The 144,179-nt window shown below is 36.4% G+C and overlaps 2 protein-coding genes and 1 pseudogene across 2 annotated transcripts; 2 read left to right on the top strand and 1 right to left on the bottom strand.

Annotated features, from left to right (window-relative positions):
- The first annotated feature begins 20,790 nt into the window (after positions 1–20,790).
- On the top strand, positions 20,791–22,594 carry LOC149160044 (uncharacterized). The gene is made up of 3 exons (XM_089433626.1): positions 20,791–21,475; positions 21,645–22,016; positions 22,111–22,594. The coding sequence occupies exons 1-3, from the start codon at positions 20,873–20,875 to the stop codon at positions 22,198–22,200; spliced, it is 1,065 nt and encodes a 354-aa protein (XP_089289752.1). The 5' UTR covers positions 20,791–20,872; the 3' UTR covers positions 22,201–22,594.
- A 21,571-nt stretch (positions 22,595–44,165) lies between these two features.
- Positions 44,166–47,969, bottom strand: LOC149160043 (uncharacterized). The gene is made up of 5 exons (XM_089434493.1): positions 47,787–47,969; positions 46,878–47,681; positions 46,248–46,736; positions 45,283–45,461; positions 44,166–45,177 (listed from the first exon to the last, which is right to left on the bottom strand). Exons 1-5 carry the CDS (start codon positions 47,967–47,969, stop codon positions 44,166–44,168), a joined length of 2,667 nt encoding a protein of 888 aa, XP_089290619.1.
- A 1,241-nt stretch (positions 47,970–49,210) lies between these two features.
- Positions 49,211–140,146, top strand: LOC149160042 (glycosyltransferase family 92 protein RCOM_0530710-like; annotated as a pseudogene).
- Positions 140,147–144,179: the final 4,033 nt, after the last annotated feature.

Genomic DNA, 144,179 nt, shown 5'->3' with positions numbered 1-144,179 from the left:
TTGTTGGCGAAGGCCAATAGAGACAAAGACATGCTTCGTCACATGAAAAATCATTATTGGGCTCGCATGCATGTCGGCAAAGCAAAAATGAAGATTTTGAAAAGGAGGTTGAGCAAAGCACTAAAACGGCGAAAGAGGCTAGATCCACTTCGAGTTTTGGCCAAGGCTTCACTGGCTAAGCATGACACATGATGGAGGGTCTTCGCTCTGAATTTGAGCAAATTCAGAGAAATTTTTGTCATTTTGAAATTTTTGGTCCCAAAAACAGTTTTTTCAGCTCTACGAGTAGCGCGTCGGCGCGCTCGCTTTTGATTGGGACACTTGCTGGAGGAAAACTTTGTATTTTTGGGTTTTTCATGGTAAGTTATGCATGCTCAGTTATTTCTGAAGCATTTCATCAAGTTCTGGATGATCAAAGGGCCTAAAAACACCATGAAAACCACCTTGCTGCCACCTTTTGCAACAGCAGGAAGTACTTCTGGGAGAATGCAATTTTGAGGGGGCAAATGAGCTCCAAATTGGGAAATTCCACTTGGGCTGGATAGTAGACATCCAGAGATTTCCAATTAGCTATTGTGAGCTTGATTTCGATGTCGGGAAGTTCCCCAAAAACAGGCTGAAAGGTGCGCTACACATAGGGATCAGGGCGCTACACAAAGAGGTTTTTGGTCCAGTTTTCATCCTCCAGCTCAGGAATTCGACTAGTTTTCACCAGTTTCACTTCTTGATGTGACTTTTGACCCAACATGATGTAATTTGATGTGTATGAGGTAACTTGGCACCTATTTACCTTATTCTAGATGATTCATTCACAAAATAGCAAAAAATTAATGTAATGAATCAGTTTCCTTCTTTTTAGAGGCAGGTTGTTTTGGTCACCTAGATTCTTGCTCCATGTTTAGAATTTGTTCAAACTGCTACTAGAAGGAGGAGCTCGACCCCTAGAGGTTAGGGAATGGGTTGGCTTGATCTATATATATAAATTTTCAGTCAGTAGCACATGTTGGACTCTTGGGAAGATTTTGGCACACTATTGTACATATTTTTCATATTTTGGCTAAGGAAAGATCAGAGGTTTTGCAGCACCTATTGGGATTCTTGTGGCTTTCAGTTCTTCATGGTGTTATCTCTTATTTATTGTAAGTTTATTCATGTTTACATGTATGCCATTCCCTCTTATGCTTCTGAAACTAAATAAATGATTAAATGAGGTTGAATTCATTGTTTGCAGTGCTCTTCCTTTAAATTTGTTTAGTTTTACATGTTTTTGCCAGTTTGGAGAGGATCCATTTTCTCCTTTGCCCTCTTCAGCTCCTCGTTGTTTTGATCCATCCATACACCTTATTAAAAGCATCAAGACCACTGCCTACCTCGCCCCAACTCGAATTCTGCAAAAATCTGACCTCAATCCCCAGACCCAAAATTGGTTTTCACATTTCTCCAACAAAAAACTCAAAAATCTAAATCAAACTTTCCTATCAATTTACTAGCCTAAAATCAATTCCTATTTTAAGTCATCTCGCACCCTATTGCTCATTTTATTGAGATTGACTAGAAAGAGCCCTCTCCTGTCCTCGTAGGGCTAGCTACAAGGCTGAGCTTGGTTTAATGTTTCCTTGAGTTTTACCTTCCTCAGCCTGAGGCGGATTTGAGCGCTAACAGACAGAACTAGAAATCATAACCTTAAGAAAAAAATATTATTGTTTTTTAATCTATACATACATTTTATTTTATTATAGAAATTTATGTATTTTCTTTTATCTATATATTTTTAGTTTCATTTATATATATATATATATATATATATATATATTATATTTTATTATTATCATGTTTTCTCTTTTATATTATTCTTTTTCAGAAATAGATGATTGTAAAATTGGTACTTAGTCCTTGTTGTTTTTTCTTTTATCTTATTTTTATTATTTATATTCCACAATTTTTTAAACTTTCTTTTTTTATTTTTCATAATTAATTATTTACATCATATAATCTTCAAATATATTAAGTATTAAGTTTAATTAACCTATTATTTGTACGTAATTGTTAAAAAAAATAATATTTTAACTTACAATGAAGTAAAAAAAAAGTTATTTTTGTGCCATTATTTTTTTCTATATATAGTTATATATTTAAATATATATTACACGTTTCACATCCTTTCAATTTACTTTTACATGTTTCCTTAATCTTATCCTTATTGTTTTAACTCATTTTGTATTTTTATTCATGTTTTTATTTTTTACTTATTTATTATTTTTACTTTATATTATTATTTATTTGTTTATTTTATTGCTTTTTTTTACATTTATTTATCTCAAGTTTATAAATTATTTTTATTTTTATTTTTTCTATTTTACTTTATTGTTCACATTTTATTATTTATATTCTATTATTGACATCATTATTTGTCATGTTAATATTTTAAATAGTAAATTGGGTTACCATATCTTAATGAAAACATTCTTTTAATTCGCGGATAGTAGATATACATTAACTTTAATTGGAAAGTTTTAAACTAAATTAATTTTATAAATCTTTATCATAAAACTATAAATTACTAAATTAACTTAAAAATATGAAACAAATAAAGATTTAAATTTCTCTATGATGGTATCTTCTTTTTCCTTAATATTTTTATTCTTACTAATTTAAATTTATACTTCATTTTTTACCCTTTTCCAATAACTTTATTATTTATTTTCACTTATCCTTGTATATTTTACTTTTTAATATCTTATATTATTTTTTAATTTTCACATCCTTTTATATCATTTTTATATTAGACTTCATCTTTGTTGGTTTTTTGAAATTTATTTATTTATTTTTTATATATACCATTATATATCTCAATAATATATATATATATTGATATTATTTTAAATATTGAGTTTCATTAACATATATGCCTTATCTAAACCATTCTTTTATTTTGTTTAGGATATAAAACCACTGCGAAAACTGTTTTTATTGAATTTAATTTTACATGTCTACTCATTAGTTTCAGCTTGACTAAATTGATCGATCTTTATCATAAAATGACTCTTTTTACGGGTGCTAAAAATAACGGTAACATATTAAGTTAGCATAACCGAAAGAAAAGAAAGAGTGGTAAATTTCTGTACAGTCAATTTTATACTAATACTTTTTTTTGAAGAAGTAGAAATATCAGTTAGAGTAGAAAGAATACATGGAGAAAGAATAACTGAATAAGCGTAATGAGAGTGAGATTCTTTACTTTTTATAATCATTTTAATGTTATTTTAGAAAGGGTGTGTGCCACTTCGATTAAAACATCAAAAATGGGCATCTCCATCAGATTCAATGCACTTAACAATATATAAATGATGTTTGCTTTCAATTAATCTTATTTTTATATCCGTTTATAATATTATTAATAACCTTAAGACATAAATATTTTTTAATATTTGTCTGTGATAAAGAGAGATTTTCTTTGGTGGTTCTTATATTTCTGCTTTTATCAATTACTTCTTTTATAAACTTATAATAATTCTGTTCATTTACTCTATGTATGAATTTTATATTTTTTTAATATTAATTCATAATATTTTTAATCATTTAATAATAGGAGTATATTTTATAATTCATATAAGAAATGAAAAATAAAAACCATTCTAAATTTTAGCATATTTGAAATTAAAATAAATATATTTTTATTTTTTCAGAATATTGTTTATATATAACTTAAAATTATAAGTTTTTAAACATTATTAATTTAGATAGTAAAAATATTATTTTTTAAGTATATATTTAAATTTTAATAAATAAATTTGTTTTGATAAAATAGAATATCATTATAATATGATTATGATGATTAATATTCACTCACACCAATGTGTGTATAAATGAGGGAAAAAAAAGTATTTTACTATTCATTGTGAGTGCAAATCTTGATGGATCAGAAAATAGTGTGCTTGAAGGATTCTATACATAAGATAGATCTCGTTAATGTTGATATTAATTTTTAAATGTACTTAAATAGATATTATTTTTTTATCAAAATTGGGATTTTTATTTTTTTCAAAATTAGAAATTATATATATATATATATATTAAATAAAAAAATATTTAATTAAATAATGAAATATATTCAAAATAAGAATATTAAAACATAATCTTTGTTTATTACGGAATTAATCTTTAATAAACATTAAAGTAAGGAAATATTTACTATACTGGATACTTTGCAATGTGATGATTTCCATTACTTGATACTTTACAATGGGATGATTTGCATTAATGGCCTTGGATTAGTGTCGTGGAATATGCTATATTACCCATATTATCAATCATGTTATAAGTTTTAGTCTTTTAATGGACGATAAACCTTTAACCTTAACTTCAAATTTTCCTTGTTTTGTTTGAATTGCGAGAGTCAAACAAAACATTTGTTTTGACAAAACAAACTTATTTTAATGGAATTAAAAAGCGATTTATATTTCTTAACATATAATGATAACATTGATCAATCTACCACGATTTTACTACAACCTTTTCCAGATCTTCAAAGAAAACAAGTGATGGCGATATACTAGCTGCTAGCTCTTTGGATAATTTATTCAACCAGGGATTTGTCGAGAAGTTGGTAGTGAAGCTTCACAACAAAAAGAATAAATACATTAAATATTTGGGGAAACAATTTGTTCCATAGGCTATCTTTAACCTCATGAAGGCTAAACTAATTTTTTTTCTTTCTTTCTTTCTAAAGATTTTGACCTTAAATTTTTTATTTATATAATTCTTCATTACAACCATCACCCAATTCATTTTTAGAGGGAATTAACAATGAATTTAAATAATATCCCTATATAATTCTTTCATCACAAAAATCGTCCAATTTCATTTTAAAAGCATTTAATAATGAATTTAAATAATATATATTAATTTTTATTTTTTATTTTTGTATGTTAAGCACTTGGGGATAGGATTTAAAATAAATTTAAGAACTATCTTTCAACATTAAATTTCAAAATTATCTTTGGGACTTGTCTATGTAAGTGATGATTTCACCCAAAAGAAGATTTTCTCATTTGAATTTGGCTATTTAAAAAATTATATGAAATTGAAATTGTTGAATCATGTTTTTAATAATGGAAATGGATTTAGTATTTTGAAGAACTCCAAAACACCTAAAATTCTTAAACTTGATAGATTGAACCTAATTTCCAAAAACAAATGGTCCAATTTCATCAAAATCATACAAAAAACAAACAAACAAACAAACACTATTATTTCCTAGACAACTGTGTTTTTCATTTCTAGGCCAAACCATTTTCTATTTAGACTACGCTCTATATATAAGATACAATAATTTACAATTTCTAAAATAAATCGATGATATAAATTTTTGATTTTTGACATTTTGTTAAATTTATAATTTATAAATTTTGTTGTTTAATAAATAAATTTTTTATATTCAAAAAAAAGTTTAATAGACATTTTTTTTCATCGAGAAGGAAATTTTACAACCTAGTTGAGTGATATGTGTACTTTATTTGATGCTCCATTGTAATAGGAAAAAACAAAATACTCTTAAATTAAGAGACAATGTCGATTCCTTATAAAATAAAAATAAAATATCATTAAATAAAAAGACCATGTGGATTATAGTATATGTATGTATGTATGTATGTATGTATGTATATATATATATATATATATATATATATATATATATATATATATATATATATATATATATATATTTATTAGTTAGTTTACTAAAAAGCGTTGTTTTAGTTTTCATGTCTTATTATGTTATGTAAACATTTGGACTCTGTCAAATTACAAGAAAAAAACAAAATATAATCGAAAATTAAACAAAAAATTAAAATTAATAATTACAAATATTAATTTAAACATTTTAACTTGGTCAAATTATATAAAAATAAAATAACATAAGATAATAAATTTATTGAAGTATAGTTTTCGGATCCATCAAATTTATAAAGGTTGTAATCAGGGTTCTGAACCACTATAGTGGCTCATCATCAGGATGAACCATGAGCCACTGTAGTTGTTTGAAATGTCGATTACAAGCTTTATAAATGTGACTGATCCAAAAACTATACATCAAAAAATAATTGATCGCAGAAGTACAAAATATGAAATAATAAAATATTTTAATTGTCATCCTAGAAATATATTAACTTCCGATCCACCAAGAGAAAAGAGGGATCAAATCTAGTGGCAGGTGCTCTAGTTGTGCATGGAAAATATTGATAGGTAATCGATCATGACAAGGAACCTAATGGACAATCGATTCACAGTGTCAATTTCCTCAAGGTACATAGCTTCGTTGTTGGTGGATATTGAGTATTTATCTCTCGTACTGGCGGGGATTATTGGAGGCTCAATTTTTTACCTCTAGCACTATTGGGGATCCCTCCAATTTATTATTTTCCTTGGGTATTTTCTTTTGTGATAGTGGGTCCATTATGTATTGGTTTGTTATGGGTCCTTTTTACTCCATATTACCTGTATGGGATGTTACCCTCCCCGATTCATGAGTTAATAGATATTGCACTATTTTTCTTGTGTGAAATATATTTCTCTACCTTATATTCATGGAGAATTTGTGGAGTCCCCAGAGGAGGCTCCATATTCAGTCGGATAGGAATATTTAGAGGGGTATTTTTTGGGGATGATATTGAGTCTGGGGTGCAACAAGACCAGGAAAATATCATTTTGTTGTGAAAGAAGTGGTTAACAACTTTTAACATTTCACACACATTCAAAGACTTTTAGATTAGATGTTGTCATAGGTGGTGGAGATGTTTGGGATATTAGTGTTGTTGGTATTGCTAGAATCTACTTTATTTCTTTCTTACATTGGATGTTGATTTTTGCATGACTGATACATTGGCTTGGTGGTACTCTCTTCATCTACGGCATGATATATGGTTTCTATGTTTCTAATGCATGGTGACTCTAAGTCGTGGTTTTCATGGTAGATATTTTTTTCCATAATTTTCTCGACAATATTTCAAATTTTCTCAGATGTATGGGAAACTCTATTACTCTCTATTCACATGGTGTGACTTGATAATTTTTCCAGGATATACTTCACTAAATATTGGGGGGGGTTGAGGCATTGGAATTCTTGGGAATTTCCTTAAGTTGACTGGAACATAAATTATGATATTACATTTTTCCTTATCCTTGGTGGTGTTCTGTTATTTTTTACACATTTTCCTCGGGTAGGTGAGATCCCCATTCAAGGTGGATCCTTGGAGTAGTGTGATCGAGTATTACTATATTCATCACTTATTATCCTTCTGAGATACTAATTACTCCTTCAGGATTTCCATTTCGAGAGTGACAATGTACATCTCTAGTCTATACACTCGATGCATTTTCCTCATTTATAAAGGCATGGTGACACGCTCTTCTGGTGCTTTGTATGATTTGTCCTTGAGAAGGAGTATATTATTTTCTCTGTTGATCCCTAAGAATGGGAGTTGATGATTATTCCATGTCATTGGATCTATTATATTAATGCCTTTTTCCTGTGCAAAGGCATATTTTCCTAGAGGAGGTTTATTTTGCCTTTTTCAAGCTCTAAACTTATTTGGGGCTATTATTTCTTTGCTGTATCTAGAGTCTAACAATCTATTTTTGGAGAGGACTTTTTGTTGATCTCGAAAATAGATATTACCTCTAGGAATTTATGTTTTTCTTTGGAAGGGATAGCTTTTGCTGATACCTAGGTTGTGGTGGACTTTGGAGGATCTATTTTGTCAATTGGGCTAGATCGATCATTTACTGCAATGCCGAGTCATATGACTAACACGTGGATATCCTTATAGAGTAGGTGATTAACACGCTGGATGCAGAGATTTCGTTTGAGGAAGCTTTTATCCACACCACCTTGGATGATGAGCGGAATTATTATCTTTGGACACATCCCATCGTCGATGTGACTCACCCTTCCCCCCAATGAACCACATTGATTTTTTATTAGAGACCACATGTTCCCACCTTGTATGATGAGGACACTTGGCCTTTGTAAAATCCCACTCATTCCGTTGATCGGAGGAGACGTAGAAAAAAAAATGTTAAGGTTTCTTCTAATATTAAATTCCTAAGTTTTGGTCATGAGATCCTTAGGGACGCCATGGTAAGCTTATAGAATCCGGCTCTTGTGGGGAGTTGGATGTTGGCTAGTTCAAGAGATAGAGACATTTTATATTGGGTTTCTGCACAATGGTCACCTATATTGGGATATTCACCAAAGGCGAGAAAGTTGATGAATTCGTGGTATAGTTTCCATTTCCTACACAGGGACCACTCCAACCACATATTGATGACCCCCTGGGTATGCAGACATAGCTTTCCTCATCTTAGTAGGAGGTATATCAGCTTTAAGCCCCTCTTGGACACACCAAGGAATAATTTGGTTTCGGTCACACTCTCAGGTTTTCCTTTCAAGTTTTGTATCTCTAAAGAGTTGATGGAGATCAAAAATGTTGTTGGACATTTCATTTATATGGACCCTTGTGTTCTTGGAGACTAGGACAAAAGAGTTGCATGGATTCTGGTCGAGGTAAATTACTTAGGGGGTCCTCTTGATAACATCAATTTGGAGTGGGAATCACTTTGTATTCGACCGAGGTTGGATTATTGGGGTATTCCCTTTAGATGCATACTATGTCATCATATAGGACAACTCCTCGATCTATGCCCTGAGAGATATAAAATATTTCATGGTGCTCATCACAACAGACACTGTGTAGCACCTCGCGGTGGTTCCCCATTTGTGCATATTCATGAATGGTCTGAGAAAGTTACTATTGTTTCTTCCGAGGATCACATTTTGTTTCATAGAAATTCCTTTTTTAAGCACTCTAGCTACCCTCTCATTGCCCCTTGCCTGAAGCCTCTTCGGGGATAGCCCGATCATTTGACTTTCTCGGTTATATTCCTCCATTTGTTGATAATATATGTCATGAACCTTTTAGAGTCTTATCATTTCCCTCCACCTCGAGCTCTCCCAAAAATTTTTATTCAAAGAAAAAGTACACTGATGCTCAATATCACTTTGTGAGGGATATGGTTGAGGAAAAAAAAGTATTGCTAGTAAAGGTGGACACTTTCAAGAATGTTGTAGATGCATTGATGAAGTCTGTTGGCACAGAGAAATTTTCTTGGTGTAGAGAGATAATGGGCATTGCAGGGATGGACCAATGACTAAGCTCTCCTATGACCACCTATGTGGAAAATAAAACAACGAGTTGGAGAGTGTTGGTTGTGTGTTATATTCTTTCGATGACTAGTTGCATGTGCGAGGGGGTGATAGGCCCCCTTATTCATTGCACCAAGAACGAAAAGAGGATTTAAGGGGGACAGTAGCCCCCATATGGGGTCCGTGATAGTGCCCTGGAAGTTTTTTTTTGGACCCTATATTAGGTTTCCGGACCTAAAAATAGTTTTGTGCACGGGTTTCACACATCTTTTCGGGCATGATGGTTTTTTTCCCATGGTATTTTTTAGATCTGGTTAAGGGAACTACGATTACGTTCTAATCCAAGGTTGATGGATTGGGGTTTATGAATTATTTGGCATGTATATATATTTATTATAAAATTACGAGGAATTTAATCAAAAATCAATTTGGTAGTCCTAGTTTTGGCATCGAGGGTAAAATATCTATGTGTCTATTTTGTGTTTCTCATCATTGTATATTTTTTGTTTTTTAGGAATTTGTTTGCAGGTAATTTTTTTACAAGATTAAAACCTATATTTTTCCGAGTCCGGAGGAAAAAAAACTTGACTCAATATTGTCCTTGATTTTTAATAGACTCCCCCACATACAAGTCATGTATGCATCCTTTCTCCTACAGATTGTGAACATTTGGTCAGATCCCACAGTGAGCACGCTCCCTCTTGATGAGACAAAATATTCTTAAGAATTTCATTTCTTCATTGATAGCTAGAGAAAAAACTTGTTCAAATCTGCTCATTTGTGCTTTTCCCTATCAAATGGATCCACTTTGTCCTACCATAATGTAATTTCTCACTTGTTTTTATACGCCCATGATAGATTAAAATCATAGCATATTCATATTAAATTAATATATTAAAGCCTCTTTGACATATTTGTTTAGTGCCACACACAATTTCTCCACACAGCCTTTCTCCCGCACATCTAGCACAACCTTTTTGTTTCCTCCACATAAGATCTCTATAAATATTGCTTTGTAGGGTTCTCAAACCTATGCTCAGTAGCTCTAAGTGTAGAGGTGCAGTTGTATGTGGGTATGAAAGGAGCATAATGAAAGCTTTATGTGCGCCTCTGCATAAGCTATTAAAAAAGAAAATGTTGTTGAGTTGAATTTCATAACTAGTTGAACCTATAATTCCTTATATGAGTAATTTTTAATTAATTTTTAACTTTACCATCACTTGCACTTCTGTAACACCCCTCCATTGTATGCAAAATTATGCTAACATAAGCTAAGTTAGGTCTGATGTGTAACAAGAAAAGTAAATACTTTATTATTAAATAAATAAAATAAATTAATCTCTAGGAAAAGCGAGATGCCAAGAGATGAGATTCTTTTCAAATCCCATTGGTAAATGAGAAGGGAAAATTCTTTCATGATAAGGATTGTAGATCCAATTTTAGATAAGCTTGATAGATTGGAGATAAATAGCCATTAAGTTACTTAGCTTAAGAAAAACATAAAAGCCTTGTGGCAGATAAAGGCAAGCTTTTATGAGGAAAATCCTCGTAGGAGAGAAAGGCGAGCTTTTCTGAGAAAAGCCTAGGTAAATGGATAAAAGGATCCATAAAAGTGGAATCTCGCTAATGGAAACCATATCATGAAAGAGGGTATTAAATACTCATTGAAGAGATCAATAGGAGGCATTTGATCCATGGCAAGAACTCTTGGCTAGGGGGTGAACAGGAAGAATCCAGTTCTGGGTTGGGTGGCAGTAATTGGTTTTCCAAGTGACTTTCTTTAGCTAATCTAGTTGGTTTGAATTTCTTGGGATGTTTTGAATGTGGATTCTTACTCTTTATGTTCTCGCATCGTTAAACTTAGGAGTATAATTGCATTGTGCTATCTTATGGTTTATTACTTTTGATGCTGTCAATTTCTTAAGTGTATGAGTATGGTTGCATGAATGATATTTTCTCATGTAATGATGGAATAGTTATACTTGTAACAGCTATTTAATTTAATTTTAATCGAAGTTAAATTGAGGAATTGGAGCCGAATAGGTAATTGTAAACTTAGGTCATGGGGGTAAGTGACAAATGGTATAAGAGCTCTAAGTTTAAATATTGCGGCCTAAAGGCCAATCCACCTCTGTAAGATATGAATGAGTGTAGGTCCTAAACTAGTTGTAAAAAAATAAGAAGTTTCAATGAACGACTGAGTTATAAAATTGCTATAAGAAAAATATTCGAGAAGCCATAAAGGATAACCACAACCCTGAGAGTGAAAACCACACTAAAGGAAGTAGCTTCAAAGAAAATTTAAGTATGCTAAGAATAAATTATAGTGGATTAAATTAATCCTCCAAACCTTAGTCATAAGATGAAATATTGTTAAGTAAAGGGAGTGTATAATGAGGCCAATTGAGGAACAACATTATTAGTGTTTGTGCAAAATAATTGAATAAAAATGGTAATTCACTATATATATTATTCAAGGTTGAATCATGAAATCACTAGCTAATTGATATCAAATTGAGTGATACTTAATATGTGGAACTGAAGCCCGTGTACCTTAGCCGGAAGTTGTGGAAGTCAAAATTTCAGATGTTGGTAAAACAATCAATTCCTTGCAGATCAAAATTCGTTCCAATAAATTTATTAATCAAAATTCAGGGAGATGAGTCATTTTTGGAAGCGATATCATACCCTCACTTTGTTGCTTGATTGAAAGTGTATACTCATTGGTAGTTTTAAATCAAACCATGTGAAAAGATTAGATTCTCGTAGGGTGAGGCTCTGAGATTAATATTTCTCTTGGAGATTAGTTTGTTCTTTGCTAAGTACTCTACCCTTTAGGTTGGATAAAATATTAAAAACATGCGAATACAGATTATAGACCCCGTACTTCTTGATACCACAGATGACTTACCTGATCTTTAACCAGAGACCTAAGACCTCATACGGTGCCAAAATCCACATAAGGTTTACTTCTTTAGGACATTTTATATGCAGCGGAAAATCGAACTTCATTTTGATCAACCCCAATCCTTGACAATGGCGATTGGAGGAATTGTCAAGCTGGCCTTCTGCTCATGCATTCCACTTCAAAAACCTCCACGCATGGTTATCTAGAAGAGAGATTCCATAGTACGAGTGTTATGTTCAACTGCGGTTTTGTGGAAAAAATATGGCTTCGTCTGATCAGTATTAACAGCCCTGGCCTGTAAGTGTTGATCGGATTTGACTGTGGAAGGGTCAAGATAAATCAGGATGTTAAAAAATTATATGTGTTGAAACTTAACAATGAATGGACTTGTCCCTCTGTGGCAATTGAAACAGAGTAGTTCCAATCAACCCCATGCCATTAAGCTTTGTCGAAACATTTGATTTAAAAGAAAACGACAAATTTTCAACTGGATAATCGGAGAAAAGCTCGTTGTTAATGGCTCTTTCCCTTTCAATACTAATTTTTTTTATTGCTAAGATGGAGATATTTGATAATGAGAATACCCTTCAGATAAGGGTTATCCTTATGGTCATGCTCATAAAATAATTTAGTGGATAGTGCTTCTTTGGATGTTAAGCCATCAACAAAATCAATTTGGAGAAGCGTTGTCTACCTGACTCTATATTATAGCTTTTTCTTATCCTTACGTTGTATAATTGGGTTTGGCAAGTTCCTTTTAAAAACCCCTATATGCATCTGAGTTATCAACGTCAAGTAGAGATGGATGGTGTTCATTAGGAAGGTAACTGAACTGACTTTATAATTTATGCATTCATATTTTTTTTTATTGCAACCACACTACTTGCGTTGATTTTTTTTCAATTTCTCACATTGTCATTTGTGAAGAGCCATTCAATTGTGGACCTTATCATGGATTAAATTTTTGGTCGCATTTCCAAAATACGCACATGACCTATCAGTTGATTAAGTAATGGAGACTTGAATCAGTCTTCTATATATAGTAAAACTGGGGTAAATTGTGTTCAGTTCATCGAGGAAAAAAGATCAATGCAGGTTCAAAATTTATGATGGCCGTGACATGTTAGGAGAGTTTTCTCTATCGGAACATAATTTTAAACTATTTTCTTATCTTATCGTTCACGAAGAGTGTCTCGCACCTTTCATTTTTTGGTTTCTCCTTTCCAAGATGGAAGTCATGCTAAAGCTCATTTTCGATTCATCAATGATTCGTCATCCTACTCTTAGGACATGCACTTGCATCTGATTATAAGGCTTTATATTGCCTAGGGTAGTATAGCACAAACTCGGTGGTTTGCTTTACCTGCTATCTGAGGGTTTCATTAGGAACTCAATAGCTCTTTGTGAATATTTGTAGTTTGTATTGAACATGTGTAACATTTGTTGTCTCTATATACTATCTTGTTGTGGGTACATGCAAAGGCGTTGGAAAGTCATAATATTCAAATATTGCTTCTGGAGGCTGCGATATTAAAATAATAGGTACATCTTACCCTTAAGAGAATTTACCATGAAGTGGAACTGTTTCTAGTTATTTACTTGCATAGTTGTTATAAATCATCATTTAGTTTGACTCTAACCTGCGCGGTTTTTTTGGGTTAAACTCTTCCAGGGTCTTGTAGTGATGGGTTTAGATTTATTTAGTGTCATAGTTGTCATAAATAATGTGCATAGGTCAAAAAATCAGAGCTCGGAAAATACCTATTCATAGGTAGGGTGCACATCTATACAATTATTGTATGTATGTATGGAGGACTTCACTACACCTATTTTAAATGTGTGTGCATTAATGTGTAAAAAAAACACCAAGATAAGTGTAACTTGGTTGACATATATGCCACGGTTTTCGTACTCACAAATTGCATGATGATAAAGATATTGTCTATGTTAAATGACATAGGGGTACTGTGTGTGAAAATGAACCACACCGAAGAATGTGTACCATTTATATGAGCTATTTGGATTATGGATAAAATAGAAAGAATATGAATACTTTATCATCACAGTTGCTAAATTACATTATGATTGAAGGGGATACAGATGATGTGATTACATGCCTATGTAAGGCTTGCATTTAGAGCTCATTGCATGGTTACAATGAGCTACCTTGGTATGTTTACATGCATGAATGAATCAAAATTCTCAAAGATTAGAAAAAAACTAAGTTAAGATGCTAGCTTGAGGAAGAAACAAAGTTGGAGATTTACAATATATTTAGAGGTTCAAAATATATGGTGTATTTGATTCTTGAAGGTTCAATAAAGGTCAAATGTTAAACTATATCCATCTTATAATTCATTAATTAATTTTTTAGGTAAGGGTTTATATAAATTAACAAGGTTCGATTTAATCCTTACACCTATATTAGATATTCAAATATTTGGATAGTTATACTACCAAGGTGGAGTGGTTAAAAAACCGTAAAAACTAGATGGGAATAAATCATTTTGCAAGGTGGTTATATAAAATAGAAGCTTGCGGTGATGTGGTGAAATTGAGAGTAATACAAAGACTAACCACAATTAACATATTGATAAATTTTGATAAGTAGAAATGGTCAAATTGGTCACTATTTTATTTTTCCTACTTAATTAGATGTTTGGATTTATATGGAGATTAAATTTTCTTTCTTTATATGTTCTCTCAAACTTAAGTTATTGTTCAATTCTCTTGTGAATTTTCATTGTAGAACGGAAGAAATAAACAATTTTGTAATAATTGTAAAGTATGGTTAGTGCATCGAAAGAGGAATGCTATACCCACAATGTTAATGATAGGTAGTATATATGTAAGAAGAATATGTATATCATTAAGGAATGTTAAATTCCCCCACATAAGAGGCATAAAGCATATAACCAGCTTATGAAGAATAATGGATATATTATGAAACGAAAACTATGAATAAATATGGAAGTGTATAAGTGATTGGATTAAAAATTTGATGAAATTTAATGATATGGTCATCATATCATTCTACTGGTATTACAATCCAAGTATTAGTTCTAAGTTTTCTATGCAAGGACATAGCTAAATAAAATATTGACTAATGTAGGTAAAGATAGTCGAGTCAAGGACATAACTTATTGAAATAAAGTTTATGTGTATAGAGATCTTGAAATATGAAGGGTAGAAATGTTGCACCCTTATGGAAAAAAAAATGTAGATGGAATCCATATAAATCACTCGAAATAATTTCATAACATTCTACCAAAAGTATTTGTAATTGAATGAGTATTTGTTAACGAAATTCCCATGAAAAATCATTAAACTCATAAATCACAGGTCTCTATGTGTGGTAGGAGACTATGTATTTTAAAAATTGTCTTTCAACTTAATATTTTGATTGATGCACCTACATGTAATGATGCAATCGATTCTGAATGTAGTTTTGTCCTTCATAAAATACTATTGAAGGGAAATCAACCTTACCAGGTTATTATACTCAGTAACATAATAATATTTTGCACCTAGAGGTCTCTTTGAGTAAAAACATATCTAAATAATTGTAACTAATATAAATAAGAAGCAAAAATTATATGTTCAAATCTAGACTGAAATAGGATCATAGTTGTGAAGAGTATGCACACATGCAATACAACTTATTGTATGCATGAAGAAATCATACATTAACAATTTTATGACCTTCTTAAGTAGGTGAATGGGACTAGCACCCAAAAGTACCAATACATAATGGAAGTAGAAAAGAATCTCCTAAGGATCATGATTAATATTAGTAAGAAAGTATTAAATACAAGTTCAAGGCCACATTATTGAGTTTACTCAAACTCCAAAGTTCAACTCAAGTCATGTAATCACAAAATTCACAATCATGATGTGCATAAGATCTAGGTATGGATGGAATCCTATTCATATCTTACCAATAGGAACCTTTCCAATTTGAAGCAAGAAAAATATTCTTTCAGTAGAAGGATTGTAGATTTTGCAGAGGTACTTCATGTGGGAAGTGATAAGATTAAAATGATCTGTGGGTATATAAAGGCTATATGACAAAAAAATAGGACATGGTGGTTTTGATGCACTTAAATTAAAAATAGAGAAATTAAATTAAGCGTAATGAATAGTAAGAACTACCCTAGAATTGAAGCATGAATCGTCCAAAATAATTAACAATTTCTTGATAAATCCAAAAGGTTTTGCATTACAACAACTTATGAGGATCCAAGGATCTTATGCTAGTAATAAAATAATACAAAGGAGTGACATATAAAAGGTTCTAGAAGAGAGAATAATAAACCATACAACAACTTGTCATTGAATCAATATGATGTTTTAACCATATTGGACGGTTAAGTGGTATTGGTAAGTGTGATTGTTATGTGCAAAGATATTTTTTCAAATCATAGTACAATCTGAGATGCATATTTTGTACCACTATTTCTTATCAAACAATCTTGGAGAAGTTTACGTGTCAAATTTCATTGATAGTGTTGTTCGGTTTGGAATATGGAAACATAAAAACTGAATGAACAATTTATGAACTATACTCTACAAGGTCATGAACTAGTGTTAAAGTGGGGTATCAACATACTAATGACCTAGGTTCACAACTTGGAATGCTTGGTACCTAAAAAATTAATAGGTGTGAAATTGAGAATATTATCACCTTTTTTTATAACTCATATATGAGAAATACATTGCATTATTCATGGCCAATAAGGTGTTGGAAGCAATGTAAAAAGAGAAACAATAAAGCATATGACATGATTAGTTTATATGTGGATTAGTTTAAGTAACAAACAATTATGTTTTTGGCTAAAGAAAAAGTTAAGGTTGTTATTAGACTTCTAATATCTATGATAGACTAACCATCATAGTTAATGGTCTACTTTATGATTCAGTGGAAGTCATATTCCGTTGTTGTTAAAACCTTGTCTATAGGACAAATTCAATCTGAAAAATCAAATTTATTGGTTTTCTAAAGTTGTATTATGCATCTATGTTATCATTTTCTGAAAATTTCTTGTAAGCACAAGATACATGAAAAAGTAAAAGAGCTTGAATACTTTGACACAAAAAATTTCAGTTATACTCTAGTTGCAGAGGTCGAGCAGGCTCATGAACTCCTTATTCCACAATCAACAAATGACAAACGATTTGATCAAATTTTCCTAAAGGTAATATGAATAATTAAAAGAATTTTTTGCATAATAATAACATGGTTGCAAACATGTGGATGAGTTATATGTATACAAGTTGTACAAGTGGTACTGTGTAGAAACGGTACATATGCTTATGGTATAGATTTGTATTGCATGATGATATATGGTGTGTATAGCTATGTGAAATGCACATTATGTGCAGATGCGCATGGTAGAAGAGAAGACACTGAGTGACTACCTGGTAAGGAAACTAATCCACATTGTGTACAAAGGGAGGAAAAAAGTGGAAACTAGGAATTTGTCTTGTAAACTAAGGATAAGTATCTGTATTTTTCTTCAGTCTTAGTATAAATACGACTTATGGTTATACTTTATTTTGGTTAGATATGGAGTATTTTTTTAGGGTTATGTTGAGCTAACTCGATATTATATTTTATACATGTGCTTAATCAAAAGTGCTCATTTGACTTGTTGTGACTAATGCAGGGAAACTACAGGAAAGCAAGCGTTCAACAAGAACAAAAATCCATTCGAAGACTCAAGGGGAAGAATAAGCATTTCTTCAAATTCAATGAACATGAGGAATCATATTTAAATAAAGGGAAACATAACCCATAGTTACGCAAATAGTATATAGTAAACAAAGTTCAGTTTATACATCTAAAATTTCCCACAAAATGGATTTAAACAACGGTTACAGGTAGCAATGGAAGGAGATGTAGTGGTAGAAATCCTTTGTAACCGATATATATCATAAGATCTGCATAAGATGGCAAGGCTATGAGAGTGTGTAAATTCATAAACAACTACCCGTGAACAAGGGAATCATATTGTAATATGAAGTAATACACCGAGGACGGTGTAAATATAAGTGGGGACTATGTAACAACCCTCCATTGTATGTAAAACTTTCCTAACCTAACCTAAGCTAGGTCTGATGTGTAACATGAAAAGTAAATACTTTATTGTTATATAAATAAAATAAATTAAACAATTGGAAAAGTGAGACAATAAGACATCAAATTCTTGCCAAATCCCAATAGTAAATGGGAAGGGAAATTCTTTCATGACAAGGCTTCTAGATCCAATTCTAAATAAGATTGATGGATTGGAGATAAATATACATTAATTTATTTTGCTTAATAAAGATGCTAAGTTTAAGAAAAACATAAAGGCCTTGTGAGAGAGAAAGGAATGCTTTTATGAGGAAAAACCTTGTAGGAGAGAAAGGCGAGCTTTTCGGAGAAAGGCCTAGGAAAATAGATAAAAATATCCATAAAAATGGGACACCGCTAATGGAAACCATATCATGAAAGAGGATATTAAATACCCATTAAAGAGATTAAGAGGAGGTAACTGATCGATGGAAAGAACTCCCAGCTTGAGAGTGAACTCGAAGAAGCCGGTTCTAGGTTTGGTGGTGGTGCTCAATTTTTCAAGTGACTTTGTTAAGGTAATCTAGTTGGCTTCAATTGCTTGGGATGTTCTTTATGTGCCTCCTTACTATTTATGTTGTCACATCTTTAAACTTAGGAGTATAATTGCATTGTGCTATCTTATGGTTTATTACTTTTGATTTTGTCGAATTTTTAAGAGTCTGAGTATAGTTGCATGAATAATATTTCTTCATGTAATGATGGAATTATTATACTTGTGACAACTATTGAATCTAACCTTAATCGAAGTTAAATTGAGGAATGGGAACCTAGTAGGTAATTGTAAACTTAGGTCACGGGGGTAAGTGATAACTTCTGCACTCTGCACAATCAAAGAGGTAGGTGTATGAGAGAAGCATGCGCGATTGAAAAAGTTCTTGTTCCTTGTTAAGGGAAATCAAAACCTCGAACACTTGACAATGTTGTAAGCATTTGTAAGAGAAGCTAATATCATTTGTTATGAGCAAGCTTATTAAATACTTAGATATATTGGTTTCCATTTGATTGTGGACAATTTTTTAACATTTTAAAATATACATTGCACCAAATGCAGAGGAAAATAGCGTGACTCAATATAGTCCCTTCTCTTTAACAAACTCCCTAGAACAAAATTTTTTCGCACACCTTTTCTCACGTACTTCCCACACACCCTTCCTTTGCACATCAAAATAGTAGAAGTTTCATATTAAATTAATATATAAAATCTTTGTCTGCATATTTATTCAACCCATCGCCACTTATGTAAAGGACTACAACCTCATCAATTTTAGCATCATTGGACAGAGGACTCACTAAAAAAATTACCCTTTTTTGTCCATGCCTCGACACTCCATATTAAATTAGCCATATGTGGAGGAAGAAAGCGCGACCTGATATAGTTTCCACTCTTAAACAAGCTGCCGTGCACACCGCTTCTTTCCACATCCTTTCTCCTGCATTTCAGGTATACTTTTTCTCCTTCCTCTACATATTTCTTAAGCGCCCCACCTCGTCGCTTACATAAGTGACCTAAAATCCTCTCAGTTCTAACACCATTGAGCATAGCAATTTCAATGTCAGACATAACAGTGTTAGAGCATTGAATAACACAATGACCACTCAAAAAATTAGTCCTTTTCTTCATTTTAAAATAATTTGCTAAGAACTAATAAAATAAAAAATAAACCGCCCTTGACTAAGGCAATTATGTGGCATAAAAACTCCCGTAGACAATCCAAAATTAGAAAAAATATTTTCAGAAATTAGAAAATTACCTTTAAATTTGTGAAAAAAAAACAATATTCAAATTGTAAAAACTTTGCAAATAATAGAGATTCTAAGCACTTTGATGGAAAAGTGAGTGCTATAGTCCTTGACCTCGTAAAGACTAATAACTTAAATTTAGTTGAAAATCGATTGATTTCGCTAGAAACTAGTATAGAGCTTCATGTAAGGATATGGTAGAGAGCTTCTCGTAATCAAGCATGTCAAGAGGACACAAAAACACACTAATCGTCCTGAAGATTGCACGAGGAAAAAAATGGAATCAGCTGTTCTTTCACATTTTTATTTCTTATGTTACGTTATATGGTAAAAGTTAATCACCCTAAACACAAAAGATGTGCATTTCTTATCAAATTCTTTGCCTATAAATTAAATAATGCATTTCTAACTGTTTTACACATTAACTATGTATACATATCAACATTGAAAGGAACAGCCGATGCTCATTCTACCTTAAATGGAATCTTATAAATTTAAAAATATTAATGTGATATAACTTATTCCTACCCTCCTTTGAAATTTCTAAAAGTAAAGATTTTAATTGGCGCGGAGGCATAACCTGCTTTACCAATGACAATGACTCTTGTGAGTGGACGGCATTACACTTGGTAGAAAATAATACGGTCCGAGGCAAATCTAAAATTTTATTAGGTTAAAACACATGTGCATGCACGCTATTGCTTTTTCGGCTCAGCTTTGAACACATTGTGTAGCCTGTTCCTTTTCCGGCTTACCGGTCACTGGTAAACCTTACACCTGTTACCGGCCATGCGAGAAAGACACCCAGCTGGATTAGAGAGTTGAAGATTCTGATTTTCCATTTGGTTATTGGTCCTCACTTATCTTCATTAATCAGTCGCGGAGGGGCGGAGAGGTAGGCATGGAAGATTTGCGGAGAACCGTTTATAAATATTCATATGATCCGCGTTCGTCTTCGTATTCTCAGGTAGCAGCGCCTCTGCCTCATTATCATGGTGATATTGATACGAATGAGGGTATTCAGATCCAAGCACCAACCGAACCAATGAAAGTTTTGCTGCGCGGAACTTGTATTGATGATGATAGCCCCGCAGCGGTAATATTTGACGGCCTTTCCACCAAAAGGCCACATGATTACGGCCTGCTCGGAACAGCTTCTTTAGCGCCGGCGGTGCAGTTTGATCAAACTGCTGAGGATGATACTTCAGCGGCGGACAGGCAGTGTTGGCGGAAATTCGCGCCCAACATTAGCGACCCAGCTCAAACCCTAAGCTGTAGTTCGCCGGTATATTCTTCGGTGAGTTACACGAACCCTCTCTTCCCACCGACGCGGAGCCATCGAAGGAAAAAAACCGAGGCAACCGGAGGAAGTCATGATCATGAGGCCAATAGGGAATCTATTGGGAATGATCATTTTCACAAACTGGTGGAAAGGCAGAGGCGGAATAAAATGAAAGCGCTTTGCTCAACACTGATATCGCTGCTCCCCGAGGAGAACCGCAAGGTTAGGTTTTCTATATCTATGTCATATCCATAAAGTATAGAAGCCAAAACAAAAGGGGCAATGGTTTTACTTGTATTTGCCATTTTTGTAGATGAAACATATCAATAAAGTTGTTAACTGGAAAAGGAAATAGGAGTATTGGTTTTACTTGTGTTTGTTCTCTTTGTAGACAAAAAGCACTTTAGCGGACAAACTGCTGGAAGCCGTTCAATACATTCGCTATTTACAAGATAAGGTAATAGATCTCAGAGTGAAAAGAGATCTTATAAAACTCTCGGGTACTGTTAAACCATTTTCCAACAGCTCCTGTGTTTATAGAAATTTGCAAGCTTCCAAGGCTCTAGTCTGCAATGTACAGGACAAGTTTCAGACAATAAGAGTTAGTGAATTCGGTCCAGGTATTCAAGTTATTGTAAATACTTTCAAGAATCAGATTGACTTCTCTAGTCTTCTAGTGCTGTTAGAAGAAGCCGGAGTCCACGTTGTGAGTGCTACTGCCTCTACAGTAAATCAAAGGACCTTTTATAGCATTCACTCGAAGGTAATCTCTTACTGTATGATAATCTCGAAGCTGCCATGCTTATCTGGATTTTTTTTTTCTCAAGTACATTAACATTTCTATTTTAACCCTGCAGCTCTCAGATTTTCACCATTTTGACAGCACTGTCCTACACGGGAGGATTGGCCAATTGATGAACGGAAACCTTCCTAATATTCAATGGTAAAGTAGGATGTAGTTTACTTTTCCTGTCGCTGCATCCTTCTGCTAAAATGGCTCTCTACGTTTGCAACAATGCTGTCTAAGATCAAGTATAAATTTGAAACAGATATAACTTGACTTAAAGTATTGAACTGGAACAAACTTGTGTAAATAAGTATGAGAACGTTTTCCTCTCACAGGAGGAGAGATATGTGTGTCACTTGAGCTCATGTTGCCATTTTCTTTTGATTTCGGTGTGTTATCACTCTTATCTTCCCAATCAAGTGTGTACAAATAAACTTCTGATATGTCAGAAATTTGTTCCCATGCTCAATGACAGAGTGAAATGCTTAATTCTTATTTTGTTAAGAACGTGTATATGGAACTTCAGAGTATGTGAGAACTTTGTTCGCCCAACAAAAGGGGAGCCACCCATTCTTCATTTACAGAAGCAAAGTTTGGAAACTCCATGCTATTTTCATTCTCCTAAAGTGTATGAGGTGCCAACATTTATGAATTTTTTAAATTATTAATATTTTGTTTTATTTGTTATTAATAATTTTGTGTTTACGAAAAATATCTACAGCACCAACCTCACGAAGAAATATGAGGAGCAAGACAATTAAAAACTATGAAAATTATAGGTCCTATAGACCAATTTGGTCTCAATGGACTTTAACTACTATCGTCATCATCTATTCATCTATTTTTAATGGATTTGGGTGGACACGTGTATTTTTTATTTTTTATTTTTATTTTTGAACTGATAGTAAATTATAGAATGATCATAAATATTGGTATTGGTTGTTGTGGCCAGTGTTGTTAGTCAATTATAAAATAATCATAAAAGTTGTTATAGTTGTTGAGAGCAGTGGACGTTAACTACTATCATCATCATCATCTATTTTTAATGGATTTGGGTGGACGGATGTGTTTTTTTTTTTAATTTTTAAACTGGTTCTAAATTATAGAATGATCATAAAAATTGGTATTGGCTGTGGCGGTTGTTGTTAGTAAATTATAAAATAATCATAAAAGTTGTTATAGTTGTTGGTAGTAAATTATAGAATGACCATAAAAATTGGTATGGGTGGTTTAAATTATAAAATAATCATAAAAGTTGTTATTTTTGTTGTTGAGATATGTATGTGTATAAATTTATTTTCAAAATAGTGAAACCACTTTTATAGAATGTTTACTCATGGTTAAAGTTAGAAGTCTTTTAATGTGATTTTTTTTCATTTTAATAGTATTTTTATTGCTTTATTAACTTCACATAATCCATTTCAACATATACTTCTTTTTTTTTCTTAGTTTTATTTTTTTAATATTTAATTTTGATTTAGCTCTACACTTTGTTTAAACAATCCTAATATTTCATTACATTAATGATTTTTTTCACCAAAGGAGATTGTTATGGGATTTTTACAACTTTGGCTTAGAATTTTGAAGATTTAAGGTTCCAATTATTGTCATGAACCTTTGTTTAGTTTTTTTTTAAGTATTCCATAGTCAGAGTCTTAATAATTCTTAGATGCATCCATGATATTTCTTTATTATACATGTACATAAATTTGGTAAGGTATAGAACAAGCATCATTGGTTTACATGTAATGACCATACCCTTAATCGTTTTACCTGTCATTTCTCCTATCAACCTATATACTCATGTCCCCTCTTATGGCAATAAATATCTAAGACTTTTTGAGTGGAAGATTTTCCCCTAAAGCTATCATTACCTAGCTACAACCTACCAAGCTATATATTTATATATGTTCATACCAAAGGTTTTTCCCATCTATACCATATGAATTTGATTTCATTTACCTAACATCGATTTATTTAGCTTTTTATGCTAACCATTCCCATGTACATTGAAACATGTTAAGGGAGAGCCCCTTTCTACCCTTACCCTATTCACATTCAATATGGTTCAAACTCATCTATCCTTTGGGTGAATGAAACTCTACCACATTACAAAGCCCATGTGATCACTCCACGTGTATTTTACTTATGGCACTTGCTCAAAAGGACTCTAAGGGTGGTGATTTCATAGAGGAAATCAACGAATGTCAATCCGCCTCCTAACCCTAATTGCATGAATCCCTTGGTTGTGTTTTCATTTACATCGTCACCGCTTGTATTGGAGAGGGTTGTGACCCATCTTTAAAATGCTCTTCTTGCTCCTTGCTATTAGGGTTTCGTCTCCCTAGATCCAAAGTGCTATAACTCGAAATTCTATGGGAGTTTTCCATGGCGACATTTGTGGTGCTACAGGGTGGTCGCGCATGCCCTTCTTACTTAATACTCTGCACCGAATGGATTTCAAGGTTTCATGGCTCCTTCCTACGTAAGGTGACTAGTTTTGTCACAACTTTACTTTTAAATATGCCTTGACCTTGAGGTTATTGTTTTAGCCATTATTTTGATAGGATGTTTGCTCCTCACTATAGGGTATTCTTGTGCTGATTTTTTTTGGAACTGTCAGTGCCTATCCCACCAATCTCTTTGTTTCTACGAACGGTATGATGGGTTCGGTTACTATCGACCCTATTACATTTTCCTTACTTCGTTCTTTCTCTCCATTTGTTTTCCCCTTCATGAATTGATATTTAACAGGCCAAGGTTGCTTCGAGGTCTCCTTCCCAGCGTTTGTCAGTCCTGAAACCCCTCCCAAGTATATTTCTAGATTGGCTAAGTTCCTAGACACTTAGATTGTCTTTTTTTTTTCTAAATTTTGAGCATTTAAATTAGGATTTTCGCTTTACCTACACCTAAATTTTCATCCTCTTAGGAGCTTTGAAGTGTTTTGGGAGGGTTTTCGTTTACAGTCATCAATTGATACTCTGTTGTCCTCCTCTACCATGTCAGTTTCGGATTCCTTGACTTCTCTAAGGCTTTTCTCTAGCTTAGGCTTCTTACCCGGATGACTGTACTACCCTGGTCGCCCATTTCTGGAAGTGGATTTTTGCTCAATTTTCTTTTTGTTTTGGCAGCCATCGAGTGTGTCATTAGCTACAGTTTGGTTGTCTCTTTAATTAAATATTTAATTTGTCGTTAAGGGCGTCCTCTACTTCTTGTAGGGGTCTCACATTTGTAACAGGATTTGGGCATTTTGTTTTTTTTATATGATTTGGAAGTGTTAACCCTCACCCAATTGGGTTATGAGGTGTATGTAACGTTTCTATATCTTGTCGACTATATTTCCTTCATTAATTGGTTTAATTTTTCATATGTTGTCTTTAAATTATTCAAATGTATTGTGTTTGGAGTGCCTTCTTGTTATCTACACTACATGACATTCATATATATATATATATATATATATATATATATATATATATATATATATATATATATATATATATATATTTGGTTATTTGCAATTGGTTGTCTCATTTAAAATACTTGTTTTGCTTGACTTCTAGTTCTTGTGTGTAAATCATATGGTAGTCTATGTTGATTTTTTATATGTTGCGCTTCTATTCTTTTTCAATCGATGGAGTAATTCTTTCCTGAACAATTATGATTCATGGTTAATGGAAGTTATGTGTCAATATACTGGTTATATGTTTTTTTCTCTTTTCTCTTGTGATTCTACTGTTGGAATTTTTGGGAAAAGACATCAAAGTATTCTACTTTTTCCACATACTGTGAACATGGTCTTCATTATGCAGTTGTCTAAGTTTCTTCCCTTACAACATCAGTCTTTAGGGCCTTTTATCTTCCTAATGGTCATATGATGTATTCTTAACATATATATATATATATATATATATATATATATATATATATATATATATATATATATATATATATATATATATAGATATATATCGTATATCAGTGTACTAAGATATTTTTATTAAAATGTTTTTACTACGATTTTACTTAACTAATCTTGTTTCTTCAGTTCTTTCTATACTAATGACTCTCCATAATCCACAATAGTTATTATTTCGTTCAATGCTTAGGCATAATAATCCCCTGTAGTGATTTCTATTTTTTTTTCAACATTTAGATCTCCTTGAATCATAAATTTCTAGAATCCCTCAGGTTCCCTCTGATATATGAGGAAGAATACCAGTTACATGATGATGACTATCTTCTTGGTACATCCAGGTTATCCCTACTTCTTTGAGAAATATATTTACAGTTTCCTTCCATCGCAGTTATTCTGCTCCCCTTTGCCAAGTGTTCAGAGAAACAATGTAGGACACGATGGCCTACAACCTTAGGCTCCCTTGGCTGAACCTAGGTTCCTAGAGGTTCTTGGTGCAGTGTCAATCCTATACATATACTTTTTCCTTCAAGATCTTCTTGCGAACAAAGGTTATTATCTAATGAAATTAATTAATATACTTCATTTTCTAAACACAGTAAGAAGAAATAATCATATTTGTATTCATTGCATGAATGGATGATAAGCATAATCAGTTTACTGTATATATTTCCTCAAAATCACCTGCACGATTAATTCCATAAACAGATTTTGCATTATTTCATATTATCACAATATAAATACAGTATTCATTTTTGTATATTGCATTATTTCATATTGTCATAGTAGAAATACAATATTCATTTCCGTATATTACTAGGTCCCGTACCGTCTATGATGAAGTTAACTAAGCATAATTTCTTAGAATTTCATATTCCTTTAGCTCAGTAAATCTACAGATTTAACCATAATAACAAACACAACATTATGATTTCTACTTAGTAAAAATCTAGCTTTTGATATGCATGGCTATTAAACTCCAATGTAGAACAAACATAGAATATAAATTTGTAACATAATTTATAACATAATCAAAGAAGGTGAATGGGTACGCTATTACGAGAACTTTACCATCTGTAACCAAATCACACTGGTCAGAAAAATTTTCTTCCCAGCCATGAACCTTTTCTGTTGGTTCCCCTTGCGCTGAGATCGAACCTTTTCCCTAGAACCAACAACTTTTGTTTTTCTAGTATAGGTTTTATTTATATTTTTCTTTCACAATAGAATCTCTAAAACGACATCTTATTTTTAGGGAATCTTCTTATCCTCATAACCTATGATTGTTTTTATGGTAAAAAGATTATTTTTTCCTATTTTTCATCCTTTAAAGCATGCCCTTATCTTCTACAACACTTTTCCACCCCTTCGAGTGTTGTTTCTCCATCGCACTAGATGATTTTCCTAGATTCTATCACATCGCTTAATTTAAACAATAATTACCATAGAACAATGATAACATAAACAAGATTTTTGATTTCATTCATCTATAAAGTATTAATGTCCAGGTTATTATCTGTTCACATGTAAATCACTACTTAATATGTATTCTATGCATAATACTCATAATAACATACATATTGACATACTGTAATAATGGTTTACATATTGTGTATGATTTTAGGTTTGATGATTTTATAACCTAACATATGAACCTTGGATTCCCACTCGCAAGAGTTGGCAGGAGAGGAATTCTGGACTCTTTTGGTTGTTGTGCGACCTTTCATTACCTTCTCAGTATGGTCGCCCCATCGATGATCCTTTATGGCTCAATTCCATCGGATGGCTAACAGTATTTTCCTTAATTCCTTTATCCGATGTGTCCTCGGGAAATTTTGGCATTTATCTCTTTCTCTAGAAGAGCTACCTGGTTCTAGGTCATGAATTCGAGGTTTCTCTCTGGTTCGTCTTCGCTTCTTCATGCTATTAATGATACCTTCCTTTCTCTGTTGTAGTTTCATCGTGGATGCTTACTGGGTGGTTATTTTACTAAGATGGCCTTGGTGATTCTTCCTTGGAAGAATTTAACATAGCATATCATTCCAAGTAATGGGATGTCTATCTCTTTTTTTTAGTATTTTCATTTTTCTACTGATATTTCTTAGCTCTTCCTTTTTAGTTAACAACACTTACTATTTTGGTTAGGTTTCACCGAGGGCTTCTAACAGTAAGAGAATGATCATTCTGGGTTGAAACCCCACCTCCCCATGCCACTTCGTGGGTCTCCAATCTCAAATCTCAATAAAAAATCTAGGTAAGGTGAAAGATTTTCTGGAAATTTCTTGGAACACAGGGTTAAGAGTCTTAAGGGTTTGATTATCTTAACTTTGCCAAGTTGGTGTTTAATTCCTTGAACTATTCATATAATTTATCAGTTGTTGTCTATATGTTTTCTGAATCCGGTGTATAGATGCGCAGGGCACTATATTTCTCAGCTCTGCTCATAAAGCCATCGTTTTGTTTAATCTAAGTTCTGCGTAAGCATCCTGAGAAGGGTTACTAGTTTTCCCTTGAAATAATGTTGTAATTTAACTTTTCTGGTTATGGAAGGGTGATATTTTGTAATCTGGCTTTCTTGATTCGAAAAAAATATATTATGCTGAATCTATGTGCCATGCATGCTTGATTATTATATATTTATGCATATTTGGAAGCATGTCAAATTCTTACTCAGCACAGGTATATATTTTACCATGTTTTGATAAGGTTTTCATTTCAAATTGGCTCACCTTCTCTGGTAATATGAGGGAATTAATCAGTTAACCAATTTCAAGGTTTTGGTATTTCACACAAAATTATTATATGTTTTATTTTCAATTCCCCATTCATACTGCTATGCAGTTAGGGTTTTTACCCATGCCTAAAAAAGAAATCATTTTATGTGTTTCCACTATATTTTCAACGGCATAAACTTATTAGTCTTCTTTTCCAACAATTTCACACATATCTGGTTTAAATTTCTATTTCTCTGTGTTAATTTCCGTATGGGAAGACTACTTGGTATATGTAATTAGTTCATGTTCTTCCCTATTTCTTAGGGTGAATTTATTTCGATTTTTCTTCTTAGAATGAACACATGAAGCTTGGTTGGCCGTAGAATTTAATCTATTGTTTCCGATTGTTTCTTTTATAGCTAAAGGGTTTGAAAGTGTAAAAATCCTACAACAGTAATTTTCCTATCTGGAATGTCTACTAATAATATTGTTTCCTTTCTAAAACTGAGAATACTTTTTCTAGGAAAGCTTTCTAACAATTTCATTATTTACTGAGATTTTTTTCCTGCTTTTTATCTTTAGTTCGTAAAGATTTGTATATAATAATTGTGATCTCTTTTACATTTTGCATTTTGGTTTTTCTTTAAAGTTCGCACATTCCTGCAAGATAACTAATATGCCAAAATACCTCTAAAGACAAAATTTGAACTTTATTGAAATAAATCATCTGTTTGTTTCAAACGAAATTCAGAATTTTAATCTTTTAATAGTATGTTTCATGTTCCAAGATATAAATACTTTTCTGGTTTCTATAGAATTTATTGTTGTCCTCTTGGACCAGGTTCAACTATTAGGTGACAAATTTCATCCCAACCATGAAACTCGCTTTCAGGCTAAAGTCTCCCCTTGAGCTGTTGCTTGTTGGGTTGTGTTATATACTTTCCATGACTAGCCTTCCTAGTTAACCAGGGGTTAGAGGGGGCGTAGAGCCCCCCCTTCGTTGTACCGATTGCACAACGCATGGTCACAAGGGGTTTGAAGGGGGTAGTTAATTGCCCTCTATAGGGTCCTCTACCCCCCCTTCATTGTGTTGATTGCATAGCGCATGGTCACAGGAGGTTTGAGGGGGGCAGTTAGCTGCCCTGTACAGGGTCCAAGGCAATGCCTCGGGGAATTTTTTTTTTGGAACCTATATTAGGTGGGCCAACTTACCTATGGTTTTGTGCATTTTTTTCACACGGTTTTGGCTGCGAGGTCCATGGTATTGGACGCTTCGGCATGTATATATATGTATTGTAACATTCAAAGGAATATAATGAAAAATCAAGCTAGTAGTCATAGTTTTGGGATGTAGGGGAAAATCTCTATGTATATGTGTTTTATGTGTTGTGCTCTCACATTGTTTATTTTCTATTCTTACAATTTGTATGTAGGTAATTTCTATATGGGGTTAAAAGCTACATTTGGTATCAGAGCTATTTTGGCTTCAAGGGGATGCCTTTGTTGATGAAGGGTTTCGCTCGGGCCTACGGTAGACCATATTCAGTGGGAGATCTACGGGATCGATTCTGGTGGTGAAAGAATATGGCGAGCAGTGGAAATATAGAGATTGAGAAATTTAATTGTCAGAGTTTTGAGTTGTGGAAACTCAAGATGGAGGATTTGTTGATGGATAAAGATGAGTGGATTCTGGTAGATCCGGATACTAAACCAATGGGAGTGTCCAATGAAGAATGGAAAAAGTTGAATTGGAAGGTAAAGAGCACAATACGATTGTGTCTCAGATTTAGTATTGTTGAATGTATCAGGGGAAGCTATGGTGAAGGCTTTGTGGGGCAAGTTCAAGAATTTGTACCAATCTAAGTCTCTGGTGAATAAACTGTTCCTACAGAAAATGTTGTATAACCTGAAAATGAAGGATGGAGACTTGGTGATAGAGCATCTGAATGCATTTAATACTGTGGCAGGCCAGTTATTATATGTTGATATTAAAATTTCAGATGAAGATAAGTGGATTAGTTTGTTATGTTCTCTAGCAGATTTGTCACATAGTCTGGTTATTGCAATAGGTAACAATGCAATTGCCTCGCAGTTTGATGAAATAGTCTCATCCTTACTAACGGAGGAGATGACACAAAAAATACGAGAGCCAAAATGGTGACGCCTTGTCTATACAAGGACAGTGCTAGAACATAAACAAAAATAAGTTATCGAGTGGGAGATCTAAATCTCAAGGAAGACCTGTAAAGGTGTGCTGGAAATGCAGAAAGGGAGGGCACTACAAAAGGGACTCTAAATCTAAAGCTCCTAACAAAGGAAAGGGATTTGATGATGCTCCTTCTACGGAGATGAAAACCACCTCAGATGAAGGTGGGGATGTGTACTTGGCTTCTTCAAGTATACATGTAGATCATGAGGCATGGTTGATTGACTCAGGTGCATCCTTTCACTTCACTTCCCATAGAGAGTGGTTCTGCGAATATGAGAAATATGATGGTGGTGATATCTTATTGGGGGATGACACGAAGGCTAAAATCATTGGTCATGGAAAATTTAAGTTAAATTTTCAAGGTGGAAGGATTAGAACACTTCCGGGTGTTCTGCATATTCCTGTATTGACCAGAAATCTAATTTCTGTAAGCAAGCTGGATGATGCCGTTGTAAAAATAGTGTTTGATAAGGATACTTGCAAGATAGTTCGGGGAGCACTCGTATTGTTGTGGGGAGTTTGGATTGGAACTATGTACAAGCTATAATGTAACATTTTTGTTGATGGGTGGAACAATTCTATGGTTCCTGAAAGCGGAGCGAAAAATCTAGTGATCTCTGGAGAAAAGACCATTCTTTCGCATCAAAGGCTTGGACATAATAGAGAGAAGGGCCTCTGAATACTTCATGGTAAAGGTATGGTAGAAGGTATGACTAATAGCTCTCTAGATTTTGATTTCTATGAAAATTGTGTATATGGGAATCTGAATCAGGTGAGTTTCCCCTATGGTGGTAAGAGGGTGAAACAAATATTAGAGCTTGTGCACAGTAATGTGTTTGGACCTATGAAGGTTCCATCACTGGGTAAGTCTATGTACTATGTATCATTTATAGATGATTGCTTAAGGAATACATGGATATATTTTCTTAAGAAGAAATCTAAAGTCTTTGACAGGTTTAAATAATTTAAGGCTCTGGTGGAAAATGAGACAGAGAGGAAAATAAAGGTGCTGAAGACAGATAACGATGGAGAGTTTTGCAAGAAGGAATTTGAAGAATTCTGTAAGAAGTGTGGTATAGCACAACATAAGACTACTCCATACACACTTGAGCAAAATGGACTTGCATAAAGAATGAACAAGACGTTGATGGAAAGGGCAAGATGCATGCTCAGTGGTGTCGGGTTAGGACAATAATTCTGGGCAGAGGTGGTGGAGACAACAAGTTACCTGGTCAACGGATCACCTTCATCAATGTTGGAGGATAAGACTCTACATGAGGTATGGAGTGGTAAGAAACCCTCTCTTTCACATTTGAGGGTATTTGGATGTGATGCATATGTACATGTTTCAAAGGAGAAAAGAACAAAGTTGGATAGTAAATATGAAAAGTGCATCTTTATTGGGTATAAGGATGGTTTAAAAGGATATAAGCTTTGGAACCCAGTATCAAGGAAGGTTTTGTACAACCAAGATGTCGTGTTTAGAGAGGTGAAATATGTTATTAAACATGAAGTCCCATTAAAGGAACTTGAGAGGATAGAGTTTTAGCTAAAGGAGGAAGAATTAGACTCTACAGCAGAAGAGGAATTAGAAGATGAAGAGCCACAAACTTCGGTTGTGAGAAGATCAGTTCGAGAAAGAAGGCAACCATAAAGGTATAGTCCATTTTCTTTCTGTTCAAATTTTACTTTATAATATGATGAACCCATAACTGTGAAGGAAGTAGTAGATTCAGAGGATGGAAGACTCTCGAAAGAGACCATGGTTGATTAAATGGCATCTTTGCACAAAAATGAGGCTTGGGATCTAGTGGAGTTGTTGGCTGGAAGGAAACCCATTGAAAACAAATGGGTGTTCAAGAGGAATACAAATGCAGAAGGAAAGGTAGAGAAATACAAAGCACATTTGATAGAAAAATGTTATTCCCAGGTGCTGGGAATTGATTTTTTTGATATTTTTTCTCCTGTTGCCAAGGTAGCTTCTATTAGATTACTTTATTTTGTTGCTACTGCTTTTTATTTTGAGGTAGAACGACTGGATGTGAAGACAACATTTCTTCATGAGGATCTAGAAGGGGACATCTACATGAAGCAACTTAAAGGCTTTGCAGTGAAGTGTAAAAACAAACTAGTATGCAAGTCAAAAAAGTCTTTGTATAGGTTAAATTAGTCACCAAGGATGTGCTATAAGAAATTTGATACATTTATACAAGGACTTGGCTTCGATAAAAGAAAAGAAGATCATTATGTCCTATTCCTGTAGGTATGAATTTATCTGCTTAACAGTGTCCCAAGACACAAGAAGAGGAAGAGGACATGTCCCATGTTCCATATGCAATTGCAGCCAGTAGCCTGATGTATGCAATGGTCTATAATAGACTAGATATATTGCACAAGCAGTGGGAGTATTGAGTAGGTTTATGTCAAAACCATGAAAGGAGCATTAGACAACAATGAAACAGGTTTTTAGGTATTTGCATGGCACTAGTGATTATGGTTTGTGATACCAAGGAAGTGTTGAATTATGTTATATTCTTTCCACGACTAGCCCACATAGTTAACCGGGGGGTTAGAGGGGAGGCGGAGCGCCACCTTCATTGTGCCGATTGTGTAGCGGGGGGTTCAGAAGGGGTTTGAGGGGTGTAGGTAACCCAACTCTATGGGGTCCACGTATATTCTGTTGGGTAGACCTACCTATGGTTTTGTGCATGATTTTTCACACATGGTTTTGGATGCGATTGTTTTCGATCCATGGTTTTGGACGCGATGGTTTTCGGTTCATGGTATTGGATGATTCAGAATGTATAAATATGTATTGTAACTCTGAAAGGAAAATAATGACAAATCAAGCTGGTAGTCTCGGTTTTGGGATCCAAGGGAAAATCTATGTGTATATGTGTTTTGTGTTATGATCTGAAATTGTTTATTTTCTTTGTTTTAGAATTGGTATGTAGGTAATTTCTATATGGGGTTAAAACCTACAGGAAGACCAGGATTGGAAAGAGTGTTGGATTTTTGTGGCTTTGTTGATGCAGACTGGGTTGGATATCTGGATCAGAGAAGATCTACAAGTCGGTATGTGTTTAACCTATTTGGAGGTGGAGTCAATTGGATGGGTAAGAAACAATCTGTAGTGGCATTATCAACTACAGAGGTAGAGTACATGGTAGCCACTCATGCAAGAAAGGAAGCAGTCTAGTTCTAAATACTATGTTCAAGTATGGGGTTAGTACAGGGAGCTATAAGAATAGACCTAAGTAACTGGATTCGTTCATATAGCTTAGCGAACCCGAATCCCGCATGTCTGATATGATTCTCTTGAAAATCGTATCCTAAAATCGGATTCGACGTGTCCTATTAGGATTCGTATGAATCTTGTACGAATCCCGTGCATGGCCAGCGAATCCCAATTTTAGGATTCGTATCCCAGAAAATAACTAGAAACAATTGTCTCAGTGACCAATTTTTCAGTATTTCTGGAGAAGAATGTATGTTTTAAGTTCGGTGGACAAAAGTTTGCCTATGTAGTTTCTAGAACAGAATTTCTAGGGTTAGATTTCTTTTTTTGGAGGCTTATTCTCATCCTCAGCAGCCAATCTCCAAGAAAATTTTGTACTGTAGATGTGTGTTCCTCTAATACTGGAGAATCATCAATATAATGTTTTCTCTGAAAAAACAATGAACTTGACAAGATTCAAGAAGTGATCTGAGATTTGAAAAGACTTAAACTTCACTGCTCATACATTTGATTTGTTTGACTGTTATTTATCCATGATATGTTTGTCCTTTAGTTGGAAAAATACTTTTAACTTTTAAGACTTTTAGAGAAGCAGATGTTTAATAAGTCATTGGTATTGTTGGAAGAGACATGACCCCAAATTTCAGATAATTTATCAGCAAAAATTACCCCTGAGATGCAGAGATTTGAATTTTGAAATAAAAGTCCATATTGTCCAAAAAATTTTCCATCCTCTAGTAATAGGCTTTTATGTTGCTAATATCATAATATGCCTTAGATTATATTTCCCTGTAACCATTTTCCATTTCATATAAGTATCTTTGTCTTTTGTATGTACTATGCATGCTATAGATGAAGATCTATGTTTGAAATCAATAAATTTGTATCATTAATTAAAATTTGTGTAAGAAATATCTAATTTTTAATATATATATATATATATATATATATATATATATATATATATATATATATATATATATGTATATATATATATATATATATATATATGTATATATATATATATATATATATATATATATATATATATATATATATATATATATATATATATATTAATAAAATAATATATAACGAATCCTACGTGTCCTGTTCCCGGGGGGTCAACGTGTCCGAATCTGACACTACGAATTCTGAATCCTACAAATCTCAAATCCCCATGTTAGGTGACATAGGAATACACTTTGATAGTCAAAGTGCAATTTTCTTGGCAAAGAACCCTGCTTACCATTGAAAGACAAAGCACATTGATGTTTAGTATCACTTTGTGAGGGATATGATAAAAGATGAAAAGGTGTTGCTAGTAAAAGTGGACACTTTGAAGAATACTATAGATGCATTAAAAAGATATGTGAGCTCTGAGAGGTTCTCTTGGTGTATTGAAAGGACCGGATAAATGACTAAGCTCTCCTATGGCCCTTTGTTGAAAGAAAAAAAACATGTGGGAGAATGTTAGGTTGCATTATATTCATTCCACGACTAGCATTCCTAGTTAACCAGGGGGTTAGAAGGGGGGGCAGAGCTCCCCCTTTGTTGCAACGATTGCCCAGTGGGGGGGTCACAGGGGGTTTGAGGGGGGTGGTTAGCCCCCCTTCACGAGGTGCGGGGAAATTTTTTTTGGACACTATATTAGGTGGGCCGACCTACCTATGGTTTTGTGCATGGATTTCGCACATGGCTTTCAGTGCAATGGTTTTCGATCCATGGTATTGGATGCTTTGGCATGTATATATATGTATTGTAACACTTAAAGGAATATAATAAAAATCAAGCTAGTAGTCCCGGTTTTTGGATCCAAGGGAAAATCTCTATGTATATGTGTTTTATTTGTTATGCTCTTGCATTGTTCATTTTCTATTCTTAGAATTCGTATACAAGTAATTTTTGTACAAGGTTAAAACCTACATTGCTCACATGAGGGATGCTTTCCTGTAATACTAACAATCTTATCATTTCACAACTATCTGATATTAACCAGACTTAGGCTTTGGATCTATCCGACATATTAGCACTGAAACATCACCTTTTCTTCTCCCTTATTCATCTCGGGTACCAATACACTCTTGATTTCTTCCTGGAGAATAAATATTCAAGAAATTAGTTAGGGATAGGTAACTACCTATACTAACTACTTGACATGTGAGAGTTACAAGATTTTTTATCAGCCAAACATTTCCTTTATGGATTACTTAATCAAAAACTTAAATGTATAAATTTAAATAGTAATATCTAGTTTGTTTTAACTATAGTAATTAAATACTTAAAATTCCTAGGGATATGACATCTCCCCCCCAAGATTAAACATCATCCCAATGTTTCTCTGCTGAAAATAGATTTGGAAAGCTCTCCTTCATGAATTTTTCATCCTCCTAGGCGGCCTCCTTTGTCCCAAAGTGCTGCGATTGCACTTTAACCTAGGTGATAACTTGTCTCCGCAACATTATTTCTCTCCTATCAAGTATACCCAGGGGTTCAACCAAGAACTCGCCTTTCTGCTCGACCTACATATGATAAAAGAAATTTAGTCAGCCCTTTTCTTTGGCATTATGTCTTGGTAATTATTTATAATGTTTTATAAATAATCTACTTACCTGTATATCCTACTAATTGATTATATTCTTGGGATCATAAATATACTTTTTTAAAACATAAACATGAAAAACATTATGCACATGTATGTGGTTGGGCAAAGCAAGCTGATAAGCCACATTTCCAATTCGTGCCAGGATTTGGGAAGGAGCACAGAATCAGGGTGTTAATTTAGGACACCCACCCTAATGCAATGTAATCTTCTTAGCTCGTATACAAACATAAACATGATCCCGGAATTGAAACTCTTGAAAACTTCTCTTCCGGTCAGCGAAATTTTTCTATCGATCCTGACCAGTCTTTAAATTGGAGCACACCATTTTAACCATATCTTCCATCTCTTTTAACATGTTAGGACCCATCATTAACTTATCCTCCAGTCCACTCTAAATTGATTGTGTCCTACACCTGCGTTTGTATAATACTTCAAACATACTCATTTACAAGGATGTATGGTAACTATTATCATAAGAAAACTCCACTAAATGTATTTTATCCTCCCACTTAGAAGGTTGTTGCATTACATAATTCTGCAGCATGTCTTCTACTATCTGATTCACCCGCTCAGTTTAGCCATCTATTTTAGGGTGATAGGCAGTGCTAAAATGCAGTTGTGTGCCTAAACCTCCAAATAAGGTTTTCCAAAAGGCTGATGTGAATTTTTCATCATGGTAAAAAATTATAACCTTTGGTATTCCGTATAGTTTAAAAATATTTTTCATAAACATGTTAGCAATTTGAACAACCTCAAAAGTAGACTGTACTCATATGAAGAAAGCAAACTTGCTCAACTTATCTACCACCACCATTAGTGAGTCATTCTTCCTTTTAGACTTAGGTAGTCATGTAATAAAATCAATGGAAATAGTTTCCCATTTCCATTTCAGTATGGGCAATGGGTGGAGTAGTCCAATTGGATGTTGTTGTTCTGCTTTCACTTTTTGACTCTCCAAATAGCGAACCAAATATTTGGCCACCCCTTTCTTCATATCGGGTCAGAAATATTATTTTTTGAGTGCAATGATTAATTTTTTTATATCCAAGATTGTCGACACAAGGAATTTTATGGTATTCATCTAAAATTAATTATTTAATATCTTTATGGTTTTTCACATAGATTTTTCCTTTATAAATCATCATACATTCTTGATTTACCTCATATCCAAACTGTTGTTTTCCATTGTTTGGAATTTTTGCTTGCCGCCCAAACATCTTGTATTCAGGATCTCGTATTGCTGCTCCTTTAATTTGTTCTTTAAAAGTGGCATGTACCTAACTAAAAATAATTTCATAAATGCAGTTTACCTTATGACTTAAGGTATCCGCGAATCAGTTTTATTTTCCTTTTATGTGTTTGATGTCAAAGTCAAATTCACTCAAGAAATCGATCCAATGGGCTTGCTAGGGATTCATACTAGGTGGCTTAAAATAGTTAGCTAAACTATGGTGATCTGTCATTAATAAAAACTTCTTACCCAACAAATAATGGTGCCACATTTTTAGCATGTGGATTACTAGTTTCAGCTCCATGTCATAAGATGAATACTTTTGTTCATGCTCCTAAAGTTTTTGAGACTCATAACCTACAACTCTTCCTTCTTGCATTAGCACGCCACCAACTCCTTCCTTGCTGAAATCTGTACATACAGTGAATTCTGTATTTGGGTCTACAATACTCAGAATAGGTGCAGTAGTAGGTAAGTTCTTCAGCTGCTCAAAACTTGTTTTAAAATCTGTGGTCTAAGTGAAGGTTTTTCCTTTCTTTTGCAAAGAAGTAACGGGGTATGCCACCATGGAAAAACCTTCAAGAAACCTCGTATAGTACCCATTCAGATGCATGAATGATCTTATATCAGCTACATTCTTTGGCATGGGCCATTCCATGATGGTTTTGATTTTCTCAGGGTCCACGTCTATCCCCTCCTTGGTAATGATATGTCCTAAATATTGAATTTGTTCCTTAAATAAATCACATTTTCTGTACTTGGTGTACAACTGATGCTCCCTCAGGGTTTCTAGAACAATCTGTAGATGTTACTTATGCTCCTCTATATTTCGGGAATAAATCAGTACATCATCAATAAAGATTAGTACAAACTTATCCAAATATTGATGAAAAACTTTGTTCATTAGACACATAAAATTTGTTGGTGCATTATTTAATCCAAATAGAAACAAAATGAACTTGTAATGCACATAGAGAGTTATAAATGCTATTTTGGCTATTTCTTCTTCCGTTATTCTAATTTGATGGTACCCTAAGTGAATATCAATCTTTGAAAATACAATCGCTCCCTTTACCTGGTCAAACAATTCATCAATATGAGGCAAAGGGTATTTATTCTTAGTTGTTAGCTTGTTTAGCTGTTGATAGTCCATGCACATCCGTAAGGTTCTGTCCTTCTTCTTGATGAAGAGTACAGGGGCTCCCTAAGGTGAGACACTTGGGCGTGTATATTTTTTATCAAACACTTCCTGTAACTGCATTTTCAATTCAGTGAGTTATGGTACGCTCATGTGATAAGGGGCTCCGGATACTGGGGCAGCGCGAGGAATTAGCTCAATGCTGATGTATATATTCCTCTTTGGAGGTAGTCTCATAATCTCCACGAGAAATACGTCTCGCATCCCTCAGGAAATACGTATTTCACACAATATTATTATATGTTTAGTTGTTATTTTCGCATTCATACCGCTACCTAGTTGGGGTTTTTACCCATGACTTAGCAATAAATCATTTTATGTGTTTCCTCTGTATTTTCTACGGAATAAACTTATTAGTCTTCTTTCCTAGCAGTTTCACACATATTTGGTTTAAATTTCTATTTCTTTGTGTCAATTTTTGCATGGCAAGGCTACTTGGTATATATAATTAGTTCATGTTTTACCCTATTTCTTAGTGTGAATTTATTTCAGGTTTTCTTCTTAGAATGAACTCGTTAAGCTTGATTGGCCGTAGAATTTAATCTATTGTTTCTTCTTGTTTCTTTTATAGCTAAAGGGTTTGAATGTGTGGAAACCCTACAACAATAATTTTCCTATTTTCCTATCTAGAATGTCTGCAAATAATACTATTTCCTTTCTACAATGATAATACTTTTGCTAGGAAAGTTTCTAACAGTTTCATTATTTACTAAGAGTTTTTTCTTGCCTTCCTAACTTTTGTTCATAAAGATTTGTATATAATAATTCTACTGTTTTACAGTTTTCCACTGTGGTTTTTACTTAAAGTTTTCACATTCCTGCAAGATATCTAATGTTCCAAAATGCTTATAAAGACAAACTTTGAACTTCACTGAAATAACTCATCTATTTCTTTCAAACAGAATTCAATGTTTAAGTTTTTTAACAATATGTTTCATGTTCCAAGATATAAATACTTATATGGTTTCTATAGTATTTACTATTGTCCTCTTGGACTAGGTTCAACTATAAGTTGACAAATTTCCTCCCAACCATGAGAATAGATTTCAGGCCAAGATCTCCCCCTGAGATGTTGCTCACATGACATATGCTTTCCTATAAGACTAATAGTCTTATCATTTCATAGCTATTTGGTCTTAACTAGACTTACCTTTGGACCTGTCTCACATATCAGCACGGAAACGTCACCTTTTCTTCTTCCTTCTTCATCTAGGGTACCAATACCCTCTTGAATTATTCCTGGATAATAAATCTTCAATGAAGTAGTTAGGGATCGGTAACTACCTATCCTAATGTCACATACCCGTGCCCGCATCAATAATAATTTTTTTTTTTATATATATGTCAAAACTCATGGTAAAAATATCTCACCTTCCGTTGGCTTGATTATGCATGGTTATATATTTTGATTACATATAATTATACATTGAAGACTTTCCGCTGACTTCAGTTATGCCTAGATAGATATAATGTTTTACCTATGCGATTATAATTGGAGCGCACATATATATATACTATGGCACAACCCTTCTGCTAACGGTTGACTTGTTATTGTATCCGTGAGTAATTATGGTTTGGCACTTTAGAATCGATAAAGTCTATGGATAAATTTTGGTTGATTATGGAATGAACCTCGGCCTTGCTAATTGAGCCACTCGAGAGCTGCCGCCGGCATTATTCATGGTGACAGGCGTACGCGGCATTCACTCCACCGATCCGATCACGTGAAGGCAGATGGCGGTCATTAAATTTCTGTCCAACCCTTACCACCTTAATCAAGGGTGGAGATGTTTCGAGGAGGATCTAAGGGCGGAGACGCCTCCAGATGTCCCTCCCGAAGCGTTGAAGGTATAAGGGTCGCCATTCTCGACTGTTCCAGTTATTGTTCTTCCATTCTCTGTGCCATTACGTTTCAGTCGGAGCGCTGCTGGAATTTTCCTGCGCCGAGCGCTTCTTCCTCCGCTGAGTGAGCCTGCTAGTGCCGAGCTGCTGCTCCGTTCAGCTTATACATTCCACCGCAAGTGTTGAGGTGAGACACAGTAGTCGTACCGCCAGTTCCTTTCTCTGTTTCGTTGCTCCGTTTCATTCTGATTCCTTCGTTCTTCGAATCGTTGAATGTATCTTTTCATGAATGAAACTAATGGTTGTCTTACTGTGGGTGTGTGCATGCAGCGGATTTTGGCTCTGGTTCGCTGCGGATAAGGAGGTCCACCTACGAGACCCTGGTTCTTTCAGCCTTACCACATGTGTGTCTCTCGCAGATTCTTGGTGCGCGGTTTGGTTAAGATTATTATTGTTCTCTGTTTGATCTTCTGGCAGAGGGTTTCCCCTGCACCTAGTCGTAGCCCACCCTTAACCCCACTGTGGTTGATCGCAGGTGGCCACAGAAGGCTTCCCACTGTCTCATTCTGTGCCTATTCCGTGCCGGCTATGGGTCCTATCAAACCCTAGCGCTTCCAGTGCTGAGACTGGGGAATTTTCTGGGAAGAAGGAACTGGGTTCACATAATTGTTAATTTGAAAATTGAACTGTTATTTTATTTGCATGTTTGAGGGCATTTCGGCCACGGCCCTGCTGGATAATATATTTGGCACCGACCCCTTATGTTTTCTTTTTACAAGTTGTTACAGCCTTGCGGCTTCTGCCATTTTGGCAATTTAACTTATTTACTATTTCATGTTTGAGTTCTAGTTTTCTTTGTATTACTATCTCATGTTTAGAATACCAGTTTTTCTTTATATTAAAGGTTTGGGTTTTTTTGACCCAGACGCAGCGTAATCTAGCAATACGAGCTCTGTTCATCATTGTGCTGTGATATTTAATTTATTGTAAGGGTTTTATGTATATATTTTGGCAAGCCAATGTAACTCTTGTTACTGTTTGTATGGTTGTACCATGACTGTTCCATAGGCAGAGTAGACGGCTCGATTACCCGACCATATGTCCGCTCTGTATAAGGAAACTGGTCTGATATTTTGCTCGTGTCAAGAGCCAAAGTATGGTTTTCCGGGTTTCATAACTCGGTGGTTCTGTGCATCAACTCCGTGACGGTAATCTAATACCGCTTGGTTTATTTCTAAGTTGTATATGTTAGATGCCGATATTCAATCTATAAGATTGCATGTTAGATATAAATGATTCGCAGGTATCGGCGCTTCTTCTATGAGAATGCATGCTATCGTGATACCCATATGTTCACCATATGTATCTGTTCTTGGGATGTATTCGTGTTACAGGGTAACCTGCACCGCAGGGGTTATATTTCTTCTTTATCTTCTGTGTATATAATCTATTTCGTGATTTCAAAGCTAACTCAAGATTAACTGTGCTAGTCCGGCATTAAGCCGTCGTTGATGTTTCTTTTTGCTTCGTTGCATAACCCTGTCATTTCTTAAATTTGACCGATTCTTTCCCATTTTACGACTCAGGAAGGTAATGCCACTATCAGCTCTGCTACTCATTTTACTTACCCTGGTGCCTGTTGTCCTAACAGAGAGACCCTAACTGGTTTGTTCGGTATCTGCCCAGAATCTGGATGTAAGTCCCTATGCTTATGAGCTCGGATTTCTGTCCACAATTTAGGATGCAGATTCCTAAACGTGTATGCTAACTTGTACTATTCAACTATTGCATCGCCCAAGTAACAGTGGTAATTTCAACAACTTAATCGTTTTTCTTACAGGTATCTATGGTGTTTAACTAGAATGACTTGTAGACACTTGCAGAAAAGTAAGGGTTCAGTCTTACTTACCTGGTTGCTGCCAGCCCTTAAGTCCTCAGTAGATCACCTACAAGCTCATGCATATCTTTTTAGCCGCCCATCCGTGAGACTCCTCTTTCGAGACCAGAGCCTCCCCCCTAGCTTCCTCTTGCCGGATCTCTATCCTCAGCAAGGGTGCACTGTGTGCTCGACTATCTGGTCCTTACCAGACTTAGTCCTTCATTCACATTTTTTTTCTTTCAATTCTCTTTGTTTTTTCTCTGCCTGTCTCTACAGCGCAGACTTTTTGTCATCCCCCCTCCCTTTTCTCCTGGGAACTTCCAGTTAGGGAGGGTGGTTAAAGTCAGTTCCAATAACTAACTTTTCTTGCCAACTCCCTCCCAAGAGTTGCCAATACTATCATGAGTATTCTTTAAAAAAAAAAAAAAACGTTTAAATGCATTCATAAAATAAAAGAAATACTCTTAAGATTTTCTTTTAACAATCAATAAAATAGTCTTGCAATGTCATTTTTGATTTAGTCTTTTACCGTAGTGAGATCTAAATATTTACATTCTCCTGGGGTCATCACATCTCCCCCTCCTGAGATTGGACATCGTCCCGATGTCTGTTGTTCATAAACAGTCCCGGATAAGCTTCCTTAAGTAGCTCTTCATCTTCCCAAGTGGCCTCATCAGGCCCATAGTGCTGCCACTGCACTTTAACTTGGGTAATAACTTGCTTCCTCAACTGCACTTCTCTCCGGTCGAGAATGCTCAGCGGTTCGACCAGGACCTCTCCTTCCGATTCAACCTACAATCATCAATAATATCAGTCAATTTCCATTTCCAAAAATATATACCAAATAGTTCAACTGAATTCAGTCCTTACCCGTATATCTTGCCATTTGATCACACGCTTAGGGTCGTAAATGTATTTTTTAAGCTTGGAAACATGGAAAACATTATGAATTCTAATATGGCTTGGCAGAGCAAGCTGGTAGGCTACCGGCCCAACCCTTGCCAAGACCTGAAAAGGTCCAAAATAGCGGGGTGCAAGTTTAGCGCAACCGCTCCATTGCAGGGTACTTTTCCTGGCTTGTATTCTTACATAAACATGGTCGCCAACCTGATACTCTTTGAACCTTCTCTTCCAATCTGCAAAATTCTTTTGTCGATCCTGAGCAGCCTTTAAATTAGTCCACACTCTTTTTACCATGTCTTCCATCTCCTTGAGCATTTCTTGGCCCAACCTTAGTTTGTCCTCCGGCCCACTCCAGCTTGAGGGCGTACGACATTTCCGTCCGTACAAGACTTAAAATGGAGACATTTGTATCGAGGTGTGGTATCCATTGTTGTATGCAAACTCCACCAAATGTAAATAATCTTCCCATTGTGTCGGTTTTTGCATTACACATGCTCTTAACATATCCTCTACAATCTGATTTACTCGTTCTGTCTGTCCATCAGTCTGGGGATGGTAAGCTGTACTGAAATTCAGTTGTGTACCCAGTTCTGCAAACAATGCTTTCCAAAAGGCGGATGTAAATTTTACATCTCGGTCTGATATTAACGTCTTCGGAAGTCCATGCAGTTTGAACACGTTCTGCATAAAAATGTGTGCAATCTGCACTGCTCTGTAGGTAGATTGCACTGGTATAAAGTGTGCCGCCTTACTCAAATTATCTACTACTACCATAATAGAGTCATTGTTCCTCTTTGTTCTAGGCAGTCCAGTTATGAAATCCATAGATATAACTTCCCACTTCCATTCTGGAATTGGCAGGGGTTGCAATAACCCTGTCGGATGCTGGTGCTCTGCCTTGATCTGCTGACACTCCAAACATCGCGCTAAATATTCAGCCACATGCTTTTTCATTCTCGGCCAGTAGTATTCCCCACGAAGTACAGTAAGCATCTTCTGGTATCCGGGATGTCCTGCGTAGTGACTGGTATGGAATTCATTCAAAATTAGATTTTTAAGGCTATTGTCGTTTGGTACAAACAATCTTTTTTTGTAAAACAGCATTCCATCCTTGCTTACTTCATACCCCTGCTGACTTTCCTTGCTGGAAAGTGGCATTTGCTGCTTCATTTGCTGATATTCGGCATCTTGGTTTGCTGTTGCTTTTATCATTTCCTGCAAGGAATTGTTCCATTTACTGAGTGTAACTTCATATAAACATTGTACCTTTCGACTCAGGGCATCAGCTACGCGGTTCTCCTTTCCTTTCAGATGTTTAATGTCAAAATCAAATCCACTTAAGAAATCTGCCCAACGGGCTTGCCTTGCATTCAGGGTGGGCTGACTGAAGTAGTTTGTCAAGCTGTGATGGTCTGTTAACAACAGAAATTTCCTACCCAGAAGATAGTGCCGCCACATTTTAAGTGCATGTATGACGGCTGCCAATTCCAAGTCGTAGGAAGAATACTTCTGCTCATGTTCCTTCAGCTTTCTCGACTCGTAGGCGATCAATTTCCCTTCTTGCATTAACACACCTCCCACGCCTTCTCGACTAGCGTCGGTACATACCACATAATCCTTATTAGGATCAGCTATACTTAAGACGGGAGCAGAAGTGAGCAAATGCTTAATTCGTTCAAAACTTTGCTGACATTCCGAATTCCATTTGAATGTCCTCCCTTTCTTTTGCAAGGATGTGATAGGATATGCCACCCTTGAGAAGCCTTCCACGAATCTTCTATAATACCCAGCCAATCCCATGAAAGATCTGATATCCACCACATCTTTAGGCATGGGCCAATCCATTATGGTTTTTATTTTCTCAGGATCCACTGCAATCCCTTCCTTTGTAATCACATGGCCTAAATACTGAATCTCCTCTTTATAGAAATCACACTTGCTGAGTTTAGCATACAACTGATGCTCTCGAAGAGTTTGCAGCACCAACCGGAGGTGTTCCTCGTGCTCCTCCTTGGAACGAGAATAAATCAAAATATCATCAATGAATATTAGTACAAATTTGTCCAAAAATTGAAGGAACACATTGTTCATTAAGCACATGAAAGTGGCAGGTGCATTAGTCAATTCGAAAGGTAGCACTACAAATTCATAGTGTCCATACCGGGTTCTGAAAGCTGTTTTAGCAATATCCTCTTCTTTAATTCTGATTTGATGGTAACCAGATCGCAGATCAATCTTAGAAAACACTGTCGCCCCCTTGACTTGATCAAAAAGCTCATCGATCCGAGGTAAGGGGTATTTGTTTTTAATTGTGAGCTTGTTCAGCTGTCGGTAATCGATACACATTCGGAGGGTTCCGTCTTTCTTCCTGACAAATAGCACTGGAGCTCCCCATGGAGATACACTGGGACGGATATAATTTTTATCCAGCAATTCTTGTAACTGCATTTTCAACTCAGTCAACTCGGGTACACTCATTCTATAAGGTGTCCGCGAAACTGGGGCAGCTCCTGGTATTAATTCAATGGTGAAGTCAATATCCCTTTTTGGGGGTAATCCAGGGATTTCCTCCGGAAACACGTCCGCGAATTCTTTTATTACCGGAAGGTGGTCCAGCGCGGTCGTTTTATCCTTGGTTTCTGCATAACCCACCTGAATGGCATACACCTGGCATCTTTTCTGGATGCATTTCGCTAGCTGGGATGCAGTGATTGGTCGGACCTGCACTGGTCGTTTAATTCCCTGCATTTCCTGTTCCTTTCCAGAATCATCCTTGTATCGAATGATCTTCGTTTTGCAGTTCACTAATGCCCAATGCTTTTCTAGCCAATCCATCCCGATTAGGACGTCATAGGATCCAAGTGGAAGCATGTTCAGATCTGCTACCACTGGCTGTCCTGCTATTACTATAGGGCAGTTTTTTATTTTCGCCATTACTCGTCTTTTAGCCCCTGTAGCTAGCTGTACCAGCCAAGGGTTCCTGAATTTTTCAGGTTGTAATTTACACTGTTCAACTATCTTTGGACTAATATAACTTAAAGTAGCTCCTGGATCAATTAGAACAGTGATAGAAAAGTCTAGAATTTTACCTTCAAATTCTACCATGGTGGGCTGGTATTCTGCCTGGCGATCGTCCAAGGCTGCGTTAATCCTTGGCACACTTCGTCCCACATCGCCAACGGTTGATGCCTCATGGATCTGGGATATCTGATCAGTTCCCTTCCGTTGCGGACAGTTCTTGACGTAGTGCGGTCCGCCACAACCCCAACACTGCACGGGGGGTCTGGTTATTCCTTCGCTGTCCAACTTGGTGGACTGTTCGCCCATTCTGGTTTCACTGATGGTCTTGGGTCTGAACGAACCTCTCGGTGCTGCTCTACTGTTCTGCCCTTTACTGCTTCCTTTAACTCCACTACCCCGGCTTCCTTTACTGTTTCCAACAACTTTACTATTCTTTTTCTCACTCCACTTTCTGTTGGAACCGTCCCCTTTCTGTTTGCTCTGCTGATAGCAGATTCTGGACTTGCGAATAGCTTCATCCATGGTTCTAGGATGGTCAAATTCAATCCTTTCTCTCATATACATGGGTAAACTGCTAACAAACCTTTGCACCTTGGCTTTTTCTTCTTTAAGGTAGCGTACATAACGGAGCAGGGACGTAAAACGATTAATAAACTCATCCATAGTCTGTTGTCCCAATCGCAGGTCGTGGAATTCTTTCGCCTTTTCATCATAAAGGTGTTCTGTCAAGTATCTCTCTTTGAAGTATTTCTGGAATTTTCCCCATGTTATGGTTCGTTCGCTTACCCCTTTGACAATTTTAACCTCCTCCCACCACAGGGTTGCTTTTCCTTGCAACTGAAAGATAGCCAATCGTGCCTTCATGTTATGGTCATACTCATATAGCTGGAAATATTTGTTCATATTGATTAGCCATGCTTTAGCCGCTTCCTCTTGTTCCCCATAATAGTGTGGGGGTTTAATTTTTTGGAATTCTCCCTGTAATTCCACCCCTTGACGCTTTGAGGTCTGCTGTTCTGATGCATTATCGGATTGATCCTCTCCTTCTTCCAAATTTCTGGGTTCTGCTTGGTAATGTTGCTCCTCCATCATTCTCTGTTGTTCTGCACTGGGGTTGACTAGTGGCGGGTTCTGTTTGTCAGACAAACTTTTTAAAATCCTTTCTTGCTCCATCGTCAATCGTGCATTATCCTCCTACAACCGAGCCATTTCATTTTTCAGTTCCTGGACTGTTTCTAGTATGGCCAAATTCGTGCTGCGTGTCTCCTCACCCAGCTGTACCCACAATTCTGGGTTGTCTCTAGGATTTGTTGCAGGCCCCTGATCTGTTGCGGGTCTGTGCGGTGCGCTGCTGATTCTCTGCATATTTACTGTTACTATCTAGTGTCTTCTGTTGTTTTTCTTCCTCTTTTCCTGGTATAAAATCAGGAAAATATTTGACACTGTAAGTTACCTTGCACAATTTAGCTACTGAAAAAAAAAAAAATTACTATGATTTCCTCCCAAATTAACAGGTTTAGGCTCGTCCCAGAGGTCACAGTATGGGTACCTCTGCTCTGATACCAATTTGTCACATACCCGTGCCCGCATCAATAATAATTTTTTTTTTATATATATGTCAAAACTCATGGTAAAAATATCTCACCTTCCGTTGGCTTGATTATGCATGGTTATATATTTTGATTACATATAATTATACATTGAAGACTTTCCGCTGACTTAAGTTATGCCTAGATAGATATAATGTTTTACCTATGCGATTATAACTGGAGCGCACATATATATATACTATGGCACAACCCTTCTGCTAACGGTTGACTTGTTATTGTATCCGTGAGTCATTATGGTTTGGCACTTTAGAATCGATAAAGTCTATGGATAATTTTTGGTTGATTATGGAATGAACCTCGGCCTTGCTAATTGAGCCACCCGAGAGCTGCCGCCGGCATTATTCATGGTGACAGGCGTACGCGGCATTCACTCTGCCGATCCGATCATGTGAAGGCAGATGGCGGTCATTAAATTTCTGTCCAACCCTTACCACCTTAATCAAGGGTGGAGATGTTTCGAGGAGGATCTAAGGGCGGAGACGCCTCCAGATGTCCCTCCCGAAGCGTTGAAGGTATAAGGGTCACCATTCTCGACTGTTCCGGTTATTGTTCTTCCATTCTCCGCACCATTACGTTTCAGTCCGAGCGCTGCTGGAATTTTCCTGTGCCGAGCGCTTCTTCCTCCGCTGAGTGACCCTGCTGGCGCCGAGCTGCTGCTCCGTTCAACTTATACATTCCACCGCAAGTGTTGAGGTGAGACACAGTAGTCATACCGCCGGTTCCTTTCTCTGTTTCGTTGCTCCGTTTCATTCTGATTCCTTCGTTCTTCGAATCGTTGAATGTATCTTTTCATGAATGAAACTAATGGTTGTCTTACTGTGGGTGTGTGCATGCAGCGGATTTTGGCTCTGGTTCGCTGCGGATAAGGAGGTCCACCTACGAGACCCTGGTGCTTTCGGCCTTACCACAGGTGTGTCTCTCGCAGATTCTTGGTGCGCGGTTTGGTTAAGATTATTATTGTTCTCTGTTTGATCTTCTGGCAGAGGGTTTCCCCTGCGCCTAGCCGTAGCCCACCCTTAACCCCACTATGGTTGATCGCAGGTGGCCACGGAAGGCTTCGCACTGTCTCATTCTGTGCCTATTCCGTGCCGGCTATGGGTCCTATCAAACCCTAGCGCTTCCAGTGCTGAGACTAGGGAATTTTCTGGGAAGAAGGAACTGGGTTCACATAATTGTTAATTTGAAAATTGAAATGTTATTTTATTTGCATGTTTGAGGGCATTTCGGCCACGTCCCTACTGGATACTATATTGGGCACCGACCCCTTATGTTTTCTTTTTACAAGTTGTTACAGCCTTGCGGCTTCTGCCATTTTGGCAATTTAACTTATTTACTATTTCATGTTTGAGTTCCAGTTTTCTTTGTATTACTGTCTCATGTTTAGAATACCAGTTTTTCTTTATATTAAAGGTTTGGGTTCTGTCGACCCGGACGCGGCGTAATCTAGCAATACGAGCTCTGTTCAACATTGTGCTGTGGTATTTAATTTATTGTAAGGGTTTTATGTATATATTTTGGCAAACCAATGTAACTCCTGTTACTGTTTGTATGGTTGTACCATGACTGTTCCATAGGCAGAGTAGACGGCTCGGTTACCCGACCATATGTCCGCTCTGTATAAGGAAACTGGTCTGATATTTTGCTCGTATCAAGAGCCAAAGTATGGTTTTCCGGGTTTCATAACTCGGTGGTTCTGTGCATCAACTCTGTGACGGTAATCTAATACCGCTTGGTTTATTTCTAAGTTGTATATGTTAGATGCCGATATTCAATCTATAAGATTGCATGTTAGATATAAATGATTCGCAGGTATCGGCGCTTCTTCTATGAGAATGCATGCTATCGTGATACCCAGATGTTCACCATATGTATCAGTTCTTGGGATGTATTCGTGTTACAGGGTAACCTGCACTGCAGGGGTTATATTTCTTCTTTATCTTCTGTGTATATAATCTATTTCGTGAATGCAAAGCTAACTCAAGATTAACTGTGCTAGTCCGGCATTAAGCCGTCGTTGATGTTTCTTTTTGCTTCGTTGCATAACCCTGTCATTTCTTAAATTTGACCGATTCTTTCCCGTTTTGCGACTCAGGAAGGTAATGCCACTATCAGCTCTGCTACTCATTTTACTTACCCTGGTGCCTGTTGTCCTAACAGCGAGACCCTAACTGGTCTGTTCGGTATCTGCCCAGAATCCGGATGCAAGTCCCTATGCTTATGAGCTCGGATTTCTGTCCACAATTCAGGACGCAGATTCCTAAACGTGTATGCTAACTTGTACTGTTCAACTATTGCATCACCCAAGTAACAGTGGTAATTTCAACAACTTAATCGTTTGTCTTACAGGTATCTATGGTGTTTAACTAGAATGACTTGTAGACACTTGCAGAAAAGTAAGGGTTCAGTCTTACTTACCTGGTTGCTGCCAGCCCTTAAGTCCTCAGTAGATCACCTGCAAGCTCATGCATATCTTTTTAGCCGCCCATCCGTGAGACTCGTCTTTCGAGACCAGAGCCTCCCCCCTAGCTTCCTCTTGCCGGATCTCTATCCTCAGCAAGGGTGCACTGTGTGCTCGACTATTTGGTCCTTACCAGACTTAGTCCTTCATTCACTTTTTTTTTTCTTTCAATTCTCTTTTTTTTTTCTCTGCCTGTCTCTACAGCGCAGACTTTTTGTCATCCCCCCTCCCTTTTCCCCTGGGAACTTCCAGTTAGGGAGGGTGGTTAAAGTCAGTTCCAATAACTAACTTTTCTTGCCAACTCCCTCCCAAGAGTTGCCAATACTATCATGAGTATTCTTTTTTTTTCTTTAAAAACATTTAAATGCATTCATAAAATAAAAGAAATACTTTTAAGATTTTCTTTTAAAAATCAATAAAATAGTCTTGCAATGTCATTTTTGATTTAGTCTTTTACCGTAGCGAGATCTAAATATTTACATTCTCCTAGGGTCATCACACCTAACTACTTGACATCTGAGAGTTACAAGATTTGTTATCACCCAAACATTTTCTTTATGCATACCTTAATAAAAATCTTAAATGTATAACTTTAAATAGTAATATCTAGTTTTTTTAACTATAGTAATTAAATATTTACCACCTATTCTGTTTCTCTACTTATCCAAAAAATCACCTAGTTCTACTCCAAGAGGATTTTTCTCCCAAGTGACTTGGGAAAGTTCAGCATTTTTTCCGCTTCTCCTAATCTCCTCCCTTCTCTAGGACAAGACAAAGAACATCTCAATCTTCTTTTGTTCTTTCCAGCTAATTCATTTCAACCATCTTAATTATTATTTCCACATAACTAATTACATTACTTACATTATTATTACGAGTATTTTTATTAGTAATTATACTCTCTTAGTCATTACGACTTTACAAAACAAAAACAAAAAAAGAGATATATTACAACTACTTATAATTTTACATACGTCACTAAAAAAAATGGCCTTAGTCAAAAGATAGATTGAACTAAAAATGAGAACCTTAAAAAAAAAATATTATTGTTTTTAAATATGTACATACATTTTATTTTATTATAGAAATTTATGTATTTTCTTTTATCTATATATCTTTTTCTTTTCACTTATTTATTATTTTTAGTTTCATATATATATATATATATTATTATCATTTTTTCTCTTTTATATTACGAAAATAGATGATTGTAAAATTTGTACTTAGTCCTGGTTGTTTTTTCTTTTATCTTATTTTTATTATTTATATTTCACAATTTTTTAAACTTTCTTTTTTTATTTTTCATAATTAATTATTTACCTCATATAATCTTCAAATATATTAAATATTAGGTTTAATTAACCTATAATTTGTACTTAATTGTTAAAAAAAATAATGTTTTAACTTACCATCAAGAAAAATAAAATGTTAATTTTTTGTGTCACTATTTTTCTATATGTACTTACTTATTTAAATATATATTACAAGTTTCAAATCCTTTCAATTTACTTTTACATGTTTCCTTAATCTTATCCTTATTGTTTTAACTCATTTTGTATTTTTATTCATGTTTTTATTTTTTACTTATCTATTACTTTTACTTTATATCATTTTTTTTATATTTTATTTTATTTTTTCCCTTTTTTCTTTTTTACATTTATTTATCTCAAATTTATAAATTATTTTTGTTTTTATTTTTTCTATTTTACCTTATTGTTTCTATTCTTCATATTTTATTATTTATACTCTATTATTCACATCATTATGTGTCATGTTAATATTTTAAATAGTAAGATGTGTTACTATGTAATATATAATGTATTTTAATAAAAACATTTTTTTAATTCGTGGATAGTAGGTATACATTAACTTTAATGGGAAAGTTTTAAACTAAATTAATTTTACAAATCCTTATCATAAAACTATAAATTACTAAATTCACTTAAAAATATGAAACAAATAAAACTCTAAATTTCTATATCATGATATTTTCTTCTTCCCTAATATTTTTATTCTTATGTATTTAAATTTATACTTCATTCTTTACCCTTTTCCAATAACTTTATTATTTTTTTTCACTTATCCTTATATATTTTATTTTTAATATCTTATATTATTGTTTAATTTTGACATCCTTTTATATCATTTTTATATTGGACTTCATCTTTGTTGGTTTTTTTGAAATTTATTTAGTTTTTTTTTTTTTTAATACCATTATATATCATATAATATATATTTTGATATTATTTTAAATATTGAGTTTCATTTACATATAAGCCTTATCTAAACCATTCTTTTATTTTGTTTGGGATATTAAAACCATTGTGAAAACTATTTTTATTGAATTTAATTGTACATGTCTACTCATTAATTTCAGCTTAATTAAATTGATCGATCTTTATCATAAAATGACTCTAACGGTAACATATTAAGTTAACATAACCAAAAGAAAAGAAAGAGTGGTAAATTTGTATATCAGTCAATTTTATACTCATACTTTTTTTGAAGAAGTAGAAATATCAATTAGAGCAGAAAGAATACATGCAGAAAAAATAACTGAATAAGTGTAATGAGAGTGAGATTCTTTACTCTTTATAATGATTTTAATGTTATTTTAGAAAGGGTGTGTGCCAATTCAATTATAACATCAAACAATGGGCATCTCCATCAGATTCAATGCACTTAACAATATATAAATGATGTTTGCTTTCAATTAATCTTATTTTTATACCCATTTATAATATTATTAATAACCTTAAAACAATAATATTTTTTAATGTTTGTCTGTGATAAAGAAAGATTTTCTTTGGTTGCTCTTATATTTATGCTTTTATCGACTACTCGTTTTGTAAACTTATAATAAATCTGTTCACTTACTCTGTATGAATTTTATAATTTTTTTAATATTAATTCATAACATTGTTAATCATTTAAAAATATAAGTACTTATATTTTATAATTGATATGAGAAATGAAAAATAAAAGTAATTATAAATTTTAGCATATTTAAAATTAAAATATATATATATATATATATATATATATATATATATTAAATGTTGTTTATATATAACTTGGAATTATAAGTTCTTAAATATTATTAATTTAAATAATAAAAATATTATTTTTTAATTATATATTTAGATTTTAATAAATAAATTTGTTTTAATAAAATAGAATATCATTATAATATGATTATGATGATTAATATTCACTCACACAAATGTGTATATAGATGAGAGAAAAAGTATTTTACTATTCATTGTGAGCACAAATCTTGATGGATAAAATAGTGTGCTTGAAGGATTCTATAGATAAGATAGATGTCGTTAATGTTGATATTAATTTTTAAATGTATTCAAATAGATATTATTTTTTCTATCAAAATTGGAGTTTTTATTTTTTCAAAATTAGAGATTATATATATATATATATATATATATATATATATATATATAAAATAAATAAAAAGATATTTAATTAAATAATAGAATATATTCAAAATTAGAGTATTAAAACATGATTTTTGTTTATTAGGGGATTAATCTTTGACAAACATTAAAGTAAGGAAATATTTACTATATTTGATACATTGTAATGGGATGATTTGTATTAATGGCCTTGCATTACTGTCATGGAATATGGTATATTATCCATATTATCAATCATGTTATAGCTTTTAGTCTTTTAACTCACCACAAACCTTTAACCTTAACTCTAATTTTTTCTTATTTTGTTTGAATCACCAGAGTCAAAAGCACATTTGTTTTGACAAAACAAACCTTTTCTAAAGGAATTAAAAAGGGATTTAGATTTCTTAATGTATAATGATAACAGTGATGAATCTACCACAATTTTACTACAACTCTTTCTAGACCGTCAAAGAAAACAGGGAAAGTGATGAAGATATACTGGCAGCGAGATCTTTGGATAATTTATTCAACTAGGATTGGTAGCTAGATCTTTGGATAATTTATTCAACCAGGGATTTGTCGGGAAGTTGGTAGTGAAGCTTCACAACAAAAGGGATAAATACATGAATTATAAGGGGAAACAATTTGTTACATAGGCTATCTTTAACCTTATGAAGGCTAAACTATTTCTTTTCTTTCCTTCTTTCTAAATATTTTGACCTTAAATCTTATGATTTATATAATTCTTCATTACAAGCATCACCCAATTCATTTTTAAAGGGAATTAACAATGAATTTAAATATTATCCCTATATAATTCTTTCAATACAAAAATCATCCAATTTCATTTTATAAGCATTTAATAATGAATTTAAATAATATATATTGATTATTTTATTTTATTTTATTTATTTGTTTATTTATTTATTTTTTATTTTTTATGTTAAGCACTTGGGGATCGGATTGAAAATAAATTTAAGAACTATCTTTCAGCATTAAATTTCAAAATTATCTTTGGGACTTGTCTATGTAGGTGATGATTTCACCTGAAAGAAGATTTTCTCATTTGAATTTGGCTATTTAAAGAATTATATGAAATTGCAATTGTTGAATAATGTTTTTAATAATGGAAATGGATTTAATACTCTTAAGAACCCCAAAACACCTAAAATTCTGAAAGTTGATAGCTTAAACTTAATTTCCAAAAATGAATGGTCCAATTTGATCACAATCATGCAAAAAAAAACTATTATTTTCTACACGACTGTGTTTTTCACTTCTAGGTGAAATCATTGTCTAGTTAGACTACGCTCTATAGATTAGATACAATAATTTACAATTTCTAAAAGAAATGGATGATATAAAATTTTGGTTTTTTATAGTGTGTTAAATTTATAATTTATAACATTTGTTTGTTTAATAAATAATATATATATATATGTTTCATAATCTTTTTTTTCATCATGAAGGACATTTTAAAACCTAGTTGAGTGATATGTGTAATTTATTTGATCCTCCATTAGAATAAGAAAAATCAAAATACTGTTAAATAAAAAAACAATGTTGATTCCTTCTAAAATAAAAATAAAATATTATTAAACAAAAAAACAATGTGGATAATAGTAATAAAAAAAAAAAACATATTAGTTAGTTTACTAAAAAGTGTTGTTCTAGTTTTCATGTCCAATTATGTTATGTAAACATTTCGACTCTCTCAAATTATTAAAAAAACAAAATATAAACAAAAAATAAAATTAATAATTACAAATATTAATTTAAACATTTTAACTTGGTCAAATTACATAAAAATAAGATAACATAAAATAATAAAATTATTGAAGTATAGTTTCCCGATCCATCAAATTTATAAAGGTTGTAATCAGCATTTCGAACCACTACAGTGGCTCATCATCAGGATGAGCCATGAGCCACTGTAGTGAATCCAAATGTCGATTACAAGCTTTATAAATGTGATCGATCCGGAAACTATACATCAAAAAATATTGATAACAGAAGTATAAAATATGAAATAATAAAATATTTTAATTGTCATCCTAGATACATATTAACTCTCGATCCAGCAAGAGAAAAGAGGGATAAAATCTAGTTGTGGGTGCTCTAGTTGTGCATGGAAAATATTGACAGGTAATGGAACGTGACGAGGAACCTAATGGACAATTGGTTCACGCTGTCAATTTCTTCAAGGTACATAGTTTCGTTGTTGGTGGATACTGAGTATTTATCTCTCGTACTCGCGAAGATTATTGGAGGCTCGATTTTTTACCTTCGGCACTATTGGGGACTCCTCCAATTTGTTATTTTCCTCAGGTATTTTCTTTCGTGATAGTGGGTCCATTATGTATCGGTTTGTTGTGGGTCCTTCTTACTCCATATTACCTGTATGGGATGTTACCCTCCCCAATTCATGAGTTAATAGATATTGCACTATTTTTCTTGTGTGAAATATATTTCTCTACCTTATATTCGTGGAGAATTTGTGGAGTCCCCAAAGGAGACTCCATGTTTGGTTGGATAGGAGTATTTAGAGGGGTATTTTTTGGCGATGATATTGAGTCTCGGGTGAAACAGGACCACGAAAATATCATTTTGTTGAGGAAGAAGTGGATAACAACTTTTTAACATTTCACACACAATCAAAGACTTTTGGATTAGATATTGTCATAGGTGGTGGAGATGTCTGGGATATTAGTGTTGCTGGTATTGCTAGAATCTACTTTATTTCTTTCTTACATTGGATGTTGATTTTTGAATGATTAATACATTGGATCACTGGTACTCTCTTCATCTATGGCGTGATATATGATTTCTATGTTTGTAATGCATGGTGACCAAGGAAAATTTTAAGGACAGAAAATTTTCTTGAAGTTTAAAATATTGGCGAATCTCACTAATCCCTAATATGCAAATTATAAATGTTTATTGATATATTTGTACAAATTATAATCTCTAAGTCACGGGTTTTCATGGTAGATCTCTTTCTCCATAATTTTCTTGACAATATTTCAAATTTTCTTAGAAGTATGAGAAACTCTATTACTCTCTGTTCACATGGTGTGACTTGATAATTTTTCTAGGATATATTGGACTAAATATTGGGGGGGTTGAGGCGCTGGAATTCTTGGGAATTTCCTTAAGTTGGCTGGATCATAAATTATGATATTACATTTTTCCTTATCCTTGGTGGTCTTCTTTTATTTTTTACACATTTTCCTCGGGTAGGTGAGATCCCCGTTCAAGGTGGATCCTTGGAGTAGCGTAGATACTAATTACTCCTTCAGGATTCACATTTCAAGAGTGACAATGTACATCTCTAGTTTATACACTCGGTGCGTTTCCCTCATTTACAAAGGCATGGTGACATGGTCTTCTGGTGTTTTGTATGATTTTTCTTAGACAAGGAGTATATTATTTTCTCTTTTGATCCCTAAGAATGGGATTTGTTGATTATTCTATGTCATTGGATCTATTATATTAACGCCCTTTTCCTGTGCAGAGGAATCGTTTCCTAGAGGAGGTTTATTTTGGCCTTTTCAGGCTCTAATCTTTTTTGGGGTTATTATTTCTTTGCCATATGTGGAGTCTAACAAGCTATTTTTGCAGAGGACTTTTTGTTGATCTCGATGCTAGATATTACCTCTAGGAGTTTATGTTTTTCCTTCGAAGGGATACCTTTTGATGATGCCTAGGTTGTGGTGGACTTAGGAGGATCCACTTTGTCAGTTGGGCTAGATCGATCATTTACTGTGATGTCGAGTCATATGACTAACACTTGGACATCCTTATAGAGCAGGTGATTAACAAGCTGGATGCATAGATTTCATTTGAGGAAGCTTTTATCTACACCGCCTTGGATGATGAGCGAAATTATTTTCTTTCGACACATTGCATTGTCGATGTGACTCACCCTTCCCCGAAATGAACCACATTGATTTTTGATTAGAGACCACATGTTCCCACCTTGTATGACAAGGAAAATTGGCCTTTATATAATCCCACTTGTCCCCTTGGTCGGAGGAGACGTAGAAAAAAAAATGTTAAAGTTTCTTCTAATATTAAATTCCTAAGTTTTGGTCATGAGATCCTTAGGGACGGCGTGGTAAGCATATAGAATCCAACTCTCGTGGGGAGGTGGATGTTGGCTAGTGCAAGAGATATGGACATGTCAGACTGGGTTTCTACATAATTGTAACCTATATTGGGATATTCGCCAAAGGTGAGAAAGTTGATGAATTCATGCTATAGTTTCCATTTCCTACACAGGGACCACTCCAACCACATATTGATATCCCCCTGGGTATGCGGGCATAGTTTTCTTCATATTGGCAGTTGGTATGTGGGCTTTTAGCCCCTCCTGGACACACTGAGAAATAATTTGGTTTGGGTCACACTCTCAGGTTTTCCTTTCAAGTTTTGGATTTGTGAAGAGTTGATGGAGATCAAAAATCTTGTTGGACATTTCATTTATATGAACCCTTATGTTCTTGGAGATCAAGACAAAAGAGTTGAATGGATTTTGGTGGAGGTAAATTACTTACAGGGTCTTCTTGATAACATCAATTTGGACTGGGAATCACTTTGTATTTGACTGAGGTTGGATTATTGGGACATTCCCTTTAGATGCCTACTATTTCATTATACAGGACAACTCCTCAATCTATGCCCTCAAAGATATCAAATATTTCATGGTGCTCATAACGGCAGACACTATATACTACCTCGCGGTGGTTCCCCATTTATGCATATTCATGATGGGTCTGAGAAAGTTACTATTTTTTTCCGAGGATCACATTTTGTTTCATAGAAATTATTTTTCTAAGCACTCTAGCTCCCCTCTTTCCTTTCTTTTCTCCTTGCCTGAAGCCTCTTCGAGGATAGCCCGATCATCTAACTCTCTCAATTATATTCCTCCATTTGTTGAGAATATATGTCATGGACCTTCTAGAGTCTTATCATTTCCCTCCTCCTCGAACTCTCCGAAAAAATTTTCTCCTCCCTTTCCCATGGATAACCCTATGATCTTGACGAATATGACTTCGATGGTATCCTCTCTAGACCGTTCTAGATTTTGACCTCCTTTTTGGTCCTCATCACACCATACCCAACCCCAATTAGTGGACCCTCTCCAACAGTCCTCCCCTCATCACTCAGTCGACAATGACCTTTATTTTTCGATGTTAAATACTATGATGGATCTTACCACCCTTACAATTCACAAACGCATGGATCACCATATCTATTATGAAACCAGCTCATAAAAAGATAGAAAAGATAGATCAACAACTTAAATTTCAGCCTCTTCGAGGGGGCAACTTCCTTTACATTACACAAATGAACAATTCTTGGATGATTCAAATCACAAAACCTCATTTCTATATATAGGAGTCTAAGGGGTAACAATATAACGAAATTGACCTAATAATAATAATATAAAGGCACAAAAATAACAATAGAGGGATTCTATGGGGCACAATAATAACAATATGGGGACAATAAGGGCACATCAATAACAATAAGGGATATAACGAAAATAGTAATGGGGGAGTCACTAGTATTATAGGGACCTAACATGTCCTTCTCCTTGAAAAAAGTTTTGTCCTCAACACTTGAGTAGTTCTGGATGCTTCTGTATAAAATTCTCATTCTCCCATGTGGAATATTCAACGGGTAAGTTCTTCCACTTGATGAGATACTCTAAAATTCATCGATTTCATAGCTGTCAAGTTCTTGTTGCTTTTACTACTTCAGGTTCCAATATGATTTTTCCTTCCTCGTCAAGTTTTGGTAATATTGTTTGAACTGGAAGCTTCTCACCTATAACCTTCTTTAAGCATGAAACATGGAAAACTGGGTGCACTCGGGAAGCTACAAGATGCTCCAATTATATGCCATAGTACCTATCTTTTGCAACACCTTGTATGGACCATAATACTTTGGTGATAATTTATTATCCTTCTTAGCTTGCTTGAGGGACATTTGTTTATATGGTTGTAGTTGTAGAAATACCCAATCACCTACATCAAAACTTCTTTCACTACGATGTTGATCTGCCTGCTATTTCATTCTATTTTTCACCAAGGTGAGGTTATCCTTTAAGAGTTGGAGAACTTGTTGCTGATGCTCAATGTGATATTCCATTGCATGGACCTATTGATGCCTCGAAAATTGCTGCATCAACATCGGGGATAACCACCTGGTCCAGACCTTAAAGGTAGCTCCTTTTCTGTTTGGTATGGTGGCTCCGACTGGATATAATGGGACCAGTTTCCCAATGATTGGTAAATGAGATGAATGAATGATTGATTTTCTAATATCTAACGATGATGGATGGATGATCTAATTTAAAAATCAAAATACAAACAATTATTCTATCCTGGGAAATTGCTACTTTTAGTGTAACTCTGGATGGTCTTCATTCACAAACAAGCATATAGATGACCTTTGTTGGTAAGTAAAGATGTTTACTCATATGATAATTACTAAGCCCAAATAGTTGGACTAAGCAATCAAGCAAACATTATTACACTATTTCTCATTTATACCATAGACATATACATGAGTGAAAGGATAACAATCCTCAGACATCCAATAGTGAAAAGTACAAGGCTTGCTGCTAAAGGACACACACACACACACACACACACACACACACATATATATATATATATATATATATATATATATATATATATATATATATATATATATATATATATATATATATATATATATATTCAATGATAGCAAAATTTAAACGAATGCAAATTCATATAAAAATGATAAAAAAGCATAGATAATAGTACCATATGATTATTCGAGTCAGTTCCACTATCAACCGCATTCACATTCCTTTATCCAACTTAGAGAACACTTCCACAAGAGGCAATAGTGCAGAAATTATCAAAGCTTTCGTTGTCAAAAATCAGAATACCGGCCCACTCTTTATAAAAAATAGATTAGAAGCACAATAGTGTGACTTCCTAATTTGATTTTATACAAAAACTAAGGACCCTTTCTAATGCATTGAAAGGGCCTATAAATACTAATTAAACTAACTAATTACAAAATAAAACTGCTAATAAATTGGTACAACTATGCTATGAAGATCTCCTCAAAATCGGCTCGTCTTTAGTCGGCAGCATTATTCATTGCTTCGAATGATCTCCCTTTGGCTTGAGCTGGTAGATTTCTAACATCGGTTGCAACTCTGGGGCCGGCATAGGCGAGAATTTAGTTGAGCTGAGTATTTGGCATCTTGTATCTCGAGGATCATACAACTGATAGCATCAGTTAAACACTTGAGCACGACCCTCTGACTGTATGGCTTGATTAGGAAAAACCAAAAGGTATCCCAAGTTAGACTTTGGATACCAGTGATCAATCTTCCTTTCTTTTTCAGCTCCTGGTTGCCTGTTAGTTCCAAAGCTTTAGCCGATGTTAATTTTCCTGGGTTACACTGAGAAATCATATTAGATAAATAAAGAGTGTCGTTGACAAATTCAATTAAATTGCTAGTAGATAACCGACATCTCAAGGTTTCTCTTTCTGCCTTCATTAATTGAGTCTGCCATTCTAGGAACAGGATGTCTTTATGTGCTTCAATAATTTTGGGCAGGTCCGAAGCCTATCCTTCAAGGGAGTCTTGCCAGGCGAGGAAATTGGTTAAGGTTTCATCAGCCTGTTCCAATTCCTGTCTGGCTTCAACTGATTTATCCACTGTAGCTGTAGTAATTTCACAAAGAGGTTCAGCCAAAGAAATTTTATGACATAGCAGTTTCAGTTGTGTAATCAATGCTTTATTGATTTGTAGAGCCTCTGTTCTAAATTCTGCTATTTGAGGAAGGCTCCTGAACTTTTCCACTTCTTGCGACAGTTGAGCGATTTGCTCATCCTTAGTTTTGCTCATTTGTTCATTCATTGCCTTTAATTTGGCCACTACTTCAGACAGTCCCTTCTGTTTCTGCACTGCACTTGAATATATTCTCTGTTTTTCTTTGTGTAATTGCTCAGTTAATTAGTTGTTGGTCTGCTGCTGTGCTGCTAGTTGTTGTTCCAATTGATCTATTTTCCGTTGTGCTTCGGACACCTGTAACTGCAATGAATCAAACATTTTATCTTTTTCTTTGAGGAGACTCCTCACTTCTGAAGCCTTATCCATTGTGGCTGTCGAATATGCTCCGACATATTGGGAGAGTTTTGTAAGGTCATTGGAAGGGTTCAGTTCCTCCTTCCACACCACATTAGCCATCTCTGTTTGATCTGGCAAAAGGGAAGATTGATCAAGTCTTTTCCTTTTCCTCTGTCTTTTCACCACATCCCTGTGTTTAGGGCTGTAAAAGACGTCTAGTGGTGGAATGTCTTCTACCTATAAAAAAATTTGATCTGATGGATGTCTAGGGATTATCTCTACATCCTTACTGCTTGGTAGGCCGCTGGTTCCTTCCATCGGAACCGTAGTTGTGGTTGTTTCTTGGATGATTGTCACTTGAGGCTTGTTGAATCCTAGGGGAGTCTCAGGATTATTAATAATATAATTAAATTGATGCCTCTCCTGGAGGAGTTTTGGATCAATTTGAGTCTTCAAATCAATGACTTCACTGTCATGCTTCTTCCCTTTTTCCTGCTCTTTTTCCTGCTCCTTTCCTTTCTCCTGCTCTGTTTCTTTTTAGGGAATTTCTTTTGTAGTGGGAGGCTCGTCAGTACTCTTTTGTCCAGGCTTTCTTGAATTAATTGTTGGTGTAGTGGCCAACAAGTCTAGAGGCAGAGTTTGCAACCTCTGCTCTCTGAGCCTATTGAATTCCACCAGTGCTTCATCATTATACCTCATTCTAGCCAATGTTTTAACCTGAGACAAGGATTCTGCTGAAGAAAATAAATCATCAAATTGATCTTTTTCATGGTCAAACTTGGTGACTTTGGCCTATTCGAGCACATTGTAGGCAACCTTCCGGGGATCGAATTGCCTACTAGGGATGGTCGCAAGGTTGAGCACATTAATTTTTCCTGCCTCCTTCTCAGCATGTTTCCAATCAAGTATGGTGTAAACACCACATCTTAAAGGGAATACGAGCCATAACTACTTTTTGGAAGTCCTAAGAGTTTTGGACGTTCCAGCGGTTGTAATTTGGTAGGCTAATTCACGTGCCAACAGTTTATCGGGCACATATAATGGGAGAACATGGGGCTTTGTGGTGCTGCCAAACACCCGTATATAATTGAATTTTTCTTCCCTGAACCAATTCCCCACTGCAGTTAAATCAATTTCGGCCTCCTCGGAAATTCTTGGGGCAAGCCTATCAAAGATAGCATAATAAATGGGCAACCTAAAACCATTACAGATTTGATATAAGTGGTCTTTGTAATGTGCCTTCCATAACATCTAATGGTAGATGTGAATTGGTTTGAGGTCCTGTGGCGTCCACCTCCACCCGAGTATTGGGTATTCAGAATTAAAACAAAGCATATCCATGACATAAGCACTGTAATAGAAGGGAGGGATAGGCCGGGTAGTTTTGTGTGAATTGAATCTAAAATCAAGAATTGCAGAGGCTAATTTATCACACAAAATATTGGCCCAATCCATTATATAACTACTTGTTGCCGCTTCCATTAAAGGAACCATTTCGATATCAAATCTTGCAGAATCATGCATCCCCCATATCCTACACATCATCGCCCCAGCGTAACAGTTAGGAGATGCTAAGGAATCCACGGAGTACTTACCCGATGACTCGTGTTTGTGCTTTGCTGGATTTTGTCTCCATTGTCTGATTGGGGCTGATTCTGTCTCATTTTCATCTGCAAATTTATTTAGAAAACGTCTGTTTTATTTCTTCTCTGGCTCGGGAAAATTGTACATTTTCCTCAAGTCGTCAGGCTGGAACGAACCGAAAACTCTTTCATCGACCGTGCAAAAGGTCCTATTAGAAACATGAATTTTTTCAACCAACCATCGGACCACATCAGTGTAAGGGAGAATTTTCTCCCGAGCTGCTATCCTGTGTAAAAACGAGTCGGCCAAATTCTTTAGCGAAGCTTCTGATCTGTTGGCTGAGTCTGTAATTGCTTCTTCTTCTGTTTCCTTTGGTTCTTCAGCCTCAATCAGATTATAAATACTTTGCCAACTGGTATTTCCTAGGCCAAGACATGTAGTGTCTGAAATCAATCCCTTCTTGTTTGGTCCTGGGTCACTGGTGGGCTGGATAGTAACTGCAGGGACTGCTGCCGCAGCGAACCTCTTAGATTTCTTCCCCATTTGCTTAAAAATTGAAACTTTGGCGGAATTTTTCACAAGGAAGACCAGCGTGATACAAAAAATAGATAGCAAGAGCCGATATGAAAGAGTATGAATAAAAATCAAGATAAAAATTACCGCAGATAGAATCTAAGTGGAAAATCTCGGCATAACTCCTCCATTAATTGGCCGCTTCATCTGTCAGTGATGATAAGGGAGGTTTTAAATAATCCATCATAACGTATATTGATTGAAGCGTAGCTTATATTTTGGCGGTTAATCGCATTTGATGATTGGCATCGTGAAAAGGAGGATTTACATAATAATCCAAAATATCGTTCAATCACCGAAGGTGATACAATGCATGCTAATCTTTATTATGTTTAGAAATACGCACCCAGATTTAATGTATCACAATCGGGGCAGGGCTTGGGTTCCTTTATTTGTGCCATTATGAATCGCCGATCGTCGATAGTGATATGCCTCATCACGTCGGGGGATTTAAAGGTGGCTCAATTAATGCAACACTTACCATTGCCAATTGCCGATCGCTGATAGCGATATCTTTATCGCATCGGAGGAATTGAGGATGGTTTAATTGACACAACACTTACCAATGCCGATTGCTGATAGCGATGCCTTTATTGCATCAGAGGAATGGGGAATGCTTTATAGGTGATGTGCTTTGTCTTTCCCCGATATCCGATAGCGATTTCCCTTTTCGGATTCAAATTATTCAATGTGCCTTTACTTATATTTCTTTTTTTATTGCGATATGCGATCTTGCGATCGCTTTATCGCAATAATAAAAGCTTTATAATTTGTTTTTTTTTAAAAGGCCCTTTTCTCATTGTTTTCAAAAGGGAAATCATATTTCAATTGGACTTTTTATGAGGGTTTTTTCCTAATAATAAGTAAATACTAATTTATTGACATATCTATGTTTAAAAGGGACCCATTTCCTATTATGATTTCAAAGAAAAAATTTATGAAATGGGGGGTTGTTGTATAGCACAACAATTGGCGATTCACTGGAAGAAACAGTTATCTCTGGGAAAAGTTAAAATACTTAAGCTTTTAAATCTGAAAATCTTATCTGAGTGAAAGAATCTAATATAATTAGAGCAACATAAATTCTGAATGTAATGATAACTATCTCTGCTATCCTCTTCTCATGTTATAATTAAATACATTCTATGTTTCAAACTAGCCTTGGTTGGTTGCTAATGATAAAACAAAAACTTCTCCAACTTAGCTTTATAATGACTCCTTTGCCATAGGTAGAGCCTCTGCTGCCAGCAAACGTTTATAGTTTCGACATGGATACCTTTTAACCATTTGCTTGTTCATTATCCCATCTATTTCAGAGTATTATTAAAAAGAATGAATCCAGAATTATGTTTTCATATTTTTGAATCATTGTCCTTTTTCTTCATTTTGTAAGATAAAAATCCATTGTCCTGGTTTGGTAGCCAGCTGTTTGACAATGCCATTCACCGGTAATAATTTAATTGAACAAGTTGGCTCGTGATGAGACCCCTTGTCTTATAATTATAAGCCATTACCCTGTTTTGGTATGCAGTATTGGTAATGTCAGTTGAACTATTTCCCTATGATCATGGTAAGCAGGCTTGTGATAAGACCTCTTATCTTTTACCTCAAGTATATTTTAGAATTACACTCCGAGTAATTATAACTCTTTGATGAATGGGATGAACAATTTTCTCCTTAAGAGAGGATGGATGATAGGATAAGAGTTGAAGATGCTAAGATTGAATCAGTATCCATTTTGTATTGATAACCGTTTCAAGGCTGCTTAAAAACATTAAAATGGTTTACAGTATTTGTAATCCTTGAGAAGAGTTTACAGAAATAAAATGGGGTTTCAGAATCTAAACATACCTAATTTCCTAGTGTCATGCGGAAAGAGTCAATTTTGCAGACAAAACCACCTCCCTAGAAAACAAGGCTTTTCTAGTGACAAACAAAACAATCAAGCACTATCTTTCCGTAAATATGCATTTAAAATAAAAGCAACCAGGTGTTTAAGGCTTACCTTTAGTCCAACACTTGTTTGTAGTAGCCAAACCTCTTCGATCCAGATGAGCTCCTTCTCCTTGAAGCCTGCATTCACTAACAAGCAAACGATTACATAGCACCTGAATAACTCATATAATAAAACATATTCATCATAAAGACCAAGTAGTTTATGAAACAAATTATATATAACAACTTGTTGAGAAAAATGAACTTAATTGTATTAATTGGAAACAAAAGAAACCATTACAACTAGTGCCTTGGTGTTGTGCAGGTCCCTCCCAGGGTCCAGCAAGAGTTCTCCTCTACTTTGATCAGCTCACCCACTTCCAAATGAAGCTAAGAAAGGATTGGAATCTCTCCTCTCAGGCTCTAAAAGGGAGTCCTAATTTCAGCAGCATCTACCCTTAGGAATGTTCAGCTTTCAACCTCCCCTCCCTCTGGGCCAATGCCTGTATTTATAGTGCTTTGGAGGAAGTTAATCAGGTCCACCATCAATGGGATAAACCCCTCTTTCAAAGGGGTAGCTCCCCTCTTCATGGGATAAGTTCCTCTTTCATTGGGATGCATGAACCATCTGGAGGCGCTCAATCCACGTCAAACCATCTTCTAGAATGCTCTAGAATCGGCCACAAGTAAGTTTTTTGGAGTAAAACTTGCGCCTTTTAACCTTTACAAGAGTACACACCCACCCCTTTACAGACAGAGCGTACAAGTACGCAGGTATTATGAACATGAGGTGCGTACACGCAGGTAAAGGTAAGAGAAACTGTGTAACCAGAGTTATATTGAGTTTTAAAGACTTTCTCTCTTTTTTGGAGTTTTTCATGAGGAGAAGAGCTATAAGACTTGCCAAGGAGGACAGTATGACTATTGATGGAGCCATACTAACTACAAATAGTCATGGTGACAAATTTTAGTGTAACAGATTGCCCCCTAAAGTGCGAAGTCTGTAGTAGATTAGGGTTTTATATCATCTAGGAAGGGTGAAGCACTTTATCATTTCGAGGATTATCTTGTGGAGAGCCCAGTCGGAACCTGCAAATATTCAATACAAAATACATATATGAGATCATATCATCACTGAGGTAGGCATTCCCATACTCAGATCAAAAACTTAACTAACAAACTAACTACTGCTCTGATATAGGAATGATTTCGCAATACATCATAATCATAGACTCATGTAGACACAGTATGGACGCAACCATCTGTTTATAATTACTCTACTATATAATGAATACAAAACTCCTCGCAGTCTGGATGGCGGAAACTAGATCCAGGGTCTTCATTTCTACTTCCCGAAATAGTACGATTCTATCCATGCGAATAAATGAGTTGATGTCGAACATGGTAGAAACCACTTGATTACCAGTCGATGATGTAAACTGTTAACAAGTGTGAGAGAGACCACCAGTGATGTCAATGGTTCTCAAAGTACCCAGTACAATCCGTGAGATGTGAATGAATGTGTTGATGTGGAACATGTCACGGAATCCTTTGATCGAAAGTCAATGATGTAAACTGTCGTCAAAGGCGAGAAACCTGCCATTGAGGCATGCAGATTTCAAGGTACTGACGATTCCTAGATCATCTTTCTAGATAATGTGCTGATTTCGATAGAAAGTGATCCATTGCATGCAAGCCCACAACTTCGAAATCATAGATCAAGTTGAAGAAATGTAGCTGTAAGGACTGACTCAGGGATGGTCAAGATGGATGACAGGTATTTTGTAGATGAATGGTTTATTTGCAGTGACCTCTTGAACACATAACGACACAACAGATGGCTTGGTGACAATTGACCCAAAGTTAATACCCGGAAAATGGCTGAAGACTTTCAATGTGGTTTGATTAACTGTTAGGCAAAGGATTTCCCAACCCAGGTGAATGAAAAGTGTCGTGTTCAAGAGTGGTGATAAAGGTTTCTTCGAGACAAAGGATAACAAATAGGCTCATTTTTCTCTCTTTTCCCCCACCATTTTTAGCAAGTACCTCTTTATTTTTTACAAGCTTGAGGAGGATAGCATTTGCTTGATTATAAGCTCATCCTTCAGATGAGTCCAACTTAGTTTAGATTCGAACCCTAAGAAGGAGTGGTCCGTTCCTGTTTGTAATCGAACAAGTCCTTTAGTGTGAAATTTTAACGAGTCCAGTATAGGAGAAACTCAACGTTTTTCAATTTTAGAGAGTCTGAAAAAGCTTAAGAAGACTCCAGGGTTGACCTTTTTCGTAAGTTTGTGTCTCCCAAGCCCGAAAAAGTATAAAATAATACTTGAGAGAACCGTTTGATCGTTACGACCAAGGAGTACTTTCATGATTAGTGTCTCTGGTCTGAAAAGTAAAAAGCGTCAAGGACACGTTGTTTTATTTCCAATATCAAATTTGAAATGACAAAAATCTGGCAATCTTTTCATGTTTTTAAGGTCAGAAAAGGGTTGTAAGAGGACCGTCTTTTAATTCCGTTTTAACGAGTGTAAAAGAAATGCTCGGCAATCTTTTCATGTTTTAGGAGTCAGAAAAGGGCTTAAAGATGACTCTGATGTTTTTGTTTGTAAAAAATGACAATTTTCCCTGAAAATCCTTTATCCTGCACAAAAACCAACACATTACTCATACCTGTTGAGGAGAGAAAAAGGGTTTTTGGCAAGAAACTTCCCATGGACATTGCAGAGAATCCGACCGTTGAAACCGAACGCCATCTCTTCCAGGTAATTTTCAACATTCTTCTCTTCAATTTCATCTGTTTAGAATTCTTTTTTAGGCCCCAAATTTCTTTTTTTGGAGGTTTTGGGGTTTCAAGAACTGCCTCTCGGGGTACACAAGTGCCACACTAGGGACGCGCGTACCCCGACATTTTCTCAGTTGGGAAAATGTCGGGAGTACGCACCTTGCCTTGAGGGAACCTGCGTACCCACGCTATGTTCCTAAAGGCGGGGTGCGTACTCCATGCAACGAGTTTTCAAACCCCAAATTCTCCAAATTGGACCACAAATTTTTGATTTCATGGATTCTAATGGATGCTTTTTGGTGTGTAGATTGTTCACCATGCTTGATTGGCGTGAGAGAGAGCACGAAGATGTTGATTTGGCCGCCATTAATCATCAACCGTCAATTGATGCTTTGAAGGCATGCGAGCTTTATAAATACTGGGCCATACCTGGCATGAGGGCCCAAGTGAGCTTTCTAGAGTGGCTGGTAGAAAGATGGAACGTTCAAGACCAGTGTTTTTATATTGGAGGGCACCAGCTCGAGATGGAGCCCGCATATATCTACTTTCTCACTGGTTTTCCCAAGAGAGGCGAACACTTGACTCTTTTCGGGACTAGGCCGGGTGGCCAGTCCATCGCTAGTCTCTGACTAGAGTGGTGTAACACTCAGACTCAGGAAAACGGGATAGAGATCAAAACTATATCCCGACCTGAACTTAAGGTGATTTCTTTTACAGTTACCAGACTTTGCGGGGCTGCCACTTTACACATTGCTACTGGATTCTAGATGCGGATGGCTATTGATTGCTATCGAGGTACCATTTTCAACTGGTGTGATGTTGTGTTGGCCAATATAAAAGGCCAACTGATTAGAGCCAAAAACGGACAGCTGAAGACTTTTGGTTATGGGCCTTTAGTTGTAAGTTTTGGCTTAGAGAGGGTTCCGATGCTGATCCCACAGCAGCTCACTGTTGGTGTTGGGCTTCCTCGAGAGCCCAAATTGATGCGATGGGTTGCGGTTATGGCCCGTCATCCTGATGAGGGAACGGAGGTTGTCCGATTTACTCCGGAGTACTTTCGCTGGTTAGAAGACCAGGTCTTTTCTATACAGGATTTTCCTTATGCCGGAGTTGATTTTCGTGGAGATCCGGACATGGTTCTTCCACCGGGAGAACAATGGGATGACACAGGTAACTTCATTTTCCACAAGTTTTTTAAACTATCTATTTTTTTTTTTGTTTTTTATATCGTCTCAAAACTGATAGTAATAATTTTCAAAATGCAGATGTAGGCCCACGACGTCCAGCCAATCTCCGGCCTTACGAGAGGAGACTACGAGTTGCAGCGGCACCGGCCCAACAGGACGAGGCCACAGAGACTTTGGCTGAGTTGGAAAGTGACCTAGAGCGTCTTAGAACAGATATACCAGAGACTACCATAGATGACATTCTAATCCGACTTCAGCGCTATGTAGTCAGGGTCCCAGGACCTTTTAGGAGGTTCTTGTGTAGGGTGGCTCGTGCAGTGGTGTCATATAGAGATCATCACCAGTGATTGGATGGTCGTTTTGTAGACACATGTGACATTTTGGTTCTTTGTACTTATCATTTTTACCGATCATAAGGTGTTTTTCAACCTATGAATGAAGACGATGTATTTTTTGACACTCTCCTATATATATATATATATATCATTATTACCGGCTTATCTTGTAAATCATGTTATGGAATGGTTTTAAATTTACATGTGTGATTATTGCAAATGTCTATTTAACATTCAAGAAGCAACTGCATCTGGTAATGTATTTAAAGACCTTGAAATATGTTGATATTCAATGTAATCAAACTCACGTTCCAAGAGACGCACTCTCAAAAATAACCTTAATAACACTGGATTTCTAATGGCATATACTCTATTAAGCTGTAATACAATGAGTTCAGAATCTAACCTCACTATCAAACTCCGAGTCCCAAACGAAATAGATTCGAACAATAACTCAATCACTGCACTGTATTCGGCAACGTTGTTTGTTGTTTGACCGAGGCTTACCCCATGCATAGAAACTAACTCGTTAGAGGGTGAATAGATAACCCAAGCTGCGGAAGAGATATTCCGTGTACTACGACAAGCACCATCAGCGAAACCAATGTATGTTTGGAGAGGCATCGACATCTGCATCATCAAGAGTAAAACCAAGATAAGCCAGAATAATGACGAAAAAACACACTCTCTAGGCTAAGCACACTATCTAAACTAACAAACACACCAGCTAGAAAGAAAAACTAACCTAGAAAGAAAAACTAACCTAACTAAAAATCTCCATACCCATCTTTTAAGCATAATACCTCTTTAGGTAAAGTCCATTTCTGGGTTTACCCAAAGAGTCCCCGTCAAAGTCTACCAGCTCATAGGCCCCTTTTGCTAGCTTTCGCTTGACAATATAGGGCCCATGCCACATAGGAACGAATTCTCCAGCACCTAATTTATCATTAGCTTGATCATATAATAACGCTAGGTGTCCTTCCGAAAAATTTCGAGGGGTCACATTTCGATCATACTGAGATTTCATACGTTTTGCGTGAGTCTCGATCGCCAATGCAGCATCACGTCGATTCTCATCTAATTGAGCTAAGTATAATAAATGCTTCTCCTCTTCGGAAGTAGCTGGAAGTAACTCGATGGCCATTTGCAGTGACGGGATTTCGCATTCAATGGGTAGCACAGCTTCCAAACCATAAACTAGTTGGAAAGGAGTGAACCCTGTTAATGTTTTCACTGAGGTTCGGTATGCCCAAAGCGCTGAAAATAACATGTTGTGCCAATTCGACCGATGAATACCAATGATTCGTCGGATCATGATAACTAAAACTTTGTTGATGGACTCAACCAGACCATTCGCTTGTGGATAATAAGGAGTTGAACTATCGTGATGCAAACCAAGCTGGCCTGTAAGTTATGTCATCACAACGTTGCGAAAATGGCGCCCATGGTCAGTGATTATCGCTTGTGGGACGCCAAACCTAGAAATTATATGATTGAACACGAAAATTGCAGCTGTCTTGCCATCTGCCTCGAATGTAGGCATCGCCTCGGCCCACTTAGTAAAATAATCTACCGCAAGGATGATATACGCATGCCCCCCGACCGAGTGAGGGTAGCATGTAATAAAATCGATACCCCATTTGGCAAAAGGACCAATGACAATTATAGGGTGGAGAAGAGTAGGTGGAGCGCGCATCTTTCGATCAAACACTTGACAGTTGTGGCATTTTCGGACCGCAATAATACAATCTTTAAACAAGGACGGCCAGAAGTAGCCAGCGCGCAATATCTTTTGGGTTGTGTCATACCCATACATATGACCGCCACACGCTCCAGAGTGACAGTCATTTAGAACCCTTTCAGCCTCTTCGTGAGTTAAGCAACGTCGAAAAATAGAGTCCGCCCCACGGCGATAAAGAGTATCTCCAATAATTTTGTATTGTTGGGACTGGAATCGAATTTTCCGACGTTCTGACTTTGAAGCTTCGGGCCGAAAGGATTGGGTCTGGAGATAGACGATGATATCCCCATACCACGGATCTAAAGTGCTGATTAGAAACAAAGATTCGTCCGCAATGGCTCCTCTGCCACAGTTTCCATATCAGTACGCGGGAAGTCACACATTAAATCTGCGAAAACTAAAGATTTCTTAGACTTAGATTTCTCAAACTCCAAGTCGAATTCCTGCAGGATAACAATCCATTTAGAGTACTTTCCCCCTAGCAATTGTTTAGTCAAAATGTAGATCATAGGGTTGCAATCCGAAATGACTGTAGTTTTACAAAGTAAAATGTAGTGACGAAAACGTTGGACAGCTTGAACGGCTGCCAATGCCAATTTCTCCACATGTGAGTATTTTAGCTTAGTGGGATTTAACGTCCGACTAAGGTAATATATCACATGTTCCGTTCCGAATTCATCTTACTGGACTAAGACCATCCCAATGGTGGAATGAGCGATGGCGAGGTACAAAAAGTAATCCTGGTTGTGGTTGGGAGGATGCAACAACGGTGCATGGGTCAACGCGTGTTTGAGTGCATCAAAAGATTTCTGAGCTATCTCGTCCCAAGAGAATTGATAATTCTGTTTCAACAACTGGGTAAAACCCTTTGTAACCTCGGCGTAGTTAGGAATGAATCGTCGTAAAAAGTTTGCTTTCCCTTGCAAACTTTGGAGTTGGCGAAGACTCGAAGGAGGAGGCAACTTGAAGATAGCTTCTATCTTCGAGGGATTGACGCGAATGCCGGCTTTCGAAACTACAAGTCCCAGCAATCGTCCCGCCTATATACAAAAGACACATTTGTGTGGGTTCAACCGAATACGATAATGCCTACACCTCATGAAGATTGCTCGTAAATGGACAAGGTGATCAGCTCAATTTAATGAATGAGTAGGCAAATCATCGAGATACGGTTGCACAATGTGTTTGATGTCATGAAACGCATAAGACATCGCCCTTTGAAAAGTTGCTCCGGCATTCTTTAGCCCAAAAGGCAATTTGCAATAAGTAAATGTCCCCCATGGACAAATGAAAGCCGTTTTTGGTTGATCGGCAGGTAGAATATTGATTTCATTGTAACTGGAAAAACAGTCCATAAAGGAAAATATTTTGCTGCCGGCACAATCATCAATTATTTGATCGATATAGGGTGTTGGGTAGTTGTCCTTTGGACAAGCTCGATTAATATCCCTATAATCGATGCATATTCTTATTGTTCCCTATTTTTTGTTAACCAGAACAATATTCGATACCCAATCCGTTAACGGGATCGGATTAATGAAACCTTCTTTCAACAGTTTCTGAACTTCTGCTTTAATTGCAGCCGCTTTTCGTGGGTGAATCTGACGCAAACATTGCCGGACGGGTTTGGCATCCAGGTAAGTCTTGATCTCATGAACAACAATCGCGGGATCAATTCCTAGCATTTCCTTATAGGACCAGGAAAACACGTCGCAGAATTCTTGAAATAGGGCCTTGTATGTCTGAATTTCGTCATTTGTACACGAGGCACCTATATGAATGCTTTCAACAATTCCAGGCTGAACTGAAATGTCAATGGGAATAGTTCGAGAGATGTTTCCCAAATTCAGCTCGGAATCAGGATGTTTCATGGGATTCTGAGCTTCTTTGACATATTCAGCTGTAAAAATTGATGAGAAATCATTTTCAAAATGATCATCCTCGGGTAAAAACGAGGATCTATGATGGTGATCGTCCCATGGTAAATCATCTATACACAGGACTTCACGAAGTTTCTCGTCAGATGACACAACTTCGGGAAACGCTATTAACTCCGAGGTTGATGTGAAAAGTGATTCCTCATGGACCACATTCATTAGGTCTATTTTGGTTGAACACGGGTCGGTAAAAGACTGCACGGCTTCATAGGCAATTTCATATGGACTCAAAGGTATAAAATTACCAAATGAGTCTATTTCAGATTCAGAAGGAACGATCCAAGGATCGTCATAAAAAATAGTGTCTGATGTAATCATATGAATGGTTGCAAATGAAGATGATGCGCTGAGTGGAGGAAAAGGAAAAGTTCCCAATAAACCGGCATCTTTAACTAATCCTACTCCAACATCCTTATGTGGGATAGTCGTTTTACCGACATGCTGAATACTCTCTGAAGAGGTTCGGTCGGATGAAAAGTAAGACAGCTAGTCTATTGTTACGATCTTTCCATTGTGTGGGAACTTTATGACTTGGAAGACCGATGAAACGACCGCTGTCATAGCGTAAGACCAACTTCGACCCAAGAGAAGGTTGTAGTCTAGAGGGGCATCAACCACCTCCACATCCAGACGAATGGTTTTTCCTTCAAACCCTATAGGCAAATCCTGTAGAATGCCAAAAGGATGAAATCCATGGCCATCAAAGGCCTTAAGAATTGTCGGGGATTGATTTAGTGAAGGAGAACCAAGCGATCTCCAACACTGTATCGACATAATACACGTTGAAGCTCCCTCATCAATTACAGTCCGATGAATAGGCCTGTTTTTTACTATCACTGGGATCTGGAAAGCCATTTGATGAGGCAAACATGGTGTACTATTTTCTAGATCAAAGATTATTAGGTTCAGGTCCTGAACATCAACAGCTCCTATAGCCGACAAGAGTAATTTGCGCTGTGCTGGGCATGATTGCAGCACTTCCAAAGCCGACATTGTAGAGCGTGAAATAGCTAAGTCCTCAACAATGTTGTAATTCTGGGCTGCTCTCGCATGTGGATTGAAAGCAGACCTTCGAAGTACACCCTTGATGGGCGGTTTGATTACTAAGTCTGGGTTAGGCTTCTCGATCTGTAGTGGATCAGAACCGGGAGCTGAGGTTGATGGATTAGAATGAGAAGATTCTACTTCTTTGCCATCAAGAGGACTTTTACTACCATAATCTTGCGATCGAGTCGCAATCCTTACATGGGACACCATCAAAATGGGTTCTTCATTTGCACTCGAGGAAGAACCTATCGTTTTGCTATCTTTTGGAAATGGATCCTTCAAGACAACAGGGATTTGGGAACCCTTGACGATCTTCGCAACCTCTGCTCGATGAGGGCAGTCTCTTGTAAAATGTTCCTCTTCACAAATGAGACATGGATAATGAGGTTTGTGTTTTTCATGATTGGATTCCGCCTTTTCAGTTTTCTCCTTTGGAGTTTTGTCTGCTTTATTCTTCTTCTTCCCTTTCTTTTTTCCACCAGATTTTGATTTAGCCGTAGATGACTCTACAGCGTGAATATCGGCGGAAACTTCAGCAGAAGAATCTCTTGTCGGGGAGTCTGGTAAGGTTATAATAGGAGAAGAATTCTTTGAGTATTTCTTCTTGCTTTTAGTGTTCATCGTACCAATCATGCCATCAGCAGCATGAGATCCTGAAGGAGCTGCAACGATTTGATTTGACTTTGGAAGATCTGGGATCTTTTCGTGTAACGTACCTGACTGAGTATAAACTAAGTCAAGGTACTGCGCTTGAGCAATCACTTGCTCCTCAATAACTACTCCGGCCTTAGCTACGTCTTCAGTAATCTTCGGTAACAATGATTTAACAAACCATTCAGCTAAGATCTCGTCCGGGATAAAAACTTTCACTAACCGCCTTCGACGTCTCCATTCATGAATATAATCGGAAACATAAGTGGACGTCGATTTCTTTAATGAAGTTAGTAACTCCGTACCATTATCATATCTGATCTGCAACTGAAAATGAGTTAAAAACAAGGTAGCTAACTGGATAAAATTATAAAAAGAGACCCGTGGCAACTCAATGTATCACTTGGCTGCAAGACCAATGAGAGTGCACTCGAAAAGATGTAAGCGGATCGAATCATCCAAGATGGAATTAGAGGCACACCAGAGGTGGTAAGGATTCACATGATTCGATGGGTCCTCTCCAGACTTACCCTCGAACTTGGGAATGTCACTGGGCAACTTATTCGGCATTGGCGGCCAAAATGGAAGATAATTAATTGGATCATTCGTTAGGCGTGACAAGTCTGGTAAATCCAAAGTTGCGATAAACAGTAGCTGCCGATTAGGATCCCTAAAATTCTGAGTCATTATACCAGCCCCAGGAGGAGGATATCCAGGATAAATAGGAATGGGAATCGCATTCGGGATATTGTATCCTCCTGGAAAACTAGGATTAACCGAACCGTACTGGGGTTGTTGTGGTTGTTAATAAGTGTACCCAGGATACGGTTGATACTGGTAAACTGGCTACTGGACAGCAGGACCGAATTGGTACTGTCCCTGGTACGATTGATAAGTGAATTGTGGTTGACTAGTGACAACCGTACTTAAACCAGGTTGTCCTACAGGCATCTGAACCGTAGTTTGAACCGTGGATCCAGACGATGGTAAATATGTCTGAGGAGTAGATACAGGAACAGTAGAAACCGGAGTTGTCGATACTCCAGAAGTAAGTGGGGTAGATTGAACAGATGTTGCGGCAGTTGCAGCAATCGTTTGAGATGGAGTACGAGGTGAAATAGGCCCAGACTGAGAAACTACCGAAGGTACAGAAGTTTGAATATTAGACTGGACTGGTTGCTGGGGTGAACCAGAAACTAAGGGTTGTCCAGTTTGAGATGACAACTGTACATTTTGCTGCAACACCTGTTGAATTTGCGATGGATCCCACACTATGTTCATTACGGGGTATTGACCCATAACAGGTTGAGGATATTGGGATCCATAACCGGGTTAAGGGTAGGATTGATAAGTGAAAGGTACATTTCACGTACCTTGAACATAAGATTGACCTTGGGGTGGTTGGAAACCTTGGTTTCGAGTACTGACCTTGGGATAGATACCCTTGAGGCATGTACTGATACTGGGGTTGACCTTGAGGTATAAATTGATACTGGGGTTGACCTTGGGGTACATATTGAGTCTGGGGTTGACCTTGAGGAAAGTATTGTACCGTAGGCACGTACTGTCCTTGAGGTTGCCCCCCAGATGCAAATTGTGTACCTTGAGGTTGCCCCCCAGGTGTTAATTCAGGTTGCCCCCCAAGCGGTAACTGGCCACCTTGAGGTTGAGAAGCGGGAATCAAGGATAATTTTAGGGGCGAATGTTCGCCCTTTGGCGAAATTAAGGGGTTTTAAATTTTTAGTGGGCGAATATTTTGTATCATAGTACATTTTTACAAATCACCTCAAATAGCCCACCTTATTTTAAGGGAGAGGGTAAAAAGGCTAAATTTAGCCCTTGAAATTAGGACTTACAACCTTCCATTCGCCCATTTTCAAGAATAGGTTTTATTTAAGTGAATCCATTCGCCCATTTTCAAGAATAGGTTTTATTTAAGTGAATCCTATGGGCCAAATACCATATTTATAAAAGAGGTATGGTAAATTAATAAAAATATAAATAAATGAGAGGTATGGTAAATAAATAAAACATTTTTTATATTTACTCCATAAGTCACGTTACATACATGTAAGGGTGTAAACAAATAAAAATATCAGTAAAGTGGAGGTATGGTAAATAAATAAAACGTCTTTTTATACTTACTCAAAAGGTATGGTAAATAAATAAATTACTCAAAAGGTATGGTAAATAAATAAAAATATAAATAAACTAGACGTATCGTAAATAAATAAAACCTCTTTTTATATTTAGTCCATAACCCTCATTCTATTTATGAAGGCTCAAGAAAGAGGTTTTATTTAAGTGAATCCTATGGGCCAAATACCATATTTGTAAAAGAGGTATGGTAAATTAATAAAAATATAAATAAACAAGAGGTATGGTAAACAAATAAAACATTTTTTTATATTTACTCCATAAGTCACCTTATATTTACGAACACTCAAAAAATGGGTTATATTTAGGTGAAACCTATGGCCAAAATACTATGGGACAAATACCATGGACTAGATTGTTATTAATACCATGCAAAAAACCATTATTAACCCTAATATTAGAATTAATAAAAATAAAAATGGCACATGGTATTGACCCATGGTATTCACCTGGAATGTAGCCTATTTAAATGGGGGAATTAAACCAGCATGTAGCCTATGCTAAGATTCACTAGGACTTTACAAATCTTTATTATTTAGTGAAAGACTCGCCAAGATCTTACAATATTTTATAATTGAGTAAAATATTCGCCATACCTAGTGAGAGATTCCCCAAAAAATTATATATACATATTATATTATTGATAAAATCGCCTTCCATTTTTCCTATATACCATGGAGATTCGCCCATTTATTATATTTATAAATTTAGGGGGGGTTCTTAAATTTTTCCCTGGCGGGAATAGAACCTGACATCACAAGAATGTCTTCTACGCTCAACGGCTTTGCACCATTGCTTCCAGTGAATATCCTTTGTTCAATGGGTTGAGGAGATGCTCCCGAAAAAGTACCAGCGAGTGACTGATACCCAGAGGGAACAGAAGGATTGCCGTACAAAAAAGATTCAGGCGATTGAGTAAACATGGACGACTGACCTGACATATTTATGGGAGTATAAAAACCCCTAGGTGGATAAGGAGTACGAGGTGGTGAAAAACTTAACCCTGAGTTGTCCAAATAATTAGTTAAAGAAAGATACCATGTAGTACTTCTAGATGGACTGTAAAAAATCAATTCACGCTCCCTTAGATCAATAGTAGGTTGATTTTCAGGGATAGGGATGCCTATTTCTTCTTCTGGAGCAAGTTCTTCAATAGCTAACAAACCAGAAGGAAGATTTTCGGTAATGACTCTTTCTACCCTAGGTGAATTAGGAGCACTAGAAGTTGGAGAGACTAACCCCGATGTTGGAGTAACAGGTTCAGATATCTCCGGTTCTTCGCCTATATCACTAGTAGATGAAAAACTACCAACAAGTTCGGAAACCGAAACAACTTCAAGATTATAACCTGTTTCTAGAGTTTGGTAATCAGGATGAACAACCAACGAAGACTCTCCTTCTTCGGGTGACCCTACTTTACTGCCACTAGGAGTTACGAGGACTTTCAAACCTTCGTAATGGCCCGGGACGTCTTCAGGAGGTTGGACCCGAAGTCTACGGGACTTCCTCAACAAATTAGCCACGGTTACAACCTCAGGAGACTGCCCCCGAAGTTTACGGGACTGTCTCGGTAATTCAGCCACAGTTAAAACTTTTAACTACTGCACACGCAAACAAAGTAAAATCTCAAAGCAAACCACCTAAAGTCTCTAAAGAACCAAACAAATTCGAATCGCACACCTAAAGAATCTAGGGCGTCAAACCACACACAAACAGTAACCTTCTGGACCGAAAACACTAGTTGGTGATGAAATCCAACATCGCAAAATTCAGTACAAAAGTGGCGGGTGGAACAGTTACCCCGACAACCTGCTTAATGAATAGACTGGACCAAGTTCCTCCACTTTAACCGTCTCGAGTGAAGTGAACCCCCTAGAAAATCCAAGTGAGTCTAGCCGACGTCTGCTCCAGGTACAGTGGGTTCTTCCCTCCACCGTCACCTTAGGAAGAATCCGAAAGATAATAGTCACTAAGGTCACCAACAGCAACAAATATACCTGGGGGAACAGTCTACGATCCGATACACACGCAAGGGCAGAGTAACAAGCTCAATCTCCTTGTCGGCTCCTTGACAATAATCCAAGGTTTACCGACAAGTGACCCCAGGCTCCTCGACAATGGTTAATCCGAGGTTTACCGTTTGTAGTACGTGCATATCTGGCATCGTTCCCAATGAAGGAGGATTGATTCCCTCACTAGTTCGAACACGATCTCATGCTTCTCCTTTAAGAGGAGCTTTCCCAGAGTACAAATGTAATAGTTGGATTTATCCTACTGCAAGATAACCTACTTGTTTGGTTTTACTGTCTTGGAGAGTTAATTACTCTCCTACTCCAAGACACTAGCATGATCTATATTGGTGTATCAGAGCCCTAGTAAATAAAAAGTTACTAAGCTGATTTTACTTTAAGCGTTAATTTCTATGGCTTTTCTTTAGGACAAAAGGTAGCGGAGATGAAACTGATGGTGTGTAGACTCGACTCAAATCCACTAAAAAGATGCACCTAAGATTATTTAAACTATCTTTCCTTTTCAATGAATTCCCTAGCTAAGAGAGTTGGAGAATGCAAAATTTATAAAGACAACTTTCTTTGCAATGAAAATCAAAGAAACAATCTCTTTATCTTTTCCAAAGCACACAACACATGACCACTAATTATTTCATGAAAACTTCCTTTCTCTTTTCAAAGACTTCAAATGCTACTAAAACAAACTTTCTTCGAAAGAGATTTTTGTATTTTTCCCTATTTTAACAAAGCATGCAAAACTACTTAACAAAAATCAATTTTAAGATCTATGAAAATCAAATCAAGTTTAAGATCTATGAAAATCTAAGATAAATTTACCTAAAATCAAATCTAAGAGAAATTTACCTAAAAGCAAATCTAATGAGGTAAAAGCCTACAAAATATAATTCCAGGATGTTTTACTCAGTTACGATTCAACCAAGGACTAATTCATGTAGAATCATAAACCAGTCAAAAACAAAAATAAAAGGTTTTTGTTCTTTTTCTTAAGAATGAAATTCACAGCTTAACCAACAAGCCTTCTCGAAATTCCGCAAAGAGACAACACAAAGGTAGGTTTCTCACAAAGGTAGATTTTACGAAAGGTCCGACTCCTAAGAAGACTGGAAAGACCAGGGATATCCCAGGTTTTTACAACTTCTAAAGCCAGAGTCACTACAAGACCAATACAAAAATCAAACCTAGGGCTAGAATTTCTATGAACTTCACTAAAACCTTTGATGCTAATGAAACAATCTTAGATGAAAACTTCTGATAGGTAAATAGTGGATCTGCGCAGCAATAAACAAGCTATAAACAAAATCTAATAGGTAAAAAGGAAAAAATGGAAATTTTCTAAACTTTTGACAGGGTACGCAGGCAACCTGTTTGCACAGGTGCGGCCACGCTCTGTGTACAAAGCAGAAGTGCGTATACGTACGCATTGTGCTTAACGCAGAGGGTGCGTACTGCTCTAAAAAACAAGAAAAATAAAAACTAACTCAACCCTAAGCTATTCCACCCAAATTCACAGTCAATCAGTCAAAAACTAGAAAGAAATCAAGGTTTCTCAAATCAAAGTATCAATCAAAAGAAAAATCAATCAAATCCATGGATTCCCCAGTATGGTCGCCATTTTGTCATGCGGAAAGAGTCAATTTTGCGGACAAAACCAACCTCCCTAGAAAACAAGGCTTTTCTAGTGACAAACAAAACAATCAAGCACTATCTTTCCCTAAATATGCATTTAAAATAAAAGCAACCAGGTGTTTAAGGCTTACCTTTAGTCCAACGCTTGTTTGTAGTAGCCAAACCTCTTCGATCCAGATGACCTCCTTCTCCTTGAAGCCTACATTCACTAACAAGCAAACGATTACATAGCACCTGAATAACTCATATAATAAAACATATTCATCATAAAGACCAAGGAGTTTATGAAACAAATTATATATAACAACTTGTTGAGAAAAATGAACTTAATTTTATTAATTGGAAACAAAAGAAACCATTACAACCAGTGCCTTGGTGTTGTGTAGGTCCCTCCCAGGGTCCAGCAAGAGTTCTCCTCTACTTTGATCAGCTCACCCACTTCCAAATGAAGCTAAGAAAGGATTGGAATCTCTCCTCTCAAGCTGTAAAAGGGAGTCCTAATTTCAGCAGCATCTACCCTTAGGAATGTTCAGCTTTCAACCTCCCCTCCCTCTGGCCCAATGCCTGTATTTATAGTGCTTTGGAGGAAGTTAATCAGGTCCACCATCAATGGGATAAACCCCTCTTTCAAAGGGGTATCTCCCCTCTTCATGGGATAAGTTCCTCTTTCATTGGGATGCATGAACCATCTGGAGGCACTCAATCCACGTCAAACCATCTTCTAGAATGCTCTAGAATCGACCACAAGTAAGTTTTTTGGAGTAAAACTTGCGCCTTTTAACCTTTACAGGAGTACGCACCCACCCCTTTACAGACAGAGCATACAAGTACGCAGGTATTATGAACATGAGGTGCGTACACGCAGGTAAAGGTAAGAGAAACTGCGTAACCAGAGTTATATTGACTTTTAAAGACTTTCTCTCTTTTTTCGAGTTTGACATGAGGATCAGAGGTATAAGACTTGCCAAGGAGGACAGTATGACTATTGATGGAGCCATACTAACTGCAAATAGTCATGGTGACAAATTTTAGTGTAACACCTAGAAATCTTCCTTTCATTTAAGGTTTCCATTTTAAAAGCAAATATCATAAGCATTTCTTTTGAGAAACTTTTCAATGTAGTAAAGACCAATGGAAGGCTAACTTTATTCTTCTAACATCTAAAATCTAAACTATGTACAAAAGTTCAGCTGGAAATTGAATATTTACAAAAGGGAGAAGGGAATACCTTCTAAATTAAAGAATTCTTTCAAGATGAGGCCGTTAATAGGAAGAGAATCTGTCTTTCCTTATAGATCTTGCAAAATGAAAGTAGAAGGGCCTATCTTCTCGTTGATTTGAAATGGTCCAACCCACATTTTCTGGAACTTTGTGTGTTTTCCTTTATCCTCATGGGCTTTGTCCCATTTAAAAACTAGATCACCAACTTGCAATTGTTTTGAACTGGTTGAAGTTGTATCAAAAGATGACTTGATAATTTGCTGATGTTTTGCATGTATAATCCTGGCTTTTTCCCTTTCTTCTAATTTCAGAATTTGATCGTGCCTTAGTTGAATAGAAGATGAGGGACTCTCTTCGATAAACTGCACTAAGGCTAAAGATGGAAGCACTAAGTTAGCTGGTATGATAGCTTGCTTTCCATACACTAGATCGAATGGAGAAGTGCCTATAGAGGTTTTCGTAGTTATTCTATCAGCCCAAAGTGCAAATATCAAAGATTTATGCCAGTTCTTATGATTTTGTTCAATAGTTCGCTTAATAATTCTAATAAGGTTTTTATTGGTAGATTCTTCCAACCCATTACCCTGAGGGTAATAATTTGCAGAATATCTCAATTTAAATCCCCTTTTGATAGTGAACTCAAACACAGAATTTCCAGAGAAATAAGATGCATTATAAAAACAAGAGCTTTTGGGACACGAAACCTGGTAATGATGAATTGATCTATGAATTCCATAATTGCCTCAGAATTTGTTGCCTTTAAAGGAATCGCTTCAACCCACTTAGTAAAGTAATCAGTGGTAGTAAGGATATACTTATGTTGTTTGGATGAATGTGGAGTGACTTCTCCAATGATGTCCAATCCCCATTGCTCAAATGGTTGCTCAATGTTGACTGGTTGCAAAGGGAAAGATGGCTTTCTTTGTCTTCCACTGGAGGTTTGACAGCTTTGACACTTCCTTACATATTCATGAGTATCTCTGAACAAGGTGGGCCAATAGTATCCAGCATGAATGATTTTGTGAGTTGTGGTGTCAGCTCCAAAATGTCCTCCTGCTGGTCCATCATGAAGTTCCTGCAAAACCTTTAATGCTTCAGGTTTTTCTAAGCATCTTAGTAAAATTGAACCATAATTTCGTCTAAACAATACGCCATCTATAATTGTAAAGTTTTTTTCTTTTAATCTAATGGCGCGTTTGTTTTTATAGGGGAGATTGGAAGGAGCGTACCCATTTCTTAGATAGAAAATCAGATCTGTATACTATGATTCAGAACGTGTGGTACTTATCTGATTGATTTCTTCAGTATCTTCTGTATTTTCAGGTTCTTGAATGTTGGATGCTCCTGCTAACAACCTGCAAAAACCTTGGCCTTTGACAATCTTCCCTGGCTTGATTTCCAAGTCATATCCTTGTAATGTTGTGACATAATTTGCTCTCTTTTCTCCTAACTCCCTTTGAACCAGTAATTGTCTTACTGCCGAAAAAGGAACTATAACTTTTGTATGAGCTTTTAAGAGGAAGGGCCTATAGTGTTTTATGGTTTTGTACACAACAAAGGCTTGTTTTCCAACTTCCGAATAATTCAGTTCAGCACCTTGAAGATTTGAGCTGTAGAACGAAATAGGTGCTTCCAAGTTTTGATCATTGATTTGAGTCAATACTGCTACATATGACGAAGTGGATGCGAGGGTATATAGTATGAAATGATTAGAAAATTTGGGAGTGCTTAAATCAGGGGCACTAATTATTGATTGCTTGATGGAGTCAAATGCCTCCTTTTCTGCAGATCCCCATTTAAACACTGAATTTTTCTTAATCATCATTTGCAATGGTAAAATAATCTAGGAAAAATCCGGCACAAAACGTTTAACAAAGTTAATCTGACCCAAAAATGACTGCATGGATTTTTTATTATGAGGAAATGGAATTACAAATTTTTTTTTAATTCTATCTGGATCAATATAGATACCATATTTTGAAACAATGAAGCCTAAAAGTTTTCCTTGATTAAGGTCAGAAAAGGACTTCTTTGGATTAAGAGAGATACCATATTTTCTACATCGTTCAAAGATTTGTTTTAAATCATGTACGTGATTAGACCTTTTCTTGAAAAATATAGTAATATCATCTAAATAGAAGACTACTGATTTATTATGCTATGTCCATGGCTCTTTGAAATGTGGCTCCTGCATTGATGAATCCAAAAGGCATCTTTTGGTAGGCATAAGTTCCCCACTTAGTTCTGAAGGTCGTTTTAAGCCTGTCATCAGGATGAACCAGTATTTGGTTATATCCTGAAAAACCGTCTAAAAAGGACATTAGTTCTGAACCGACTACTGAATGTAATGCTTTCTCCATAGTAGGTAGAGGGAAGTTATCCTTTTGACTTGCCTTGTTAAGATTTCTGAAATCAATGCAAATCCTGATATTGCCATTTTTCTTCCGAATAGGCACCATGTTGGAAACCCAGTTTGAATGTCTCACAGGAAAATTATCTTAGCCTTTAAGTGTTTATTTAATTCAGCCTTTATTTGACTCTCAAGGTTAGGATGAATCTTTCTTAACTTCTGTTGCACTGGTTTTTGTTCGGAAAGCATTGGAATAGTATGTTGAATGATTGATGTATCATATTTTTTCAAATCATCATATTTCCAAGCGAAGACATACTTGTTTTTTGTTAAGAGCTTAATGAATGTTGTTCTTTCTTCTATAGAAAGTCCTAGTCCCAAATTAATGTTTTGAGGGTTCTCATCAGTACCTAGGTTTATCAATTCAAATCTTAAAGTGGAACTCTGGATTTTTGAATTGGTCACCTGTTTAAACCTGTCTTTAATATCATAAAGATATTCAAGCTTGACCAATAGTTTTGGTATTGAGTTTCCCTCTTGCTTTTCCTTCATCTGAAGGTCATGATCACTTTCATCAATGATTTGGCCATCATAGGACTTGTCGGAAGTCAAGAAGCTCAAAATGTCTTCATCATGATTGAACACTCTCCAATTGGTGACATTATCGGGCATCGATGGTCTAAAAATTAACTCTACTAAAAATATATCTGGGCTATAATCTTCGGATGGTAGGAGTCTAGAAGCAACATTGGCTAACAGGTCTACTGCTACATTCTGGGACCTAGGGATGGGAGAAATATTGAACGCTAAAAATTGAGAGGTGAGTTCTTGTACCAGAGACTGATAGTGTTTGAGATGACTAGAGAGGTAATGAATTGTATTCCTCACCTGTTTAATAACAATCTCTGAATCACCAAACACTTTCAAATATTGAACCTTGAGGCCAATTTCTTTGTAGAGTCCCTGGACTAGGGCCTCATATTCAGCTGTATTGTTTGTGCATTCAAATTCCAATCTGCATGATAACATAGTTTTTCCTCCCTGAGGGCTAACCAAAATACATCCTGCTCCCGAGCCTTCACTAGACTTAGACCCGTCAAAATATAGTGACCAAAATAAAGAATTATCAACAATTTTATTTACAGTTTCCTCAGTAATATTAAAACATCTTGACCTATCTGTTTATGAAAAATTTTCAATCTAAGATGTGAAATTATTAACTGGGAAAGGAGATGGTTGGGCGGTGAAGTTGCCAAAGAATGATTCAAACGAATAATTCCCCAAGATATTGTTATTAAATGTTATTGGTTGGTTTTCTTGTTCAAACTCGGTAACTGTATGCGTGATGTGTTTCTCCCGATCAATCTTGATCTGATTTGGTTTTCCTTTATAAGGTAACCACATATGAGACCAATCGGTGGAAATATAACCGTGGAGTTTTTCAGACCAATCTCTACTTAAAATCAACCCATAAAATTCAGGTATATCAGCGATCAAAATATCAATTCTTTGAACTACTCTAGGATCAGCCGATAACCTAATAGTTGCTGAGTTGATTTCCCCTAAAACCTGGACCTTAGTTCTATCCAACTGTACAATATGAATTGCAGACTTTTGGGGTTCAATTTTCAGTTTGGAACTGTTATGAAACCAGCTCAAGAAAAGATAGAAAAGATAGATCAACGCCTTAGAATCCAGCCTCTTCGAGGGGGCAACCTCCTTTACATTACATAAATGAACAATTCTTCGATGATACAAATGACAAAACCTCCTTTCTATATATAGGAGTCTAAGGAGTCACAATATAATCCATCCGACCTAACAATAATAATATAAAGCCACAAAAATAACAATAAAGGGATTCTATGGGGCACATAAATAACAACATGGGGGTAATAGGGGCACAACAATATAAATAATGGGTATAACTACAATAGTAATGGGGTAATCACTAGTATTATAGGGACCCAACATGCCCCTCTCCTTCAAAAATGTGTTTTCCTCAATGCTTGATTAGTTCTGGATACTTCTGCATAAAATTATCATCCTCCCATGTGGAATCTTCAGTGGATAAGTTCTTCCACTTGATAAGATACTCTGAAATTGATCGATTTCGTAGCTGTCGAGTTCTTATTTCTGTGACTGCTTCCGGTTCCAATATAATTTTTCCTTCCTCGTCAAGTTCTGGAATTTTTTTTTGAAATGGGAGCTTGTCGCCTATAACGTTCTTTAAACATGAAACATGGAAAACTGGGTGCAATCGAGAAGCTGCAGGAAGCTCCAATTTGTATGCCATAGTACCAATCTTTTGCAACACCTTGTACAGACCATAATACTTTGGTGATAATTTATTATCCTTCTTAGCTTGCTTTAGGGACATTTGCTTATATGGTTGTAGCTGTAGGAATACCCAATCACCTACATCAAAACTTCTTTCACTGTGATGTTGATCTACCTATTGTTTCATTCTATTTTGTGCCAACACGAGGTTATCCTTTAAGAGTTGGAGGACTTGTTGTTGATGTTTGATGTGATGTTCCACTGCCTGAACCTTAGATTTTTCTCTTAAATATGATGTGATGGTTGGTGGTTGATACCCATAAAGTGCCATAAATGGGGTCATTTTTGTTGCTGTATGGAAGGAAGTGTTATACCACCATTCTGTCAGAGGCAACCATTTGACCCATTGTGTCTGTTTATCAAATACAAAGCAACGAAGATATCCTTCCAAACATTTGCTTACTATCTCAGTTTGCTCATTAGATTGAGGATGATAAGATGAGCTATGAGCTAATTGAGTACGTAGACAAGAAAATAATTCTGTCCAAAAATTTCCAGTCAAAATGGGATCTCTGTCACTTACAATAATCTTTGGGTTTCCATGTAGCTTTTGAATTGTTTCCATAAATGCAGTAGAAACTGTACTGGCTTTAAATGGATGTGATAATGCACAAAAGCATGCATACTTGGTAAGTTTGTCAACTACCACCACGATCACACTCTTTCCCTCAGACTTGGGTAAACCTGTGATAAAATCCATTGAAACCTCGTCCCAACGTTGGCTTGGAATGGATAAAGGTTGTAATAGACCCGGTGTCTTAATTGTTTCAACTTTATTTTGTTGGCAAACCAAACATTCCACCACAAACTTTTGAATATCTGATTTAAGGCCATCCCAAAAAAATTCCTTCTTAACCCTGTGGTAAGTTTTTAAAAATACTGAGTGCCCTCCTAAGGGAGAAGTGTGCAATTTTGTAAGAATCTTTTGTTTTAGCTGGGAATTCTTACAGAGGTATAAGAGATCTTTGTACCATAATGAATCATTTTTCTAGCTAAATGTATCAGACGTACTGGAATCTTGTTGTAGCTTTCGAATAAGTGCCCACACTTCTTCATCATTCTTCCATTCCTCCCTTGCTTCGTTTACCCAATCTGGTTGGATAATAGAAATGGCACACAACAATGCTTCCACACCCTCATCCTTTTTTGAGAATGCATCTGACACCACATTTTGCTTCCCTTTTTTGTAGATGATTTCAAAGTCATAACCCAACATCTTTGTGACCCACTTTTGTTGCTCTTCAGAGGATAATCTTTGTTCTAAAAAGTATTTAAGGCTATCATGATCTGTTTTTACCTTGAAGTGTCTTCCCATTAGGTAGGGTCGCCATTTCTTAAGTGCATGGAGTATTTCCAACATTTCCTTCTCATAAATAGCTTTTCTTAAAAACTTTCCCTTGATTGGACGACTTTCAAAAGCAATGGGTCTTTCATCTTGCATTAGAACAACACCAATTCCATTTCCTGAAGCATCACATTCCACAATAAAGGTTTTTGTGAAGTCCAGTGTAGCTAAGACCGGTGCTTGGCACATTGCCTCTTTAAGATGTTCAAAGGCCTTTGTTGCTTCCGGAGTCCATGAAAATGCATCTTTCTTCAATAATGTTGTTAGAGGTGCTACTATTCTCCCATAATTCTTAACAAACTTGCGATAATACCCTGTCAACCCAAGAAATCCTTGTAGATTCTTTATGGATGTGGGGATTTTCCATTCCTTAATGGCTTTAATTTTGCTAGGGTCTACCTTAACTCCTTCATGAGATACAATATGACCCAAATATTCCACCTCCTGGACTCCAAAGAAACATTTGGATCTTTTTGCATATAATTGTTTTTCCTCCAATAGTTGTAGCACCCTGTCAACATGTTCAACATGATCCTTCCAAGACTTGCTGTAGATTAGTATATCATCAAAAAATACTAACACAAATTTTCTAAGGAATGGTTTGAAAATTGAATTCATCAAACCTTGAAATGTTGAAGGTGCATTGGTAAGGCCAAAAGGCATGACCAAAAATTCATAATGACCCTCATGAGTTCTAAATTCCATTTTCGGAATGTCTTCAATCTTCATTCTGATTTGATGATATCCCGAATGAAGATCCAACTTGGTGAAGTAAATTGATCCATGCAATTCATCCAGTAATTCATCAATGACAGGAATGGGGAACTTATCTTTAATAGTGAGCTTGTTGAGCTCCCTATAATCCGGACACATGCGCCATGATCCATCCTTCTTGTGCACCAATACTACTGGAGCAGAGAAAGAACATTGACTTGGTTGAATTATACCAGCCTCTAGCATTTCTGCAACCATACGTTCAATTTCACTTTTTTGGACATAGGGATATCTGTACGGCCTGATGTTTGGAGGAACACTTCCTGGAATCAGATGAATAGCATGATCATGATCACGCATAGGTGGGAGACCTTTGGGAGTCTCAAATACCTTGGAATGATTGTCCAGGACTTTTTGGAGATCTAGAGAAATAGATGATTCCGATGTGGAAACATCTAACAAACATAATTGTGCAATTACACCTCTTTTCTCCTTTTTTAGAAGCTTTGTCATACCATTAGAGCTGATTATCTTTCCTTGTTTCCCTGCAATACCCCTTAATTCAACTTCCTTTCCTTCCGTAGAAAATTTGATGAAAAGTTCTTGAAAATTAAAAGCTATTGTACCCAAGGATTGTAGCCATTGGACTCCTAGTACAACATCAGCACCTCCCATTGGAATGGAAAGCATTGGGCTAGTCAATACATATTCTCGCATGGATAGATTGATATTATGGCACCTTCCAAAGCAATTTATTGTTCCTCCATTTGCAATCATCACTTGACACTCTGGTGCTGGATATAGGAAGCAATTCAATTCTTTTGCTACCCTACAATGAATAAAATTATGGGTGCTTCCTGAATCAATCAACACTATTACCTTTTTCTTCTTGATTTGTCCTTCTATCTTGATGGTTTGAGGACTGGTAATTCTCGCCAATGCATTACAAGATATGTTCGGATTTATTTTTTCTTCATCTATGCTTGGTTCCTGGAGTATATCTTCTTCTTTTGACCTTTCTTTCTCCTTTTCTTCTTCCTCTTCACAATCTATGTAGAATAATTTCTTCTCAGCACACTTATGACCTTTAGTGTATTTGCTATCACAACTGTGACAAAGCCCTTTTTCTCTTTTTTCTTCCAATTGTTGTGGTGTCAATCTTATAGGTTGTGGAAGACTAGGGGCAGCAACACTTCCGTCTTTATAGTTGTGAGTGGTATGATTCCTAGTTGCCATAATTTTGCTTTCCATTTTTCCTACTAACCTGAATGCCTTCTCTAATGAATGAGGGTCCCAAAGGCGAACATCATGTTGGATATTATCCTTTAAAGACCCTATGAACACATCAATCCTATGCTCCTCTGGAATATCTTTTACCCTTATGTTCAATTTTTGGAACTCATCAATGTGCTCCATTACTGAACCCTTTTGTTTGAGACTTATCAATTGGCTAAAAAAAGTGTTGCTTTTTGTATCTTCATAATGTGCTATCAATTCTTTCGTAAAAATTGCCCAAGTGATAAATTGTTTACAAGAGCAAAGCCATTGATACCATACAAACTGATTTGGTTCCAAATATACATTTGCCATACGTACCTTTTGTTGGCATTATGAGACAAGTGTTGTCCTTAATGGCAAACCACACTGATGAGAAATCTTAGTGCAGAAGGACAGCAGCAAGGAATTGATGATCAGACTATAAGAAGAAGAGAAAGTTCATACACGCAGGTTCGTTAAGCCCAAGTCGCGTGTACACGCAGGTTGGCTTCAGTAAAAGCGCGTGTATGAGAAAACGTACCTTTGGTCCATGGCGGTTAGTCCTTGGAAGTTGTGCCTATGGTTTTGGACCTTGGTGTCTCGACGAACGTGTTGATCCCTAGTTTTGAAGTTGATGGTATTGGATTTCTATGGTTGTGGCCCTTGGTATTGAACAAGGCCTAAAGCTATATAAGGAGAAGGAAATCATTAGGCAAGAGTATCTGAAATGTCTTGAATATCTGATGAAGCATTAGATCTAGTATGCAGGGTTATGGATTGATGATGCATTGCTTGATCTGAGCTAAGGAGAGATCTCACCGGTTGATGGAGAACAAGATCTAAGGAGAGATCGGGATCAAATGGTTTGAAATGAACTATCTTTATGATGCTTATTCTAGATCTACATACTGACGCATGTATTGTTCTATAAGTGTTATGAGTATGACTGATGTCTAGTACAGCTGCAAGTTATGAGAAATTATTTTTAGATCTGTACGCGGGTTGTCTTTGGCAAAAGCGCGTATACACCCGGGTTTGATTCATCTAAGTAGCGTATACATTGTAAAGCTTGATATTTGAAGTTGCAGATGGATCTGATGGTTATTACAGAGTTCTGTGTCTACTCTGTGTTCTGGTGACTGTTGTTAACAGGGTTTCAGTGATTCAGGGTTTGATGATTGTTTTGAGCTTTAATGATAGTTATGGGTCCAGTATGAAATTGGATGAAAAGTGGCCTTACAGATTATGTGTTGTGCTTCAGTGTATCCAGTCTGAAAATTGATGAAACGTGGTACCTGGAGGTGAGAAGATTGTAGGCAAGCACCTACGTACTAGTATCTAAGCTAGTACAAAAGCTAAAGGAGATCTTTGGAGCATTGTAGCAGGTTGCAGCCTGCGTACTAGTAAATGGATCGGCTAGTACAAGAGCAAAGGGGGTTGTAGCTCTCGTACTGGTATAAGACTGCACCAGTACAAATATTGTAAAAGGATTTTCTTATTAAGAAGAAGATTGAGATGACTTGCAGCAGGTGGTTTTCACCCACATTGGGTTTCCACCTTATATCTTTGTGTTCATGTGTGTGGCTCTTGTGTGGTGTTCTGTTCTGTTATTCTGCACCTGTTTACTGTTAATATGCTTAATAATGATCTGATGCATTTACTGAAGATTAAGCTAACTGAATTATAAGATCTCTGGATATACGTGAGTTTCATTAGACACAGTAGCGTGTACACGCGGGTTCACTTAATTGAAGTAGCGTATATGTTTCTGAGTATGAAATTGAAAAGTTTGATTGATCTGATAATACTGATTCACCCCCCCCTCTCAGTATTATTTCCAACAATTGGTATCAGAGCAGGTCCTTTGATAGAAGCTTGATCGCTTGAAGGAGATCCGTGGAACAATGGGAAAGAAGCTTAAGAAGAAAGCTCATAAGAAGAAGAAGACATCTCAGAAGATCTATGACAGTGGGAGAATCGATTGGGGATTAGGTATAAGAGGCTCTTCAGATTCAGAATCATTATCAGGTATGAATGTGTTATCCTCTGATGTTCCTGCTATATTTCCTTGTGAAAGTGATGGAAGTGATAGTGAAACTACTGAACATGCTTTTATGGGTGAGCAAGAAAAGTATCAAATAGAGGCAGTATTTAGAAGGCTTACAGACAAAGTTAAAGATCAACAAGATCTATTGAACAAAAGGGAATGTTCTTTCAAAGAAGAAGTTACCAAACTAAAGGCCCAACTAGAAGAAGGAAACAAGGTAAGAAAGCTACTCAAGGACAAGGAAGACCAATTGCAGCATGAAGTGACATCATTAAGAAAAGAAGTCAACGAAAGAAGCACAACCATCAAGAAACTCAAAGATAGATCCAGCTACTATGAAAATCTTGGAGCTACGATCCCCTCACTAAAAGGAGATCTTGAAGAATCAAAGAAGCAGAATACAGATCTACTCCAAGCTATTGCAAAACAAGAAAACGAAGTCACCAGCTTAAAATCTCAACTAGAATGTGCCTTCCGAGTTCGTCAAATGCAGCAGGATCTGAATGAAGAACAAGAAAATGAGATTCTCAAACTAAGGCATCAGTTGGAAGAAGGAAGGAAAGATGGAGAAGACATGAAGAAGCAATGTCTAGAAAAGGAGGAACAACTTCAAGTTGAGGTAAATATCTTGAAAGGTAAAATAGAAGAAAAGGATAAGCTTTTACGATTTCAAGATAGTTATAAAGTCTTGGATGATATTCTTAGTAGTCAAAGGTCTCCTGCTATCAAGACTGGTCTTGGTTTCCATGAATCTGTTGAAGGTGAATCTAGTTCACAAGGTGAGGCAAGGAACTCTAAAGAGAAATCCAAAATGATCAACAAGGAGATGAAAAGTCAATCTCATCATCAACCAAGGAAAGAAAGTCTTCAAAGAAAATCTTTTACTCCTCCTATGAATAATGTTGAATGTTATGTATGTCATAATCTTGGACATTTTGCAGCTAGATGTAGAAGAAGAAGGGTTCAAGACCATCATGCAGAAAGATCATCACACTCAAGGTACTTTAATGGATATTGCTTTGCTTGCAATATGTTTGGTCACAAAGCTGCTGATTGCTACAGGAGGAATATGAAATATGTAAGATGTTATGCATGTAACACGCTTGGACATATAGCAAAGGAATGCAGGAACAAAGGATGGACATCACACCAAAAGGAGAAAACCTCATCACACTTGAAGATATGGAGGAAGAAGGAAGTACAGTCAGCACAATGTACTGAGACACAGCACAGCACAGACATATCAGACTCAGAGGGAGCTGAAAGTGTAAAACTTCAGTGTTCTGAATCTCATACGCAAGTTCCTTGAAGGGAAGTCGCGTATATACGCGAGTTAGACACTGCAAAGTCGCGTATATGTCAGTCTGAGGAAAAGCAGTGGGAACAGGATCAGAAAAAGGATCTGATATGATTCAGTCTGTTATTTGCTCTATTGGTTACAGTCTGCTGAGGATGTGTGGAAATGTTTTGTTACTTGTATGATGTCTAGAAGTGTCTTTGATCCTAACTTGGGGATGATGATGTTTTGATGCTTATTGCTGATATATGCATGATCAGATCTAACAGATGGCACAGGTTGAGGGGGAGCATATGCCTTTAATAATCCATTGTTGGCATTATGGTTAATAGTCCTTGGTGATGATTCTTATATGGCTAAATGATATATCTTGCTATGATGTGGTTGTGAGTTGTCTATGATAAAATCACATATGATTCTTGGGGTTACATAATTGATGATCAGATCAGATTTATGGTTGATTCCTTGATGATGCATATATGGTGCTTACATGGTGATCTTCATAAGGACAAGGAAAAGTAGAAAGTTTGAATACACATCTTCCTCACTTGATATCATATGCATAAAGGTCATACAGTTATGATGCAGGCACTCTTGTGGATAAGGATTGTTGCTGTTGATGATATCAAGAAGTTTGACAAATGAGCTTGAGCTCAAGATACATAATGTTGATACATGGATGACTACTCAAAATTGCTTTGTTGGAGACATGATGATGAGTTCTTATCTATATGATGATAGGTTTATACTTACATATGTTAATTGATGCAGATGTTCCCAAGTAATGATACTTGGATCATGTAGAGCTTGATGAAATGGCTATGGTGGTTTCACACATGATACAATGTGAATGACTCTGAATTCTGTTCAAAGGGATGAATTGATGCAGACATACCTTGTTATAGGTTGATGACCTATTCTCTACAGGACATTTACAGGTTGCTGATATGGAAATTTGTGTACGCGTGTTGTTTAAAGGATATCCGTGTGCATACGCCGTTTTACAAGGGGATAGTCGCGTATATGGTGTACGCGTGTTGCGTAAGGAATATCTGCGTATATACGCCTGTTTATGTGTATACAGACGCGTATATGGAGATTTGAAGAAAATCAGCAGGGACAGATGTTGGTTGCAGAAAGTCTGATATAGGTCTGACAGAGATCATCTGGCACAGGTTCAGGGGGAGCAGATAATCTTCCAATGATGCATTGTTGGCATTATCTTAAAGCTTTTGGTTCTAGTTCACATTTGGTGTTGATTTCAGGAGGAATAAAGGCGGAAGGAGCTCAGAAAGATCTCTTGGTTGCTGATCTAAAAAGATGCTTATCAGATGCTGCTGGTGACTTTCATAAGTCTTGGTCTAGATCTATTGTCTCTATGTCATATATCTCTTTTGAGGTATCTCTTTCATGGTGTCAAGGTCATGTAACGGCCTATTTTGGTTTCCCCACTATGCCTGGGATGATTGATGCAATGTGATTGGTTGTCATATGTAAAATTTTGATGTATTCCCACTTGGTTGGGTGGATGAGTCAATTTTTGTATATCCTCACTTAGTTGAGAGATGGATGTATGTATGAGTCCTAAGTGATAGGAAGATCCTTTATGATGTATAGAGTTATGTTCTTCTTGAAGAACATCTTTTGTAGACCTTGCTTACAGTCAGGGAGAGCATGATCAGCACACTTCAGCAAGAACAGAGATTCAGCATGTACTCAGGGGGAGCATGGACAGATTAGTACACCTTGGCATATACAAAGGGGGAGACTATTCAGAGATTTCAGCAGGTACTCAGGGGGAGTATGGACAGTGGAATGATTCAGCAAAGGAAGAGAATATCTTGGTCCACCCTTTGCCCTTGATGTCAAAGGGGGAGAGTGATTTGGTGTTGTTGCCATCAAGTCCAAAGGGGGAGATTGTTGGCATTATGATGCATGTGTTGTACTTGATGGCAACCCTCTCATAGAAGAATATCTCACTTATGTATAACTGGATGAATCTTCAGAAGAGATATCAGATGTGACTGATGGAGGACAACTCAAAGGAATCAGATGATAGTTCTAAGTGTGACAAGTTAGCTTTGCCATCAAGTCCAAAGGGGGAGATTGTTGGCATTATGAGACAAGTGTTGTCCTTAATGGCAAACCACACTGATGAGAAATCTTAGTGCAGAAGGACAGCAGCAAGGAATTGATGATCAGACTATAAGAAGAAGAGAAAGTTCATACACGCAGGTTCGTTAAGCCCAAGTCGCGTGTACACGCAGGTTGGCTTCAGTAAAAGCGCGTGTATGAGAAAATGTACCTTTGGTCCATGGTGGTTAGTCCTTGGAAGTTGTGCCTATGGTTTTGGACCTTGGTGTCTCGACGAACGTGTTGATCCCTAGTTTTGAAGTTGATGGTATTGGATTTCTATGGTTGTGGCCCTTGGTATTGAACAAGGCCTAAAGCTATATAAGGAGAAGGAAATCATTAGGCAAGAGTATCTGAAATGTCTTGAATATCTGATGAAGCATTAGATCTAGTATGCAGGGTTATGGATTGATGATGCATTGCTTGATCTGAGCTAAGGAGAGATCTCACCGGTTGATGGAGAACAAGATCTAAGGAGAGATCGAGATCAAATGGTTTGAAATGAACTATCTTTATGATGCTTATTCTAGATCTACATACTGACGCATGTATTGTTCTATAAGTGTTATGAGTATGACTGATGTCTAGTACAGCTGCAAGTTATGAGAAATTATTTTTAGATCTGTACACGGGTTGTCTTTGGCAAAAGCGCGTATACACGCGGGTTTGATTCATCTAAGTAGCGTATACATTGTAAAGCTTGATATTTGAAGTTGCAGATGGATCTGATGGTTATTACAGAGTTCTGTGTCTACTCTGTGTTCTGGTGACTGTTGTTAACAGGGTTTCAGTGATTCAGGGTTTGATGATTGTTTTGAGCTTCAATGATAGTTATGGGTCCAGTATGAAATTGGATGAAAAGTGGCCTTACAGATTATGTGTTGCGCTTCAGTGTATCCAGTCTGAAAATTGATGAAACGTGGTACCTGGAGGTGAGAAGATTGTAGGCAAGCACCTACGTACTAGTATCTAAGCTAGTACAAAAGCTAAAGGAGATCTTTGGAGCATTGTAGCAGGTAGCAGCCTGCGTACTAGTAAATGGATCGGCTAGTACAAGAGCAAACGGGGTTGTAGCTCTCGTACTGGTATAAGACTGCACCAGTACAAATATTGTAAAAGGATTTTCTTATTAAGAAGAAGATTGAGATGACTTGCAGCAGGTGGTTTTCACCCACATTGGGTTTCCACCTTATATCTTTGTGTTCATGTGTGTGGCTCTTGTGTGGTGTTCTGTTCTGTTATTCTGCACCTGTTTACTGTTAATATGCTTAATAATGATCTGATGCATTTACTGAAGATTAAGCTAACTGAATTATAAGATCTCTGGATATACGCGAGTTTCATTAGACACAGTAGCGTGTACACGCGGGTTCACTTAATTGAAGTAGCGTATATGTTTCTGAGTATGAAATTGAAAAGTTTGATTGATCTGATAATACTGATTCACCCCCCCCTCTCAGTATTATTTCCAACACCTTTTGTGTGTTTTGCACATTATTGAGATCGAAGAATTGCTCCATCTGTAATATCCATGTGGCGGGATCCTTGCCATCAAACTTCCTCATATCGATTTTTGGAATATTGTGGGTATTCGATCCAACATTAGAGTCTATGGAATCATGATTAACATTACTTTTGTTCACATCATGAGTTTCCTTTAAAACCTTTTCACCATTAGTAAGTATTTCTTGTAGCAAATTTGTCAAATCTGTCTTCAAATCTGCCATGTCTGTCTTCAAATCTGTCTTCAAATCTGCCATGTCTCTCTTCAAATCTATCATCGAGTCATCCATCTTAGCTTCCATTCCCTTTATCTTAGATTCCACACCATTTATCTTAGCTTCTGTTAGCTTTTGTGAGCATGACATTTGTTGCACTTGTTCTTGTAATTTTGATATATCATGTAGCATTTCTTCCTCTTATTCATGAGTCATGCTATAGCTTTCAGGTTCCTTACTAGTTGTTTGCATTTTCTTTCCTCGGGGCATCAGTTACCGATAATAATTCTTTACTATGCCCTTTGAATTATGTTAAACCAAGCTTACACAAAAATTTAAAAAAACTACACACCTTTCATCACTTTATAGAAGCCTGATATTGAATCTGATGTATCTCTGTAATTTTGGATCATCGAGTTCTAAAATTACGACTTGTAGTAGCCTTCTGCTTCCTCTTTCCAATTCCACAAGTCTGACACAAATTGGATTCTCCAACGGAGAGTTATGTGAAATCTCCCACAGTGACTTGCTTTTAGACTAGTTCAGTAGAGCGAACTTGTATGACGTGCCACGAGTCACTGTTTCAACCTTTCGATGTGAAACACGCATACAAGAAACTATAGTCCGTCTTCTTCCTTTACCTTCTTACAAAATTTCAATCCAATCCCCAGAGAGAAAGTTATGACAATTTTCCCAGGTCACCTGTTTTGAATGTAATTCAGGAGTCTGCAAAAAGACTAACTTCCTCAGATCATATCTCTGCAAATATCACGCAAAAATCTCTGAAATTCAGATCCAAGCTTCAGCGCGATTTCTTCTCAAATGGGTTTTTTTTGCGACTTCTGAAACGTCACAGAAAAAAGTTATAGCAAAAATGCCACGATGACCTGTTTGGAGTAGCGAAACCCTAGAATCCAAATCTCTGATACCAATTGTTATGAAACTAGCTCAAGAAAAGATAGAAAAGATAGATCAACGCCTTAGAATTCAGCCTCTTCAAGGGGGCAACCTCCTTTACATTACATAAATGAACAATTCTTCGATGATACAAATGACAAAACCTCCTTTCTATATATAGGAGTCTAAGGAGTCACAATATAATCCAGCCGACCTAACAATAATAATATAAAGCCACAAAAATAACAATAGAGGGATTCTATGGGGCACAGAAATAACAACATGGGGGTAATAGGGGCACAACAATATAAATAAGGGGTATAACTACAATAGTAATGGGGTAATCACTAGTATTATAGGGACCCAACAGGGACAAACTGAAGCTGGCATTATATTAGATGAAGCCCCTAAGTCAATCAAATAGTTGTGTAGGTTTCTATTATAGATCTCATAGTTTAAGAGGAAGGGTGGAGTATGAGAATTTGATTTATCCCCAATTAAGACTGCGTCAGTAGCTTCCACTCTACCAGAAGGCGGTTGGCCTGAATCATTAGCAACTTTGGACAATAGAGGATTGGGAAGAGGTGAAGAAGGAATGGCATTTAACTCTTTAAGAAGTAACTTCTGCTGTTGTTTGAGTTTATTAAGTTCAAACATAGTAATATTCGCCTTAGTCTTCTTCATGTCTTCGATAATATTGTAGTCCATAGAATCTGATACTACCAATGTCTTAGATGTTGAAGGTAGATTTGAAGATGATGGTTGACTTTGGGATGGTGTTGTTGAAGCTTTCTTTATAGGTATCTTTTCTTTGGTAGTAGAGTAACCTGCATTCCTTTTCTTCGAAGTTGTTTGGATAGGTTCAGGAGTGATTTTACTCCTAGTAGTCACGGGGAAAGCTTCTTGTTCATTTTCCGTATCGGAAGTCGGCAAAATAAAATCCTACATCCCATGGCATTTGACAGTCTCTTCTTCTTCGGGTTCCTTAGATGTCAAGACTGTTTGATCTTCTTCTTCTTCTTCAAGATCTGTTTCGGCATTGGATATGAAATGTGGTGGTTTTGATTCAGTTTTCTTGAAATTCCTAAATGGCCTTTTTGTTGAGGTTTCTGTTACTTGCTTTTTGATTCCGACCATCTCATTTGACATAGTCTTGAGGACTTTCTATAAACCTTCCATATCATATGGATCTTTAGGATTTTTCTTCTTTGAATCATCTTTGAAAGAAACTTTTTCGTATTTTCTTTCTTCAAGAGCAGCTTTCTTTTCTAGAGCATTAATACGCTTCTCCACAGCAAGTGCTTCTTTCATGTTTTCAGTTAAAGTTTGTTTCGCAACCCATGTCTACGAAGATAGCTATATTGGCGGGTAGGGCAATTATATACCATTCGCTTCTGATTTGCTCACTTGGTATGGAGGCCGTTGGAATCTTATTCAAGAGTTTCTTGAATCATGCGTTGAATTCTTTAATCGGTTCCTTATGCTCTATCCTAAGATTGGAGAGATCGTTGATCAAAGTAGCTAAAGATCTATCATCAACATACTTAGTAAGAAACTATTCTTGGCAAATGTTCCAACTGGTAATGGATCCAGAGGGCAAGGAAAAATACCAAGATCCCGCTGATCCTTTCAAAGTGTAAGGGAAAAGCCTAACGACAACATCTTCCTCTGTTACTCCTTTCAGATTGACTGATAACATGAAGTTATTAATATGTTCTTCGGCTTGTGTTCCAGCATCTGGATTAAACTTGGGTAACCATTTTTCAGGAGAATCAGGCAATGCATGTAATGGTGCAGGCATATTGACCGCACCGGGACTATTCCATGGATCTTCCATTGAAACACCAGTAGTGGATGATATTGCTGATGAAATTCCAGATGTTTGGGAAGGAAATAATATTGAGGATTGGGCAGGTTAGGATGTTGAAGTTCCTGATCCCTGATGAACAACAATATGTAATGAGGGAGTGGATGGCTGACTTCGCATTGGGGAAGATGAGATGGAGGATGTGGATGAGAATTCTTCACTGTCAGATCCTTCAGTTTTCTTCTTTGCCCTTTTCCTCTTAGGTAAGGGCAACTCAGTAGGATCAATATCGAGTTCTCCGCTCTGAAGTCTGGTGAGAGGATGAGGTAGATTGAATTACGAACTCTCACTGCCTTGAGATACCTCAGATTTCTGTGGTGATATCGAGAAGCCTTGAAGTTTATGGATGAGTAACTGAACTTCAGGGGACTTAGGACTTAATCGTTCTGGAGTATTGTGGGTTTGAGCAGTGGTAGTTGATTCCTCTTCTTCTTGCTTGGATGCTGGAGAACCAGCATGCAATTGGGAAGTACAAGGTGATGTGGAGGGAGATTTACTCTCAGAATGGATTGTAGGTTTGGGTTTGCTCGCCATTCACAGTTCATGCCCTCCTTCTAGCGCCAAAAATGTTGATGCCTCGAAAATTGCTGCATCAACATCGGGGATAACCACCCAGTCCGGACCTTAAAGGCAGCTCCTTTTCCATTTGGTATGGTGGCTCCGACTGGATATAATGGGACGAGTTTCCCAATGATTGGTAAATGAGATGAATGAATGATTGATTTTCTAATATCTAACAATGATGGATGGATGATCTAATTTAAAAATCAAAATACAAACAACTATTCTATCCCGGGAAATTGCTGCTTTTAGTGTGACTATGGATGGTCTTCATTCACAAACAGGCATATAGATGACCTTTGTTGGTAAGTAAAGATGTTTATTCATATGATAATTACTAAGCCCAAATAGTTGAACTAAGCAATCAAGCAAACATTATTACACTATTTCTCATTTATATCATAGACATATACATGAGTGAAAGGATAACAATCCTCGGACATCCAATAGTGAAAAGTACAAGGCTTGCTGTTAAAGCACATATATATATTCAATGATAGGAAAATTTAAACGAATGAAAATTCATATAAAAATGACAAAAAAGCATAGATAATAGTACCATATGTTTATTTGAGTCACTTCCAATATCAACCACATTCACATTCCTTTTTCCAACTTAGAAAACACTTCCACAAGAGGCAATAGTGCACAGATTATCAAAGCTTTCTTTGTCAAAAATCAGAATACTGGCCCAGTCTTTATAAAAAATAGATCAGAAGCACAATAGTGTGACTTCCTGATTTGTGTTTATACAAAAACTTAGGACCCTTTCCAATGCATTGAAAGGGCCTATAAATACTAATTAAACTAACTAATTACAAAATAAAACTGCTAATAAATTGGTACAACTATGCTATGAAGATCTCCTCAAAATCGGCTCGTCTTTAGTCGCCAGCATGATTCATTGCTGAATTGAGGCTTCTGTGATCCATAATATTTATAATTAGGAGTTCGGCGTAAATCACATAAAGAGAGACATTTGTCGATGCGTTTCGAACCAACCAGTGTGGCTCATCGTCAGGACAAGTTGAAGAAACAGATATTAACTTTATATTGGTCTTTATCATAACTAATTCCCCTTACTTTATTTTTAAATCAAACCTTCAACTAACTTTTATATATATATATATATATATATATATATATAATTCAGGTCCTTTATCTAACTAACTTTTATTTTTATATATTTATTTAATATATTTAATACATATATATATATAAGTCAGGTCTTTAATCTAACTAATTCCCATACAAGTCGCGATTTTATTAAACTATTAACGTAATCAACATCTATAATCTAACTAACTCCCTTTAAATTATCATTTTGACTTTTTAACTACTATCCCTAAGTCAAAATTAGCCGTTGATCAAGATAGCCATTGGAGGCTCTGCTCAAACTATTTAGCATGCAAAGGCTGGATCTGTTTCTTCAACTTGTCTTGACGATGAGCCACACTGGTTGGTTTGAAACACGTCGACAAATGTCTCTCTTTATGTGATTTATGCCGAAGTCCTACTTATAAATGATTCATTGCTTCGAATGATCTCCCTTCAGCTTGAGCTAGCAGATTTCTAACATCGGTTGCAACTCTGGGGGGTGGCTTAGGCGAGAATTCAGTTGAGCTGAGTATGTGGCATCTTGTATCTTGGGGATCATACAACTGATAGCATCAGTTAAACACTTGAGCGCGGCCCTCTGATTGTATGGCTTGATTAGGAAAAACCAAAAGGTATCCCAAGTTAGACTTTGGATACCAACGATCAATCTTCCTTTCTTTTCTAGCTCCTGGTTGCCTATTAGTTCCAAAGCTTTAGCCGATGTTAGTTTTCTTGGGTTACACTGAGAAATCATATTAGATAAATAAAGAGTGTCGTTGACAAATTCAATTAAATTGCTAGTAGATAACTGACATCTCGTGGTTTCTCTTTCTGCCTTCATTAATTGAGTTTGCCATTCTAGGAATAGGATGTCTTTATGTGCTTCAATAATTTTGGGCAGGTCTGAAGCCTGTCCTTCAAGGGAGTCTTGCCAGGCGAGGAAATTGGTTAAGGTTTCATCGGCCTGTTCCAATTCCTGTCTGGCTTCAACTGATTTATCCGCTATAGCTGTAGTAAGTTCACAAAGAGGTTCAACCAAAGAAGTTTTATGACATAGCAGTCTCAGTTGTGTAATCAATGCTTTATTGATTTGTAGAGCTTCTGTTCTGAATTCTGCTATTTGAGGAAGGCTCCTGAACTTTTCCACTTCTTGCGATAGTTGAGCGATTTGCTCATCCTTAGTTTTGCTCATTTGTTCGTTCATTGCCTTTAATTTGGCCACTGCTTCAAACAGTTCCTTCTATTTCTGCACTACACTTGAGTCTATTCTCTATTTTTATTTGTGTAATTGCTCAGTTAATTGGTTGTTGGTCTGCCACTGTGCTGCTAGTTTTTGTTCCAATTGATCTATTTTCCGCTGCGCTTTGGACACCTATAACTGCAATGAATCAATCATTTGATCTTTTTCTTTGAGGAGACTCCTCACTTCCGAAGCCTTATCCATTGTGGTTGTCGAATATGCTCTGGCATACTGGGAGAGTTTTGTAAGGTCATCAGAAGGGTTCAGTTCCTCCTTCCACACCACGTTAGCCATCTCTGTTTGATCTGGCAAAAGGGAAGATTGATCAAGTATTTTCCTTTTCCTTTGTGTTTTCACCATAGCCCTATGTTTAGGGCTGTAAAAGACGTCTATTAGTGGAATGTCTTCTACCTGTAAAACAATTTGATCTGATGGATCTATGGGGATTATCTCTACATCCTTACTTCTGGGTAGGCTGTTGGTTCCTTCCATCGGAACCGTAGTTGTGGTTGTTTCTTGGCTGAATGTCACTTGAGGCCTGCCGAATCCTGGCTGAGTCTCAGGATTATTAATAATAGAGTCAAATTGCTGCCACTCCTGGAGGAGTTTTGGATAAATTTGAGTCTCCAAATCAATGACTTGACTGTCATGCTTCTTCCCTTTTTCCTGCTATTTTTCCTACTCCTTTCCTTTCTCCTGCTCTTTTTCTTTTTTGGGAATTTCTTTTGTAGCGGGAGGCTGGTCAGTGCTCTTCTATCCAAGCTCACTTGACTTAATTGTTGGTGTAGTGGCCAACAAGTCTAAAGGCAGAGTTTGCAACCTCTGCTCTCTGAGCCTATTGAATTCCACGAGTGCTTCATCATTATACCTCATTCTAGCCAATGTTTTAACCTGAGACAAGGATTCTGCTAAAGAAAATAAATCATCAAATTGATCATTTTCACGGTCAAACTTGGTGAGTTTGGCCTATTCGAGCACATTGTAGGCAACCTTCTGGGGATCGAATTGCCTACTAGGGTTGGTCGCAAGGTTGAGCAGATTAATTTTGCCTGCCTCCTTCTCAGCATGTTATCCAATAAAGTATGGTGTAAACACCACATCTTAAAGGGAATACGGGCCATAACTGCTTTTTGGAAGTCCTAAGATTTTTGGACGTTCCAGTGGTTGTAATTTGGTAGGCTAATGCACGTGCCAACAGTTTATCGGGCACATATAATGGGAGAACATGGGGCTTTGTGGCACTGCCAAACACCCATATATAAGTTAATTTTTCTTCCCTGAACCAATTCCCCACTGCAGTTAAATCAATTTCGGCCTTCTCGGAAATTCTTGGGGTAGGCCTATCAAAGATAGCATAATAAATGGGCAATGTAAAACCATTACAGATTTGATATAAGTGGTCTTTGTAATGTGTCTTCCATAACATCTGATGGTAGATGTGAATTGGTTTGAGGTCCTGTGGTGTCCACCTCCACTCGAGTATCGGGTATTCAGAATTAAAACAAAGCATATCCATGACATAAGCATTGTAATAGAAGGGAGGGATAGTCCAGGTAGTTTTGCGTGAATTGAATCTAAAATCAAGAATTGCAGAGGCTAATTTATCAGACAAAATATTGGCCCAATCCATGATATAACTACTTGTTTCCGCTTCCATTAAAGGAACCATTTTGATATCAAATCTTGCAGAATCATGCATCCCCCATATCCTACACATCATCACCCCAGCGTAACAGTAAGGAGATGCTAAGGAATCCACGGAGTACTTACCCGATGACTCATGTTTGTTCTTTGCTGGATTTTGTCTCCATTGTCTGATTGGGGCTGATTCCGTCTCATTTTCATCTGCGAATTCCTTTAGAAAATATTTGTTGTATTTCTTCTCCAGCTTGGGCAAATGGTACATTTTCCTCAATTCGTCAGGCTGGAATGAACCGAAAACTCTTCCATCGACCATGGAAAAGGTCCTATGAGAAACAGGAATTTGTTCAACCACCCATTGGACCACATTAGTGTAAGGGAGAATTTTCTCCCAAGCTGCTATCCTGTGTAAAAACGAGTCGGCCAAATCCTTTAGCGAAGCTTCTGATCTGTTGGTTGAGTCTGTAATTGCTTCTTCTTCTCTTTCCTCTGGTTCTTCAGCCTCAATCAGATTATAAATTCTTTGCCAACTAGTATTTCCTAGACCGATACATGTAGTGTCTAAAATCAATCCCTTCTTGCTTGGTCCTAGGTCACTGGTGGGTTAGATAGTAACTGCAGGGGCTGCTACCGCAGCAGACCTCTTAGATTTCTTCCCCATTTGCTTAAAACTTGAAACCTCGCCGGAATTCTGCACAAGGAAGGAAGACCAGCGTGATACAAAGAAACAGATAGTAAGAGTCGATATGAAAGAGTATGAATAAAAATCACGATAAAAATTGCCGTAGTCAGAATCTAAGTGGAAAATCTCGGCATAAATCCTCCATTAATTGGTTGCTTCATCTGTCACTGATGATAACGGAGCTTTTAAATAATCCATCATAGCATATATTGATTCAAGCGTGGCTTATATTTTGGTGGTCAATCACATTTGATGATTTGCGTCATGAAAAGGAGGATTTACATAATAATCCAAAATATCATTCAATCACTGAAGGTGATACAATGCATGGCAATCTTTATTATGTTTAGAAATGCATGCCCATATTTAATGTATTGCAATCGGGGCAGGGTTTGGGTTCCTTTATTTGTGCCATTGTGAATCGTCGATAGCGATATGCCTCATCGCGTCGGGGGATTTAAGGGTGGCTCAATTAACGCAACACTTACCACTGCTGATTGTCGATCACCGATAGCGATATCTTTATCGCATCGGAGGAATTGAGGATGGCTTAATTGACACAACACTTACCAATGCCGATTGCCGATAGCGATGCCTTTATCGCATCGGAGGAATGGGGAATGCTTTATAGGTGATGTGCTTTGTCTTTCCCCGATATTCGATAGCGATTTCCCCTTTTGGATCGGAATTATTCAATGTGCCTTTACTTATATTTCTTTTGTTATTGCGATATGCGATCTTGCGATCGCTTTATCACAATAATAAAAGCTTTATAATTTGTTTGTTTTTTTTAAAAGGCCCTTTTCTCATTGTTTTCAAAAGGGAAATCATATTTCAGTTGGACTTTTTATGAGGGTTTTTTCCTAATAATAAGTAAATACCAATTTATTGACATATCTATGTTTAAAATGGACCCATTTCCTATTATGATTTCAAAGAAAAAATTTATGAAATGGGGGGTTGTTTTACAGCACAACAGGACCTTAGAATTTTCTCTTAAATGTGATGCGATTGATGGTGGATGATATCCATAAAGTGCCATAAATGGGGTCATTTTTGTTGCAGTATGGAAGGAAGTGCTATGCCACCATTCAGCCAGAGACAACGGTTTGACCCATTATGTCTGTTTATCAGATAAAAAGCAACGAAGATATCCTTCCAAACATTTGTTTAATATCTCAGTTTTCCCATCAGATTGAGGATGATAAGATGAGCTAGGAGATAACTGAGTACAAAGAAAAGAAAATAATTCTTTGCAAAAATTTCTAGTGAAAATGGGATCTCTGTCATATATAATAATCTTTGGGTTTCCTTGTAGCTTTTTAATTGTTTCCATAAATGCAGTAGAAACTATACTCACTTTAAATGGATGAGATAATACACAAAATTGTGCATACTTGGTAAGTCTGTCAACTACCACCATGATAACACTTTTTCCTTCAGACTTGGGTAAACCTGTGATAAAATCCATTGAAACCTCCTCCCAACATTGGCTTGGTATGGGTAAAGGTTGTAATAGTCCTGGGGTATTAATTATTTCAACTTTTTTTTGTTGGCAAACCAAACATTCCGCCAAAAACTTTTGAATATCTGATTTAAGGCATCCCAAAAAAAATCCTTCTTAACCCTGTGGTAGGTTTTTAGAAATCCTGAGTGCCCTCGTAAGGGAGAGGTGTACAATTCCCTAAGAATATTTTGTTTGAGTTGGGAATTCTTACATAGGTATAACTGATCCTTGTACTATAACGATTCATTTTTCCAGCTAAATGTATTAGACGTATTGGGATCTTGTGTATCTTTTGAATTAGTGCCCACATTTCCTCGTCATTCTTCCATTCATCCCTTGCTTCGTTTATCTAATCTGGTTGGATAATAGAAATGGCACAAAGAAATGCTTCCACATCCTCATATTTTCTTGAGACTGCATTTGCCACAACATTTTTCTTCTGTCTTTTATAGATGATTTCAAAGTCATAACCCAACATCTTTGTGACCCATTTTTGCTGCTCTTCTAAAGATAATCTTAGTTCTAAAAAGTATTTAAGACTATCATGATCTGTTTTTACCTTGAAGTGTCTTCCCATTAGGTAGGGTCGCCATTTCTTAAGTGCATGTAGTATTTCCAACATTTCCTTCTCACAAATAGCTTTGTGTAAATACTTTCCTTTGATTGGATGACTTTTGAAAGCAATTGGTCTTTCTTCTTGCATTAAAACAACACCAATTTCATTTCCTCAGAAATCACATTCCACAATAAATGGTTTTGTGAAGTCCAATGTAGCTAAGACTGGTGCTTGGCACATTGCTTCTTTAACATGTTCAAAGGCCTTCGTTGCTCCTGAAGTCCATGAAAATGCATCTTTCTTCAATAATGTTGTTAGAGGTTCTCATATTCTCCCATAGTTCTTAACAAACTTGTGATAATACCCTCTCAACCCAAGAAATCCTCGTAGATTCTTTATGGATGTGGGGATTTTCCATTCCTTAATGGTTTTAAATTTTCTAGGGTCTACCTTAAGACCTTCATGAGATACAATATCACCCATATATTCCACCTCTTGTACTCAAAAGAAACATTTGGAGACTTTTGCATATAATTGTTTCTCCTCCAATATTTTGAGCACCATGTAAACATGTTGGACATGATCCTTCCAAGACTTGTTGTAGATTAGTATATCATCAAAAAATACTAACACAAATTTTCTAAGGGTTTGAAAATTGAATTCATCAAACCTTGAAATGTAGAAGGTGCATTAGTAAGGCCAAAAGGCATGACCAAAAAATTCATAATGACCCTCATGAGCTCTAAATGCTATTTTTGGAATGTCTTTAGTCTTCATTCTGAGTTGATGATATCCTAAATGAAGGTCCAACTTGGTGAAGTAAATTGATCCATGCAATTCATCCAATAATTCATGAATGATAGGAATGGGAAATTTATCTTTAATAGTGAGCTTGTTGAGCTCACTATAATTTGGACACATGTGCCATGATGTGAACCAATACTACAGGAGTAGACAAAGAACATTGATTAGGTTTAATTATACTATCCTCTAACATTTATGCAACCATATGTCCAATTTCACTCTTTTGGATTAGGGATATTTGTAAGGCCTGATGTTTGGAGAAACACTTCTTGGAATCAAATTAATAGCATGATCATGATCAGAAATAGGTGGGAGGCCTTTGGGAGTCTTGAATACCTTGGAATGATTGTCCAAGACTTTTCGGAGATCTGGAGAAATGGACGATTTCGATGTGGGAACCTATAATGAACATAATTGTGAAATTATGCCTTGTTCTTCCTTCTTTACAAGCTTTTTCATTCCGTTAGAGCTAACTATCTTTCCTAGTTTCCCTACGATACCCCTTAATTCAACTTCCTTTCCTTCTAAAGAGAATTTCACGAAAAGTTCTTGAAAATTAAAATCTATTGTACCCAAGGATTGTACCCATTAGACTCCTAGTACAACATCAGCACCACCCATTGGAATGGAAAGCATTGGTATATTCAATACATATTCTCCCATGGATAGCTTCATATTATGGCTCTTTCCTAAGCAATTTATGGTTCCTCCACTTGCAACCATCACTTGACACTCTAGTGTTGGATATAGGAAGAAATTGAATTCCTTGGCTAATCTTACAATGGATAAAATTATGGGTACTTCCCAAATAAATCAACACTATTACCTTTTTCTTCTTCATATGCCCTTCTATCTTGATAGTTTGAGGAGTGGTAATTCCAGCCAATGCATTACAAAATATGGCCGGATTCATTTATTCTTTTTCTAGGGTTTGTTCCTAGTGTATATCCTCTTATTTTGACATTTCTTGTTCCTTTTCTTCCTCCTCTTCACAATCTATGTAAAATAATTTCTTCTCGGCACATTTATGACCTTTAGTGTATTTTTTATCACAACTGTAACAAAGCCCTTTTGCTCTTTTCTCTTCCAATTTTTGTGGTGTCAACCTTGTAGGTTGTGGATGGCTAGGCGAAGCAACATTTCCATCTTTATGATTGTGAGTGGTAGGCTTCCTTGTTGCCATAATTTTGCTTTCCATTTTTCTTGCCAACCTGAATGCCTTCTCCGATGAATCTAGTTCCCAAAGGCAAACCTCATGTTGCATGTTATCTTTTAAAGTCCCTACGAACACATCAATCCTTTGCTCCTCTCGAATATATTTTACCCTTATATTCAATTTTTGGAAGTGCTCAATGTGCTCCATCATTGAACCTTTTTGCTTGAGATTTATCAATTGGCTAAAAAAGTGTTGCTTTTTGTATCCTCATAATGTGCTATCATTTCATCTATAAAAATAGCCCAAGTGACAATTTGTTTACGAGAGCAAAGACATCGATACCACACAAACTAATTTGGTTCCAAATATAAAGTTTCAATGCATACCTTTTGTGTGTTTTGCACATTATGGAGATCGAAAAATTGCTCCATCTATAGTATCCATGTTTCGGGATCCTTGCCATCAAACTTCCTCATATGGATCTTTGGAACATGGTGGTTCTTTGACCCAATGTTAGAGTCTATGAAATCATGATTAACATTTATTTTGTTCTCATCATGAGTTTCCTTTACTACCCTTTCACCATTACTAAGCATTTCTTGTAGAAACATTGTCAAATATGTCTTCAAATATTTCAAGCCTTTCTTTAAATCATCCATCTTAGCTTCCATGCCATCCATATTAGTTTCCACGCCATCCATCTTAGCTTGTATGCCTTTATTTAAAACATCCATCTTCACGTCCACGCCTTTCTTTAAACCATCCATCTTAGCTTCTACGTCTTTCTTTAAACCATCCATCTTATTTACTATTAGTTTGTGTGCAAGTGAAATTTGTTGCACTTGGTCTCGTAATTTTGATATATCAGGTTGCGTTTCTTCCTCTTCTTCATGAGTCATGCTAGAGCTTTCAGGTTGCTTACCAGGTGTTTCCATTTTCTTTCTTCGGGGCATCAATTACTGATAATAATGCTTCACTATGCCCTTTGAATTCCTTCAAACTAACTTTTCAAACCAAGCTTATGCAAAAATTTAAGAAATACTACACACCTTTTTTCACTTTGTAGGAGTTCGATCTTGAATCTAATGTATATCTGTAATTTTGGATCACCCTGGTCTAAAATTTCATCCTGTGGTAACCCTCTAAGTAATATTTCTAACCCAGCAAGTCTGATCAAGCTTGGATTCTCCAATGAAGAGTTATGCCAAATCTCCCACGATGACCTGAGTATACAATAGTTCAATAGAGAGAACTTGTACGACGTGCCACGGGTCACTGTTTCAAGCTTAGGCTCTAAAAATGATACCCAAAACAACTACGTTTTGTCCTCTTTCTGTATCTTCTAACAAAAATTAAATCTTATGCTCAGAGCGATTGTTTTGATGATTTCCCAAGGTGACCTATTTAGAATGTAATTCGGGGGTCTACAAAAACCCTAACTTCCTCAGATTATATCTCCGAAAATATAGCGAGACAGGATCTGAAGTTCCCAACCATGGTTCAAATTGATTTCCTCTCAAATGGGTTTTTTTTAGCTTCTGCAACTTCAAAGCGAAAGAAAATTCCATGATGACATGTTTTAGATGAAATTCTCTATCTTGCAAAAACCATAAATTCCTCAGATCATATCTCCACAAATATAGCGGGAAAAAATATAAAATTTGGACCTGAGGTTCAGTGAGATTTAGTCTCAAATGGGGTTTTGTTTTAGCTTCTGAAACGTTGTAGAAAAAAGGTTATAGTGAAAATTCCCCGATGACCTGTTTGGAGCAGCGGAACCCTAGAATACAAAGCTTTGATACCAAATGTTATGAAACTAGCTTACAAAAAGATAGAAAAGATAGATAAACGCCTTATAATTCAACCTCTTTGAGGGGGAAACCTCCTTTAATTATACAAATGAATAATTCTTGGATGATTCAAATGAAAAATCCTCCTTTATATATATAGGAGTATAAGGGGTCACAATATAACCAAGTTGACCTAACAATAATAATATAAAGGCACAAAAATAACAATAGAGGGATTCTATGGGGCACAATAATAACAAGATTGGGACAATAAGGGCACAAAAATAACAATAAGGGATACAACGACAATAGTAATGGGGAATCACTAGTATTATAGGGACCTAACAATATCTCTCCTATCATCAACCTTGAATCATCCAGGAAGATCATTGTTCCACGTCTGGGGGGGGTAAGGGCACTAGACATTTCCCCATAAAATCACCTAGAGACCCCTTTTCCATGACACTATTGGTTTACATAATGTCCCTATCTTTGACTCCACTGAATCTAGGGCCCTGAGACTGGATGTGCTCTGAGAGACTTTACCCTGATGAATATTCTCTCCCTAAACAGGCACGATTTAGGGTATGCCACTAAGCAATTGTCCCTTCACAACCCTTTTTTCACTATCCTCCCTTTTATCATTTCCATATAGGAGACGATAAATCCATACCTTATTTTCAGTCTACCTATCCAAATTGGTCCATGGTTACTATTGATTCCTATGTCTTTTCTAGTGGCCTTGCTACATTATGGCACCCAAATTGGAGGAATTTGAAGCCCCACAATTTTTTTGCTGGTATTTTACTTTCAGGGAATTTTCGAGGTATGTTTGAGAGGATACATATATGGAACTCATATGCTCCTTATAATGGAAGGTGTCTTTTCTGGGACAGTGTCGAATCTTCAGACATATTGAAGATAGGATCTCTGATTATTTTTGGGGACTACAATGAAATGTTTTCCCTCGAGGAGTGTTGGAGTTTGAAGTGTCAAAATGACCCTCCTATTGATCGATTATTAACCATCTTCGAAGAAAATTTTCTAATGGGCATTTTCCATGTCCCTCTCAATCGTTCCTAACACAATGGTAGAAGTGGAAGTGAGTACAATGACAAGAGGTTAGACATATTTATGGTACACGAGAATCTGATTGAACTATTTAAAAATTTGAGGTCTAGGGTGGAAAAGAAATTCATCTCAAATTAGTACCTGATTGTTCTACAATGACAAGGTGAAATAGTCTGAAAAGGTATTCCCTTCAAATTTAATAGAATTTGGCTCAAGGACAAAGACTTCATAAACCTGGTTGTCAAGTTTCGAAAATCATATGTAGTACAATTATGACTTTCGACTATGGAAAAAATCTCTCGAAACTTAAATCTCCTGAAGATCCATGTTCATATATGGGAGCAACATAGAAAATAAGATATGTACAGGGAACTGAAGGCACCAATTGAACAAATCTGGGATATTGGAGATAATGTGGCACATACGATGCTCTCATTGTAGACTCTAGAAAGGTTACCAGAATTGGAAGACAGGAAAAGTTCTATCCTTCTAATACAAGAAGATACATGTAGATTCAAAAGTAGGCCTATATGGATCAGAGAGGGGGATAAAAATAAAAAATTATTTCAGCGATTTGCATGCCACATAAACAATATTAACCCCGTACATCACATCAAGGAGGATGGCGTAAAATATGTTTACTCCAATAAAGAGATCTAAAGAGAAGTAGTAATTTTATTTTAGAATCACTTCAAAGATAGAGGACAGGTAAATATTGAGTATATGTTGTGCGATGTGGAGGAATATCCTTGAATATTCAATGATGAATCAAACGTAACACATTTTTGACCGGCATCTTTTGATGAAATAATTAAGGTGTTGAAATAGTTTTCCAAGGATAAATGTCCATCCTCGGATGGCTAGATAGTGGAAAATTATCTACATTTATTCGACCTTATGTGGCAAGATCTTTTGGGGATGGTAGAGAAATATCGGACCACGGGGCACATTTTGGGTTCCATAAACTCTAATTTCATTGCACTCATCTCTAAAGTATCAAACAAATCCTACTTCATGGATTTAAAACTGATTTCCTTATGCAATATTATTTATAATCTTATCTTAGGGATTATTGTTGAATAGATGAACGATATTTTATCGACTCACATATCTAGGGAAGAGTTTGGTTTTCTCCACAACAAGTCTATTCATGATGCCCTTGTAATTTCCTAAGAGTGTATACACTCCATAGATACGAGAAAGTTAGAAGAAGTGGTCATGAAGGTCGATTTGCGTAAGGCATATGACTGTGTGGATTCGTCTTTCCTCAAAATACTCCTCCTGAAGATTGGGTTAGAGATTCATAATGTAGAGTAGATTATGGCATGTGTGCCTAAGTCATGGTCCGTGATTCTCATAAATGGATACCAAACATATTTTGTTTTGGTAGGTAGGGGGTTGAGGCAAGGATTCTCCCTCTTTCTCCTCCTTTTCATACTTGTTATGGACAACATTAGCCTAAAGATAAATGGGGAAAAGTCACTGGGCACTTTCTGCAGTTTAAAAATGACACATTGGGTTAGTGTTTCTCATTTATTCTTTGTCAATGACATTCTTATTTTCGGGATGTTTTCCAAGATTCTGTAGGAGGCATTGCACTACATTTTCCACCATTATGGAGTGGCCTCAGATCTTCTTTCAAATGGTCATAAATCTTTCCTTAATTTCTCTGATGGGAATAATTCAGACATTGATTATATTGCTGATGTTTTTTGTGTTGGTGCCATACAACTACAACAGGGCTTTACTTATTTGGGTTTTAGGCTATATCCTAACAATTAAAGATCCAACTATTGGACGTGGTTGCTTACTACTTTCCATATAAACTTAGGTGTTGGAAACATCAATGGCTTTCTCTGAGTGGGAGATTCACCTTGGTCCAAGTCATCCTACAACATTTGTCTACATATTGGATGCATTTATTTGTGCTCCCATCACATATTATTACAAAAACACATTTTAAATTATCCCTCTTTTTATTGTTTGGGATTGACCTAGATCTGAAGATTCACTTTGTCAAATGGGACACAATCACCAAACCAAAGGAACTTGTAGGCCAGGGTATATTGAACACCAAGGTCTTTAGTTGGGCAATGCTCTTGAAGTCACTCTGGAGGGTTTTTCTTGGTAATAGTATATGTGGAGAGATAATTAAAGCTACATATCATAAGAGTATGCCTCTCATAGATTGGCTCAGAATGGGAGATATTTGGAAAAGGGAGGGATCATACATATGGATAAGCTTCCAAAAGATAAAGCACTAGTTTTTGCAGAGAATAACATAGTTCTTCGGTAGGCATGATAAGATTTTTGTAGCTCGAGACCACATCATGGGTGTAAGTAATCATACCCATATCCCTCATGGCACTATTGTTGCATTAGAAAAAAAAATTTCTTCTTCTTGGAACAGGTGATTAGCAAGTGGAACGACATACATCTAATCTAGAAAGAGGTTGAGGAGATCAGCCGACAAGGACACATTGTTCTGGAGTCCAATTTCTACATCAATGATCTCAAACATGATGGACTATATGGGAATGAGAGAGGAGACATGCTCATATGGGTTGGCATACTCAAACAAAGCTCTGTGGTGGTTGCAGACAATTACAGGTACATTAGGAATTTTATATATGATTCAGCTAAGCCACCTTGGTTTCTTTCTATTTGGCAGTGGCATATCCCTCTAAAAATAATCATATTCATCTCGATGGTCTAGAAAAATAAAATTTTAACCTGGGTTAATATCTGAAAATGGGGTTTCCATGGCCCTGGATGCTACCACCTGTGCCACATGTAAAATGAGTCTGTTTCACACTTGTTTTTTTCTTGTAAAATAACTCGTCAGATCTAGTCGAAAATTCTCTATTATTGTGGGATCCCTTTGAGGCAATTTTATTCTATTGAACTTTGTTTATGATGGGGAATGTCCAGGAATCGATTGTATAAATACATCCCACTATATGTCATATGTGAAACCTGGTAGCCATGAAACAAATAATTTTTTGAAGGAATTTAGTTTATTTGGGTCTATATATGTTCCAAAGTCCTTACCTTGCTAGAGGCACAGGAACCTCGCTTGGTGACCACAAAATATCCTTCAACTCAGTACATGTCCCCACATATTTCTCTTTCGATAGGATTTTCCAATGGTGCGGCCTATTGGGGATAGTGTGGATGCAAGGTTCGGCTTCAAATCAGTGAAAATGCACATTACAAATTACACTGGCATGGTGGGACGCATTGAAACTCTAGGGCGAAGACAGTGGCTTTGTGGGCACTCCTTTGGTTTATCAGGTAGAAATATTGGCAGAGTATCCATGTCTATGACAACTCGAAAACTATTATTAAATGAATTATGGATTCAGCTACCTCTGAACCACCTCATCTCCAGGGTTGGATTGACCGTATGAAAGATCTGATCAATTCATTTCAAATCTTCAATATACAAGATGTATATAAGGAATCAAATAGGACTGTAGATGATCTATCCAAACTTGGTTTGTTATATACTGAAGGGTCCATTATTTTCATCTACTATATTGGTGGATATGGAAGAGGGCCACATAGTTCTTCCATAGCAACTCTTATCTTTTTTCGAAAAAAATTGGGAACATTTTGTTTGCCTTATAGTGTGTTGGTAATAATATTTATCTCCTAGTATATATCATGATTAAGCAACTGGACTTTAAATTCTTGTTAGAAATGTTAACATTCTCAAGTTTTTGAAGTTTTTCCTATTAGCAATATTTGCCAAGAGAGTGAACAACCAGTATAGGGATGCATAACATTTTTTGTGAAAGAGAATTATTGAACTTTCTTGGTTGAACCATAATACTTGTATATTTTTCTCTAATATAAACCAATTGGTTTTTTTCTTTTCAAAAAAAGAAAAGAGGGATGATATCTATTTTTCGTACAAAATTGGTTTTCACCTCATGATAGTTTATCCCTCTAGAACATGTATATGGGAAATAAAATAGGACAGAAAATTCTCTATCTAAATTTGGTCTATTAGATACTGAAGGATCCATTATTTTTAGCTACTATATTGATGGAAAAATTCTAGAAGAGGGACGTATATTTCTTCCATAACAGCTCTTTTGTTTTTTGGGAACATTTTATGTGCAGTATATTGTATTGGTGATAATATTTCTCTCCTAGTATATATTGTGATTGACCATTTTCACTTTAAATTCCTAATAGAAATGTTAATAGTGTTAGTTTTTTGAAGTTTTTCCAATCAACAATATTTTCCTAGAAAGTGAACATCCAATATAGGGATGCATAATGTTCTTGGTGAAAGAAAAATGTTGAACTTTCTTGATTGAACCATAATGTACTAGTGTATTTTTCTCTAATATAAACCAATGTATTTTTTTCTTATAAGAAAAAAAGAATAGAGGGATCAAATCTCTTTTCCCTCTCAAATGTGTTTGCACCTGAAGATAGTTTATCCATCTCCTATCTACGTAAATCTAGGTTAAGATGAATCTAACCTAGTTAATATTACAATCCAATTTGAAGGATATATATATATATATATATATATATATATATATATATATATAATGTGAATTAATGGAGAAATATAGTCAGTATTTCCATCTTGGAGATATGTAATGGCTTGCCATAGAATTGATTATCCACAGTATGCATTGGCATTCCATAAGTAAAGGCTCTTATATCTATATTAATCTTGAAGCAGTGTGTTTATCCCTCATACCTCTTGATAATGGCGTAAAAATGCTCTCTACTATTAATACTCTATTGGTATTTTAGTGTTAGCTACATAGTTACCAAATTGGAGTTCAACTCGAATTAGAATTTGTATCGGATTAAGTATGGGAAAATTTTGGTTGTTTAAAACTTAATAAGAAAAGAAATTCTGAAGTATAACTCTTATTAACTTTTACAATATTTTAAAATAATTAGATAAAAAAATTATAACATTGTAAATCTCAAAAACCTGTTAATTTTTTATTTTTTTTAAATATAGTTTTATATTTAAAATAACAGGTTATGAGAATTTTTATGTATCTATACATCCACTTACATCATAAACTAAATACCTAAATACATTTCACATTATAATGAATCATCTAAATTCACATTATCAAAACATAATCAACCTCTAATTTATAACAATAAAAAAATATAATCTTTTTCTTTAAAATATTTACATTTAAATTTAATAAATTCTCACGTTAAAAGTAATTTATAATACAGGTACTTGTTACTTTGCTTTAGAAATGCATATTCTCTCAATAGCGTGTTATATGACTATTGTATTGCAACACACACAAACATATAATATAGTAAAAAAACATATAAAAAAAATCAACTCTAACATAGATACATATAGATATACATTAATGCAATACCCTCTAATCAAACCTTACTAGTAAATGTCAATATTTGGGTAAGTATTTATCTATCCCGATGATACAAATTCGAGGCATGGTTGACTGAGGGTTTTTGGGGTACTAAAACTATAGTGGTTTTTACCAACCCACGAGATCCCTGCAATCCTTCATGAGGTAACTGGGTTACACCTTTCCCTAGAATTTATGGCTGCCTATACGTGACTTCATATCACTTGTTCTCGGATTTTAATGCGACTGGTAATAATCCCACTTTTCACTCTAGCTGAGACAAGTACTAGGAATCTTGTCTATCGACCTGGATCACACCATCTGATGGCGATACTTGCTTTGGGATCATCCATGTACCTAAAACTCGGGCTTCCCTCCAGCACTCTTTCTCATTTGTGTTTCGTGGTGGAGAGTCTTGCCACTCTGCTTCTCGTTTGCTCCTGGTTTCGCTGCAATTTTCATAGTCCGACCTCCATGACTTGTGTCAAGCCGTAGAGAGGTACATCTGAGTCTTCATTATCTGCATGAATGGTGTATGTCTTGAACCATTCACAGTTTGATCTAAGGGATATCTCGATGCAAGAAGTGAATTCATTTCCATGCTGGTCAAGTGGGGTGCTTGGCTCTTCAAATATTGGACTATGCGGTAGTTGTTTTCCTTGTCACGAACCAAGTATTGATTTTTTAAACTGTCCATTCATTCGGTTTTTACAATCTTTCTTCTACTCTAGGCATCTCTAACCCAAAATTCTATTTCATGCAGATGTGAGACCCCCGTGCACAGCTTTCAAAACTCAGGTAACGGATTATTCCTCTGTTCTACGTTTAATACCATGTTGAAGTCAATTCATTATCCATGTCAAAATATTTGCCTATGGTGGTTGCAGGTATGATGCATTTTGAACTGAAAGGGGCTTGGCTTTAAATATGATGGCTTGTTGATGAAGCTTACCCACGACTCTGCAACTAGTACAGATTGGAGCTTACTCTCATGGCCCTTAATGGTTGGCTGATGTGGTCTAGGGACCTTACTCCTGTGCAATTCTATGAATTATAGTATTAATCATAATGTAGTTTTAGTATTTTGTAGCGAGGTCAATAGGAATTGAAAATTGTAATGCTGATTCTTTATGCAATTAATTCCTTCCCTTTTTCACTATTTGGAAGAGATTGAGAAGGGTCCCTCTGATCTTAATTTCACTACTAGATAGGGGTCTGATGTTGCGGATTCGGTCCAAATGTGTTCTAGACTAACAATTGCTATGTTAATTAAAATTTTGGGTTTATTTTTGCTCATACTAGCCATAAAATATTAATCTAGTTCACTGCTCTTCTATGTTGAACCAATGACAGAACTTGATTATAATTTTTTTTGAGAAATTTTCTTCGCTTGAACTGAATTCGACGGAATATATTTATGTTAGAATTATTCATGAACTTTGTGGCATTTGTTTATGTAAACCCTCATTGCTGGACGATTAGTTACTGAGCTTTAGGTTTTTAGTTGATTAATGAGGGTATATATGGTGCATGATTTTTTTCTCAGTTGCTATATCAGTTATGACATTCTTTTTCTCTTTGTTTAAAAATGCTTTCTACGTATATTTATGTTTAGCATAACTAGAGTTCATGGTTTAGTTTAAGAAATCGGGGTACATGGCTATGGATGGGTTCTTTACGAACTCATCTGTGGCTAAAACCCTAGGTATATGAAGAATCTGTAAGGAAATCATATATTCCACCGGAAACATATGGAATGGTTTGCTGAGTTAGTTTCTTTCTTCAGTTAATGAAATTCCTGTGTATGACAGAGGCCTGATATTTAGACCTATATGTTTTTGCATGATATGTTTACACTTTATATCATTTAATTATTTATTTTTAGCAGAAGACTCATAGGCATCAGTTTTACAGTTCATATACTTATGGATTTCTAGATTAAGTCGACATTCATCTATAATTCTATTTTCCTCATTATTTAAGCATTGATTGTTACCTGAAAATTGTAAAGTCCTCTAGATGTCTATCAGTATCTATTAGGAAACATGCATTATCTACTTGCTTTACTATTCTACCTAGAAATTAATAATGATCATAATTTATACTAAATCATTTCCAAACTATCTACTTATAGTAAACAGGTCATTCACTATAACTATATTGTGTCAATTCACAGTAAAAATTTAACTATTCTACTGATAATAATTACCATGATAGTATCACTTATCTGTATTTCATTACGTATATGTTAAATAATCGGAAGGCCTCACAACCCAGCCTTGGAACTACCAATTATGTCCAAGTTCCCCCTTCGAGCCCTTCCACTTCTGCCAATAATGGATAGCTAGGTACCTTAGGTATCAGGACTCTGTCCAACCTCAAGTCCCGTACCCCACAGCTTGTTACCTCAACTTTCTTTCCCACTAGTTATGTTCGCTAGCTCAAGGAAGAATACAACACAATCCTCCTCTTTCCAACCCCCAGGGTTCTGCCCTCTTTTCCCTTTAAGGAAAAAAAGGAAGTGAAGGAGCAGTTGCAACTGTACTCAGAAGTTGGTTCATCTATTTCTTTGATTCTTTTAATAATATGGTCCAAAGTATTTTGAATAATAATTAACAGTATTTGTTCTGGATATTTTAAGCGCAGCAGTTTTAATAGTTAAATAATATAAATGAAATTAAACTTCGTAAAAAAAAACACTCATGAAGTCTCGTTGTATGTTACAACTCCCTCCCCTCGAGAGGAACATCATCCCTGGTGTTCTTTCTCTACGCAAATAGTGCAGGATAAGCTTTTCGCATGGCCTCCTCTTCTTCCCAGGTAGCACCATCTAGGCCAAAGCGCTTCCAATGCACTTTAACTTGGATGATGACTCACCTCTGCAAGGTGGTTTCTCTCTGATTGAGGATATGAAGAGGCTCTGCCAAAAAAATTTCCCTCAGGTTCTACCTACACATTCCTATTAGGTTGTTGAACATTTCAAAACATTAATCTTTTAATCATATTGCTTCCTATTTATCATTACCTAAATAATCTCCTAGTTAATAATATTTCGAGGGTCATAAATATACTTTTTTAACAAGGACACATCAAAGACGTTGTGTACTCAGATGTGGCCTAGTAATCCTAGTTTATATGCCACAGACCCAATTTGTTTCAAAATTTGGAAAGGCCCACAGTACCATGATGCCAATTTTGCACAACCTTTCCACTAGAAGGTGCTCTTCTGAGGTTTCACCTTTAGATACACATGATCACCCAACTAGAATTATTTGTGAGTTCTCATCCTGTCTGCATACACTTTCTGCCTACCTTGTGCCACCTTTAAGTTCTGGTGAACTTTCTTAATGGTAGCTTCCATTTCTGCTAGCATGTCAGGACCCAATGCTAATTTATTTTCCAGACTATTCCAATCCGTGGGTACCTGACACTTTCTCCATAAAGTTCCTTGAAGTGACTCATACCCAAAGATTCATGATGCCCATTATTGTAGGAGAATTCTACCAAGTGGAGGTAATCCTCCCATTTCTCTGCTTGTTTCATTACAAGCATGTGCCTCATATCCTCCAGAACTTGATTTACTCGCTCTGTCTGACCATATGTCTGCGGATGATAAGAAATACTGAAATGGATTTGTGTCCCTAGTCCTACAAAGAGAGTACTGGAGAAAGTGGATGTAAAATTTACTCCCTAGCAGAGATAACCACTTGGGGTATCCTGTGTAGACGAAATATTTCTCTCATAAATATGTCTGCAATCTCTACTATTCTGTACGTGGATTTTAAATGGATGAAATGAGCAGTCTTGCTTATCTTGTTTATGATCACCATGATTGAGTAGTGTTTCTTTCTGGTATGAGGTAACCCCATAATAAAATCTAGAGTTATGGTCTCCCATTTCCATTCTGGAATGGGTAGTGGTTGCCACAGACCCGTAGGATGCTGATGTTCTGCTTTCGCCAATTGGCACTCTAAGCACTTAGATAAATATTCAGCCACATATTTTCATGAACCATGTCAGAAATAACTTTTCTTAATGGCAGAATACAATTTCTAGTATCCTGAATGGGCAGCATAAAGCTTCCTATGAAACTCATCTAGTAACATCTGCTTCACAGAAATCTGATTAGGAACATAGATTTGATTTCTAAATGATAACATTTTATCAGAATTGATTGCATGCTCACATTTCTTCCCTCTTTCTTGGGCTTCTGAAGCTTGCTTCCATCAGAATGCATATTCTAGATCCTTGAGGGAAGCTACTCGGATAATCCCTGGTAGGTTAGATTGCGCATGACTAAAATGTAAATCATAAATGCAATGTAATTCTCTACCCAAAGCATTAGCTATCTAGTTTTATTTTCCTTTGATGTGTTTTAAGTCAAAATCAAATTCACTCAGAAATGTAGTCCATCTGGCCTGGCATGCATTTAAATTAGACTAATTAAAGAAATTTGTCAAATTGCTAGGGTCAGTTAACAACAAAAATTTCTTTCCCGAAAGGTAGTGCCACCACATCTTTAGTGCATGCACTGCCATGATCAACTCCAAATCATAGGCAAAGTAACATTGCTCATATTCATTTGGTTTTTATGAATCATAAGAAATGACTTTTCCTTCCTCAGTTAGTACTCCACCGACGCCTTCTTTACCTGCATCGGTACATACTACAAAGGATTTTTCCAGATCCGCTACCTTTAGCACCGAAGTGGTTGTGAGAAGTTGTTTTAGCTACTCAAAGATTTGTTGGCATTCTATTGTCCGGTGGAAGGCTTGTCCCTTTTTCTGAGGTGAGCTCATTGGGAAGGTAATTTTCATAAAGTCATTTCTAAATCGGCGATAATACCCTACCAAGCCTAAGAAGGATCTTATTTCGGCCACATTTTTCGATACAATCCATTCCATGATAGTTTTGATTTTCTCTGGATCCACTGTTATCCCTTATGCTGATATAACATGGCCTAGGTACTGAATTTGATCTTCGTAAAAATTGCATTTGCTAAACTGTTCATCAAGCTGGTTTTCTTGCAAAATTTGCAGTACCGTTCTCAAGTGTTGTTCATGTTCCACTTGATTTTTGGAGTATATTAGTATATCATCAATGAAAATCAATACAAACTTATCCAAAAAGGGTTGAGAAATACCATGCATTAGGCTCATGAATGTGGCTAGTGCATTGGTAAGGCCAAAAGGTAGTACCACAAACTCATAATGTTCGTAGCAAGTTTGGAATGCGGTTTTATAGATGTCTTCATTCTTTATTCTGATTTGATGGAACATGGACCTTAAATTGATTTTCGAGAACAAGCTAGATCCCTGTACTTGGTCAAATAAGTCATTGATGTGAGGTAGCGTGTAGAAATTTTGAATACTATAACACTTATTCATAGAGATTATCCTGATTATACACTATTTGGGGAATGCATGCATAATACATAACCTCCTCTACCATTGAACATCAATTTGTGGAATTAAGAAACAATCGCATGCACACATTGAAACATCAATCACACATATCAACACAGTATGTAATGGGGAAAGCATACAGCTAAAAAACCCCAACTATCTGTATATTATAATGATAGAGAACATGTAACAATACATAGTACAATACTCCTCATAAGTACTCAGTACTATCTGCACCCGCTACACACAAACTAGCTCAGATCTGAACAAGTCACGAGTTCAAATCTCCTCCACTGTTTTCCTGCCTCTACTACGCAATCCAAGTTGAGAATATATCAGATCCAAGTTTGAATTCCCTTGTCTTGTACTACGCAATCCTCATTGGAAATCTCAATCAATGATTGTGCAAATCTCATGCACAGCTATAGTCACAACTGATAGTAGTCTCACCCTTTCACCCACCTCTAACATTTGTCTCCATTGAACTGTCCATGCACTGAGTTAACTGATGTATTCTTTAGTTGATTTATGAGTTAATAATTAGTGAATTAATTAATAATTAATTCACATCACTCATCACTAGTGTATTTGGTAGTTAGACTAAATACAACTAGTTCAACTAAGTCAAACTAAACACAACTCCATCAACTCCTCAATCAACTCCACCAAACTCAACCACTTGAGTTCTAACTAAAGTCCATCATGCAATAGCTCAATTAACCCATAGGAAAAGCGTATTTCCTTCTGACAGCTGCATGTGCCACATCCGTAGCTCAGACTGAAGTGCTGCAAGAGGATAAGATAATGTTTATAGTCCAAATATTATTAAGAGCTTATAATATTCGACTATTCTATTTTTAGACTGGCAGTCTAAAAATAGACTCCGCCCATATGTCTAAAAATAGACATAGTTTAAAAATAGACTTTGCGCCAAAATAGCCTACGGGCCCACTTAGTGAAGGCGAGTTCTTTTCACTAAGCTCCATCATCTTGTTGCATTTTCAACACTCCCTCTCAACAAGATATGGATTATCTGCAACCCCTATCCTGCCTCTATGGTATTCGAATTTCCTCCTGGTAAGCGCCTTCTTCAAGATATCAACATCCTGATCCTCCGTGGGAATGTATGAAAGTAACATGATTCTCCACTGCAAACAATCTCTGATATGATGGTACCTAATGTCGATATGCTTGGATCTATCATGAAATACTGGATTAGCTGAGAGTTTAATGCAACTCTGGTTATCACAATAAATCACAGTAGGCTCCAAGTGTGACCTGAGCAACCCGACCAGGATCTTCCTCATCCATAGAGCCTTGCATGCAGCCAAACTTGCTACCATATACTCGGCCTCTACTGAACTGAGTGCCACGGATCTCTGCTTCCTGTTGTAGCAAGAAATTGTTATCGACCCGATACTAAAGATCCCTCCAGATGTGCTCTTTCTGTCCGTTGGGCTCCCTGCCCAATCTGCATCCGTGAAGCCACATAGCTTCACCTCATCCTCCTGTTTGTACCACAATCCATATCCCGATGTGCCTCTGAGATAACGCAATACATGCTTGCCTGCCTTCCAGAAGAGCTTGGTTGGCTTAACCATAGCTTGTGAAAACTGGTTAACAACATAGCATATACCGGGTCGTGTATTGACCAGATTCATAAGCGACCCCAACAACTATCGTTAAACAATGGCATCCACTACCTCCGCTGATGTAGCATCACCTTCCTCCAACCTCCACGAAGAGGAGTATCAACAGGCTTGCATCCATGCATGTTGAACTTCTCTAGTATCTCCCGGGCATACTTACCCTGAGAAACAAATAGTCCATCACTACGCTGCCAAATTTCCAATCCCAGGAAATAATGAAGGAGGCCCAAGTCCTTCATCTCAAACTCTCTAGCAAGATCCTCCTTGCATGAAAGTATCAATAGCTCATCTCCCATCAAAATCAAATCATCTACATAAAGTACAATGATTACCAACTTACCCTCTGGTCTTGTGACAATCTCCCATGCACTGTTTCTGGCAATCGAATCATACTCTTCCACCATGGCATCTACCCATGTGGGATCCTCCATAGCTTCCTTGAAAGAGGATGGCTCAGTCACGACACATTTTCTCACAAGAGCCATGTATCCAGTGTACCTATCAGGTGACTGTCTTTGCCTGCGCTATGTTGTAGGTGGTCGTACAACCTTCTCTGCATCTTGAGCCAGTCGCTCAGCTTCTGTAGTGTGCTTTCGCCCTCTGATGGTTGGCGCTACATGAGTGGTCTCTTCCACTCCATGAAATTCATCTTGTGGCTGATCCACATCCTGAAGCTCATCCTTAGGAACTAATAGCTCCTCATCTGCATGCAAGTGTGGCTCCCTCTCAAGCGAACACTTCATGGCTTTCTCCTACTGAAATTTGATATCCTATCGCACAACAGTCTTGCGACTGTCTAGCAAATACACACGATAGTTGTGGGGCGTATCAGTGTACCCCACAAATATCCCAACCTCTGCGGTCGGCTCTAGCTTCTTCCTGGCATCCTTCGTTACATGCATGTGAACACGAGAACCAAAAATCCTCAAATGGGAAATATCAGGCCTCTTACCAGAATAAGCCTCCTTGGGTGTACTCATGCCAAGTATCTTGTGAGGACAACGGTTCTACACATATACTACAGTATTGCATGCCTCTGCCCGAAAGTGAACGGGTAGTCCATGATCATGCAACATTGCCCATGCAGCACTCACGATCGTTCTGTTCTTCCGCTCAGCGACCCTGTTTTGCTGTGGGTTATGGGGATCTATGAGCTCTCTTTGAATCCCTTCTGCGCTGCAGAAGTCCTTGAACTAGCAAGAGATGAATTCACCACCATTGTCGCTCCTAAGAGCCTTCACCTTCTTCCCCAATTCCTTCTCGACCAGTGCTTTGAACTCACAGAACTTTGAGTATGTCTCGCTCTTCTTCTGCATGAAGAAGATCTAACACTTTCAAGAGAAATCATCAACAAAGATCACATAGTACTTGTGCTTTTTGTCGAAGCTACTGAGAAAGGTCCATAGACGTCTATGTGAATTCTCTGAAGGATTTTCGTGGCGCGACTATCCTTCTCGTGAAAGATGGCTTTCACAAATTTTCCCAAAGTACACCCATTGCACTAATCTGACTGTGCAAGAGTACCTTTAGGAAACCCAGTAGAAATCTGCTACAGTATCTTCAAGGCTCCATGGTGAAGGTGGCCCAATCTCCGGTGCCACAGCTCGCCATCATCCCGACTCACCAATCCTTTTACCTTGCATGCCATTGTTGCGCAGCCATCTACATGCAATTGATAAAGGTTCTTGACTCAAACCCCTATCTTCCCGGTTTCTCCAGTTGTCTTATTGCGCAGGAAAGTATTTCCCTCACTAAAGAAAACATCATATCCCTTGTCTTCTAACATCGCCACAGAGATAAAATTATTCTTCAATCCTGGAACATGCATCGCTTCCTTCAATATGAAGGGTTTACTAGACTCCCTCTCAAAGGAAATGGTACTGATACCAGCCGCACTGTATCTACCATCATCGTCCATCTCGATGTGCACTCCAAGATCTTTCTCATCCAGATCAGAAAACAAATCTCGATCTCCTGTCATGTGAACAGACGCACCACTATCCAAGAACCATACCGATCCCATCACACTTGATAGCAAGCATGCGATCAGTGAAAAATCCAGCTCAAACTGTGAGGCTAAGGCCTCTCCCACTGTAGATCCAGCAGCTTGCTTATTTTTCTTCTTCTGCGGACAATTTGTGGCATAATTCCTGTGCTGGTGATAGTGAAAGCACTTCACCTTAGACATGTCCTACTTCTTTCCTTTTTCACCGAAATGAGAAGCTTTCTTGTTCTTCCCCTTCTTTGCTTTGGCAGCCAAACCGCAATTTTCTTCATCATATGCCTTTGATGAAAATCCGTCCCTAGTATTCTGCCTAATCTCCTCTTGCACAAGATCAGACCAAAGTCTCTCCCGTCGTGGCAATTTCTCCCGACCATTGACAGAGTCCTGATAGGAACGCCAGCTCTTTAGAATACCAAGGAGAGCCAAGCTCACCAAATCCTCATCATCGACAGTCACCCCCACACTTCCTAGCTCATTCCGGCATTGGGTGAACTTCGTGAGATACTTGGACATACTGTCTCCTTTCTTACACTTAATGTTTTTGATTTTATCCTTGAGTGCCAACTTCCTCTGGTCGCTCTTGCTTTGGAATAAATCTATCAACACTTTCTAGATCAAGTATGGAGAAGCCTTTCCATGCAGGCTAGATACAATGTGATCCTTCACGCCCTCCAACAGAATCCTTCGACACTTTTCTGTCTTCTTTTGCCAAGCCTCAATGTGAGTAGCATCAGTGGGCTTTGGGACCTCAGCATCTATGCACTCCTTCAACCCATTTTCATCTAACACCACCTCCATCCTGTCTTTCCATGCAATATTATTCGAGCTGCCTTCAAGGGCATACTCCAATCACAATCCGTGAAAGACATTTCAACTTCGACATCAAGAAAACACTGCTGCAAATTTGAATTCCACCAGCTCAAAACTCAACCGCTTCTGATCTAAAATTCGTGAGAACAAAGTATTTCTCGTACAAAGATTGACTATATGGGCATTTACCGGATATCTCACCTTCCAAAAGAAGGATGAATCCAGAGGCTACCTAGCCTGATTACAGACTCTACCTGAAGAAATAAAATGTAATCACTTTCTGAATAATAGATCTGATGATCAACTTCATTCTGATACCATGTAGAAATTTTGAATAATATAACACTTATTCACAGAGATTGTCCTGATTATACACTATTTGTGGAATTCATGCATAATACATAACCTCCTCTACCATTGATCATCAATTTGCGGAATTAAGAAACAATCGCATGCGCACATTGAAACATCAATCACATGTATCAACACAATTGTAATGGGGAAAGCATATAGCTGAAAACCCCCAACTATCTGTATATTACAATGATAGAGAACATGTAACAATACATAGTACAATACTCCTCACAAGTACTCAGTACTACCTCCACCTGCTCCACACAAACTAGCTCAGATCTGAACAAGTCACGGGTTCAAATCTCCTCCACTGTTTGCCTACCTCTACTACGCAATCCAAGTTTGAATTCCCTTGGCTTGTACTACACAATCCTCATTGGCAATCTCAATTAATGATTGTGCAAATCTCATGCACAGCTATAGTCACAACTGATAGTAGTCTCACCCTTTCACCCACCTCTAACACTTGTCTCCACTGAACTATCCATGCACTGAGTTAACTGATGTATTCTTTAGTTGATTTATGAGTTAATAATTAGTGAATTAATTAATAATTAATTCACATCAATCATAACTAGTGTATTTGGCAATTAGACTAAATACAACGAGTTCAACTAAGTCAAACTGAACACAACTCCATCAACTCCTCAATCAACTCCACCAAACTCAATCACTTGAGTTCTAACTGAAGTCCATCATGCAATAGCTCAACTAACCCATAGGAAAAGAGTATTTCCTTCTGGCAGTTGCATGTGCCACATCTATAGCTCGAACTGAAGTGCTGCAAGAGGATAAGATAATGTTTATGGTCCAAATATTATTAAGAGCTAATAATATTCGACTGTTCTATTTTTAGATTGGCAGTCTAAAAATAGACTCCGCCCATATGTCTAAAAATAGAGGTCCATCTATTTTTGCCAACATGACCAATCTTCCATAAATAACATCCTGCAACTCATAGACCATGATCCATATGTCTAAAAATAGACATAGTCTAAAAATAGACTTTGCACCAAAAATAGCCTATGTGCCCACTTAGTGAAGGCGACTTCTTTTCACTAAGCTTCATCATTTTGTTTCATTTTAAACATAATGGGTATTTGTTCTTTATGGTCAACTTATTCAACTGACGATATTCAATGCATAATCGTAGGGTTCTGTCCTTTTCGCATACAGATAGCACTGGGGCTCCCCAAGGAGACACACTTGGGTGCATGTATCCTTTATCTAACATCTCCTGCAATTTGATTTTAAGTTCATTCAATTCTGGAACACTCATAAGATAAGGGGTTTTTGAAACAGGGGTTGCTCCGAGAATTAGTTCAATTGTAAAATCAATGTCTCGCCTTGGTGGAAATCCTGGATTACAAGAATATTCTCTAAAGATGTCATTTTATTTTTATAATTTTTGTACCCTACCTGAAAGGCATAAATCTAGCACCCTTTTCTTATACACTTTCCGAGTTGGTAGGCTGTAATAGGGCACAACTTGATATTCTTCTTAATTCCTTGAATTTCCTTCTGTTGTCCTCACTCGGTAGGATAACTTATGGAATTTTCTTTGCAATATATCAGGGACCAGCGACATTCTAACCATTCCATCCCTATTAATACATCATATGAGACTAGGGAAAGAATATTCGTATTGACCTAGATAGGTTTTCCTGAAACTATTATAGGGCAGTTCTATGATTTGGTTGACACCTTTCTTTTGGTACCAGTAGCTAGTTGAACTAGCCACGACTGTTTTTATTTACTTCTTTGCAGTTGACATCTTCCTATGACCTTAGGACTAATGTAACTCAGGCTAGCGCCTGGATCAAATAAAACAAGAGTATATTGGCCAACAATCATACCTTCTCATTCAATCATAGTGGGTTGATATTCTACCTGATGATCGTCCAAAGCCACATTAATCTTGGGCATGCTCCTTGTGATATCCCCTACCGTAGAGGCTTCTTGCATGTTAGAAAGTTTCTTAGTCAAAGCTTTCTGCTGGAAATTTTTTTAATAATGTCCTTCTCCGCATCGCCAAAATTGTAGTGGCGGTTTTGCTGGTTATTCAGTAATAGTTATGCTAATTCCTTTAGGTTGTCTATCCTTAGTGAATGTTTGAGTTCTACGTGGGTTTCTTGCAAACTTTCCAAAGTTCCTTTGCTGATTGTTTCTTTCATGCATGTTTTTCTGATGTCTGTTTGGTGGAAAATTCCTCATTTTCTTGGCAGCAACTCGTTTAGATCCTTCATTTTTCTGCTTCATATTCTAATAATAGATACGAGCCTTCCAAACTGCATCGTCCATGGTTCTAGGATAGTTGAATTCTAATTTATCCTTCATGAAGTTAGGCAAGCTACTAATAAACCATTGGATCTTAGCTTTTTCTTATTGCATATAGGGGACGTAATGCAACATGGAAGTAAAGTGTGTTACATATTCATCCATGGTTAAGGTTCCCAGTCTTAATTCATGGAACTCTTTTTCCTTTTCGTCATAATAGCGTTCTGTTAAATATTTTTTTTTAAAGTGTTTTTGGAATTCTTTCCATGTTACATGTTTTATCAATCTTCCTTACTATTTTAGTTTCTTCCCACCAGAGGGTGGATTTTCCTCGTAATTGGTAAACTACCAGTCTTTCTTTATGTTTTTCATTATATTCATAAATTGGAAGTATTTACCCATGTCTATCATCCAAGCTTCCATCGCTTCTTCTGACTCTCCTTCGAACAGTGAGGGTGTGAATTTTTTGAGCTCACCTTGTAATTCTATCTTTGTTCTTTTTGGTTTTTTTTGGTCGAAAGAATTATTTGAATGCCCTTCATCTTCTTCTTTGTGACCCTTGACAGATTTTGCATGATCTTCCTCATTATGAGAAGTTGGGTTCTTTTCCCTATTTTCTGTACTGGGATTTGATCCTCAGTGATTTTTCCGATCCGAAAAACTTTTAAGAATCTTCTCTTGCTCCTGTCTTAATCACTCATTGTCTATTATGAGGTTCATCATTTCTGCTCAAAGTTGTTGTATTGTCTCGAGTAAGGCAACGTTAGCCTATCTCAATTCTTCTCCCAGTTGCACCCATAATTCTCGGTTGGCCTCTACATAAGGCACCTTCGGCTGGCTCGATGATTTGGGGCTACTATGCATTGTATCCCTGATGCTAATTCACCTTCCCTGTATTCAAATTTAGCCAAAACTCAATTTATTTTCTTCATATATATATAGGAACATCACAACTTAATTCATTGTTAGAACAACCCAGAGGTCTCAATATGCGAGCCTACGCTCTGATACCATTTGTAACGCACATAAACATATAATATAGTAAAAACAATGTATAAAAAGAATCAACTCTAACATAGATATATATCTATATACATTAATGCAATACCCTCAAATTAAACCTTGCTGGTAAATGAGAATCTCTCATTAAGTATTTATCTATCACGATGATAAAAATTCGATTCATGCCTGACTTACGGTTTCTGGGGCACTAAAACTATAGTGGCTTTTACCAACCCACGAGGTCTGTGCGATCCTTCACAAGGTAACTTGGTTACACCTTGTCCTAAAATTTTGGCTGCCTGTACGCAACTTCATCTCACTTGTTCTTTGATTTTAATGTGACTAGCAGTAATCCCAATTTTCGCTTTGGTTGAGACAAGTGTTAGGCATCCTGTCCATCAATCTAGATTGCACCATCCAATGCTGATACTTGCTTTGGGATAATCCATCTACCCAACACTCGGGCTTCCTGCCAGTGCACTTGCTCATTTGCATTTCATGGTGGAGAGTCTTATCGCTCTGCTTCTCATCTACTCCTGGTTTCATTGCAGTTTTCATAGTCTGGCCTCCATGCCTTGTGGAAAGCCGCAGAGAGGTAACTTTGGGCCTTCATTATCTGTAGGAATGGTGTATGTCTTGAACCCTTCTCAGTTCGAGCAGAGGTCTATCTCAATGCAATGAGTTAATGAATTTCCATGCTAGTCAGGTGGGGCGCTCGTCTCTTCAAATTCTGGACTATGCGGTGGTTGTTTTCCTCGGCACAAACTAGGTACTGATTATTTAGACTGTCGATTCATTCAGCTTTTACAAGATTTCTTCTACTCTAGGTATCTCTAACCCCAGAATTCTATTTCGTGCAAATGTGAGACCCTTGTGCACGGCTTGCAAAACTCAGGTAATGGTTTATTCCTTTATTCTGCATTTAATACCATCCTGAAGTAAGTTCATTATTCATGTCATAATATTTGCCTATGGTGGTTGCAGGTATGACGCATTTTAAACTAAAAGGTGCTTGATATTAAATATGATGGCTTGTTTATGAAGCTTAAGCACAAATTTGCAACTCTTATAGGTTATAGCTTATTCTCATGGCCATTAATGGTTAGCTGATGCAGCCTAGGGAACTTACTCCTGTGCAATTCTATGAATTAGAGTGTTAATTACAATGTAGCTGTAGTATTTTGTAGCGAGGTCAATAGGACTCGCAGACTGTAATGTCAGTTCTTTATGTAATTAATTTCTTCCTTTTTTGACTGTTTGGAAGAGACCGAGAAGGGTCCCTCTGATCTTAATTTAACTACTGGATAGGGGCCTAATGTTGCAGATTCGGCCCGAATGTGTTCTAGACTAGGAATTGCTATGTTAGTTAAAATTTTGGGTTTATTTTCTTCTCATACTAGCCATATATTATTATTTTAGTTCACTACTCTTCTGCGTCGAACCCATGACAGAACTTGATTGTATTTTTGTTGAGAAATGTTCTTCACTTGAATTGAATTTGATGGAATATATTTATGTCAGAATTATTCATGAACGTTGTGGCATTTGTTTATGTCACTACAACACAAAGGGGGGTTTTAAGACAATTTTTGGGTAAATTGTCTTAACTTGAGACAAAAGATAACTTGTCTATTGTCTCAAATATTGTCTTTAAGCGGGTGTCTCAAATTAAATTGTTTTAAAATATTGTCTCTATAAAGACAATATATAACACAAGAATTTTTGTCTCTCTAGAGACAATAGTTGGGATTAAAGACATATTGTCTTTAAAGAGACAATGTTTTTGATCATAACTATTGTTTGTCTAGAGACAACAAAAATTAGATAATACAACATCACTTTTGTCTCTTTAGAGACAATATAAAATAATAAATCTAGAAAAATAGCTCACCATTGAAATAAATCAATATTAAAAGTATTTAATTAAAAATAAGCTACAATATCATTGATTAATTCATATTAGGACACAGTGGAATCAAACCACCAACCTCCTGCTTATAAAGCAGGCACTCTTCCATTGAGCTAGCACCCTTTAAAGATTCACAATAAAAATGGCAATAAAAATAATAGCTATTAAAAACAATTTGGTTAAACAAAACAATAAAACAATTAAAATTAAAATAAAATATCAATAACTCACAATTTTGATTAATTTTATTTCATTTATAATTACAATACAATTTTGAATTAAATAGTTAAAATAAAAATACATCCAAATTAAAATCACAACTGAAATTATATCAAAATATCTCAAAATAAATTTAATAAAAGCACTTTACAAAGCAGTCACAAATCTCACAAATCTCAGTAAATTGGAAATGATATTTTTGAATGGAATGGTTGAAAACACAATAGCTAGATTTACATTAAAGTCAACCCAAAATAATAAAACAATAAAAACCCTTGCAACACAAATATGCCAATAACTTTGCAATTTCGAGAGATTTTAAATCTCATAATTTCTGTGTATCTTTTGCTAGATAAAAAATATATATGTACTAAATTCACCCCAGAAGAAGTGAACTCACCCATTTGTGTCCTCAACCCTCACAAATAGGTTTTTATATATGAATGTGAATAATAATAAATTTAAATTTAAATATATGAACCAACCAAGAATTAAAAGAATCAAATCAATAGATACCAATCACATTTAACAAACATAGTGCTAAAGCTTCTTTCCTCTCCAAACATCTTAGTGGAATATATAAAAACTAATTGAAATTAAGAAAAAAGGTGATGAATGGGTTTGTGGGTAAACAACAAAAGTTCAAGGCCATGTTACACCCCTCTCAAAACTACTATCTAGATTATTGTAACATGATATGACAATAATATTAATCCCCACATTCAAATGGTGTGCATAGATAGATATTCATCCAAGTAGATGGCAAACCCAGATTTCTAGGTTTGTATACCTGTTTTTTTTAGTAGTTCAGCCATTTCTACCTGTTTTTTTAGACAAAAATATCCATTAATAATTAGAACATAGATTTTATGATAATAAAACAACCAATTGCCTGAAAAAAGAAGTACATTCTGTGGATCTTTATATCAATTATAGGTTTGTCCACAATACCTGTTTTTTTCGCAATTCCTTGTTCTCTTCTTTGAGTTTTGTTACTTCAGCTTCCAACTCAACAATATATGCCTACAAACAAGGAAAAGTTTTAAAAGATTAATATTCCTAGATAAAAATCTAGCAGCAAATACCAAGTTTGTGAAACTAAGGGTTCTGTCAGAATGTTTGTCCAAACATAGTTGGGTCATTAAAATAGAGACAAGCATCACAAAATTGATATCAATTAGCAAAACACAATAGTTATAGAAAAATCCTTTCATAATGTTTCTCCAACAATAGTTTATCGATCAGAACTGACATTTTTACAAAATAAGACAAATAGATTCTTATGCTCAGTTAAGAGATCAAGGACAGTTTACTTATCTTAAGTTTAGAAGGGTTGACCTTTGAGGACAAGCTGACAAAACTTATTCAAAACCAAGCACGTGAGGTATCTTACCTTCATTACAAGGTTTGGCACAATGTTACCCTCTAGCTTAGTTAAGACCTTTCAGACAAGCACATAGCCAGAACCCTCTTTCCTTCAGCTTTGTTGCTTCCTTCTGGAGTGTCTGGGTGACCAAGAATACCATTTGGAGGGTTGGGATAATCTTACCTTCTACCTCAGGTAAGACATAGATGAATGTGCAGGAAGACCCCTCTCTCCTACAACTTTGTTGCATCCTTTTCGGAGCACCCAAGGTCACTAGGACAATTATGAGAAAAATCAAAGGAATACAAACCATGATATCAAAGATTTGTAAGCCACAAGCAAGGACCTCCCAACCCATAGTAAAAAGATGAGGACCTAACAAGCATAGAGTGAACCATTAGTTTCATGTTCTCAAAATCCAGCCAAAAATAGGTAGGTCACTTGTGCATGCAGTCCATTAGAAATGGCTTATAATTTACTCTTCAATCCTAATATCTTCCCTACTATGTAGGTAGGTACCTTAAGCCATAGAATGGATCTTAACATAGACTTATATGTAGTTAAAATTACATTGTATAAACTATAATGTTGGAGGGTTTTGATCGATCCAACAAATAAAAATGTAAAACGTTAAGGACATAATTACTCTTTCATGATCCTAAGATTAAAAAAAATGATACTTACTCTTTCATGAACCTAAGATTAAAACAAATGACACAAACGCTATTTTTACCCCTAATTTAGGTAAAGCACAAAATAACATTTTTTAGCAGAAAATTAAAAATTCTATGAAGAAAGACACAGTTCATATTTCTATAGAAGATTCAGTGTCTCAAATTCAAAATTTGACAGATGAAAACTATGCTTCTCATTTTTTACCAAAATAGATACTCAATTGCAACGAATCAGAGCATAACCTATAGTGTACACACAGCTCTTCAGTACCTGTCTCACAGGAAAAATTGTAAAATACATCACACGAGAGCTTGCACATGGACACAATTTCAAAAAGTATAAACAATCACCTAGAACAAGTGCAGGATAGGTTTTTCATGAACCAAAAAAATTTTAGTACTGGGATTCTAGAAACTCCTCGCACATAACAAATAATAGAAAATAAGATAATAAATATAATTCTTAACTTATATTTTAGGAAATAATAAGGTTTGTAATTGAGTTTGAGTTAGGTTTGTAATCTAATGCACCGACAAAATCCAAGAGCGAGTTTGAAGGGCAGGTTATGGTACCAGAGCCAACAATTTGGGCCAAGCCAGATCAGTTTTAGGATCAAAGGCTAAATGTAGGCCTCATGTAGATCAGACCCATACTCTCTAACTTATATAGTAAGGTGAAATCGCTGGTACAGAAAAGGCTAGTTTTATATTAGTACTTTTGGATTACATGATTTGATCTCATGTCAAGAAGTATGCAAAAGGTCTCAGACAATGGCAACATAATCTTAACTGTGTACTCTTGAGCATGCATCCAGGGTAATGTTTATTGAGGTAAATGGGGCAAGTTTAAGATGAAACTAGCAAGAATGTTGCTATGCAGTACTTCATGCTAAAGCATTGTACAGAGACATGTCCACTCATTCATTTTACAATCCATACATATCATAAACATATAATGATCAAAATGTTTTATTGATCATTTGACCTAGAAACACAGTAGAAAGTGAAGCACTAGCTAAATTTCATAGAGGACACCTTGTATACAATACTTTCCTACCTTCAACACAAAGGTTTAAGTCAGCAAAGAAAAAATCCCTAATATAAGCATGATGATCCTTTATTTTTGGTGGCTCCTTTTGCACTAATGGTGAAGCAAAACATCATCAACATCTAAAACCTAACTCAAGGTGGAAGAGAATAGTACCTACTCTTGCTACTAGGTATTTGGCATCACCAAGCTCATGTTATACTACTTAGTCTTGCTTTGTTAAACTAGAGAATAATTGTTAGGTTGGTGCCATATGATGAGAAGCCCCATATTCACATACCACACATTCCTAATAATTGTGTTGATAGAAAGGAAAGATACCATCAAGAAAACATTCTCAAACTTGGCAACAAACTTATCCAACTAAGTTTCTATATATGCTACTACCTACTTTTGTTGTTGTTTCCACTTACCCTTCTTCTAATCTAGATTCTAGACATTGTGATGAATAATGACCATGCTTATGAGGAATTAAGCACTTATTTTTACTCAAGTCATTTCCTAACTATGAGGTTGACTCCTCACTTTTTCCCTTACCTTTGCTAGGTCCTTTACCTTTGCCATTATTTGTCTAACCAAATAGAACAAGTTTCTCATCAAGGCCCTTATTGCTAGCTTTCAACTCCATCTAAGTCTCCCCATGGATACAATCAACATGCATCTTTTCAATGTGAGGAAGGTTCTCATGATCACAAACACCTTTGAAAAATGGTTCCCATGAAGCTAGGAATCCATTTAGTGCCATGTTCACTCGCTTTAAATCTACAACCTTCTCCACAACTATTAAAAGTTGACCATGAACTTGTGTGCCCTGCATAAGGTAACTATTGACTAAGTTTGATTAGGTCATCTCTATGGATCTAAGATTGTTTCACAATATCACCTTCCTATTTATGTTCTCACTCTGCTAGAGGCCCACTAGGGCATAAAAAATATCCTTTATTGTTTTCTTCTCATATATAGAGGGATCAAATGATCCTTTATGGCATCCATGATCATCCACTTGGACTTAACTTTTGTCCTCATCTGCACTGCCAACCACTGCAAATCTATTGGTGAAGGCACGATATCCTAGATATCAATATTTTAATAAGAGCATAACCCTTAGTTTCTATAAAAGAAAAATGAGGCACCATAAAGTCTATCCTCGAATCTGAAGCTAGCTAACACCATCTTTGAGATCCAATATGCAAACACCTAGATCTGAAAATTAGTCCTTCAAAGATATGGAAACCATCTAACTATTGGTCCATCCTTCTAACAATTTCTTTACCACTATAAATGCTGGAGAATTTCAATCAGAACAAGGAGGGTTGTTGGGCAAAAAGTCCCTGCCTTGAGTGCAAAACATACAAGGAAAGCATATGTTCAGCTTAAGTTGGCTAAGCTTTACAACATTTTGTATGCATGTGATAGATTCAGTGTTTTAGGTTTCTGATGTTCGGGTTTCATTGTGTGGTAGATTTTTACCCTCCACCACCAGGAAGGATTGTTATCTAAGAACATCATCCTCAACTCCTACTTAGAAATAAAGAAATTGAAGAAGGAGTAGTGGACAAGGATAACTCTCTTCTAGTCGAGGATCTTGTCACTATGTCATCTCTGTGGATATGAAACAACAAGACTTGCAAATTGTGAGGTGCCCACATCCTCCACAACCAAAGTCTACAAAGGGATTGACCTTAACTATAAAACTCAAGGAAAATGAAATTTTGGTCCCTTCGCAAGCTAGGTATCCAAATAATTTTTCATAGAGGATGCTTTTTTATGAGGCACACAACGTGATTATGTTAGTTAAAGGATTGAACCTGAGAAGAGGTAGGATTTTTGATACTAATAATATTTTCTATGTTTTTGGTTCCAATTTGGACACCGTCTATTTAATGCCAGGGATTTCAAGAAATGGGACACCATGAATTTGGGTAGCAAGGTTTTTAAGACCAAGGTTTCGATGGCTGCTCAAGAAGTGATCAAATGTGAGAAGCCTAATGGCTTAGAAATACAAGAAATTCAAGGGTTGAAGGCTTCTGTATGGAGATCTAGGAGTGGTTTACTTTCATCTGTAGCTAGGATTGAAGTTAAATCCATGATGAGCTCCAAACCTGTGCAGATGCTTAGGCCTCTCCATCTCTATGCTTACACAATGCTTTGGAACCAAGCTCCATTTCTCAGAGAATAGATCATGTACCATGGCTATCTAGGTGTCCAGTGGTGGTTTCTTTATGATAAGAACAGTGATGACAACATAGAAGTGAGAGCATCATTGGTTTCTTTCAATGTAAGTAGACATATGTGGCCATGGATTAAAACCCAAGAGGCTGGATTCTCCCATTGTGCATTGCAAGCTCACCAAGAATGTCAATGGGTGGCTTTCATGGACATAGATGAATTTCTGAATCCTATAGAATATATTCAGAATGAGACTATGCCAACAGATTCTACTCAAATAGGCCCTTACAGTCATGGAAAGGCTAATCAATAATGCAACATCTGCATATCCAGGCTTATTCAAAATAGGAGAAATCAGATTTGATTGTCATAGTTTTGGCCCAACTAGATTGAAGAAACACCCAGATGAAGATGTGATAGCAGGTTACCCCTGTAGGCTGAATAGAACAGAGGGACATAAATCTATCGTTCTCTTATCTGAATTGAACCAAATCTTGATAAACATAGTCCATTATTTTCATCTCAGACAGGGCTATTATTACATGAACCATCAATGGACTAATTATTATGGTAGATCAGTATACTAAAAAACTATTTACAACATCGATGCCTTTCTCACACTGATCATGGACTAAGTTGTTGAATCTCACACTGATATGCAATCTAAGTTGTTGGAAGCTTACCAGAGTCATTGTAGCTGATGTTGAAGAGAAACAATTTGATTCAGATGCTCAAGAGGAATTTCTTCTCATTCTTGAAGTGACTTTGCTTCTTGTTGGGCTTCATTTGTCTATATCATTAAAACTTTCCCTTAATTGAAAGCTCTGTATAATCTTATCATGTATCACTCGTTCGTATGAAAAATATTCTCTGCTTAATTATGCTTTTTGATTGGAAGAGAACTTCTCCAACAGTTGCAATAGACATTCTCTAAATTTAAAAGCCAAATTCTCTGTACTCTAACTATCTGCGAATATTTGCAGCAATAATTATGCATTATCTGTTAGTTTTCCCGCGAAGTTGATTGATGTCAAGAAAAGAATATTGATCAAACACAATATAAACTCTGGAAATTATTTTCTGTAGTTAATATTCAAAGTTTCAATCCATCATTTGACTGTTCTATGTTTATCAAGAAACAATTTACTAATTATATCTCTCAATGGACCATAAAAGTTTTCAGAGCTTCCTTCACATCTTGGTTGACTCTCTGATTCAAACAACCAGGAATGTAAAAATTCCCCTTGTTTCTCATCATGGATTCGACGAAAAAGACCATGGCAGACACATGCCTACTGATAAATGTCTACATGAAGATGCCAGAAAGAATAGCTTCTCAAGAAGAATGAGGAAAATATGAGGGGAAATATAAACAAAATTGTCCCAACTGTTAAATGTAGAACATAGGGATTTTTCAAAGCCTTTGACCAAACACATAATTTTATCATGCAGACTGATTTCTGGAAATGTATTTATGTGCAACCAGAGCATTTGATCATTCCAATAGTGTGTGTCATCGAGGCATGTACTAATTTTCTTTAAATACTTTGAAACTGGATCCTTCAACATAAAGGGAAGTACTACTTGCAATATTCAAATCTGGCCAAGAGTTAGAGGTCTTTGCATCTTGGATACAATATCATTTGAGATGTCTTGAAGAATCAAAATAGCTACTACATCTTCCCACAAACTGATAAATTCTTTGATGTTTTTAGTTCTGTGTTTTAGAGGGAAGAAGAAATAAAAGAAATGTTCTTTACAATCATTCAACACTCCATCAAACTTTGTTTCCTGCGGTAACCCAATCGGTCCAGTCAAGTGCTCCATATTTTTCAAAGATTTGAAAACCTGATACATTTGAAGCCATAGCTCTCGATCAAACTTTACAACCTATGGCAGACCACTCTGTCTAGTCAAGAGTTCAATATTTTTCAGAGTTTCTAAAACTTGAAACCTTTTAAGTAACATATAAGATAAGATGGTCCTGGATAAGATAAGATATTTTTATTAATGTCCAATAAATGACCAAAAAGGTAGGCCATTGGGACTAAAGAAGATACGTCTAGTGTGAATTATAACGTGGGAGTGCCATAGAAACTCCTCCATAATGCTTAAAAGCAAGAGAAAGAAAGCAAAAATACTGCAACATGATAAGTTTCCAACCAAGCAGACTACTAGGTCTAACTATAACCAAAATATATATACATATAGCAGTGGTATATACTATAGATGCAGTTATACCATGGTAGAGTCCAAGACTTGAAATCTGAAAATCTTGGTGGTGAGACTGTGAGAGAGTTGGAGGTAGAGATAATGTTTAGTTCTCTCGATCCTCATGACTGATAGTTGGGGCATCAAGGAACCGAATCACTGTTGGAGTCATCAAGCACCATGAGGGGATCTGGTTGTATGACCCTGGAGGGAGGGGGCCATGTAAGAGATAGGAAACCCCACTCTCTTACCATCCAAGGTCAAAGGAACCTGGGGTGAGGGGGAGGGGGTGTGGGAGAAGTATAACAAAGGCAAGAGATAAGAACATTAATTTAGAAAATTTAAGAATCCTAATTCAGATAACATATAACAAGGCAAGAGCTAAGAACGTTAATTTAGAAAAGATAAGAATCCTAATTCAGGTAACATAAGGTGAGATACTATTTTGGGGAAGATAAGGATGCAACTAGGGGGAGGGGGTGTAGCAGAAGTCTAAGAAAGGAAAAAGATAAGAATGTTAATTTATAAAAGATAAGAATCCTAATTCAGATAACATAAGGTGAGATATTGTTTTGGGGAAGATAAGAATGCAAATTTAGAGAAGACAAATTAATACTATGTTAAGAGAAGATGAGAAAGGGTATTTCAGTAGTCACTAGTAAGAGCTGCTAAAGCTTATCAAAGCCATGGAAAATCATACTCAATATGTATTACTGGAAGCATCTTCTGAGCTGGAATTAGTTATTTTTTCCTTAGGTATCAGTATTACAACATAAAGAAATCAGTTAGGAACTTGACAATATCTTTCACTTCAAGAATGACTCTCTTTAAAAGGATTCAGGTTTCTTCTTTTAGACTCCTTTTAGCTTTAGCATGGGAAAAAAACTAAAAAGGGAAAATGCTAAGAAATTCTTGTGCATATCAAGATGTACAACTCCTAATCTGACTATGAACCCAACATATTTTCCATTTTGACCTGACCAATATATTCACAGTTAAAGATAGGCACCTGAACGAAACAAATAAAAACAAAATGCATTTACTTAGATAAAAAGAATAAAGGTAACTTAAACCATTTTAAGTAGCAACCAAACCCCTTAAACCCTATATGCCTAGTAAGAAGCAAGTAGAGAAGAGTTCTAAACTCAAAATTTGATGTCTTTTCCTTTTATGTCCAAATAGAGATGTGGAAAGTGTGGATCATGTTTGCATACAATATAGGCCACATCCATCAATCAAAAATTGCTAAAGATAGACAAAAATCGTGGATGGGTAACTCAAACATTAATTTCTTTGTTTTCTTTTGTTTTTAACGTACAACCAAACCTTTGGTTTATCAGGCCATACAAAAAGGAAAGGGAGAGTTAGTCTGCTTCTAGATGCTCAGCCTTGTGGTCTAGCACTTCTGCTATGAATTTTCCTTGACAATTAGTATTTTTCCTTGTTAAGACTAAAGAGGTGGAAAATTTTACAATATTTGGTAAACCAGTTTGACAGTTTAGCAGTTGACAAAAATTGCTTGCCACAACCAAGCCCTCGCCCTTGACAAGATAAGAGGTAAAGGTGCCAACCATGCAAGAAGACATGATACATTGAGCTCCAGTGAGAGAGATCCAAACTGTACATGACTGATTATATGTACCACAGTATGACATTTTGCAATCGTTTATGGGAAAGTGGGGCATTTGCACAGAAATGAATTTCACGACGAGGTTGGAAGAACAATCTACTGATCTCTGAATGGACCAACTTTGCATAGCTTAAGAATTCCATCATACATTCATACTCTTAGTCATCTTATTTATTGCTCTGCATACAGAGCTGCTATGACCAAGTTGGATAGGTTTTGAGCAGGTAAAATGCCAATTTCAGACCATTATATATTGTTGTTTTCGAATGTTATAGTTATTGTTACATGGTTATATAATTAGTGGTGGCTGGAAACCGACGAGATGTCTGGACGAAGGCGCAGAAGACTTTATAGTGAAACCTGTGAAGGTCTCAGATGTAGGGCGACTGAGGAATTATATGGATAGAGTTCAGGAATAGGGCAGGCACTGCCACATTAGTACATTAAATTGAGATTTACATATCTGTGCTACATTTTGAAATATTTTTGGAATTTGTAGTCATTTTTAAATATTTGTGATGCACCATATAGTTGATCATATTATTATTAATATTTACATAGGAGAACAACGGTAAATTAACACTGCTGTAATCCAAAGGCAAATAAGAAGAAAATTTGTAAAATATGAAATCTGGTGTTGAACTCCAAAGTATTTGAGCATCCGAATCATTTAAGGGTGAGATTTGGATAGATGAATATCTTCCTCAGGAAGCATTACCTCACGTCGATATGTGAAGAAATGAGAATAATTTCATACCCAAAGCAAAGCATGACCAATG

This window comes from Pinus tabuliformis, chromosome 5_2 (genome assembly GCF_031772625.1).
Source record: "Pinus tabuliformis cultivar Carrire ecotype Pingquan chromosome 5_2, CPIR1, whole genome shotgun sequence".
NCBI classification, from domain to species: domain Eukaryota; kingdom Viridiplantae; phylum Streptophyta; class Pinopsida; order Pinales; family Pinaceae; genus Pinus; species Pinus tabuliformis.
This window is presented reverse-complemented; position numbering and strand designations above follow the sequence as displayed.

Coding starts and splice junctions, on each gene's coding strand:
- LOC149160044 (XM_089433626.1), top strand. CDS start 20,873: ATGGAAGATTTGCGGAGAACCGTTTATAAATATTCATATGATCCGCGT. Junction 21,476..21,644: donor TCCCCGAGGAGAACCGCAAG/GTTAGGTTTTCT, acceptor TTCTCTTTGTAG/ACAAAAAGCACTTTAGCGGA. Junction 22,017..22,110: donor TTTATAGCATTCACTCGAAG/GTAATCTCTTAC, acceptor TTAACCCTGCAG/CTCTCAGATTTTCACCATTT.
- LOC149160043 (XM_089434493.1), bottom strand. CDS start 47,969: ATGGAGCAAGAAAGGATTTTAAAAAGTTTGTCTGACAAACAGAACCCG. Junction 47,682..47,786: donor AGACCTCAAAGCGTCAAGGG/GTGGAATTACAG, acceptor AAATATTTCCAG/CTATATGAGTATGACCATAA. Junction 45,462..46,247: donor GGACACCTTATAGAATGAGT/GTACCCGAGTTG, acceptor TCGGAATGTCAG/CAAAGTTTTGAACGAATTAA.